General features: G+C 40.5%; 4 protein-coding genes and 1 pseudogene across 5 annotated transcripts; 3 read left to right on the top strand and 2 right to left on the bottom strand.

The window, feature by feature from the left end:
* Positions 1-27,543: 27,543 nt before the first annotated feature.
* On the bottom strand, positions 27,544-71,819 carry Sec23a (SEC23 homolog A, COPII component). The gene is made up of 20 exons (XM_090345125.1): positions 71,693-71,819; positions 66,262-66,503; positions 65,061-65,118; positions 64,801-64,887; positions 61,112-61,348; positions 58,310-58,389; positions 56,193-56,337; positions 54,251-54,409; positions 52,798-52,913; positions 51,316-51,439; positions 49,604-49,684; positions 48,735-48,824; positions 45,776-45,882; positions 44,888-45,041; positions 41,604-41,681; positions 38,002-38,163; positions 35,618-35,704; positions 33,768-33,923; positions 32,699-32,764; positions 27,544-28,905 (listed from the first exon to the last, which is right to left on the bottom strand). The coding sequence occupies exons 2-20, from the start codon at positions 66,480-66,482 to the stop codon at positions 28,816-28,818; spliced, it is 2,298 nt and encodes a 765-aa protein (XP_090201251.1). The 5' UTR covers positions 66,483-66,503; positions 71,693-71,819; the 3' UTR covers positions 27,544-28,815.
* On the top strand, positions 66,855-68,106 carry LOC150055168 (cyclin-G2 pseudogene; annotated as a pseudogene).
* A 6,089-nt stretch (positions 71,820-77,908) lies between the features above and the next one.
* Gemin2 (gem nuclear organelle associated protein 2) lies at positions 77,909-91,163 on the top strand. Of its 2 annotated transcripts, XM_090345123.1 has the most exons (10): positions 77,910-78,092; positions 78,394-78,478; positions 79,899-79,988; positions 80,271-80,330; positions 82,525-82,638; positions 83,317-83,361; positions 85,379-85,447; positions 85,731-85,841; positions 86,609-86,667; positions 90,667-91,163. In XM_090345123.1, exons 1-10 carry the CDS (start codon positions 77,956-77,958, stop codon positions 90,704-90,706), a joined length of 810 nt encoding a protein of 269 aa, XP_090201249.1. In that variant the 5' UTR covers positions 77,910-77,955; the 3' UTR covers positions 90,707-91,163. The 2 variants fall into 2 exon arrangements, with proteins under 2 accessions (XP_090201250.1, XP_090201249.1); XM_090345124.1 differs by lacking the exon at positions 83,317-83,361 and having other exon boundaries at positions 77,909-78,092.
* A 5,697-nt stretch (positions 91,164-96,860) lies between these two features.
* Positions 96,861-109,710, bottom strand: Trappc6b (trafficking protein particle complex subunit 6B). Its single transcript, XM_090345122.1, has 6 exons — positions 109,343-109,710; positions 107,546-107,613; positions 105,399-105,516; positions 103,193-103,276; positions 99,908-100,001; positions 96,861-96,962 (listed from the first exon to the last, which is right to left on the bottom strand). The coding sequence occupies exons 1-6, from the start codon at positions 109,421-109,423 to the stop codon at positions 96,931-96,933; spliced, it is 477 nt and encodes a 158-aa protein (XP_090201248.1). The 5' UTR covers positions 109,424-109,710; the 3' UTR covers positions 96,861-96,930.
* Positions 109,711-116,306: 6,596 nt separating this feature from the next.
* On the top strand, positions 116,307-133,582 carry Gmfb (glia maturation factor beta). The gene is made up of 7 exons (XM_090345121.1): positions 116,307-116,442; positions 121,772-121,868; positions 123,690-123,739; positions 124,765-124,814; positions 125,204-125,286; positions 126,459-126,532; positions 129,743-133,582. Exons 1-7 carry the CDS (start codon positions 116,440-116,442, stop codon positions 129,812-129,814), a joined length of 429 nt encoding a protein of 142 aa, XP_090201247.1. The 5' UTR covers positions 116,307-116,439; the 3' UTR covers positions 129,815-133,582.
* The last annotated feature ends 10,597 nt before the right edge of the window (positions 133,583-144,179 follow it).

Below are 144,179 nucleotides of genomic sequence, written 5' to 3'. Positions count from 1 at the left end.
ACATTGTGATAATACCACAAGGAATAAACCATCCTTGGCCAACAAAGAAAATATGAATGGGTATCATATCATAGCTGTAGAGTTCAAGCTGGCCTTTTAGCCATCAGTTCCAAGCTCTATAAAATCGATTCTGTGAAGACAGATATTGATCATGAAGACAGCTAAAGCAAAGAGATCAACTCCACTCATTTCTCCTCATTTTCCCAGCAGCCTCTCCAGGTCAGGGAACACACCAGCTTCATTCTGTAAGTCTTCATTAGGCCTGCCACAGGGGTGGGTGCACACAGGGAGCCCACCCTGGTACCCTTGAAGAAAGAGGTGGTATTACAGGCTTCTGTGAGTTCTTTTCACCTGAAAGCAACTGCAGCAGCCTACAACTATGGACAGGTCGTCTGCCAGTGAGTAGGGGACAGAAGGGAGAGTGGAGTGATGATTGGCGGGGCCAGTCTCCAGAAAGCCTGAAAACCCAGGGCAAGGAGCTGAAACCGCACAGAAAATGAAGGGGAAGCGGGGCATGGAGGCTCACACCTGTAATCCTAGCTACTCAGGAGGCTGAGATCTGAGGATCATGGTTCAAAACCAGCCTGGGCACTATAGTCCCTGAGACTCTTATCTCCAATTAACCACTAGAAAATCAGAAGTGGTGCTGTGGCTCAAGGGGCAGGGTTGTAGCCTTGAGTTGAAAAACCCAAGGACAATGCCCAGGCCCAGAACTCAAGCCCCATGACCCACAAAAAAAAAAAAAAAAAAAAAAAAAGCCAATCTGAGGCAGGAAAAAAATGCCTGTGAGACTCATAGCTTAAAAAAAAAATAGCAAAACCTGGGAAGAGAGATGTGCCTCGAGACATTGTCAGCCTTGAGTGGAAAAAGCTAAGGGACATCATGAGGTCCCAAGCGCAAGCTCCAGTAAGAGCACTTAAAAGAGATGGGGATGGGGGGAGGAGAGGGGAGAGAGAAAGAGGAGAGGAGGGGAGGAGATAGGAGGAAAGCAGAAGGGAAGGAATTGTTATGTCCCTACTCCAAAATTTCTAACAGATTATAGAATCACAGGAAACAATACTTTTGGATTAGGTAATCGGAAGAGTTTAATAGAGAGCCTCAATTCGTCCTTGATCTAGGAAGCTGGTCTCCAAAATCCTGACTGCCCCCTTCCCTGCCTAAGAATGCCTTTTGGCATACAAAGTTGGTAGCTGTGAGTTTAGTGACATTATTCAGGATTCACTGGGCTTTGATATATGGGGTGTTTTTCTGCTATTATGAAATTCTAATTGTTTTTGCTACCCTGGGTGACCTGCCTGGAAGACATGATACAAATTAACACATAAGATAATTATAAATGCTCTCACTCCAATCAAATATACTTTTCTTTTCCAACAGGCTCAGATAAGTGGCCCTTGTTCTGTTTAATTTCACACACTAGCATAAAATTAGTATACTCTAGTCACTTCTTACAGCCTAAGGGCTCTACCCTGGTAAAAAATGTTCAACTCCATAGACAAAACTTCTGCATCCAAACAAGGTCTATCTTTCCAAAACATCACTGTGAGCAGCTAAATACTTGGTCCACATGGCTGCATTTTTATGCCAGTGAATCTCCAGCAAAATACTATTGATATGGGTTAGAAGCAAAGCAAGAACTATCCAGCTTACAGATGGCAGGAGATGCTAATAAACCAAAACCTGCCTGACAAAGAAATGAAAGCAGGTGGCTGCAAAACAATGAGCAAATAAGTAGAGCAGTGAAGATGGGGCAGTGAATCTTGCAACCTTATAGGAAATGGAAATGAGATCCACTAACCAGAAAGCCATCTAATTCTCTCCATTTAACCTGGGGTCAACTTCGATAACTAGGATGATAACCAAGATGGCTGACACAGCTGAAGTGCTGTCTTCCTATGGCATGTCAATACCACATGCTCTCTTTTCTCTGCAGTATTTTTTTCTTTGCTAATGAATTTTTCTGTTTTTATTCATGATCACATCTACTTTAATCCATCTCTTTCCACACACAAAAACTGAAGTTGTATAGCTGCCCTAAACTTCCTAGTAACATTGTCCAGAAGTTAGGGACTGAGTATATCTGTCTCTGACTTGGACTCATGGTGTGGTTTTCACTACAGGAAGAACAATCAAGCAGAAGAAGCATTGTTGGGCAAGGTTGGTGTGCATCAGCTTGGGCAGCCAGCATAAAGGTCAGATATGTTTTACCTTCTTGGGCATGAGGAATGGAGGGAGGGGGCAGGGGGACCTTTGTTCTGCTTTACCACCAGCTCCTTAGCCTCCTTGCCAGCTCCCCTCTGTGACTGAATGCAATTCTTTATTAAAGGAAGTATTTTCAAATAAGAAAAGCAGGGGGTGAGGGAGAAGGGATGGAAGGTGAGGGTAAGGAGGCAGGAAGGCTGTGGTTCACTGACATGGAAAATTGTTCAGGGAGAAAAGCAGGTTAAGCTGGGCGTGGTGGCTCACTTCTGTAATCCTAGCTACTCAGGAGGGATCTCCTGAGATCCGAAGATTGTCCTTCAAAGCCAGCCCAGGCACTAAAGTCCTTGAGACTCTTATCTCCAGTTAACCAGTAGGAAACTGGAAGTAGAGCTGTGGCTCAAGGGGTAGGGCGGTAACCTTGAGCTGAAGAGCTCAGGGACAGTGCCCAGGCCCGGAGTACAAGTCCCACAACTGACACACACACACACACACAAAAAAAAAAAAAACGAAGAAGAAAGAAAGAAAGAAGAAAGGAAGGAAGGAAGAAAGGAAGGAAGGAAGGAAGCAAGAAAGAGAAAAGCAGGTTATAGAGACATACATATGTATAATGTGATCTCATATGTAAAATATATATATGCAACTATATGCAAATAGGTACACAGACCGTGCACAGTATATTTAGGTGCATAGAGAAAAGGAGAAAGCCACAGAGACAGAGAAGGACTCTTTATTAAACCTGACGACATAAACAGGATTTGAATTCAGGGCTTCGTGTGCTCACTTAGCTTTCTTGCTCACAGCTGGGGCTCTGTCACTGTGACCATACCTCAGCCCGAAATGAGTATTCCTGAGAAGTACAAGCCCGACACAAGGGTCTAATCCTTGTAATTGCAGCAGATTTCAGGAGGCTGACACCTGAGGATCAAGGTTCAAAGCCGCGCTAGGCAGAGAAGTCCAAAAGTGTGAAAATCCAGAAATGCAGTTGCATTTCAAATGGTAGAGACACAGTGTGAGCCAAAAAGCCAAGAGAGAGCACAAGCCTGGAATTCAAACCACACCAGAAAAGGTGGATGGAGGGGCTGGGAGTTTGGCCTAGTGGTGGAGTGCTTGCCTAGCATGCATGAAGACCCGGGTTCAATTCCTCGGTGCCACATACATAGAAAACAGCTGGAAGTGGTGCTGAGGCTCAAGTGGTAGAGCTCTAGCCTTGAGAAAATCCAAGGACAGTGCTCAGGCCATGAGCTCAAGCCCAGGACTGGCAAAAAAAAAAAAAAAAATAGGTGGATAGATAGATAGATAGATAGATAGATAGATAGATAGATAGATAGATAGATGTGTTTATATGTGTGTTATATATATAATACCATATATATATATATATATCTTATATGTGTGTGTGTCTGTGTATACCATATTTTCTTTATCCATTTGTCCACTGATAGACATCTAGGGTGATTCTATAACTTAGCTATTAAAGTCAGCTGACTTTGATTCGTTTGGCTATTTACCCAGGAATGGTATAGCTCTATTGTATCTATTGTATGATACTTCTATTTTTTAATTTTTGAAACACCCTTACTGATTTCCATAGTGACTATACTAATTTACATTTCCACCAGCAGTATATTAAGTGCTCCTTGCCCCTGCATCTTCGTAAACAACAAGAACAACAAGAAAATAGTTGGGGCCAGGAGTTTGGCGTGGTGGTAGAGTGCTTGCCTAGCATGCATGAAGACCCCGGTTTGATTCCACCACATACATAGAAAAAAGCCGGAAGTGGTGCTGTGGCTCAAGTAGTAGAGCTCCAGCCTTGAGAAAGTCCAAGGACAGTGCTCAGGCCCTGAGTTCAAGCTCCACAACTGGCAAAATAAAATATAAAATGTTTCCATGTGAAATACAAAAGTGATCCATCAATAAAGCAAGTATTAATTATCATAAAAAATAGTTGTTTGTTTCCTAATGATGACCATTCTGACGGGGGTAAAATGGAATCTCAGTGTAGTTTTGATTTACATTTCCTTAAGGCTGAAGACATGGAATACCTTTTTCTTTATGGGCTATGTGTGCTTCTTCATTTGAAAAAAACAATGTTGTTCATTTGCCTGTTGTTTATTTATTTGGGTTTTTTCAGTATTTAAGTGAGTACATTCTGTATTTTGGATATTGATCTCTCCTTTGATAAACAGCTGTCAGATTTGCTCCCATCCAGTGGGCTGGATTCTCATTCTGTTGCTTTATTTCCTTTGCTATGCAGAAGCTTTTTAATTTGATGCAATCCCATCTGGCAATTCTATTTGTGTGTGTGCTGGTACTGGGCTTGAACTCAGAAGCTTGTACTCTTGCTTAGCTTTGTCACTAAAAGATGAAACATTATTGGAGATAAGAGTCTCTCAGATTTGTCTGCCTAGGTTGGCTTTGAACCAAAATCCTCAGATCTCAACCTTCTCAGTAACTAGAAATACAGGTGTGAGGTACTAGTGCTCAACACTCCATTCGCCAGTTTTAAGTTAGGACAAACAATCCCAATAGCCTTAAAAAAATTACTTAAATTATTTTTTTTTCTTTTTTGCAGTACTGAGGATTGAGTCCAGGACCTTGCTAAACTAGCATTCTACCATTATCATGTTTTACCTATTAGAAATTTGTGAGTATACGTCCTAGTCTAAAACAAAAATTTTAATCAGTCTTTTGTCCCCACTAATTTATCTTTTATATCATGCACACAGCTATGTGATTATAATTACTTCAATGGTTTACTCTCAATTTCATACTAACAATATTCAAATGTCCTTATCGATGTATGGCTCTTTTTTATTTTTTATTGTTATTATAAAGATGATATACAGAGGGGTTGCAGTTACATAAGTCAGGTAAAGAGTACATTTATTTTGGGGTAACATCACCCCTTCCCTACCTTTCTCCCAGTTTTTCCCTCCCATCCCATCCACAAGTCGTATAGTTCGTTTTCAGCATAGTATCTAGTATCATCGCTGCATTTGTTTACCCTTTGTGCCACCATTTCTATGGCATGGCTCCTTTTTTAACATTCCTACTTGGACTCTTAAATGTTAAAGATGGGCTACACAGGGGCCGGGAGTTTGGCCTAGTGGTAGAGTGCTTGCCTAGCATGCACAAAGACCTGGGTTCGATTCCTTGGTACCACATACTTAGAAAAATGCCAGAAGGGGTGCTGAGGCTCAAGTGGTAGAGTTCTAGCCCTGAGAAAAAAAAAATCCAAGGACAGTGCTCAGGCCCTGACCTCAAGCCCAAGACTGGAAAAAAAAAAAAAAAAAAAGATGGGCTGCACAGAAGGGTAAGGGGGGGCGGGGGGAGTTCCGTTTATTTGTTGCCAGTCATGAGGCAACAAACTCAGGGCCTGTACACTATCCTTGGGTTTTCACAAGGCTAGAACACTGTCTAGCTGAGCCATAGCACTACTTCCAGCTTTTTCTGTGTATGTGGTACCAAGGAATTGAATCCAGGGATTTGTTCATGCTAGGCAAGAACTCTACACTAAGCCAAACTCCCTGCCCCATGGAAGGGTGGTTTTGAGACAAGATCTTGTTATATAACCCAGGTTGGCCCCAAACTTGCTATCATCCTGGCCCCTACTCTCAAATGCTGAGATCACAGGAGTATACCTCGATACCTGGCTTATTCCACCATGTGTGTGGGGGTGGGAGGTGGGGGGTGTGTGCCAGACTTGAGGCTTAAACTCAGAGCTGGGCCTGTGTGCTGTTTCTGATCTGTTTTGCTCAAGACTTATTAGTCTACCACTTGAGCAATACATTTATTTCCATTTTGTTTGGTTTGGTTTGGTTTGGTTTTTAATTTTTTTTGCCAGTCCTGGGCTTACGCTTAGGGCCTGAGCCCTATCCTTGGATTTTCTCAAGGCTAGAGCTCTACCACTTGAGCCTCAGCACCACTTCTGGCTTTTTCTATGTATCTGCTACCAAGGAATCAAACCTGGGTATTCATGCATGCTAGGCAAGCACTCTACCACTAGGCCAAACTCCCGGCCCCTGTTCTGTTTTTTAATGTTTAACTGAAGATAAGAGTTTCATGAGGGAGTATAAACGTGTTCAACCACTCTGGAAAGCAGTGTGGCAATTCCTCAAAAGACTAAACATAGAGTTCCCATATGACCCTGCAATCCCACTCCTGGGATTGTCCATAAACAAGGACATACTAACGCTACTAGCACAAGCACGTTCATTGCAGCATTATTTACCTTAGCTAAAATATGAAACCAACCCAGACGCCCCTCAGTAGATGGCTGGATCAAGAATATGTGGTATTTATACACAATGGAATTCTATGCTGCCATAGAAAGAATGACATCCCCCCACTTGTAAGGAAATGGAAAGACTTGGAAAAAATCGTATTAAATGAAGAAAGCCAGACCCAAGGAAACATAGGCTCCATGGTTTCCCTCATTTGTAACAATTTGTATATTTTTACGATTCTCATAACAGAGATCATAATAACTCAAAGCTATGTACATATGTCCATATAGGACAAAGCTAAGCAAAATGAACTTCAGGATATGGAAATGAGGAGTTTATCTTTGTGATTGCTGTTCTTAATGTACTATAGGAAACTTTTTTTTTCTCTTTTTTTCCCCCCTTAAGGTTTATCTCATATTGTTACTGTATCTGACTTGGGTACCTGGTACATTGTATATATGTTTATTTGTTTATTTAAAATAGCGGGAAGGGGAAAAATATGATTGGGAGGGGCTGGGGGGAGGGAAAATGGGAGAAAAACATGCGAAGGGGTATCAATGTTCAAAAAGTAATGTACTGCTACCTGGTGAATGTAACTGTAACCACTCTAAACATCACCCCAACAATAAAATATAAGTTTTGAAACAAGTCTCATGAACTTTCCTGTGTGGGCTAGCTTTGAACAGTGAGTCTCAGATCTCAGCCAGCTGAATAGCTTGAATTTCAGGCACATGAGCCACTAGCATCTGGCTTCTAGCCCATCCTTTTTAATGGTAGGTTGACAAAAAAGTTCAAATAACAAATAAACTATAATGAATCACAATTGAGGTTTTGTTGTTACCAGCCATGTAGAAGGCACATGTTCTCATTCATTATTCTATTTGGGATTCCATATTAACTTCTGTTGGATCATAATACTGTCTCTATTGTTTCCCTATTAACATGGTACATCCAGTGGGAACATCTGCCCAGCACTAATGAGCTATTCACAGGAGGAACAAGAACAGGGGACCAGGAGCCAAGGTAAAACAATTAGGGGAAAAAAGGAGATGGTTGGCTCCTGACCTAAATTGAATTGCTTTTAAGAGACAAAAACCGATTTTTAATTATGTAATCCCTTTGTCTCTCATTTCCTTTCAAATGTAAAGGTCAAATTCCCCTTGTGAATGCCAAGAGCAGGCTCGGATATTGATTGTGCCTGTGTGACTGGCTTGATGGAAACCAGAAAAAAATGTCCCATGAAACCTGATTGGGACAATGCATCTATTTCTTTTTTGTTACAGAAAGTGCTGTTTAGAGGAATACATGAACAATTGTTACCTTTCTCCTTTTCTGTCTCATTTTTCTTTTTCAAACACTATTCTAAAGGAGATCTAGTCTGCCTTTACGGAGAACTATTTTAATGCATAAAGATTTGGGATAAGCGGAAATCTTGTTAACCTACTTTTGCAAGACTTCTCTTTGCTTTGAGGTTGCTTTAAGCTACTCTTTTCTTTCTCATATTTTATTAAGTTTGCCTTTCAGAAAAGGAAGAGAGTTCCCTCCTCATACATTTTCCTGTTCCCTTCATTCCACCCTCCTAAACTTTCCATCCTTAGCCCAGCTAAGTTCACCCCTTCAAAACTGTTCCATTGGCTCCTTCCAACTTGCTATTCTATGATTTCCTGTGTATTTCTGCATGCACCACCCACTCTGGCACTCCGACTCCAGTGGCCTCATCCCTTCTTGGCAAGAAATCTAACAAATGGAATTGTCTAGGTTCATGTGATCTGCTGGAAAGCACAGCTGTGCCAGAGGAGTTGGGGATTGTCACTGGACTCCCTTCCACCTCCATTTCTTGGCATGTTTTCCCTCTACAGATTCTGTGTCAGCAAGCTCTCCCCATCAGGTAGTTTCTATTATCCCAGCATTTGGAAAGCCCAGGGAAAGGAGGACCTTGTTGCTACAGAAGATACCAGCCTCACCACTCCTTTCCCATGGCATTCTGCACTTGTCTCATTCCCCCACACACTGGATAAGGCATCCGATTATCTAATCCTGAATTCTGAATGGTTCTGAAATTCTAGCAGCTCTTCTTAAATAACAGTGTAAACTGACATTGGCAAAGACTGGCTACAAGAAGTTCTGGGGACCAGTTCTGGCCCGAGACCCCACTCAGTGATGCTTCTTGCCAAAATGGAGTTGTGCTAAGAAGCCTTGGGGATGAAGGGGAAGGCATGAAAAGAGGGAGGGTGCCACTCTCTCATGGCACCTCTTCAAGATGCACACACATCCTGAGGGCACACCCATGTATGTATTGGCTCAGTAAGTCTGTATACCAGCAAGCAAACATCCATGTTGATAAGCCCTCCAATTCATTCTGACGCATAGCTAAGTCTGCATCTGCAAACCACTATGCCAATCCATTTAAGATGCAACTAATGCTGAGAAAACGTTGAGTCACTACTCAGGGATATGTCATTACATATGGTATGTGAAAGGTGATACATTTTTAATTACGTGGATGGCCTCTCTTGACATCTTCAATTCACAGGATGTTATCAACTATATTATTTAATGCTGACTTACAGAAAGTCAGTTGAATAGTTAAAAAGCTGAGTTTTTAAAAATCTCAGTAGTCAGCCTAGAAGTGGTGTTGTTAGCTTTTATTATGACAAAAAATGTATTCCAAGTTCAGTTCTCTGAACAGATACCAACATCTTTATTACAGTGTGCAGCTGATACAGCCATATGCCAGGTGATTTTGTCGGTATATGAACATCATAGTGTACTCACACAAACCTAGATGGTGTGGCCTGCCACATATCTGGCTAAAGAGTACACACCACTGTATAGGTGAACTAACATTGCCTGAAGATCAAGGTTCATGGCTAGCCTGAGCCAGGAGGGAGAGGGGGAGTTTACAAAGCTCAGTGTAATAGAAAAGACGCTGAGTATGGTGGCCCATGCCTGCATTCCCACCATGGAACAAGTGCAGGTCCAGGCAGGAATAAAACTCACTAGTGGTAGAGTGCTTGCCTAGCATGCACGAAGATCCAGGTTTGATTCCTAGGTACTACATACATAGGAAAAAAGCCAGGGGGCCGGGAGTTTGGCCTAGTGGTTAAAGTGCTTGCCTAGCATGCACGAAGACCCAGGTTCGATTCCTCGGTACCACATACATAGAAAAAAGCCGGAAGTGGTGCTGAGGCTCAGAGTGGTAGAGCTCTAGCCTTGAGAAAGTCCAAGGACAGGGCTCAGGCCCAGGACTGGCAAAAAAAAAAGAAAGAAAGAAAGAAAAAAGCCAGAAGTGCTGCTGTGGCTCAAGTGGGAACAGCGCTAGCCTTGAGAAAGCCCAAGAGCAGGCCCTGAGTTCAAACACCAGGACTGGAAAAAAAAAAACAAAAACAAAAAAATGGCTTGAGCTAAGACTAAGCAATCAACTTTTTTTTGTGCTTCACTACATTGCTAAATGTTATGACGTCCGAAACAAAGCAAAACCTGGCTAGCATCCTTCAAAACTGCTTCTGTGTTTACACAAAAGTATCTATGAAATTCTATGATATAATCCACAGTGGAGTCATCAGTAACACATGTACTGCTGAGTAATCACCCATAAACTTCACACCAGAATCTGAATGGAAAATACACAACGCTGAGCTGTTTGCATCTACGCTAGGAAATCCTGCTTGTTCCGTACATCAAATTCCTTGATTTGCAGCACAGAAAATAAGTCACTTGAGTATAAAAACAGCACACAAAGAAGACATTTTGTGTGTGTGTGTGTGTGTGTGTGTGTGTGTGTGTGTGTGCACGTATGCACACACGGGCCCGAGCTCACACATGCATGCATGTTGTACTGGGGTTTGAACTCAGGGCCTGTGTTTGCTAGGCAAGTGCTTCTATTCTTGCCTCTGTCCACAGCTCTTTCACGTTTTGTGTGCCCATCCTGGGCCTCAAACTCAGGGTCTGGGCCCTGTCCCTAAGCTTCTTTTGTTCAAAGTTAGCACTCTACCACTTGATCCATAGCACCACTTTGACTTTTTGCTGTTTATGTGATACTGAGGAATCAAACACAAGTGCCAGACAAGCACTTTCCCACCAAGCCACATTCCTAGCCCCAACACAGCTCTTTCTTGACTTAGTTATTTTTCAGCCAAGATCTTTCATTTTTGCCCAGGGCCCACATCATCTCACAATCCTCCCACCTATTCTCCACATGTAGCTAAGTTTGCAGCAGGGCTTCATAATACTCATCTTGTTTGTTGAGAGGGAAATCTCCTCTGCCCGGGCAAAGATGGAAGTCAAAAAGATAGCGGGCAGCATGATACTCAGTAAAAACTATATAAAAAATGAACTATATACAGCCTGTGGGTGGGGATGGAAGGGAAAAACTTGGAGAGAGCAAAGGAAGGGATAATAGTGTCCAAAGAGAAATGCATTCATGGGCCAAGAGTGTGGCCTAGTGGTAGAGTACTTGCCTGGCATGCAGGAAATCCCGAGTTCAATTCCTCAATACCACAGAAAAACACCAGAACTGGTGCTGTGGCTCCAGTAGCGGAGCATTAGCCTTGAGCGTAAAGTGACCAAGTATGGTTCTCAGGCCCTGAGTTCAAGCCTCAAGACTTCATGACTTATGAAACATTAACCCTTCTGTACATCACCTTTATAATACATTTTTAATTTAATAATAAAAAAGGAACATAATGGGGTGATAACCATGTATACAGAAGCTAGAGGAGATAAAGGATGGACTAGTGGCTCTTGTTATGAGTGTTTCAGCTTTCGTGCGTTGCAGTGGTTTACACATCACAGAGTCAAGAGTTAGAGATAGATATAATGACAGTTGAACAAATGCCTAACGTAGGAATTAGATGTTGACCTAAAACTCCAATGCATTGAACTACCTTTTGAATACCTGGGAAGACCTTAACAACACAAAATCATTCCTACAAAAGATACAGTAGCTGAGGAGAGACGGAGTCTACTTACTCTGCTTGACAGAGTCTGTTCATCTTACTTTATTCATTGAAAAACCAGAATGAACCCATGGGAGATTATCACAAAACAAGAAAAAGCAAATAGTATTTAGCGGTCAAGAAAAAAAATAATTTAGCTTGAAGAGTCTTTAACTCTCATTTCCTTCATGTGGAGCAGGAAATACTTCTCCCTCTTTTCCTATTCCTTTATACTTTGATTCTGAAATACTAAAATAAATTCTTACAAAAGCTTAAAAAGAAAACCTAACCTGAATCTAAATTCTTCTATCCCAGAAAAAGAATAAGGAGCAACAAGAAGGTCAGAGATAAGACAATCTGTTCAAATATAGGAAAATAGAGACACAACCTCACTTCGTTACAACTGGGCACTGGTAGCTGAGACCTGTATATCTGTCTACTCAGGCGGCTGACATCTGAGGATCTCAGGAAGGAAAACATGTGAGAGTCTTATTAATTAACCACCAGGTAACAGCAAGTGGTACAGTGGCTCTAAATGGTAGAGCACTATCTTTGAGCAAAAAAAGACCTCAGGGACAGCTCCTAGGCCATGAGTTCAAGCCCCATTATTAAAGAAGGAAAAAAAAAACTTTAAATGACCACTAATAAATAAAACTTTTTAAACTAAACCCTACTAGAATAATTTAAGTATGTATCTTCCAAGGGCAGATAAAAGGAATGAAAATGAGATGCATATTTCAAAACAATGGAAACTACAAAACAAAACATGAAACAAGATGACAAGTTGCACGAAAGGGATTGGAGTCAAAAGGCTACAGACTAAATGCAACACTGCTACGTGTAAGAGAGCCATGGAATATCAAGTGACAGGAATGAGATAAAAGCAAAGGAAGAGGAAAAGGGGACACAAAGCAGCAATGATAAAGATACACTAATAAATGAGAAGGAAGCTGGACACTGATGGTTCACAATGATAATCCTAGCTGTTGAAGATCTCGCCTCACAGTCAGCCAATGCAAGCAACTCAAAAAAAAATACTTATCTCCAATTAGTCACCAAGAAGCTAAACGTAGAAGAGTTGCTCAAATGGTAAAGAGCCAGTTGATCAAATAAGCCGTGCAAGTATAAGGCCCTGAGTTCAAATACAGGTACCACCAAAAAAAAAACCCAACAACTTTGAAAGGAATGTTGGTATTTAATATCATAGTAAATGACAGAAGTATTTACATATGAAAAGATATTACTTTATAACATTAATATAACTGATATATTTCCTAGTACCACAATGTTAACTGTATCTTTGTGTTTTGTTTTGTTTGGGAGGTATCTTTCCTCCCTGGCTCTCATTCTCTCCCTGTCTCTCTTTCTTTCTGTGTGTCTCTTTGTGATCAGAGTAAAGTATGGCTTATGCATATGTGATAAAAGCCCCTTTGAAACTGAACATGCACTTTAACAAAAACCATTATTTAGAAGGTTGAAATGTTTCTTGTCTGGAGTGTAACCATTAGTGGAAGGGCAGAGAAATGGAAGGGCAAAGGAAGGAAAACAGACAAAATGCTTTGTATACATATGTAAAAAAGGACCAAGACTAGTTTGGGAAAGAGAAGGTTGGAGAAGGGAGACTGGGAGAAGGGTAATTAAGATCAAGAAGCATTAGGGTGACACTGATGGTAATGTATGATGCATGTAAATAGACATGTTGAGCTGAAGTTCCTTTATACTTAAAAAATAAAATAATGAAAGTAAGAAAGGCAAAAAGGCACCCATACATCAATGGATTTATTACAATGAAACTATCTGTATAACTAAGTAATACCAGTATTTTTTTTCTAGTCCTGGGGCTTAAACTCAAGGCCTGGGCACTATCCTTGGGATTTCTCTCAAAGCTAGAGCTCTACCACTTGAGCCACAGCACCACTTCTGGCTTTTTCTGTGTATGTGGCACGGAAGAATTGAACCCAGGGCTTCATGCATGTTAAGTGAACACTCTACCACTAGGCCACATTCCTGGGCATCCAACTCTTTCTGAAGGAGAAAGAAAAAAGAAAGGAGAGAGTGAGAGAGGGAGGGAAAGGTGCGAGAGAGAGAGAGAGAGAGAGAGAGAGAGAGAGAGAGAGAGAGAGAGAGAGAGAGAGAGAGAGAGAGAGAGGAGGGAGGGAGGGAGGGAGGGAGGGAGGGAGGGAGGGGGAGGGAGGGAGGGAGGGGGAGGGAGGGAGGGAGGGGGGGAGGGAGGGAGGGAGGGAGAGAGAGAGAGATAGAGAGAGAGGAGAGATGAAAAGAATAACTGACAATAAAGTCTACAAAGGGAAAGTTCTAGGAGAGAGAGAGGAAGAAGAAGGAGGGAGGGAAGGAAGGAGGGAGAAAGGGAAAGGGAGGGAAGGAAGGAGGGAAGTTTAGAGGGAGGAAAATCTAGTATGAATCTACTGGTAATTAATGATTATTCATTTATAGATCCTCAAATTAAATCTTACCTCCTTAAAACTTTCTACATGAAAGAAACCTTCAAAATTACCATGATGATTACTTTAGAAATAGCTAAGGTAAGAACACTATTTGTGAAAGAGTGTGGACATCAGTGGGGTAGCTGAGAAGAAAATATTCATGAACACTTTAAATATGAAATAAGAGGGCGGGGAGTGTGGCCTAATGGTAGAGTACTTGCCTAGCATGCAGGAAGCCCTGGGTTCAATTCCCCAGTACCACATACACAGAAAAAGCCGGAAGTGGTGCAATGGCTCAGGTGGTAAAGCACTAGCCTTGAGCAGAAAGTGTCCAAGGACAGTGCACAGGCCCTGAGTTCAAGCCCCAGGACTGGCAATAAATAAATAAAGAAAGAAAGAAAGAAAGAATATTGCAACATGACTGAACCCTTGTTTTACAAATACAATAAAGCAAGTTAAGAGTAAACACAAAGAAGAAATTAATATAAGAAGTAAATAATGAATAAGGAAATCAAAAAAATATTGAAATTGAATTGATAAGCAATTCTCTGAAAGAATCAATAAAATAGACAAATGTCTACCAAGCTAGTCAGCAAGCAAAAACAGAAAGATAAACACAGAGGATTAGGAATTCAGGTATAAAGATACTTTTAAATAAAAAGTCAAACTATTTTATGAAAATCTGAATCCAAAAAAAATGACAGTCTTTCACACCGACTACACTAGCAGAAGTCACAAATATCAACACAAGATAGATGTGTTGTTAGATGCTCTCCTCCAAGCAGGCAGGCAGGACTTAGCCCAGTACCTAAGAGGTAGCTACATGCCTATGGCTCTAGGGCACTTCCGGTTCATTCAGTGTTGATACACAGGAATTTCAGCCCACTGGGTCAGAAGATGATAGCATGGAGGGCTCCCCACTTCTCTCCCAACCACCTCTGTGTTAAAATGAAGCAATGCTTCTTAGCATCGCAAAAGCTTAGACATCCTCATCTTTTACAGGGTTTAACACCCATCACTCTTCCCTTGCTTTTATTGCAGGAAGGGGTTGTTTGTTCGGTCTTTTTTATACTAATTACATTCATTCAATACATTTTTTTTTGCCAGTCCTGGGCTTGAGCTCAGGGCCTGAGCACTGTCCTTGGACTTTCTCAAGGCTAGAGCTCTACCGCTTGAGCCTCAGCACCACTTCCAGCTTTTTTCTATGTATGTGGTACCAAGGAATCGAACCCGGGTCTTCGTGCATGCTAGGCAAGCACTTTAACCACTAGGCCAAACTCCTGGACTCATTCAATACATTCTACAAATATTTGATGGCCTTTTCCATTACAGGCACTGTAATAAGCCCTGGACTACAAAAACTTCGGGCAAAAATAACTCTCCTAACTGGCGCTGAGGCTCAAGGGGTAAGGTGGTATCCTTTGAGCTGAAGAGCTCAGGGACAGTGCCCAAGCCCAGAGTTCAAATCCCATTACTGACAAAAAAAAGAACTCCCCTTAATTGACAGTCCATTGTGATGGGAAAACATATGCAAAAAAATCTAATATAATATGAGTGATGGTTGTCTTTAATGTACTATGTTATCTCTTTTCTCTTTTGCTGTCCCTTGGTTATCTCTTATTCTTACAGTATTTCACCTTGTTATCTGATATATTGTATAGATGCTTGATGGGTTATTTGAATTGGATAGGGAAGGGGGGAAAACAACATGAAGGAGGGAAGGGAAATGGGACCATGACATGAGAAAGAGTATCACTGTATGTCAAGTAATGCACCTTCTATCTGGTGACTTCTATTAATTACAATTAAAATATATGAAAAAATTCTAATATAAATTATGTACAGTTAATGGTGGAAAGTCAGGGTGGGGTTCTCAATGACACCTATCTAAGAATATGTATGAGGAAAGATGAGGGAGGGAGAGAGAAAGAGAAGGCAGGTGAGGAGAAGCAGGAAGGGCAGGGGACAAGAAAAAGGAATTTTCATTCTGAGTCAGGTGACCCCAAGGAATGCATCTTCTCTCTTCCCACAACAAAACTCTAGTGCCTCTTCCTTCCAAAATTAACTCTGTTGCCTAAATCACCACTTGAGCCTCGAAGATGCCCTGCTTACTGCTTTCTCTAGCCTTACCACATTTGGGACTTTTTCTGCTATGACCATACATTTCCCTGTTTAAATCTTCCATCAAATTCTCATTACCTTCAACATAAAAAAATATCTGAACTCTTTAACTTGACTTGGGTCTTCAAATCTGACCCATTTTTATCTCCCAGTTTCAGAAATTACCCAGTTACAATAAACTCCTGCAGTATTGCAATTGGACTAACCTGTCAGACTTTTCTACCAAGCACTAAAGTTCCTCAAAAGAAGTGCTGGATTTGTTTTATAACTCACAAATGTAATCCTAGCTACTCAGGAGGCTGAGAGCTGAAAATCCATACCAGACAGACAAATTCAACAATCAACCAACAAGAGAGTGGGAGAGATGGAAGAAAGAGAGAGGGAAGGAGGGAGGGAGGGAGAGAGAGGAAAAAAGAAAGGGAGGGAGGGAGGGAAAGGAATGGACGTGGCTCAAATATTAGAGCATCAGCCACAAGATAAAAGGCAAATGAGAGCTGGAGACAACTGAGTTCAAACCCCAGTACCAAAAGAAGAAGAAAACAAAAGACATGAGCAGTTTGTACTTTCTGATGCTTTTGTATTTTATCTGTACTGCGTAATCTGTGATCCTTAGCACTTTTATAAGATCTTTACACTTTTATTGCCTAATACAGAAAAGGTAAGCGCTAACAGGGGTAGACTGACAGACAGTGAAGACCATAATGATAGCAGTGTGGACGCTTGGTAATATCCAGCAGTGTTAGAAACACGTCCCAGCCCCTCCACCATCTACTCCTCACATATATCTGGAGTGAGTGCTATGACAGAGAGGTATGGACAGGTACACCCAGAGTAATTCAGGGAGATGGTAAAGCTGGGCCTTGAACTCCCAATGTGGCCCATAGCTGGTGGTCCTCCAGACTTTACTTTGCATTTGTGTAGGAAGTCATCATCCATGGATTTGATTTTCTTTAGTAGATATGGGTTTGATTTCTTCTACACTCCTTGCTAGATGAACATATATTTGATTATATATATATGTATATATATATATATTTCCTGAATCTAAACTGCTATAGTGCCCAGATTGAAAATGCTCAACACTCAGAAACTGAAGCTGGGAAATAGCTGCAACACCGACTGCTTCTAGCATTTTCCAAAGCTGCTTATCTGCACGGAAGAGAAGTGCCACTCACAAGATAAGTAATTCACCCGAGCATGGATTTTTCAGCACTTTAGTATCAGCTGCTAAATATAACTTTCACATGTGAAGTCCCCTGGGTATGACTGTTAACCTTCTGCTGAATAAACCCTATCACTGTACCTTAAACCCATATGTAGAGAGTGAGAAGATGGAAATGTAGTCAAAATGTTAAATATTTTTTGCAAGAAAGTATGCATCAAAAAAGTGTCCTCAAATTTCCACATTCTTTGTCCTCATTTAACTTCTTTACTCAAGGCTGGCACTCTACCACCTGAGCCACAGCTTTACTTCCAGCTTTTTTGCTGTTCTTTGAAGATAAGAATCTCACAGACTGCTCTGCCAGGACAGGCTTTGTCAGCAATCCTCAGCTCTGAGCCTCCTTAGTAGCTAGGATTGTAGGTATGAGCCACTGGGTGTCTACCTCCAACCAAGCTAGTACTGACCAACTCCTACTTTTAAAAGAGTTGGCTCCTAGAGCAAACAAAATGTTGTGTATTTATTATCTCTTCTGGGAACTCAGACTTTGAAACTTTTCATGCAAGATATGGACCTATCTTGTATGTTTTCCGCATATGATTTTTTTTAACTTTGGGGGTCCAATTATTTTGGACAGGAAGGATTGGTTTCTAAAAATCAAAGACTAACAAAGCATGTTTTTGATAGGGAAAAATATCAAAGAATTAGAAAAGTTCAGAAGTAGAAAAGGAGCTTTAAAGTTCCCTATTGTGTAGTAGGTACTGCCCCCGTGTGGTTAAAAAATGTTTATGCCTTCAAAGTGTATTTTTAACTCAATCCAATCAAGAGTTTAATTTAGTCAAACTCTAAAACAAAACTCTTAATCAAACTCTTAATCAAAACTATGAAGCTATTTCTCTTTACTTTACTACATCATTCTTCAGCTTTTTCTTTAAGCAGTTCTATTATTTGTTCCCCAAAAGTTTAGCTAATCCTAGCTAACTATTCAGGAAGCTGAGATCTGAGGATCAAGGTTCAAAGTCAGAGTGGACAAGAATGTCCATGAGACTCTTATCTCTAATTAATCACCAAAAAGCTGGAACCACAGCCTCTGTGATTGCGGTTCAAGTGCTAGAATGCTAGCCTTGAGCATAAAAGATCAGGAACAATGCCCAGACCCTGAATCCTAGCACCAGGAAGGAAGGAAGGAAGGAAGGAAGGAAGGAAGGAAGGAAGGAAGGAAGGAAGGAAGGAAGGAGAGAAGGAAGAAACCAGTGTGAATTGAAATGCTCATTCAGTTTAAGAGGTATTTCAGCAATTTTCCCAGTAAGTAGACAGAGGAAATAATGAAATAGAATGGCATGTCTCTCAACAGAGCAAATGAGCACAGAATAATCTGGGTCCCTTGACATGTTTTGTTTCACAACCTTTCTAAAATATAATAGTAAAGACAACTTGGGGGAAAATAAAACTACAGTACTAATTTTGTCAGATCACAAGATTCAGAAATAAAGAACAATTTACTCTAGTTTATGAGTCATCTAACACGTGGGAAAAAATCCTCCACTGATTATTTGGAATGAAATTATAAATTTCTTTTCTAAGAGTTTTGGGGAAGATAAATGATTAAATACTTTACGCCTGTCTAGGCAGATAGCTGACTGGTGGGTTGGTTCTATTTCTGACTTTCTAGAATCATCAGCAACTGATATTTTTAGCACAAGGAACTGCTCTGTAAGTCACTTTACCTCAGCACTCTGGAAACTTACGTACTATTGTAGGTAAAATGATTGAATGATATTACCCCTGATCCATTTTATTGGCCACCACAGTGCTGGTGTTACTTAAAGTCAAATGGTGTTGTGCAAAGTAATGTCCATTATGGCTCTCACTCCAAACAAGAGGGGTCTTCACTCAAGTAGTATTCTCCAGCCCATGATGAATCCTCGAACCCAAAGCAGACATGGTGGGCAAGAAGATCAGAAGCTCCTATCTGCAGAAGGTTGCAGTGTGATGTCACTGTCTTCCAGGAGCATAAGATCCTTTTGCCCAACATTTGAGAAGCAAACATAGACTTTAATTAAAACAAGTACTGATGGCTCATGCCTTTAATCCTAGCTACTCAGGAGGTTTCAACCCCAAGATTCTTATGCCTAATTAGCCATCAAATGCCCAGAAGTAGAGCTATGGCTCAAGTGGTAGAGAACTAACCTTCAGAAAGGAAAAAAAAAAGCTCAAAGGCAGGACCTAGGCCCTGAGTTCAAGCCCTAGGATCCCACCCCGCCCCCCCGACACACACACACACACACACACACACACACACACACACACACAGTATTATTTAGTTCTACCATGTCTGTACTTGCATGTCTGTTCAGCAGTATTATCTGTGCCTGTTTTCATTTTTTAGTAACCTCTCTAAACTTTTTAAGTATTTAAGTGTGTGTGTGTGTGTGTGTGTGTGATAGTTCAAAAGATTGAATTTTCTAGGTATTGCATTCCTACACAGCTGATGTTCTACCGCTTGAACCACATCTCCAGTGCAACATTTTGCTGGTAAATGGGAGAAAGAGACTCACAGACTCACAGCATGGCAGCTTCCTTTCTGTTGATCAGGTATTATTTCATTTTACTTTATTCACTTACTTCTGAATGTTTCATGTCATCCTGTGTTGAATACAGCTTTCAGAGCTATTTAAAAACACAACACACATTAAAAACCAGATGTTGGTGGCTCACATCGGCAATCCTAACGACTCAGGAGTCTGAGATTTGGGGATTAAGATTTAACGCCAGTGTGGGCAGAAAAGTTCATAAGACTCATCTTCAATTTTACCACCAAAATGTTGGAAGTGGTGCTGTGGCTCAAGTGACTACTAGTTTCAAGGGAAAAAGCTCAGGGACAGTGTCTACGCCCTGGGTTCAAGTCCCAGCACTAGCACCAAAATATAAATTAAATAATAAATAAATATCAAATCAAATAATTAACTAAAATGTTTACATTTATAGTAATTTAAACATATGAATTTACATTTACATTCATTTACTTACATTTACTATTTTTACTTATGTTTAATCATTCTAAGTTTTTTGTTATTATTGTTCATGACACTGGGGGTTTGAACTCAGGGCCTTGAGTTTTCTCAGCTAACATGCTACCACCTGAGCCATGTTGCCAGCCCTGATTTTTGCTGGTTAATTGGGAATCCTATTTCTTCTCAAGCTGGTTTCAAACTAAGTTTCTCCAGAAACCAGCATCACTAGTAGTGAAGATTATTGTCATGAGCCATTGGTGCTTAGTAACCATCATTTTGTTTAATTTGGCCCATTTTTCTCATATTTTTCTTTTAAACCTTTTCTTTTTATACCTTTCTTAATCCAATAAAATGATAATTTTAGTACACACACACACACACACACACTCACACAATTAGAAACGACAAAAGCCCAAATCATGACATAAAATTTCCAAACCAAAATGCATAACTTTAAAATCAGAAGAAGAGAAAAGGGAGTAAATGTAGTTGGAGCAACCAAAGATAAGTCAAGAAATAGAAGAGGAGCAGTAAAGAAAAAGCATGGTAATAAGTGAAAAAGGGAAAATAATAGATTGACACATTTTAGTACTTTTAATAAAGTGAAAGGTACCTGACATCCCCACAGTAATGTACAATGGTATTATATTCATGCTTTTCCACTCTTCAACAAATTTCTTAAGACTTCATAAAATCAATCTTTTTATTATGTCTATATTCTACAGCCAGATTTGTCAGTCTATCATTGCTCATAGTGAATAGTATTTTTTATTACTTTCAAAAGTTTAAGTAGTAGATACTTGAGTTAAACAAGACAGCTGTAAATGGCTGGATGCTGAGTGAATGACAATGAGAAAACTTACTGAAACTTGGATTTTATAGGCAAATTTTTAAATCAATCTTACATGACAACACATTCTGAAGGGACTGAAACTGCTGGCTTATGAAGTCATCTGGTACTCTCTGGTATTGTCATTTAAAGAAATGGAGGCAAGCCAGGCACCAGTGGCTCATGCCTGTGATCCTAGCTACTCAGGAGGCTGAGATATGAGGATCGTAGTTCAAAAACACCCAGGCAGGGGCCGGGAGTTTGGCCTAGTGGTAGAGTGCTTGCCTAGCATGCACGAAGACCTGGGTTTGATTCCTTGGCACCACATACATAGAAAAAGCAAAAAGTGTTCAACAAGAAATGTACTCATTACCTTATATTACATAAGTAAAGTAATGATACGTTTACAATAAAAAATACATTTACAATTCAATAAAATAAAATAAAAAGCTAGAAGTAGTGCTGTGGCTCAAAAAGCACAAGCCTTGAGCACGAGACTAAGGGACAGAGCCCAGGCCCTGAGTTCAAGTCCCAGGACTGGCAAAAAAGAAAAAGAAAGGGAGGAGGGAAGGAAAGAGAAGGGAAGAGAAGGGAAGGGAAGGGAAGGGAAGGGAAGGGAAGGGAAGGGAAGGGAAGGGAAGGGAAGGGAAGGGAAGGGAAGGGAAAGGGAGGGAAGGGAAGGGAAGGGAAAGGGAGGGAAGGGAAGGGAAGGGAAAGGTAGGGAGAGAAGGATGAAGGAGGGAAGGAAAGAAGGAGGGAGGGAGGGAGGGAGAGAGGAAGGGAGGGAGGGAGGTAAGAGGCAGCTGATAGTTTAGGTGTGTTTTCTGGTTTAAAAAAATGTTTCCAGGGCCGGGAGTTTGGCCTAGTGGTTAAAGTGCTTACCTAGCATGCACGAAGACCCAGGTTCGATTCCTTGGTACCACATACATACAAAAAAGCCGGAAGTGGTGCTGAGGCTCAAGTGGTAGAGCTCTAGCCTTGAGAAAGTCCAAGGACAGTGCTCAGGCCCTGAGCTCAAGCCCAGGACTGGCAAAAAAAAAAAAAAATGTTTCCAACCAGAACATCTTAGACCTACCCTCCGCAGAGCTGTTTCTTTCCCAAGTTTAATAACCAGGGGATTTCAGCAGAGACACAGTAATATCTGGTGTGGTGAATGTTTCCCGTGGGGAAAGCCCCCTGCTGTGCTGGGGAAGGAAACCAGTGTTCTCTGATGTGTCAGCTCTTGCTCAGCTGCCTGGGGGAGGAGGTGTTTCTCCACAGAGCTTCTGTGTATACATTTAACCTGGGCTGAGGACAGCACTGTTACTTTCAGATAAGCAAAGAAATCCATAAGATGGACAATCTTCATAGGAATTAGAACTTTTTCCATCCATACTCTATAGAGATTCTAATGAATAAAGATTACTTTTGAGCTAAGATGTCACTGAGCCTACCAATTAAACAACCACGGATTAGAGAGGGTCACATTTTACTTTATTTAGTGGTTTAGAGTCGTTTCTTCAAGGCAATTTAAAAATAACTTAATCGTCAAGAGTTTAAAAATTTATCTTAAGAGTGAAGACTGAATATTTGCTTACCCAATGCTATGGACATGGTACTGGAAATATAAACACAACTACATAGACATAAAAGTTTATGACTCTATAGACATGTCTTATTACACAGATTAATATGTATATATGACATACAAACCCTCAGCCTAATTTTAATTATGTTCTAAAATCTAAGTGCCAGTGATTGTATATAGATTCCCTTCTTGAATACTTGTTTGTTAAATATGTCATTTGAAATATGATGTAAAAATCAATGTTAATAAATTCTTTAATAAAAAAATAATCTTAAGAAAATCCTTGGGAGAGGCTTAGAGGTTAAGTATTCTGTGTGTTTGAAAACACATATGGAGACATGAAATCTAGCAGAGAAGACAGGATTTCCATGCTTCAAATACATATGGGTCATGGTGGGTCAGTCTTCACCGTTAAGACTGAGATTTAGCATTCTAATAAGTTCCTAGGTTATGCCAATTTAATGTGGTCTTTGCTGTGTTTGGGACTTTTCACAGAAAGTTCAGCAGTTTGGTGGCATGGTACATTTGTTAACTGAGAGACTCCAGTTTGGGATATATAAGAATGGAGTTGATGGCTCAAGTTAAGGGATAGAATCCTTCGTTTACTTTTTACTGAGAAAAACTATCTTTTCTATTCAAGAGTGTTTCTTCAAAGTTCCTGCTATGGCCTGGTGGCTTGGCTTTTGTTCAGGAAAAGAACTGCTTTGTGATAAGGATTTGTAGAATGTAAGGTTTTGTCTTAAACTCATCTCAAGATAGAATTACTACAAGCCTCAGGCTGTTCAAGAAATGCAGCGGTACGGGTATATTTTGAGATTACTTGTGAAGTGTTCATTTTATCTCAAAATCACTTTGTGTACATTTCACCCTATTCAAACTAGCCAATCACAATTAGATTGTGTACCTAAACTCAACCAGTCCGAGTAGAGGCCCAGGGCCTGTTGCATTAGGAATAAATGTCATAGCAGCTTGCCTACTCCTGTGTCAGACTTTTTGGTTGATGGTATACCCTTCTCAGTAGAAGTAAATTTTGCTTGGCTGAGACAATTCTTTATTTTCATGTATATCTTTGTGACTCCAGTGGTTCTTGCAGGGCATATTTATAACATGACAAGGCAGGTAGAGAGCAGTAACAAAATGAGCATGGATTAGGCCCTCAAGTATGAGTTCTAAATGTTTAATTCTATTTTTTTATGAGAACATTAAGTCTCTTGATCTATTAAGAATCCTGTTTCAGCATCTATTTTTTTTTAAAGTCCTTGCAGGGGCTGGGAGTTTGGTTTAGTGGCAGAGTGCTTGCCTAGCATGCATGAAGATCCAGGTTTGATTCCTCAGTACCATAGAAACGGAAAGAACCAGAAGTGGTGCTGCGGCTCCTGTGGTAGAGTGCCAGCCTAGAGCAAAAGAAACTTAGGAATAGTGCCCAGGCTCTGAGTTCAAGCCCTAGAGCCTTCTCAATTATATTTAATTATAGGCCATCAAAGCTGTGACTATCAAATAGAAAGCTATGTTAACACAGGCAAAGCTTACTTTTATTAAGAATGTTAGCATAGTCAGGCACCTGTGTCTCATGCTTAGTTGCTAATCCTAGCTGCTCAGGAGGCTGAGACCTGGGGGTCACACTTCAAAGCCAGTGTGGACAGGAAAGTATACGACTCTATCTTTAATTAACCATCAAAAAGAAAGAAAAAAAAAGCTGGAAGCAAAGCAGTGGCTCAAGTGGTAGAGTGCTAGCTTTGAGTAAAACAACTCAAGGACAGGGGCTACAACCTTAATTCAAGCCCCAAGACTAGTTAGTATACATACAAACACTGTTGGGGAGCGACTGTGGGGTCAATGACCTTGGACCTGACCTTGGACCTACACCACTGTATACACAAGGAAGTAACTCTTATCATGATGACTTTAAGCAATGTCAATCAGTTCTTATCATGATGACTTTAAGCAATGTCAATCAGTTCTTATCATGATGACTTTAAGCAATGTCAATCAGTTCTTATCATGATGACTTTAAGCAATGTTAATCCTTTCTCATTTATCCTATATGTGATTTGTTTACTATTTTGTATGAATGTAGCCTCTGGCAACTCCCTAGTTTTAAGAAGAGTATTTAAGGTCGGAACTTAAAATAAACGAGAGAGTCTCTTAGGCGGCAGTCTGGAGCTCACAGTCTTCTTGGACTGCTGACTTGGGCTGTAGTCCTCCCGAACTCCATCTGTTTGTCTCTCTTCTATTTTTTCCTAGTCCTTGCCCCTATTTCAGGAATCCCAATCCGCGAACCCTGGTTTGCTGCCGGCTGGCCCCGGCAAAACACAAAGAATGTAGTTACAGAATATCATTAGTAATGGTGTCAAGATTGTATTACATGTTAAAGCATGCCTATTTCTGGGGTCCTTTTACTCCAAATGTGCTCACAAATGTGCTTTAAAAAACATATAGATTAGATAGATGATAGATACATACATGCATACATACATAACTATAATTTTATTGTTATTGAGGATAAATGTGTACATTTCTCTTTTGGGATATCACCTTTGCATTCCTTCAGTTTCCTCCTCTCATCCCTGCCCATAAGATGCATGATCCATTTTCCACATCGTGAATGCTGAATATCACGATAGCATTCGTTCATTCTTCTTCCCTCCCTTTCTGTACCCTCTAGCCACCCTAAAAAGCAGGAAAGGGCTGGCAGTTTGTCCTAATGGTAGAGTGCTTGCCTAATATGTACAAAGACCTAGGTTTGATTCCATGGTACCACATACATAGGAAAGCTGGAAGTGGTTCTGTGGCTCATGTGATAGAGCTCCAGCCATGAGGAAAGTCCAAGGACAGTGATCAGGCCTTGAGTTCAAGCCCCAGGATTAGCAAAAAAGAAAAAAAAAAAGCACACATCACAGTAACATACCATTATTTGAGGTGAACTTACATGTGAAGCTGAGCATACTAACACAAGCCTATAGTCCAAGCTACTCAGGAAGCATAGCACAGGTAAAGAGGCTCCTGTTCAGACCACCCCAGAACTTTCCTCCCACCAAAAAAGTCTTCACACCACTCAAGGATTGAAAGCCAGGCCTTTGCACACATCTGTCATTTCTGTTACATAGGAAGTGTACGAAGCTTGCAATCCAGCCCAGCTAGAGCACAAATGTGAAAAGGAAAAAGGACAATGTCTCAACTGGTAGCTGAAGTGAGGGCACCATATATATGCCCCTGAGTTCAAACTTAAGTTCCACCAAAAAAAAACCCAAAATGAATAGTTTTCCAACAAAGATTACGGTACCATGCAGATTTATCTTTTTGATCTGTTTTTATTGCAGAGATTTGTCTTCTTGAGTCATGTGTCTAGGACACATGACCGAATTCTAGACGACATATTGTTTCCCTCTGGTTCTGGGGCATGAACTCATGTCTCCCTTGTCTCACTTAGCTTTTCTGCACATGACTAGCTATATCTCCACTTCTAGTTTTTTTGCTAGTCTTTCAGATCTGTCCACTGAGGCTAGCTTTGAACAGTGATCTCAGATCCCTCCTAAACAGGCATGAAACCACTAACACCTGGCATAATTCCATTCCAGGTTTTTTTGTTTGGGTTTTGTCTTTCGTTTTGCCAGTGCTGGGGCTTGAACTCAGGGTCTGGACATTGTCCCTTTGGCTCAAGCACTTTAATTTCAGCCCCAGCACCACTGAGGAATGGAACCCAGGGCTTCATGCATGCTTGGCAAGCACCCTACCACTAAGCTACATTTCCCAGCGCTCATTCTTGTTTGGGATAGAGTTTTAATACACAGTTCAGGTTGGCCTCCAATTTGTAAATTCTCTTACCTAAGGCTTCTGAGGTGCTAACAGGTGCATGCCACCATACACACTCTAGAATAAATATTACCGTTTGGGACAGTTTCCTCTCCTCTTCCATATCTCAGAGACTGATTGTAATGAATGTGCTTACAGCTTCCTTGTCTACTTACTATTTTTCACCATACTGTTGCTAAACCTCCACCATTGCTCTACCAGGTCTGGGAAAATAAGAGCAGTCTCTGATCCTCAGTCCCTTTTCTCCCTCCTACTTCAATAGCACACTGCAACAGAGTGCTACTGTGTATGTGTGTACACATGTGCATGTGCATGCATGCCTGTGCTGGCTTGAACCCATGGCTTGAGCACTGTGCCTGAGCTTTTCTTGTTCAAGTGCTCTACCGACTGAGCCACAGCTCTACTTCTGGCTTCTGGTTCTTTTGGTGGTTAATTTTGGGTAAGTCTCATAGACAGTGCTTGCTGCTTCTGTAGATCTTGTGACATTAGAAAGCCCAACTTTGCCATCTCCTGCTGCTCTCCCATCCTTTTCTGCAGCTTGACCACAGTGCAGCGGTGAGCTCCTCCACTTGTCAGCCTGACCAAGCCAATTGCTCTTGGGAGCTCAGGGTTCTACAACTGCGGGAGTTTTAGGGTTTCACGGTCATTCTCCAAGGTCTCCAGGATCTCACTGCGATCCTCTAGAGGTTGACTCCAGATCTCTCTCTGCCTGACTCTCCAGTGACCACAGCCTCTCCTCCTGCTCCTGGTGTAAGTCACTGAGACACTGATTTTGCTTGCATTTGAACATGCAGCTGCTCTCCCAGGCTCCTCCATCTGCAGCCCATCTTCTGCCTCTGCAGTCTTACAAGTGATATGCTCCACCATCTGGCTCCGTTCTGCCAGTGTGACCTCCAATACCTGCCTCATCCCTTCTTGCTTCTCTTCATTCAGTATCTTTTCATACATACTAAATTCTTTACAAGATTTTCCCCAATGGCACTGTCCTTGGAACCACAGACCTGTGGATACCAAAGGTCTACTGTGTCCTATGTGAAATAAGTGTGTGTTTGTGTGAGATGTGGGAAAGCATGCACGTGGGTGCATGTGTGAGGTGAAATGTATGCTTATTTTATGTAATGAACAAATTAGGCTATAATGTCTATATGTATCAAATGATCACACTGCATCTCTTAAGTATATACAAGTAGTGTGTGTCAATCAGAAATGTTTAGACTTCTCAAGCTTTACTCGATTTCAAAGTAAGCAGGAAAAGAAAGAGAAGTATTTTATTGGCATTTTGGCCCAGGATAGCTCAACTCAAATAAAATAGAACAAAGCAATTTAAGCTACTTGAACAACATATAAACAATTACAAGTTTCTGTTTTACCATCATATGATTGTGTTCATGCAAGTACAATCATCAAAACTGTCTTTCAAAACGTATGTCAGAGCACCACTTTCATTTGTAGTAAATGAAAATGTAAATCCATTGTCAAATCTTATCTGGCTTTAGCAGTGTAAACATATGTGGCTACAAGTAAACTTTAGAAAAGTGAATGTTACTAATGAATAAATCAAAACAGAACCAAATATCAACATATAACATAATTAAACATTATATAATACTGTTCCAATAACAACTTAAGAATTTCACAAAAGAGAAATAGAAATAAAAAGCAATGTGTAAACTCCCTAAATAGTGTTACAATACTGAAGGATTTTTTTTATCTAAAAATAAGATAAAACATCAAAATAATGTAATGAATACCAAATCTGGTTTAGTAGCTACCATACTCATTTTCCTTCAAAAGATCTTTTCATGCACTTTGAAAAAATGCTTTATTTCCTACCTCTTTTTTAACTCATGTGGTTAATTATGTGAACTGAACATCTGGGAGAAATTTCACAGTTATTGTCAGTTGTAGGACCATTACCCCCTAAAATTTCTTGTCTCTAAACTATTTTTCCAAATAACCTAAAATATTATCTTCATAAAAAATTACCATTATAAAGTCAGGCAATTCCTAAACAAATCCATCTTAACAGAAGTACAGAAAAAGTGTATATATAAGTGCCAAAAATGACAGAAAAATATTTAATGACTGCAAAAGTGTTCACATTTATCATTACTGTTGATTTGTTCCTTTCTGGCTAAAATTCAATATGTTTTTATAAGGTCAGCAAGGTTATTCAGTGCCATTTTAGATTTTTCTATCTGTAATACAAGGCAGACTGTATTTTTATTCTTAAACATAATTAAGTTATAAAGACTACCAATTTGTAAAACAACTAGTCATAATACTGTACCAAGCAAAAAAAAATTGTTCTCATTGCTCTCATTATATTCCAGCTTAATCTACAGAGTGAAAATGTTTCTGTATATTATCTAAAACCATACTGGTACAAGAAGAAAAAAAAATAGCCTAGCGAGAGATTTCTATTGGCTCCCATGGATAAACTCAAAAGGGGAAAAAAATGAAATTGAAATATTTCATCTCGAGAGTCCTTAGGAGGCTTAGCATGTCAAGCAGCACTTGACACAGCAAGTTTCTTCAAATGATCCATGAACACTTGTAAACTAACATCATCTGTGAGGATAGGGGCTCCAGACTCCTAGAGGAAAAGAAAATATCTGTCAGGATCAAAATACAAGACGACACCTTGGAATATATAAGGAATGTAAGAGCAAATCCTTCAGGAAATCATGTGAAGTAGAATAATGCCTCTGACTCTAGTTTCTGAGAGGGAAACTCAATGGAAATCCTTAGAAGTCCCTGAGTACCTCACTGAATTCATGAGCAGCTTCCATCACACCTTAACTTCTGCTAGGAGATAGGGGGAAGGAAGCTGGCCACCAGAAAAAGCAAGGATAGAGGAGAGGGTTGGGACCTTAACACGGCCTGACCTCCAGACCCTTGCTCCCTGCCACAAATGCCAGCGGAAAGAAAGCAAGTGCATAATATCCTTTTAAATAACTGGTGCTTATCATTTTCATTGATTTCTGTGGGTTTTAAATAACTAACAAGAGTAAAGGAAAATTCCTAGTATCCATTTTAATCAAAATGCACTGACAAGATGGGTGACAATGGCTCATACCTGTAATCCTAGTTACATAGGAAACTGAGATCTGAGGATCAAGTTTCAGGACAGCCAGGGCAAAAAAGTCCATGAAATTCCTATCTCTAATTAAGCATACACACAAAAAAAAAAATCAGAAGAGGAGCCAAAGCTCAAGTGTACTAGCCTTGTGCAAAAGAGCTCAGGGTTGCTGTGAATGAGGCTAAGTGGTAGAGTGCTTGCCTAGCATGCATGAAGCCATTTCTCAGGACCACATAAATAGAAAAGCTGGAAGTGGTGCTGTGGCTCAAGTGGTAGAGTGCTAGCCTTGAGCAAAAGCTCAGGGACTGTGCCCAGGCCCAGATGGCAAAAAAAAAAAAAAAAAAAAAGCTAAAGGACTACCAATACAAAAAGAAAAAACCAACAAAGAAACAAAAGATGCACTGTACTCCTAAACTGATATGTTACATTGAACAACTACTTAAAGGTAATTAAAAGTTTTTAAACATGCATTGACAAAATGATAGTCTAATTCAATAACAATTAAGTTTTATTATAACAAAGTATTTTCATAAGATTTCTCAATTTTAAATTTTTCTGACACTCAAACTTCATTTAGTAATAAATAGAATAAGCTTAAAAGACGGTCAAATCAAGTAATTTTGAGACCAACAAGTTAGTGGCAAATGCAGCTCAGGTGGGCCTAATCTGGCAGAGCCTTTCCTGGCAAAATGTAGATCTTATCATGATAATCCATTTTTTTTTAACAAAGAAAGAAGTTGTATCTTTAGAAAAATGAAATGCAAAGGGGAAAATACTGAACATGGCAGGATATAATGAAAGAACACTAAAGGTGCTTAAAAGTTATACAAAGCTATACGGTAGCAGAGAAATTCTTTTTTAAAAGACACACTTAGGGCCAGGAATTTAGCCTAGCATGCACAAATACCAGGGTTCAATTCCTTGGTATCACATACATAGAAAAAGCCAGAAGTGGTGCTATGGCTCAAGTGGTAGAGCTCTAGCCTTGAGAAAGCCCAAGGACAGAGTTCAGGCCCTGAGTTCAAGCCCCACAACTGGCAAAAAAATGAAAATAAAATAAAATGAATGACACACTGAATTCATAAACTGCAGCTCTTTTGTACAACTACTTAAAAGATAACTTAAAAACTGTCAAACATATAGGAAAAAACATGTTTCTTGGTGTATAAAATCCAAATGCCGGAAAAAATCATATTAAGTGAAGTAAGCCAGACTCAAAGGAACATAGGCTCAATGGTTTCTCTCATTTGTCATAATCAGTAGAAACCTTGGGCTCTCCCAATAGAGATTTATAATAGAACAAAACCTAGATACATAAGGCCATATAGTATAATGCTAAATGAAAGGACCTCTAGGATATAGAAACAAAAGCCATATAATGAGTGATTGTTGTCCTTAATGTACTATGTTATCTCTCATCTCTTTTGTTGTCCCTTGGTTATCATATTGTTACAGTATTTCACTTTGTTATCTGATATATTGTATTTATGTTTTCGGTTATTTGAAATTGGATAGGGAAGGGGGGAAACAAGATGAGGGGCAGGGTGGGGGGAGGGAAAAGGGGACCAAGACATGAGAAGGGTATCAATGTTTGTGAAGTAATGCACCTTCTATCTGGTGAATATAATGTAACCCTTCTATCAATTACAATTACAATAAAAATATATGGAAAAAATAAAATCCAAATGCCACTTATCATATTAATTTGTAAGACCCATTAGGATTCAGAGAACAGTCAGACTGCCTGGGCTCAGACTCTGACTCTGCCATACCCTATGCAAGTGTCTGAGAATTCTAACTCTAGGACTACTCACACAGTTGTTGTGAGGACTACAATCAGTTGAACAGCACAACCCAAACAGAACAACACCTGGCATATACCACTTGGCTACATCCACTATGATGTCTTTTGGAAAACCTATTATTTTATGATACTAAAATACTTTCCTTATTGTACATTTATTCTGGAGAGGCACAGATCTCAAATGAGACTCAAAGAAGTACGGGCTGATAGGCCTTGCTCTTTCCTTCCTATGCCTGATTGTTTTAGTATTTTACATTTTTTTTTCCACCCCAGTTTACCCAATCCCAGATCTACTTCTAGTCAAGACAAAATACACAGCTTGTCTAATTTAGAGACTTGAGATTTATTTGAAATTACCAATACTAATGCTCAGCTTTATTTTTTAAATAGTTATTGATCCTAATTTTTAACAGCATTTTTTCTTTTTAAAAGATAGACAACAAGGCCCAAAGTTCACATCACCTAGCTCACAAAGCAGTCTATCTAGAGATGCCTCATTCTGTGACAGAATGGCGGTACAGTGCTGCCCTCTTCAGGCCATCACTGTCCATGCTGCTGATTAAAAAGAAAACTAAGATACTAGAGTCCGTTAATTTTTACTGAAATGTTTGATGACTAATCCCCAAATCACAATCAGGTTACCTTAATAATTAAGAATTTACAGAAAAAGATGGGGGAGAGAGATGGAAAGAGAGACAGAAATAAAGAAAGAAACTTGAAATAAGTTGAAATAAGTAATCTGCCTGTAAGTTATTAAAAAGATGAACAAAATTAAATAACCACAGTAATAATTATAGTAGTAAAAATAAAGAATGTAGAATCTAGAGTAAGGTATGCCTGGGTTAAAAAACAGAGCCCTGGGCCGGGAGTTTGGCCTAGTGGTTAAAGTGCTTGCCTAGCATGCACGAAGACCTGGGTTCAATTCCTTGGTACCACATATATAGAAAAAGCCGGAAGTGGTGCTGAGGCTCAAGTGGTAGAGTGCTAGCCTTGAGAAAGTCCAAGGACAGTGCTCAGGCCCTGAGCTCAAGCCCAGGACTGGCAAAAAAAAAAAAAAAAAAAAAAAAAGTCATAAGAAACTCCTCCTATACATTTAGTGTATACTAATTAAAAGGAGGGGGAGGGGACAACCAAGTTAAAATATGCCGAAAGACTATTCCCAGACTTTCTTACTCTGCAGACTTGTGCCTTTTGCAGTTCACAGTCTCATATCAGATTGGAATCTTTCTTTCCTGTCTTAAAACTTGATTGTTCTTTGTCTCAAGGGTATGGGGCTTAAGGTGGACTATGATGGGATTTTAGCTGTGACTGCATCACCTTTTATGTTTTTCTATGATGCTACCAAATACTAATTCTGTTTTCTTTTCTTATTTTCTCACAACTTTTTCTTAACAGTAAACATCACTAAATAACACAGGGGAAAATGTGGATTTTACTTAAAGAATGAACAATAACAAATGACTCCACAAAGAAACAATTTCCAAGACTGCTACTGACACTTACCTGCCCCCAGGCGTACATATTATTATGAGTCTGTGAAGGATTGACTTTTGAGAGGAGGAAACGAGCCTTAAAGTAAAGAAGAAATATCATTATCCATCAAAAATAGATTTAGCAAATAAAAGCTGAATAAATATATTATACTGGCTGAATTCAATTTAATGCACTTCTAAAATTAGTTTTATTAAAATACAACATCTAAAAAGATTAAATTTTCAAATGTGTAGGCCATTATGAATAATGTTCCCTTTTCTTTCCCCATCAAGTATCCTAACATTCATAATAATAATAATAAATTGCTACATCTAAAACTCAGCATATAAAAACTATATGTAACAAATATAAACCAAGTTAATGTGAAATTACAATTTTTGCAAAGTAAACAAAATATAATCAATTTTGAAGTCTGAGCATTTCTAGAGTCAGACCGGGACTCAACTAAGCATGGTGGTGGCACCCTATGATCTCAGAACCTGGGACACCAACCCAAAAGTATGGAGAGATTGATGCCAGTCTGGGCTACACATTGAGATACCGTCTCAATAACAAATTTTAGCTTCTTTATTTAATGTGCTTCCCTGCCCACAAGTACCTCAAATCTCAGTTTCATCATCTTTAACATGGAGATAGAAACAATTCTTACGAGAATCAAATGAAATAAGGAATGCAAAGTGCACACACATTCTCAGTACATGATATAGGTCCTATGAAAAATACAGGAAATAGCCAGGCATGGTGGCTCATGCCTGTAATCCTAGCTAATCAGGAGGCTAAGATCTGAGGATCAAGGCTCAAAGCCAGCCTGGGCACAAAAGACCCGAGACTCCAGTTAACCTCTAGAAAACGGAAAGTGGGGCTTGGCCCAAGGATAGGGTGGTAGCCTTGAGCTGAAGAACTCAGCCCAGGGGTAGGGCATTTTCTTGCTTTGCTTTCAAAGCCACTGCAAAACAAGCAAGCACTGGATACACTTCCCTCCCATCTCCTTCCCTTTCCCTCTCTTCTGGGAGGCAATCTACTCAAACTCTTCCCAGAAGGCAGTCAACAACATGGGCATGTGCACAAGACTACTCACCTGGCTGCCTCCATGTTCTGTGTCGATGTATCTTGGCATTGGAAACCGAGAGTGAAGAATCTCCTGTGCATCATCCACTGGGGCTTGCAGAAGGTGACGAAAATTCTCATATTCTGGCATGTCCTGGTATCCCGACTTTCGCCACTGGGCAATGGTCTAATTTTAAAACAATTAAAGGAACTTTAAAATTTCCTGTCCATCTAAAAATCTTGAGTTTTTTTTTTTAAATAAAGGTATGTAATCTTCAGAAAACGAGAAAATGGTTAAAAACTGCATTTATCTCAATTTTTAATGTTTTTTATTGTCATTATAAAGATGATATACAGAGGGGTTATAATTATGTAAGTCAGGTAGGGAATAAATACCTCAATTTTTGAAGTTACAAATACCAATTTCAATACAGAAAAAAATTTAAGTTCTGAGTGCCAATGTCTCACACTTATAAACCTAGCTACTCAGGAGGCTGAGATCTAAGCATCATTTATTCAGCCAGCCAGCCAAGAGAGTCAGTCCATAAGACTCTGATTGCCAATTCACTTCCAAAAAAAAGACTAGAAAATGGAGATGTGGTTCAAGTAGTAGAGCACTAGCCTTAAGCAAAAAAACTCAGGTCTGTGTCCAAGACCTCATCTCAAGCTACAGAACAGCTCAAAAAGAAAAAAAGAAAAAGGTTACCAACAAATAAATAGCTCTCAAAAGCCCCAAAACTCAAAACACGTTTCTTGAATTAATCAATGAATACTTTGTATAGCTTTAAACTCTGCTCTTAAAAGCCTGAGAGGTCACTGGGCACCTGCAGCTTGCATGTGCAATGTACTCCTGACTACTCAAGAGGCTGAGATCTGAAAATTTTGGTTTAAAGCAAGCCCAGTCAGAGAAGTCTAAAAGATTCCATCGCCAATTAACCACTATAAAAAAGCTGGACTGGAGATGTAGCTGAAGCTATAGAGCATCAAATATAAGCCAAAAAGCAAGCAAGAGCTCATAAGACCCAAATTCAAGTGTTGGTACTTCATCAATCAATCAATGCAAAACAGTCACTGATACATTTCATTTCATTTCTCATCACATATCTGAAGCACTAAAAATTATTTAAAACAAAAACACTGGGTGTGGTGAAACAGGCCTATATTTTCAGCCCTGGTGTTAAGCATAGGAACAACAGTTCAAGGTTAGCTTGGGTTACATAGTGGCACTGGTCTGAAAGGCTAAAAAGCGGAAGATGTAGCTTTAAAAGCACTTTCTTCCAGGCACTAGTGCCTTACACTGTAATCCTAGTTACTTAAGAGGCTGAGATCTGAGGACTGACTGAGGATTGAAACCAGGACAGAAAGTCTATGAGACACTTTTTTTTTTTTTTGCCAGACCTGAGGCTTGAACTCAGGGCCTGAGCACTGTCCTTGGGCTTTCTCAAGGCTAGAGCTACCACTTGAGCCACAGCACCACTTCCAGCTTTTTCTGTGTATATGGTACCCAGGAATTGAACCCAGGTCTTCATGCATGCTAGGTAAGCACTTTACCACTAGCCAACTCCTGTCCCTGTGAGACTCTTATTTCCACTAAACTACCAAAAACAAACAACAACAACAACAACAAAAAAAAACACCCAGCAGTGGAACTGTGGCTCAAAGTAGCAGAGTACCAGCCTTGAACAAAAGAAGCTCGGAAACAGCACCCCTAGGTGAGTTCAAGCACCAGGACCACACCAAATTAATCATCTGTTTTTTTTTTTTAAACACTAAAGCTTATCATTGGCCAAATACTAGCTACATAATAGAGTGGGAAAACCTCTCCAGAATAAACAAATTTTACATACACAGCACAGTGTTTAATTGCCACAAAAATCTTACCTCACCATGATAAATCAGAATCTGGAAGAACGTGTCCATGAGGAGAATTCGATCTGCAAGAATGCTACTGCTATCAAGAAGAACTGGCTAAGGAAAAGAAAACAACGAGACATGAAGAAAAGAAAGTAGTTGAGGATACAAAATAGACCTTTCCAACATGTTTTCTAGACTTTAGTTTCACAGTTCCAGTCTCATGAATTCTCAGTATATTTTAATGTTCTCAGGATTCTCTCTAAACTGAGGAAACAATAAAAAAATGAGCATCAAGAAGAAATTGGGATGATGCCTACAACCAGAAAGACTTGGAGAAAACAGATTTGAGGAGACATGAAATAAACAGGAATGGCCTGGACTGATAAATAATTTGAATGCCTCATGTACAAAGATGGTAAAGAGGTTAGATTGCATCATTTAGAAGACACTGATGATAAGAAAGGCCAAAAGAATGAACTTACAAGTATTCCATACTTAGAGATATGAAAGGGAAAACCTAGCAAAAGGAGACAGGGAAGTAACTGCCATAAGTAAAAGACTAGATACAGAGAGTGTCAGAAAAGCATAAATTTTTCAAGGAAAGAATTCTTCCAGGGAAAGTGCTATTGAGTGCTTATTGAGGCAAGCTCAAGGTTGCTGATGGTCTTGAGAGGAGCCAATTAAATATAATAATAGGAACCAAAGTGTAAGGACAAAAAGGATATACAACAAATAACTGGTTTTAACCTTGTCAGGAAACAGAAAAATTATGCGGTAATGAAAACATACAGATAAGCTAAGGTTTTCAGCCAGTTTTCATCTTTAATGAGTATTACTAAAGTTCGTATGTTAATGAGAATGACCCAGATTGATAGAAAGTGATGATATTGGGCATGAAAAAAAGATTCAAGAGCAAAGCCTTAAAAACATAGAAGGGTGCTCATGCATGAAATATAATGGCTGGAAGAGGACAGGAACTGGCACTAAAGACGACAGGATTCCAATTCCAAATATTACCCTACATTGTCCACTTATCTGTAATATACATCTAAATTACTCTCAACTTACAAAAATAGAATGTGTTTATAAAATTTAGTTTTCTGACTTGAAGAGTTACAGACCAATACATAATTTTTTTCTAGAAAAGAAGGAATTACCAGAAAAATTACTAAACAAATTATAATAACAAAATATAACAATCAGAAATTTTATCTACTATTTTATAAAACTTTAGGGGTAATGAATATATTATAAATATTCTTTTCACGGTGACTCTCTTCCTAAAATATTACCTTCAAAAACACAGCCATCAAATACTTTTATGTAGTACACCAGACAATTTCGGGTAAATAATAGGAAACTGTTCATTTAACAGTTTAAAATAAGTAAAACAACTTGCTAAAGAAGATCTATGGTGACTTTATCATTCTTCTACAAATATTTTTTTTAGTCAACTGTATCTTTTGTTCTCAAAGGATCAAATCAAAGGAAAATGAAGGGGGGGACAGGGCGGCACCAGTGGCTCAGGAGGCTAGCTACTCAGGAGGCTGAGATCTGAGAATCAAGGATCAAAGCCAGCCCTGAGACTCTAACGTCCAATTAACCAACAGGAAAAATGGAAGTGGCACTGTGGTTTAACATGGTAGAGTGCTAGCCTTGAGCTGAAGAGCTCAGGGACAGGGCCCAAGCCCAGAGGTCAAGCCCTATGGCCAACCAAAAAACAAAACGAAACAAAACACCAGGAAAATGAGATAACATTTTAACAAGAGACTTGGGTTACAGAGAATATCATAATTGGAAGACACTGCATCAGAAATAAGCCAGGAACTTCTCTAGAGAACCACAATCACTTCTGAACACTGTTGAAGACTGGATGTGCCAGTTGGTGGCTCATGCCTGTAATCCTAGCTACTCAGTAGGCTGAGAACTGAGGATCCATGTTCTAAGTCAGCCTAGACGCTAAAGACCTTGAGACTCTTTATCTCCAATTAATCATTAGAAAAGGGGAAGTGGGACTATGGTTCCCAGGAGTAGGGCAGTAGCTTTGAGCTGAAAATCTCAGGGACAACACTTAGGCCCAGGGGTAGGGCAGTAGCCTTGAGCTGAAGAGCTCAGGAACAGTTCAAGCCCCATGACCCACCAAAAAAAAAAAAAGACTGAATGAGATGATCTGCAAGTCTCCAGTATTTTTATATGATCTGCTAAAGATTTCCTAATATAATCTATCAAGATAGGAAGCACTTACAAATACCTTTAAGCAAGTACATAAGGAGCATGAGATAATTCACTTACAAATGCTTATACTTTATAACTATAAAGACTTTTAAATTGTTTTCAATTTCTTAATGCGGTCTAATGTTTTTTAAAATATCACAGTAACAGAACTGTTAACTCTTTTCTGTTCCTCTTACCTCTGGAGGTCCACTAAAAGAATATGCATATAAAATAGGCTGAATCATGATTAGAGACTGTGTCAGATCTTGACGCATAAAATGGTGACGATAATATGAACTCTCATCAGGACTGTTGTTAAAAATTTGCAAGAAAGGAGATCTTCTTAAGTGAAACATAAACTGCAAGGTAAAACATGGGAAACAGTGCTTATGGATTTCATTACTGTGGCAGAATTTAATAATTAACAAAGCATATGTTTATAATTATTGGTAGCAAAATAAAACATTTTCTATTAAAGTGTACTGCTCAAGACCTCATACTTTAAAATATATCTACAGCTAAAAAAAATTGTACCTCTTCCAAACAAATCTTCAAAGAAACAACCATCCCATTAAAAGGTAGGCTAAAGACTTAAAGACTTCTCTGAAGAGGGAGTAAGAATAGCCTATAGAAATACTTGACATCAAAACAACATTGAGATTCTTTCTACCTCACTCCAGTTAGAATGGCCAGGATCAAGAAAACGAATAACAACAGATACTAGCAGGGATGTGGCCAGGAGGAATCACTACTACACTGTTGGTGGGAGTGCAAACTCGTTCAACCACTATGGAAAGCAGTATGGCAGTTCCTCAAAAGACTAAACATAGAGCTCCCCTATGACCCAGCAATCCCACTCCTTGGCATTTACCCAAATGTCCAGAAACAAGGACATACTAAATCCACTAGCACAATGATGTTCACTGCAGCACTATTTACCATAGCAAAGATATGGAACCAACCCAGATGTACCTCAGTTGATGAGTGGATCAACAAGATGTGGTATTTATACACAATGGAATTCTATGCTGCTGTCAGAAAAAACGACATTGCCCCATTTGTAAGGAAATGGAAAGACTTAGAAAGAATCATATTAAGTGAAGTAAGCCAGACCCAAAGGAACATAGGCTCAATGGTCTCCCTCATTTGTAATTATTAGTACACATCTAAGACTCTCCTAGCAGAGGATTACAATAGCTAAAAACATAGGACATAAAGTCATATAGGATGAGACTAAATGAAAGGGACTCTAAGATATGGAAACAAGAGCTTTATTTTGCGTAATTGTTATTAATGTAGTATGTTATTTCTCTTCTCTTTTTTTTTTGCCCTTATGGTTAATCTCATATTGTTATGCTATCTGACTTTGTTACCTGATACATTGTATATATGTTTATTTGTTTATTTGAAATAGGAAAGGGAAGAGGGAAAACAAGATGATTGGGATGGGGGGGAAGGGAAATGGGGACATAAACATGAGAAGGGGTATCAATGTGCAAGAAGTAATGGACCTACTACCTGATAAATGTAACTGTAACCCCTCTATTACATTATCCTGACAATAAAAAAAGAAAAGTACTAGTAGTATAAATGCTTAGAAGTATATCTTTAGATACTTAGAATAAGATAAATAATATTGTTATTAGTTATAAAATGATGGAAATAAAAAAGACGGCATAAGAGAAAACATTGTTCTGTAAGTTGCCTGAGAGAACTTGTTAAATTGACAACATACAACACTTTCTAAAGTTAATTCTTGATAATAAATTTGAAATGTGTTCAATGCAAAAACAAGCCTAATATTAAAATGTGTACCTAAAGCAAAAAAAAAAGTGTACTGCTCAAAAAAGAAATCTATTCATGCTGTTTATCAGCTGCTTAAAAATTAATTCTAGAATTAGAGGTGTGGCTTAAATGTGTTAGAAACCAGCCATACACAAAACAGCTCAACCAGAGTACAAAACCCTGAGTTCAGTACTGGCACAAAACAACAATAACTTACACCCGTAGTATTAAGGAGGACTTTGGTCTTCCTATCCAAAAAAAAAATTTCCGGACTGAGTTTCTCCACTTCCTTTTCCTATCACTTTCTGCCCATCTGTATACCCTTTACATAAAAACAGATGAAAAAGGAGGAAAGGCAGGCTAGAATAGGACCAGACCAGAATCTGTCCACTTGTCTTTAGTCACATTTCTTGAATTCTTTCAGCTCTATATGTTCCTCCTTCCTAGTAAGAATCACAGTTCTCTCCACATACACGGTACTCACTGCAGCTGGCATTCTTAGTCCTATTTCAGTGGTCCACAATATACTACAAGTCTCTTCCATCCCTTATTTCAGCCTCTAGTTTGATTGATAAATTTTCAGGAAATATTTTAGGGATGAAGACTTTTCCTGAAGTCTTTCTTTTACAATGCTCTTTTCACAAGATGATAGGCTTTAAAAAATGACTTCTAGATGCATTGCCTCTTATTTGTGAGAAAGCAGAAAAGAGAAGACAGCAAGAATTCTCTGAAGATCTTAATGCTAAAGAGAAGGTTTGGGGCATAGACAGAAGAGAAAAAAAAAAAAAAGGAAATGTGAGGAATTCAGCCTAACAATTAGGCTAATATCCCCAATCTCTGTCCTTTTTTTTTTGCTATTTGCAAAAGTAAAGACAGAATTCCTCCAACAGAAAGGATTTTGCATGCCTCAAGATATGCCTCTTCTTCATAGTTCTTTACAACCTCACAAAAATTATCAGAAGCCTCCTCTACTAAAATGGAGCTTCTTGAATTATAAACCAATACATGATCTCTAAAAAATAAAATAAAAGTCAGGCACCAGTAACCCTAGCTACTCAGGATCACAGTTCAGAGCCAGTCCAGGCAGGAAAAACTGTGCGACTCTATCTCCAATTAAATCACCGAAAAGGCTGGAAGTGGTGGTGGCTGTGGCTCAATTGGTAAAGGGCTAGCCCTGGGCAAAAGGAAGCTCAAGGACAGTACCAGGTCTAAAGTTCAAACCTCAGGACTAGGGGGAAAAAAAAGATAATAAAATAAAACTCCAATTTTAGGACAAAGATTTTATAGGCAAAAACCAAATTTCATTGGGTGAGGCAGTACACACCTAAAATCCTAGCACTCAGTTGACTCAGGAGGATCACAAGTTCAAGTCAGCCTGGGCTACAAAAGTCTGTGAGACTCTTATCTCCAATTAACCACTAGAAAACCAGAAGTGGCCTGTGGCTCAAGGGGTAGGGCAGGACAAGTCCTACCACCAACCAAAAAAAAAAAAAGAAAGAAAGAAAGAAAGAAAGAAAGAAAGAAAGAAAGAAAGAAAGAAAGAAAGAAACTGACCGAGGGTAGACTCTATTACTTTCATTTAAGAAAGAAAGTTTTATAAGGTAAATCAGTAAATTCTATAGGGTAAAATAAGTTTCCTTTACCTAATACATCCAAATAAAATTGTTCTCAGGTGATAACATGCCCTAAGACTGTGATTTGTCAGATTATTTCACATAAAGACCTTCCATTAGCATAGTAATTTCATTAGAACCTCTTGACTCACATGGAAAAATAATCAGGTTTACACTCATCGTACCTACAGTGAAGCTTCAGGGTAAATCTCTAGTCAAATGAACATAAAATAAGAATACCAAACACAGTTCACAGCACATATTAATTACTTAGCTATACCAAAAAAATTGCCTAGATGAGTGATACAATGAAACAAGTACATAGTAGAGAGTAAACAAATACTACAAAGCTGAGACTTAGTACTACTAGTACTGAGAACATGGACCTTTTATCTACTCACCTGTGGATAGAGAGAGAAGGTTTCTGAAAATCTAAAGGAACTTGGATCATCTTTATGATACTCTCCGAATTTCTGACACTGTAAAACACAAAGTGTTAGTGGCAGACTTCCTAGACTGCTGAGAACTAAAATTCTTGCCCCACATATGATTTTACAAAAAGTTTTTAGGAGGCAAATAAAAAAATGGAACATTACATATTGACTTATCAAGATACTGATTACAACCCCCAAAAAATATTTTTATAATTCAACCAGGTGCTGGTTGCTCACACCTGTAACCCTAGACACTCAGGAAGCTAAGATCTGAGGATTGCGGTCCAAAGCCAGCCCAGGCACGAAAGTCCATGAGACTCTTATCTCTAATTACCACCAGAAAATTGGAAGTGGAGCTGTCCTTCAAGTATAGAAAAGGAGCTGTGAGCACAGAGGCTCAGGGACAGCACCCCAGCCATTGAGTTGAAGCCCCATAACCTACCAGGGGAAAGTAAGAAAAAAGAAGAAAATCAGAGAATAGCAGACAGTCTGGTGATAGACAAACTTTCCTGATCTGACAGAAAAAGGTCTACCTACTCAAGATTCTGAGATCTGAAGATCATAGTTTGAAGCCAGCTGAGGAGGAAGAGTCCATCAGACTTATTTCCAATTAATCACCAAAAACTGCAAGTAGACTCAAATTGTAGATGCCAGCTGATGGGAATCTGCTTTGCTCTAGTAATTTGATGTTGCTCCTATGTTAGCCCACTGACCATGCTCCCCCAGGGACCTGTCCTGGCAACTCCCCCACAGCCAAGGAATCTAATGGATCCCTATCATTGAGCTACCCCAGCACTTATCTAAGGTAGAGGATTGCTGAGGCATCACAACCCCAAAACATGACCATTAGTTACAAAAAGGGTATTACATAAAATTTCCCTATCCTACTCTATTTACATATCAAAACCCCCCATGCTTCTAGCTCATTGTTTCTCTGGCTCTGCTCAGTGTTACCTGAAGTCCCTCTACAGCACTCATAAAGCCTGTTCTGATCAGCTGAGGTCTCTTCTTTCCTTCAGTGAAAAAGTTGCAAGGACAGCACTCAGGACTTGAGTTCAAGCCCCAGTACTGGCATGAGCACACGTGCGCATGCACACACAAATTCTCACCATGTCATAATTCATCCTCTGGTCCAAATATTTTGCTGTTGCTATATATTTTGCAAGATGCAGAATATGTAATTAAGAGATTAATTATATAGTACGGATTTCATTCTTTCTGCAATTGTTTCATTTGGTTATTTACTAGGCCCTACTTTATATTTTTATGAGTATTTGTAGTTTACAAACATGTCAAACAACATGGAAATTTTTAAAGATAAGGTATGAGAAAAGAGAGCCTAAGTAACTCAGAACTCCAAAAATTACAATCCTCTAGATTGCATTCATAAAAGGGACATAGAAAACGTCTATCTTTGAAATGGAAGGTAATAAATGATGGTTACGAAGGCTGATAGCTCAAGACTGTACTATTCAATTTTATGTTGTATGTGACAACCTACAAATACAATAGCTCTAGCAAAATGAAAAAAGCACTTTACTACAAATCACGGCTACTTGACAAGTAAAAGTGCTGATTATTCCTAAGGCTTTTTAGAATCCCTAAACAAAACTAAGTCACTTACAGCGAAAAGGCTCAGGAAACAAGCTATTTAGAACACAGCTATTACTCAGAAAGGGAAAAGTCACATGTACCCACATGTACCACTATTGTTAAGTGAAATGTTCGTAGGCAAAAGGTCTTTGGTTCAATCACCAGCACCAAAAAGGAGGTTCCACTTAAAACAATATTAATAAATCAAGACCTTGACCACCTGTCAGATGATGCTGAAGATTCATATATCTCTGATTTTAAAAAATAGTTTATTGGCTGGACACAGGGGGTAACACCTGCAGAGATCAAGAGGAATGCAGTTCAAGGCGAGTCAGGGCAAAAGAGACCCCAATTTCAATCACGTAAGCAATTATCTATGATCCTGTCTAATCAAGAGTCTATAAGGTAGGCAGATCATGGTCCAGACCTGTCCAGATAAAAATTTAAGGCCTACAACTGAAGTAGGAAAGGGCTGAAAAATATAGCTCAAACAGTAGAGTGCCTGTCTAGCAAGTGTGAGTCCTTGGGGTTAAAGTCCATTAGGAAAAAAAAAAACTGAGGGGGGGGAAGCTCCCAGGACAGTGCTCAGACCCTGAGTTCAAGCCCAAGGACAAGCAAAATAAAAAAAAAAAAAAGCCCTCAAATTAATATTATCAATAATCTACTAGTATACATTTGGTAATCTACATCAGATGTTAAAACCTGTGTATAGTTTTATACGTGTATAATTTTATATCCCAATTCATATATTTAAAGATTTTCATATTTTTAACGTTCCATAAAAATAAAAATAGAAAACCAAAATCAAGCTGGGCTCTGGTGACTCACTCCTGTAGTCCTAGCGATTCAGAAGGCTGAGATCTAAAGATTGTTCAAAGCCAATCAAAGTACGAAAGTCCATGAGAGTCTAATCTCCAATTAACTACCAGAAAAGCCTAAAGTGGAGTTTCTACAGTTGAGTGGTATAGCACTAGCCTTGAGCAAAAGAAGTTCAAGGACAACACCCAGGCCCTGAATTTAAGCCCCAGGACCAGCACATGCACACACATTAAAAAAAAAAAAAGAAAAAGAAAAGAAAACAAAATCCACAGCAATAAATTCTCAAAAAAGTATCAAGAACAGGTAATAACAAAAATTAAACTTCAAACCAGCAAAAATAAATAGAAAAATAACAGGTTACATATTTGCCATTTCATAATTTTAAGGAAAAAGGCATTACATTATTATAAATGACTAATTCTAATATGCACTATTGTGCTACCATAATGATAACTCAACAGAAGTCTATCATACCATACCTCAAGTCCACTAAGTACTTCACAGGGGATTGATTATCCACTAAAAAAGTTACTACACTGTGGACATGGTACTGGAAACATAAACACAACTACATAGACATAAAAACTTATGACTCTACAGACATATTGTTTTATTACATAGATTAATACGTATCTATGACATACAAACCCTTAGCCTAATTTTGATTATGTTCTAAAAACTAAGTGCCAATGATTGTATATAGAGATTCCCTTCTTGAATACTTGTTTGTTAAACACATCATTTGAAATATGATGTAAAAATCAATATCAATAAATTCTTAAAAAAAAGTTACTACAAATGAAAGCACACAGACTTGGACAATTACATTTACTTCTCACCAGTCGTATGAGCTGTCTGTCCAGCCATCTCAGCACATCTGGCCCTTCTTCTGTCTCTGCTCTATATATTGCCAGCCGGGCCATCAGAATGGCAGCTGCCTCTTGGTCGAAAGAAGCAGCAATGTTCTGGATTTGAGTTTGAGCATCTGCCCAGCTAGAGAGTAAGAAAGCATAGAAATGTCACATGGTTACATTAAAACACTGTATCTGGTCACCACAGACATTTACATTTAGTCTACATAAGACTGATTCAATATTTCAAGTTCTAATGGTACCTACATAAACTCTCATTTATCATATATACATATATGACCATCACCAATTGAAAATTTGTTATTAATCACTTTACCATATAAGTTATATATAGTGGATTTGACATGTACATATGTATATAAGTGTGTGCATATATATATGTATACATATAGCCTACTAAGTAAAGCATTAATTTGATATTTTCTACTCCTCCCATAAGAATGAAGTAAATAAGGGCCGGGAGTTTGGCCTAGTAGTTAAAGTGCTTGCCTAGCATGCATGAAGACCCTGGTTCGATTCCTTGGTACCACATACATAGAAAAAAGCCGGAAGTGGTGCTGAGGCTCAAGTGGTAGAGCTCTAGCCTTGAGAAAGTCCAAGGACAGGGTTCATGCCCTGAGCTCAAGCCCAGGACTGGCAAAAAAAAAAAAAAAAGAATAAAGTAAATAAAAAATTTTGAAGCATGCACCTAAGGAGTACTTTTAAAATTTGCTCTTACAGTTTTGATCAATGGGTATTCTAGCTAGTAAGAAAATAAAGAAATTAAAGGTTCTAAATTACAATGTTCATTTTCTAGTCACAAATGTCACCCAAAACAGGAACTAGGAAGGAGAACATGACTTAAATACAACTTACTTTCTAGCGATGGTGGTCACTCGGATGCGCCTCTGGCCACTTGAATGCTGATACTGGGTCACAAACTGGATTGCACCACGTCCACCTTGAGGAATTGGAGCATTATGCTGTGTAAAAGAAGAAAAACCTAAGCAAAATATACTGCATTGTTGTACATTCTTCAATACTTATAATGTTCATTCTAAAGTTGAAAGTCTTGTATAAAGAAAAGCTCAGGGCTAAATGGCTTCACTATAGAATTCTACCAAATATTTAAAGAACTAATACCAATTCTTCTTAAATGAGTGAGACTCTTTCCAGGGATATATGGATTGAGTCAGCCTATGCAAATAAAAAAAATCCATTAAATCTCTTAGAATGAAAGACAACAGAATGAAAGATAAAAATTGTATTATTACCATCTGAATAAATACAAAAAAGACACTTCAATAGAATTCAGCATGCCTCTTCCAGATGAAAACACTGAACAAATTATTTACCAATACAATAAAATAACAGGTAGGCACTGGTGGCTCATGCCTGTAATTCTAGCCATTCAGCTCTGAGGATCACGGTTCAAAGCCAACCCAAGCACAAAAGTCCAAAAGTCTCCAAATAACTACCAGAAAACTAGAAGTAGTGCTGTGACTCAAGTGGCAGAGTGCTATCTTTGAGCTGAAGAGCTTAGGGACAGCGTCCAAGCCCAAAGTTCTAGTCCCATGACTAGCAAAAGTAAAATAACACCTAAATATAATAAAGGCAATACATACCAACCCCATGACTACCATTATATCAAGTGGTATAAAGTTAAAAAAACTGAAAAATTTCTTTCAAGAATAAGGTAAGAGTTGAGAAGAGCAATCAGGCAACAGAAAAAAACAATGCATCCAAATTGGAAGAAAAAGTTAAAACTGTTACAGTTCGCAAATGACATAATCTTGCATGTATGCAGAAAACTCCAAATACTAGACTAAATTCAGCAAAGTCCCGGAATGCAAAGACAAAACATAAAATTCAGCAATACTACTATAAAAATGAAATAACAAAACTGTCTGCAATAGAAATCAAGGGCTACAAATGTAGCTCAGAAGTAGAGCACTTGGGGCGGGGAGTTTGGCCCAGTGGTAGTGTGCTTGCCTAGCATGCACAAAGACCCAGGTTCGATTCCTCAGCACCACATGCACAGAAAAAAGCTAAAAGTGGTGCTGTGGCTTAAATGGTAGAGTTCTAGCCTTGAGAAAGTCCAAGCACAGTGCTCAGGCCCTGAGTTCAAGGTCCAGGACTGACAAAAAAAAAAAAGAAGTAGAGCACTTATCTACCATTTGAAAAGACTAGGGTTCAATCCCTATCATAGATAGGAAAGGGAGAAAGAGAAAGAAGAATAGAAGAGGGAGGAGTAGGGGGAAATTCAATGAAGAAGAAATCAAAAAAGTAATTCCAGGGACGGGAACATGGCCTAGTGGTAAAGTGCTTGCCCAGCATGTACGAAGTCATGTGTTTGATTAGAAAAAGCTGGAAGGGGCGCTGCGGCTCAAGTAGTAGAGTGCTAACCTTAAGTAGTAGAGTGCTAACCTTGAGTGGTAGAGTGCTAACCTTGAGTGGTAGAGTGCTAACCCTGAGTGGTAGAGTGCTAACCCTGAGTGGTAGAGTGCTAACCCTGAGTGGTAAAGTGCTAACCTTGAGTGGTAGAGTGCTAACCCTGAGTGGCAGAGTGCTAACCCTGAGTGGTAGAGTGCTAACCTTGAGTGGTAGAGTGCTAACCCTGAGTGGTAGAGTGCTAACCTTGAGTGGTAGAGTGCTAACCCTGAGTGGTAGAGTGCTAACCCTGAGTGGTAGAGTGCTAACCCTGAGTGGTAGAGTGCTAACCCTGAGTGGTAGAGTGCTAACCCTGAGTGGTAGAGTGCTAACCTTAAGTGGTAGAGTGCTAACCTTAAGTAGTAGAGTGCTAACCTTGAGTAGTAGAGTGCTAACCTTGAGTGGTAGAGTGCTAACCCTGAGTGGTAGAGTGCTAACCCTGAGTAGTAGAGTGCTAACGCTGAGTAGTAGAGTGCTAACATTGAGTAAGCCCAACCCTGAGTTTCGTTCTTTTTTCCCAAAACTGGCAAAAAAAATAATAATAATACTTCCATTTGTGACTACAAGAAATACCTATAAATAAATTTAATTACATATGAAAAGTACAAAACAGTCATGAAAGAAATTCAGCAAGACACCAACAAATTGATAGACAACTGTTTTCATGGAAAGAAAGAATAAATGTTAAAAGGGCCACACTGTATAGTATAAGAATCAATGCTAATAAAATCTAAAAAAAAGGTTCACACTGCCAAATCAGTCTATAGATGTATAGATGCAATCCCTGTCAAAATACCAATAAATGTTACAGTATTTCTCCTGGTTATCTGATATATGGAATATATGCGTATTTGGTTATTCAAAGTCCGATAGGGAAGGGAGGAAAACAAGATGAGGGGCGGGTGTGGAGGGAAGGAAACTGGGACCAAGACATGAGAAAGGGTATAAATGTATATGAAGTAATGCACCTTCTATCTGGTGAATATAATGTAACCCTTCTATTAATTACAATAAAAAAATATATGAAGAAGAAAAAAATACCAATAAAGAGGGGTGCTAGTGGCTTACACTTGTAATCCTAGCTACTTAGAAGACAAGATCTAAGGACTGCTATTCGAAGCCAGCCCAAGGCAAAGAAGTTCATGAGATTATCTATAATTAAGCAGCAAAAACACCAGACTGGAAGTATGAGTCAAGGGAGAGAGTACCAGATGTGAGTGGTAAAAAGCCAAACAAAAATGCATGGCCTGAGTTCAAGCCAAAGTACTAGCACAAAAAACAACAACAACAAAAAACTCAATAGCATCCACAAAACAAAACCCAAAAAACCCCTAAATTCAGAAGAAATAGCCATTGCCTAAATTAAACATTTATTTATTTGTTTCTCAATATTAAGAAGTCGTACCTGATTAACAACCTCAAAATAGATGGCTAAGGTTGAAGTGGGACTGAGCCCACATATCTTCCATTGACAAGTGCCACCTGTTCCTATCTCCTGCAAAACAAAACATAGCATGGAAAAGAACATAATTAATTAGTATAATATATATTAAAAAAGAGGGGTTAGAGCCATGGGCTCAGGGTGTAGACCACCACTCCATGAGCTAAAGCAAGTGCCAGATACTGAGTTCAAGTACCAGTCTCAGGTAAGAACAAAAAGAAGAAAAACTTCCGTAAGAAAAAAGTTACCAAGGGGTCCGGGAGTTTGGCCTAGTGGTTAAAGTGCTTGCCTAGCATGCATGAAGACCCAGGTTCGATTCCTCGGTACCACATACATAGAAAAAAGCCGGAAGTGGTGCTGAGGCTCAAGTGGTAGAGCTCTAGCCTTGAGAAAGTCCAAGGACAGTGCTCAGGCCCTGAGCTCAAGCCCAGGACTGGCAAAAAAAAAAAAAAAAAGAAACAAAGGAATGGAACCTTCAATCTTATCAAATTGGTTAATTTGCTGTAAATTCTGGTAACAGAAATTCACATAGAATTGAATTTTACTTTCAGAAGTAGACCAATTTCTCTAACTTAAAAAAATGTTAAGGCATACCAGGCCAAGGAATAATAGAAGCATAGAAAACAAAAGCTTGATATAAGTATAAAAGTTTTAATTTAGTAGTAGATGGGAAATCCTATGTGAAAAGAACAATCATGAACCGAAATCTACAAAGGGAAGATAAACCATAAAAAACAGCCCATAAAATAAATTCAAAAGGAATGTTATAGTTTGTCTCTTCAGGTTTGGTACTGAGAATTAACTGATTTTCTTTTACAATCAAAGTGACTTACATTTTCAGACACACAGGGTCCTTTAGAATTAAGAGACACACAGGGTCCTATTGCTCCTGAAATCTTTATTTCTCTTGAGGTCTGCAAAATAAGAATATATTATGTTTGATTTCCCAGACAAAATCAAATGTTGACAAGCATTTAAGAATACAAGCTAGAGGGCCGGGAGTTTGGCCTAGTGGTAGAGTGCTTGCCTAGCATGCACAAAGACCCGGGTTCAATTCCTCGGCACCACATACATAGGAAAAAAGAGAATACAAGCTAGAAAGTAATAAAAAGATACTAGTGTCAAAATAACTGGTTGGGGCTGGGAAAGTGGCTTAGTGGTAGAGTGCTTGCCTAGCATGCATGAAGCCCTGGGTTCCATTCGCCAGGACCACATAAACAGAAAAACTGGAATTGGCACTGGCTCAAGTGGTAGAGTGCTAGCCCTGAACACAGAGAGGCTCAGGTACAGTACCCAGGTACTGAGTTCAAGCCCCAGGACTGGCAAAAAAAAACAAAACAAAACAAAACCATATATATATATATGTATATATATACACACATATTTCCAGTCTCTACAGTTAACAAAACTTAAGCTTCCATATTACTGCCTACCTAAAAACATTAAAAGGACTGTTTCTGTTTCCTTGAGATTATTTTCCTGACCATCCTGAATACTACTGTCAGATATTTATTAATCAAAACGGGTCTTGGGACTGGAGGGATGGGTGCAATGGAAGCATGGCTGTTCCAACATTCATCAGGCTGAGCCAGCCTTGAGTTAAGAGGCCAGCCTTGACTACATGGCCAGACCCTGTCTCCAAAATTATCAAACAAAAACACTTTAAAAAGTTAAAGCCATAGGGCTGGGAGTTTGGCCTAGTGGTAGAGTGCTTCCTAGCATGCACGAAGACCCAGGTTCAATTCCTTGGTACCACATACACAGCAAAAAGCCAAAAATGGTGCTGTGGCTCAAGTAGTAGAACTCTAGCCTTTAGAAAGCCCAAGGACAGTGTCCAGGCCCTGAGTTCAAGACCCAGGACTGGCAAAAAAAAAAAAAGAAGTTAAAGCCATAGCCAGGAGTGGTGGCTCACGTCTGTAATCCTAACTACTCAGGAAGCTGAGATCTGAGGATTACAATTCAAAACAAGCCTGGGTACAAGAGACTTTTTTTAAAAAAATTTTTTGTAATGTATATAGGGTTTACAGTTATATTCACCAGATAGTAGGTGAATCATTACACATAAACTGATGCCCCTTCTCATGTTTGGTCCCTATTTCCCTCCCCCCACCCTCTCTATGAGACTCTTATCTCTAATCAACCACTGGAAAACTAAAAGTGGCCTTGTGGATCAAGGGGTAGGGAAATAGCCTTCAACTGAAGACCTCAGGGACAACCCACAGGCCCAAGGGTAGGGCAGTAGCCTTGAGCTGAAAAGCTCAGGGATAGCACCCAGGCCCAGAGTTCAAGTCCCAGGACTGACAAAAAAAAAAATTAAAGCCATTATAAACAAACAATAGTTTAAAAGAAATTTTACCTATATATAATTCTGCTTTACTCACAAGTGTCCAGAAATGCTTAGTCTCATTGTACATATACTGTTGATAAAGCTTCCCAGTAAACAAACTCTCTCACTTAAGGTTTCAATACTAATACTTTACAATAGTATCAAGCCTAGGAGTTACTCTTGATAATCATAATGCATATATTAAGTTTGAGATCTTACCTTTATTTCTAATGTACCACCAAAGCCCATTTTAAACTGTCCGTGCATATCTTTGGTGAAGACTCGCTGAAAAGTTTGCTTAAATAAGGAAGTGTTGAAAGAATCACCCATCACCATATATCCTCTGCACAGAAAAAAACAAACACAACGTATGTAACAATTAGGTAGGTCACATGCTACCATATACACATATTACCACTCAAGATTACAACTTTCGGGCCGGGAGTTTGGCATAGTGGTAGAGTGCTTGCCTAGTATGCACGAAGACCTGCGTTCGATTCCTCGGTACCACATACATAGAAAAAAGCTGGAAGTGGTGCTGAGGCTCAAGTGGTAGAGCGCTAGCCTTGAGAAAGTCCAAGGACAGTGCTCAGGCCCTGAGCCCAAGCCCAGCACTGGCAAAGAAAAAAAAAAAAAAAAAAAAAAGATTACAATTTTCACTCTTTCCAAAAATGTGTGTGTGCGCGGGCACACGCGCGTGCACAAACTCAGGACCTACAAGCTGTCCTTTACGTTTTTTGCTCAAGGCTGGTGTTCCATTGTTTAAGACACAGCTCCACTTAGGCTTTTGTGGTTAACTGCAAATAAAAGCCTTATGTGGACTTTCATGCCCAAGCTGGCTTCTAACTGTGAGCCTCAGATCTCAGCCTAAGTAACTAAAATTACAGTTAGGAGCAACCAGCACTTGGTTTATATGGCTAAGTTTTAAGTTATGTGGATTATAGAAAAAATACTGGTAAAATAATAAAATTTGGGGATATTAAAATTTTAAAATAGGAAGTGGCGCTTTGGCTCCAAGTGCACTAGCCTTGAGCTGAAGAGTTCAGGGACAACGCCAAGGCCCAGGGTTCAAATCCCAGAACAGACTAAAGAAATAAATAAAAATAAAATTTTAAAAGAGAACTGTGACTTTACAATTCTGTATTTAAGAAACAAGATGAGGGGTAGGGGTGGTGGGGGAGGGAAATGGGGCCCAAGACAAGTGGAAGGGTATCAATGTATGTAAATTAATGCATCTTCTATCTGGCAAATATCATGTAACCCTTCTATTAATTACAATAAAAAATATGAATTTCTTTAAAAAAAAGAAATCAAAGTGAAAAAGCTTTATATGAAACATACTAAAATCATTAACAAAGGTTACTCTGAAGTAGTAAGACAACAAAAGATATTCATTTTCCTGAACTATAATTGGTTTAGATTTGTAAAGTGTCATTCCTTTGTTTTTTTGTTTTTGTTTTTTTGCCAGTCTTTGGGCTTGAACTCAGGGCCCAAGCACTATCCTTGGGTATTCTCAAGGCTAGTGGTCTGCCACTTGAGCCACAGTACCACTTCCAGCTTTTTCTATGTATGTGGTACCAAGGAATCAAACCGGGGTTTTCATGCACGCTAGTCAAGCACTGTACCACCAGGACAAACTCCCAGCCCTGTATAAAATGTCATTCGTATAACTGCATAACCTTTGCAAATTCCCATACACACCCAGTAAGGTTGGGACAGCACTTCATCTCCAGGAGGCCTGTCTGATCTAATGCACAAGCGTAGATATCAATAACGTGGCCAGTTGTAGCAGCTCGATTGGCCAAAGCCTCAAAATGCTGTAAGAGATTTTTTTAATTAAATCAAAGTACTTTAAAACATGCATTTTAACAGATCAAAATAATTTAAGACTAAAAGAAAAATTAACCTAACTTAACATATTTGGTTTTCTATAATATCTCATAAAAATACAGCTTCTAAAATGATCACTCCATTATTTTATTCAAAGCCACAACCCACCAAAAATAAATAAATAATATATATATATATATACACATATGAAATAATATAGCACAACAAACCTCTGAATTGAATTAAAAATTAACAGGGATGGGCCTGGAATTTGGCCTAGTTATAGAGGGCTTGCTTAGCATGTACAAAGACCCAGGTTTGATTCCTCAGTACCACATTCATAGAAATAGCAGGAAGTGGTGCTGTAGCTCAGGTGATAGAGCTCTAGCCTTGAGAAAGTCCATGGGGAGTGCTCAGGCCCTGAGTTTAAGCCCCAGAACTGGCAACAGCAACTACAACAAAAACAGCAGGAATATTAACAAGCATAACCAATATAATAGAGCCCATAATCATCATGAATGAAACATCATTACCTGAATTCCAAAAGGCAACATTAGAGGAATAGAATTCACAAGAAAAATATGTCAGTGAATTCAAGCTATAAACAGGAAACAGGGACTGCCTGACGCTTAAGAGAAAAACTGCATAATATAGGAAAGTTTCCTGAAAAGATATTTTGTAACAAAATCTTCAAACATACTCTCACATGAGTGTCTTTAAAGAGATTACAATTCAGACTCACTACTTTTTCAGTATTTCAAACCAGAGCAAGGAAGACATGACTCAAGTGGTAGAATAGCAACTAAGGAAATACAAGACTCTGAGCTCAAAATTTGTGTGTGTGTATGTGTGTGTGTGTGTGTGAAATTATGCCTTTGAATAGCATTATAGCATCAGATTTCATTTTACTGTCAGAAACACTGTATTCTTCCTCTCTCATAAAAAGAATACTGGTTTTTATGAGGTGAAGTACAGTGGGACACTTGCATACCTAGCAAGTTCAAGGCCCAGAATTCCTTCCCCATCAACACCCTAAGGGGGTTGGTGGAATTTTTTTAATTATACTCATGTTTTGTTTGTTTTGATTTTTTCCAGTCCTGGGCTTGAGCTCAGGGCCTGAGCCCTGTCCTTGGGCTTTCTCAAGGCTAGAGCTCTACCACCTGAGCCTCAGCACCACTTCCAGCTTTTTTTTCTATGCATGTGGTACCAAGAAATTGAACCCGGGTCTTCGGGCATGCTAGGCAAGCATTCTACCACTAGGCCAAACTCCCAGCCCCTATACTCATGTTTTAATAAAGTAAAAAGACTTACAAAACAAAATTACCTTAGTTCCCTTCTTAACATATTTGGCATTATCTTTATCAATATCATGCCAGGACCGAATGGGTGTCTTCAATTCGTCTCCCACCACCATTCCAGGACCCTGAGTAGCAGGACCGCCAATAAACATCATGATACGAGCACCAGTGTTGGGAAAAGTGCACTGTAGGAAACAAGGAACTCAGGAAAAGAGGTCCAAAAAACCCAAAAACATGCAGGTACACATCTCTGATAACTCAATCTAATACACTATTTCTAGAGAGAGGAAAGCATCATTTCTAAGGAATCAGCATTATTTCTAGGAAATAAATGTTTAAAATAAAATGAAAGACAAGTGGCGCAAACAATTCTCTTTTAAACTCCTAAATATGTATTTCTAACTTTAAAAGGCTCTCTGGGGCTGGGAGTTTGGCCTAGTGGTTAAAGTGCTTGCCTAGCATGCATGAAGACTGGGTTCAATTCCTCGGTACCACATCCATAGAAAAAAGCAGGAAGTGGTGCTGAGGCTCAAGTGGTAGAGCTCTAGCCTTGAGAAAGTCCAAGGACAGTGCTCAGGCCCTGAGCTCAAGCCCAGGACTGGCAAAAAAAAAAAGGCTCTATAACCAGCTGCTAGTGGCTCACACTTGTAATTCTAGCTACTCAGGAGCCTGAGATTTAAAGATCACAGTATGAAAACAGCCAGGGGAGCAAAGCTGGTGAGACACTTATCACCAATTAACCACCAGAAAACCAGAAGTGGCACTGTAGCTCCAAGTGGTAGAGTGCTAGCATAAAGGAAAAAAGTTCAAGGACAGTACCAGGCCCTAAGTCCAAACGCCAAGACTGGCAAAAAAAAAAAAAAAAAAAACTATAAACCTAATCCCCATAAACAACCTTTCTCTTGCTTAACTACATAGCAGTAAAAATAAAAAAGCACTTTTTTCTTTGCTGTTGCTACTGTTTAGTTTTGTTTTCTGTTTAATATACAGCATGACATATTTGAACCTGACACGAGTACTCCAATCTACTGGCTACAGCCAGTGAAATGGCAGAAAAAGTACTGCATAAAAAATAACGCCAACATTCAGGCAAGGTGATTCACACCTAATCCTCTCGGGAGGCTGAGATCTGAAGACTGAGGTTCAAAGCCAGTCCAGGAACTTAAAGATCATGAGATTCACATTTCCAATTAACCACTAGAAAATCGGAAGTGGCGCTGTGGCTCAAGGGGTAGGGTAATAGCCTTACACTGAAGAACTCAGGGATAACACCCAGGACCAGAGTTCAAGCCCCAGGACCAACCAAAAAAAGAAAAAAAAGTCAACAAGCTGGGAATGTGGCTTAGTAGCAGAGTGCTTGCCTAACATGCATGAATCCCTGGGTTCCATTTCTCAGGACCACATAAACAGAAAAAGCTGGAAGTAGCACTGTGGCTCAAGTGGTAGAGTGCTAGCCTTGAGCAAAAGAAACTTGGGGACAATGTTCAGGCCCTGAGTTCAAGCCCCAGGACTGGGAAAAAAAAATAAAATAAAATAAAATAAGTAAATAAGTCAACAGCCTGATACTGGTAACTCATGTTTAGAATCCTAGCTACTCAGGAAGCTGAGATGTGAGGATTGTAATTTGAAACCAGCCTGAGCAGGAAAGTCTGAAAGACTCTTACTTCCAATAAACTACTAAAAAAAAAAAAAGCCCAAAATGGGGCAGTGGCTTTAGTGGCTTTTGTAATAGAGCACTAGCCTTGAGCAAAAAAAAAGTCCAGGGATAGCACCCAGGCCCTGACTTCAAGTCTGAGAACTAGCAAAAAAAGATAAATAATATAAGTCAACAGTGCTGAGGATTTAGCTCAATGGTTAAGTGCTTGGCAAGCATACATGAGATCACGGGTTTGATCTCCAGAAATATACACGCTCATGCACGTGTACACACACACACACCCCATTCCAAAACAAATTCCTCCTCACTACCTCAAGAAGTCCCACAGCTATGGAAAGAGCCACTCCTGAGGAACGCAAAGGTCTCTTTCCCTGTGGAACAGGCCAAGGGTCTCTCTGAAGTTCTCCCAGAAGATCTGTGAGATTCATGTCTATTTTCTGTACTGGCTGTAAGAATCTGCAAAATAAAATTGAATAGAAAACCATTGACAGCTGGGTACCAGTGCCTCACACCTATAATCCTAGCTTCTTAGGGGACTGAGATCCAAGGATCGAAGCTGGACACCAGCCCAGACGGGAAAGTCTCTGAGACTCTTGTTTCCAATTAGACACCAGAAAACTGAGAGAGATACTGTGGCTCAAAGTGGTAGAGCACTTACCTTGAGCAAAAGAGCTCAGGGACAGTGGCCAGGCCCTGAATTTAAGCACTATAATGGACCACAGTTGACCAAAAAAACCCATTTAAAGATGTGAATGTTTAAGAAACTTTCCTAGAAATAAAGAAAATTCTTCGGATATACATCAATGGTTGTTAAAGTTTAGTACATCAGAATCTGTGGAGGGTTTTAGTAGGTCTGGGGTAAGGCCCAAGATCTGCCTTGCAAACAAGTTCCCAGGTGATCCTGGTGGCAATGGTACAGAAATCAGCAGCACAGCCGGTTTTCAATTTTTTTCTTATATAAAAAAAAAATTAAGCTGGGTGCACGGCTGTAATCCTAGCTACTCAGGAGGCTGAGATCTGAGGATTGAGGTTCAAAGCCAGCCCAGGCACTTAAGTCCATGAGACTCTTACCTCCAATTAACTACTAGAAAACTGGAAGTGGCACTGTGGCTCAAGGGGTATAGCGGTAGCCTTGAGCTGGAGAACTCAGGGACAGCTTCCAGCCCAGAGTTCAACCCCCATTACCAACAAAAAAAGAAAAAAACTTTAATTTTAAAAAAAAAATCTCATCAACTATTACTTCAGGACATCATCTTTCATTTACTCTATTAAGTTATAAGGCTACTAAAATAACGGTGAGAGGATATACTAACTCACTTTTAGTTACAGAACTTGTGATTAAAAGGATTAGGAGGAAAAAGCTACCAACAAGTTTAAAAAGATAAAAAGCTGCTGACGCCTTATTTTGACTTGACCTCCCTCAAACCTCAAAAGTTAATATTTTTTGTTTTTTTGTTTTTTGTTTTTTTTTTGGCCAGTCCTGGGCTTGAGCTCAGGGCCTGAGCACTGTCCTTGGACTTTCTCAAGGCTAGAGCTCTACCACTTGAGCCTCAGCACCACTTCCGGCTTTTTTCTATGTATGTGGTACCGAGGAATCGAACCTGGGTCTTCGTGTATGCTAGGCAAGCACTTTAACCACTAGGCCAAACTCCCGGCCTCAAAAGTTAATATTTTTATAAAGTTAAAAATAGGAAGTCTTCCAGGAAGTAGCTAGGAAGTAATCCTAGCTAGTCAGGAGGCTGAAATCTAAGCAAGTCTGGGCAGGAAACTCCTGGAGACTCTTGTCTTCAAACAGCCACCAAAAAAAGGAAAGTAGAGCTGTGGCTCACTCTACAAAGTGGTAGAACACTACACTTGAGACAAGTCTCAGGACTGGCAATAATTTAAAATATGTTTATATATATATATTTATATAAAATACTGCAATATAAACATAGCTACATAGACATAAAAACCTATGACTCTATAGACATGTTTTATTTCATAAATTAATATGTATCTATGATATACAAACCCATAGCCTAATTTTTATTGTTCTAAAAACTAAGTGCCAGCGATTGTATATAGAGATTCCCTTCTTGAACACTAGTTTGTTAAACATGTCATTTGAAATATGATGTAAAAATCAATGTTAATAAATTCTTTAATAAAAAAGTCGATAAATATCTAAACTAAATTCCTTACATTGTAATGGTGAAAAAATGAATAGTTTTAGTGACATTACTCTGCCTTAACTCCAGGTTGTATAGTGCCTGCCTAACAAGTATGAGTCCTTGAGTTCATACTTGTTATGAAATTGTACTATGAAATTATACTGTAACCATTTTATTCCTAAAAACATTTACTCATACAGTATCATGAAACTCAGTTACTCAAAGGTATAAGGTGCTTAAAATAACTGCATGAATCCTATTTGTCATATTATTACCTATTGGAAGGAGGTGGCTGCTGTACCTGAGGACCACGTGTTGCTTGAGTTACTGGTACTTTAGCGAGCCCCAGCATTTCCTGCAAAGAGATTTTATCTGAGTGATATTCATCGATTTACAAAGAGTCATGAACCTACTTATCATGTGCAACATGCTATGCTAGAAATTAGGAACACAAAAATAAATAACACAACAAGGTCTCTTTGCTCAGAAGACAAACAGTCCAGTTGGAGACACTGTAAGAGAAGCAATACTAATTTAATGAAATTATCATGAGAGAGCAAAGTACAAGCTGTTATGTAAGTAAGACTGAAGATTACTAATTTAGAAATACTCATATCCAACTCAGAGTCAAAATAAGTTAATGTGGCTACGATGTCGTACCACACACCTGAGTAGCTAACACCAAAGAGTCTGACTGAACTAGAAGATCTTGAATTCAGGGCCATCCTGGGATACGTACGAGTTCCAGATCAGCTTGAACTATATAATGAAACTGTCTCAACAAAAAAACAAAATGCTTAGTCTTAAATTAATAGAGTAAAAATATGTAACAATAACAGTCTACAAACCTAGTAGGTACCAGATTCTGAACTTACCTCTTTATATATACTACTGATATGATACAAATAGGACAAATATATAATGAAAAATCAGGCACAGTAACACACAACTGAAAATTTCATCTGTTTGGGAGACTGAGTAAGGATGTGGAGTTTGAGATCAACTTGTGTAAAATGCCATCTTAGGTAGGTGCTCCCACCTAAAATATGGGAGGTATGAGAAGGGCAAATATGCTCAAGCATTCTAAAAGTATATAAATTGGAACAATAAATCTCATTGATTTGTTCCAAGAGAAGGAGAAATGAGAAAAGATAGTAGTAGGGATGGGTTTGATCTAGATATGCTGTATACATATATGGAAACAACACAATGAAATTATTTTATACAACCAAGAATGGTTATAGAGGAGACAGGTTAAGGTTACTAGTTCAAACCCCCAGAACCACCAAAAAGAAGGGGGAAAAAGGAAGGGAAGCCTTGTTTAAGAACTATTAACATCTCCAGTTTTCAATTTTCCTTTCTACTTAAAATGTAATGCATATAATTAGTTCACAGAATCTTTGCAACAATAATATCCGGTATTAAGACTGGACCATGAGCAGCAAATTTACTAAAGACTCTAAGGATCACAATTTCAATATGCAGCAATAAAATAATGCTTGGTAAAATTGCTACTTATGATGTGATACATTTGAAAAGATGGCCCTATAAATCTGTAACCTCTGCTTTCATGAGTCAATAAATACAAAACCCACAACAATGAGGCATGTTTTTAAATTTTTATTTTATAGGTGAAACATGAAACTTGACAGTACAAAGACAGTAGAAAGACAGTAAAGGGGGGGATTCAGGGAGGAAGAAGAGGGGGAAAGAAAGCAGTCAGGCAGGCAAAGATTTGTAATTTGTGTAATGTTGCGCAACAAAGCAGACTTGATTCCATATTTTCCTACAAACCCCTGTAAAGCCTTACACTATACTGGGTACATTAAGAAAGAAAGTGATCCAAGATTTTCAAGTAGAAAAGTTTAGATTTGACCACAGAACTGGAGATGTAGAATAAGTGGCAGAACATTTGCCTAGCAAGCACAGAATCCTGAATTCAAGACCTAGTACTACTACTAATTAAAGAAAAAAAAAAATCAAACCCTGGACTGTTTAGGATTAGGTTCTTTTCAATCATATGAACATAGAAATAAGATAAAAATTTTCTGATGAGGAAAAAGTATCCTCTATAAACATCCACTTGCTTATTGCAAAAGGAAGGTATATTTTATATGCAACATATGGATATTTTAAGTAAAAGGTACTCTTATGATAAAAACTTAGCCATTCATTTAGAAATTAATAACAAAATCCACAATCTGACAAGTTATAACCGCTTTGCCCCAGAAGGCATGTTTTCCTCAAGGCAAGTGTGTGTGTGTGTGTGTGTGTGTGTGTGTGTGTGTTTATCCGTTTACTACTAATAATTCCTTTGCCAAAAATATTCCCTTTGCCGAAGGCATGTTTTCCTCAAGGCAAGTGTGTGTGTGTGTGTGTGTGTGTGTGTGTTTATCTGTTTACTACTAATAATTCCTTTGCCAAAAATATTCCCTTTGCCAAATGTAGCAAAAGCAAGCTGGGCACCAGTGATTCATATCTATAATCCTAGCTGGTCAGGAGACTTGAAATTTAAGGATCTCACTTCAAAAACACCCCAGGCAGGAAAGACCTTCAGACCCTTATCTCTAATAAACTACTCATAAAAGCTAGTAGCAAAATATGGCTCAAGTGGTAGAGCCTCAGCCTTGGGCAAAAGAAGCTCTGGGACTGTGCCCAAGTCCTGAGTTCCATTCTGAGGACTAGCACACACAAAAAAGCAAAAGCTAATGTTGTATGACTGCTCTCTTTAGCCTAAAGCACAACTCTTCTCTAAGCCCTTTGACTCTAGAAAAATACGTAAAGATACGGCTTAAAAGTCTTCATTCTGGGGCTGGGGGCTCATGGCAGAGCGCCTTCCTTGAATGTACAAGGTCCTGGTTTAAATCCTCTGTACTACAAAAAAAAAAAAAAGAAGTCTTCAATGTGCACAACAGTAATTCAAGGTACACAAAACAAAACTGATGTTAACATTGACTTTGTGTTAAAATGCAATTGTATCACTCCATTTTTTTAACTTCCAGGAACATATTCAGAAGACATTTATAAACACATATACTGATATTCACACATAATTAAAAAGTTATCACTTTTCTTACCTGCAGTTGTTTGGCAGATAGATCTTTTGTTCCTCTAAAAACATAGCTTTTTGAAATGCCTTCACATCCAAGCTCATGAACCTGCACCATTCTTCCAAAAGTAATAAGTCCAACCAAAGCTGTTGGTGGCAAGAGACTTAATGACATCTGCATGGATTCCTTCAAGGCTTGTAAGTCTTCATCTTCCATGCAAGTATCAACCACGTAGAGAAATATCAAAGGCATTTGAGGACCACGCTTTTAAGAAAATTTTGCAATAAGAAAAATACATTTTCAAAAGATAGTAACATTTCTACACATAAGACAGTCAATCAAGGACTCACTAATACAAAAAAATTCTAATATGTGTATACAATGCAATACTAATTAAGCTGTAATAAAAATAAAGTAGGTATATGTGTTATTATGGAGAGATAGGTCAGAAACTATACTGAATTAAAAATTAAGTACAATATTAGCCAGGCATAGGTCACTCATAGCTACTCAGGAAGCTAAGATCTGAGGATCTCATTTCCAAGTCGGCCCAGACGGGAAAAGTCTGTGACAGTCTAATATCCAATTAACCACCAAAAAGTCAGAAGTGAAGATATGCTCAAGTGTAAGAACACCAGCCTCCAAGACATGTGAAAGGGTATCAATGCATGTGAATTAGTGCACCTTCTATCTGGCAAATATCATGTAAACCTTTTACTAATTACAATAAAAAAAATTTAAAAAAAAAAGAACACCAGCCTTGAAAATAAAAAAATAAAATAAAATAAAATAAAAAGCTCAAGGATAGACTGGGAGTTTGGCCTAGTGGTAGAGTGCTTGCCTAGCATGCACGAAGACCCAAGTTCAATTCCTCAGTACCACATACATAGGAAAAAAGCTGGAAGTAGTGCTGAGGCTCAAGTGGTAGAGCTCTAGCCTTGAGAAAGTCTAAGGACAGTGCTCAGGCCCTGAGCTCAAGCCCAGGACTGAAAAAAAAAAAAAAAAAAAAAAAAAGCTTAAGGATAGCACCCAGGTCCTGAATTTGAATTCAAGACTCAAAATCTGCACCAAAAAAAAAAAAAAATAAGGGGCCGGGAGTTTGGCCTAGTGGTTAAAGTGCTTGCCTAGCATGCATGAAGACCTGGGTTCGATTCCTCCGTAGCACATATGTAGAAAAAAGCCGGAAGTGGTGCTGAGGCTCACGTGGTAGAGCTCTAGCCTTGAGAAAGTCCAAGGACAGTGCTCAGGCCCTGAGCTCAAGCCCAGGACTGGCAAAAAAATAAATAAATAAATAAAAATAATTATATTATTACACAGAAAGAACTTTGACTTTTTTATTTTATTATATTAAGTTTAATTTGCTTTTGAGTCTCCATTTCATAGCTTTTACCCACTGGCTAAAGAATGGAGAAGAGGGCCAGGCGCCAGTGGCCCACATCTGTAATCATAGCTACTCAAGAGGCTGAGATCTGAGGATCATGGTTCAAAGCCAGCCTGTGCACAAAAGTCCTGAGATTCTTATCTTCAATTAACCGCCAGGAAACCGAAAGTGGCCCTTTGACTCAATGTGGTAGAGTTGAAGAGCTCTTGAGCTGAAGAGCTAGGGGAGAGTGCCCAAGCCCAGAGTTCAAGCCCCACCACTGATAATTTAAAAAAAAAAAAAAAGGAGAAAAGGGACTATGCTTGCAAATCAACTTTTTCTGAGCCTGAATTTCATGTAAATGGTATTTATTTACTTTTAGATAATACATCAGTAACTATATAGTGTAAGCTAGGTATGGTGGTTCACACCTGTAGTCTCAGCTACTTGTCGGGGAGCAGATGAATTAACAAGTTCAAAATGGAACTGAGCAGCACAGGAAGACTCCAATCTCATTAAAAAATAAATATATAAAAAATAAAATGAATAGAGATTCCCTCCTTGAACACTTGTTTGTTAAACTTGTCATTTAAAATATTATGTAAAAATCAACGTTAATAAATTCTCTAATAAAAAAATAAATAAAATAAAGTAATATGTACAGTCTCTTGGAAAACCTCAAACTAGCCAGAATGGCTAAATTGCTGAGTGGCTCCAATAAACCATAATTCTGTTTCTATACTACATTCAGAAAAAAAAAGTATTTCCACTATATGAAACTGCTTACAGATGGAAGAAAAATTATCTTCCAATGCAAAACATGTTCATTAGTTAGGGGTACATTAATAGACTTCAATTATCATAGTAACTAAAAGCATTTGTGAAAACACTTTCTAATTACAAAACAAAACAAAAAATACTATACTACTATTCAATATAGCAAATCACACTTCCTACCCAGTATCTAATCATCCCTCAAATAACTACATCGGAACCCACCTACAAAGGTAGGTCCTTACCTTTGAAAGGCTCATTAACCCAGTGAGCTATAATGCATTTAAAGCTATCTCAAGCCAAATACAGTGGCTCACACCTATAATCCTAACAATTTTGAAGATGGAAATTGGAAAATATAGTTGGTTCAAGGCCAGCCTAAGCAAAAAAAAGTCAGCAAGACTCTTATCTTGCTAACCCTATAATGCCTGCCTGTAATCTAAACTATGCAAGAGCAGAGTGAATGAAAAATGCTCTGGGGACAGCCTTGGAAAAAAAGTGTAAGATGCTAAGCACCAGTAGCTCACATCTAAAATCCTAACTACTCGGGAGGATGGTGGCCCAAGACCAGGCTAGGCAAAAAAAGTCCATGAGATTCCACCTCTAAAATAATCAGCAAAAAGCAGGGCAATCCAGACACCAGTAGTCCACATCTATAATCCTAGCCATTTAGAAGGCTGAGATTGGAGAATAGAGGTTAGAAGCCAGCCTGGCAGAAAAATATGTTAAGACTTTTATCTCCAAATAACTACAGAAAAAAAGCAAGAAGAAGAAACATGGAGCAAGTTGTAGACTATCAGCCTCAAGCAAAAATGCCCAGTGAGAATGTGAGGTCCTGAATTTAAACCCCAGGATAAGCACTAAATAAATATTTTATGACCCTATCTGAAAATAAGTTCACAAGGCTAGGAGAGATTGGCTACTAAGGGCCAGCTTAACAAGCATAAAACCCAAGTTCAAGCATCAGTACTTTAAAAAAAATAAAGGGGCCAGGAGTGGGGCCAAGTGGTAGTGTGCTCACCTAGTATGCACAAAGCCCTGGGTTCGATTCCCCAGAACCACATACTGTGAAAAAGATGGAAGTGATGCTGTGGCTCAGGTGGCAAAATGCTAGCCTTGAGCAAAAAGTGTCCAAGGACAGTGCCCACATCCTGAGGTCAAGCCCCAGGACTGGGAAAAACAATCACAGCTATAATCCTAACTACTCTGGAGGCTGAGATCTGAAGATCGAAGTTCAAAGCCAGTCCAGGCACTAAAGTCCTTGAGACTGTTATCTCCAATTAACCACTAGAAAACTGGAAGCGGGGCTGTGGCTCAAGGGGTAGGGTGGTAGCTTTGAGCTGAAGAGCTCAGGAACAGCACCCAGGCCCAGAGCTCAAGCCCCACAACTGAAGAAAAAAAAAAAAAAAAGAAAAGAAACTGCCTTTTACCTAAAAAATAGCTAAAGCAAAAAAGGGCTAAAACTGTAGCTCAAATGGTTAAACCCAGGCCACAAAAAAATAATAAACTTAATTGGACAATTATTTTGATAAAAATCATTGCATATTTAAAGTTTTGTACATATTTGCTCTCATGTTCTTACCAGAACTACATATTCGATGCTAGAAAACTGAGGCAAGAGTTCAGCAGGCTGATTCTGTTCAGATATCCCAGCATAAGTGGGTGGAAACTACAAATAGAAAAACATAATTTTTAAATAATTTGCTAGAAAGAGGTAATTATAAACTTAAAATTATTTCATCATTCAATACATGAAACATAATTATTTTATCCTTTGTAAATATGCATTTTCCTGTATGATTAGTTATTATACATTGTCATCTGCAATGGATGTTTTCTTACCTGATTCCTTTGATAACAGAAGTTGCAAGCCCAGAGTTTTGCTCGATAATCCACCTGACTGTTTTAAGAAAAGGATACATTAGATTATAATTTACTTTCGTTTCACGTAATTTTTTTCTTTTGTGGGTCATGGTGCTTGAACTCATGGCCTGGGTGCTGTCCCTGAGCTCTTTTGCTCAAAGCTAGCACTTTACAACTTTGAGCCACAGCACCATTTCCAGTTTTTGGATTGGTTAATTAGAGATAAGTCTCCAATTAATCACAGAAAAAGCCAGAAGTGGAACTGTGGCTCGAGTGATGAGTGCTACTAACCTTGAGCAAAAAGAACCAAAAAAACCCTGGAATATTCTTGAGGTAGAACTGATGAAATTTGCCACTAAAGTAGGAGGGAAAGAGATTACAGTGAGAAATAAGAAATACTCCTGAGACTTGGGCCTTTTTTTTCCAGTCTTGGGACTTGAACTCTGGGCCTGAGCGCTGTCCCTGAGCTCTTCAGCCCTACCACCTGAGTCACATCCCCACTTCCTGTTTTCTAGTGGTTAATTGGAGACGAGTCTCATAGTCTTTAGTGCGCAGGCTCACTTTGAACCTTGATCCTCAGATCTCAGCCTCTTTAGTAGCTAGGATTACGGATGTGAGCCACCTCACCCAGCTAGGCTTTGTTAGAAACCATAACATCTTCTGACATCATGTCACTCAATTATTTTTCTAACAACAGATGTTAGGCTGATACATAGCCAGACCACTGCTTAAGAGATGCATCAGTTATGTTAGAACCTTTTATATTTGATCAAACTTTTATATTTTGATCTTGCTATAGTATCACTTCACTATAACCAGAATGAGCCTAAAACTTTATAGCTCTTTGATTTCTATAATTTGAAAAAATAATTAAACACAAATACACATGTTTTGTTTTTTGCCAATCTGGGGGCTTGAATTCAGGGCCTAGGCACTGTCCCTGAGCTCCTTTTACTCAAGGTTAGCACTCTATCACTTGAGTCACAGTGCCACTTTCAGCTTTGTCTGTTTATGTGGTTACTGAGGAATCAGACCCAGGGCTTCAAGCCAGCTAGGCAACCACTCTACCATTTAGCCACATTCCCAGCTCTACACATGTATTTTTATATAATCAAGCAAAGAAACAAACTACCTTTTTAATGGTATGTTACAATTAGTATTTTCTCTGTATTTTAATTACCATAAAGGATTCAAAACAGCACGGCAAGTGGTCCTACTGCACAGAACAGGCTCATATTGAATGGGTGGTAAGTCAGGTCTCTCTTTAAGAGGTGTAAACAAGGCTGCTACTGGAACAACCATTCTGGTAGCTTCCAGTCTACTTGATGGCCAAACATTCCAACTAAAGCGGACTCCATCTCGTTCTTCATTTTGTTGGATAAATTCCAAATAGGTCGTCATAGTTGAGCTTGATATTTATTTCTGAAACAAAAATAAATGACACTTGAAAATCTAGGACCCTCTCATTCTTACCTTCCTACTTCTAAGAGTCCTTGTATGTTATCTCACATGCAATCATATTAACATATTACAGATCATGTTAATATATTACAGATCATAACCAAATGAAAACATTTATCTCAGAAAAAAAATTACCAAGCAATAGCTCTAATTACAAAAAAAAAAAAAAAGTAGGCTGTGAGGCCAGGGCGGCGGGGACAGGAGAAGAAGGGTTGGATGCCCACTCCGGGGCATTGCTGAGGCGGCAGGCCCCCGACCTCCGGGACAGGCTCGAACGCCTGGCTCGCCTGTCCGCCCTGGACCGAGGCGCAGAGGCAGGTAGAGGCACGTCTCGGGCACGATGAAGGATCTGAGGACCGAGCATCTGGCAGGTGGTGAAAACGTCCAGCTCCTGGGATTGTTGAGCTTCTACCTGGAACAGGAACAGAGATTCCAACCTCGAGAAAAAGGGCTGAGCCTGATCGAGGCTACCCCAGAGAATGATAATGCCTTCTGTTCAAGACTGAGAAATGCCAAAGTAGAAGATTTAAGGAGTTTAGCCAACTTCTTTGGATCTTGCACTGAAACTTTTGTCCTGGCTGTCAATGTTTTGGACAGATTTCTGGCACTTATGAAGGTGAAACCTAAGTATCTGTCTTGCATTGATGTCTGTTGCTTTCTGCTGGCTGCTGGAACAGTGGAAGAGGAGTGTAATATCCCTTGTGTTCATGATGTGATCCGGATTAGTCAGTGTAAATGCACTGCTTCTGACATTAAGCGGATGGAAAAAATAATTTCAGAAAAGTTGCACTATGAATTGGAAGCTACTACTGCCTTAAACTTTTTGCACTTATACCATATGATTGTACTTTGTTACACTTCAGAATGGAAAGAAATACTGAGCCTTGATAAACTAGAAGCCCAGCTAAAAGCTTACCACTGCCGACTTGTCTTTTCAAAAGCAAAACCATCTATATTAGCTCTGTGCCTTCTCAATTTGGAAGTAGAAACTTTAAAGTCCGTTGAATTACTGGAAACTCTCTTACATGTTAAAAAACATTCCAAGATTAATGACACGGAGTTCTTTTGCTGGAGGGAGTTAGTTTTCAAATGCCTTGCAGAAATTCTTCTCCTGAATGTTGCAAACCAGATCTTAAGAAGTTGGTTTGGATTGTTTCAAGGCGCACGGCCCAGAACCTTCACAACAGCTACTACAGCGTTCCTGAGCTGCCAACTATCCCAGAAGGGGGCTGCTTGGATGAAAGTGAAAGTGAGGACTCCTGTGAAGACATGAGTTGTGGAGAAGAGAGCCTCAGCAGCTCTCCACCTTGTGATCAAGAGTGCACCTTCTTTTTTGACTTCAAAATGGCACAAACCGGGCCGGGAGTTTGGCCTAGTAGTTAAAGTGCTTGCCTAGCATGCATGAAGACCCGGGTTTGATTCCTTGGTACCACATACATAGAAAAAAGCCGGAAGTGGTGCTGGGGCTCAAGTGGTAGAGCTCTAGCCTTGAGAAAGTCCAAGGACAGTGCTCAGGCCCTGAGCTCAAGCCCAGGACTGGCAAAAAAAAAAAAAAAAAAGGCACAAACCCTGTGCTTTCCGTCTTAGAACTCTGCTGTGTGTTAGAGTCGAAAGTATGTGTACCAGTTTCAAAGCAATAAATGGGGGAGTAGGTAGTTATCTGGTTCAGCCCCCATCTAGGCAGGGATTACTTAAGACTGGAATACCTACCTTCTATTTATTATTCAGATCAGATCTGGCCTATTTTCATATTTAATCCTAAGCCATCTAATGGGTTAGTGCCTCAATTAACAATACATTGGCACTTTCATTTTTCTTGTTGAGATCTTTAGCTACTTTGGGGAAGAGGGAAGGTGCTGATACCTTTGTTACTTTTCAAGAAGATTTTTTTTTTTTTTTTTTTTGCCAGTCCTGGGCTTGAGCTCAGGGCCTGAGCACTGTCCTTGGACTTTCTCAAGGCTAGAGCTCTACCACTTGAGCCTTAGCACCATTTCCGGCTTTTTTCTATGTATGTGGTACCGAGGAATTGAACCGGGTCTTCGTGCATGCTAGGCAAGCACTCTACCACTAGGCCAAACTCCCAGCCCTCAAGAAGATTTTTAAAGATGAATAGTGTATCTTAACCTTGAACTTTTTATACAGCCATCAGGTGTCTAGTTAACAGATTGGAAGCTGCAAGTGGTTCCTTTCAGGGACAATGGATAATCCTGGGGTGGTTTGTCTTAGATTTCCTCTCCCTGAATCCTCAGAACAGAGACTGCACAGTATCTTGGATGTCAAATGTTATATTGTCCATTTGTTTTTCAAATGGTCAGCCTATTGTGTGATTCAGAGTCTATAAATTAAGGAAAGTATTGACATTTCGGTGAACTTTGCTTTGTAATGTCTTCATAAAGGTTCTGCTAAAGCAGAAATAAATGTTAGGCTAGCACTGTTAGATAGCTGCATTCTTAAAGCTTAAGTATTGTCCAGCTATAGTATTATAATTTAACATTATTAAAAATCCATAATTTGCTAGTTTTGCATGCACCTGTATAAGAGTAGACAGGAATTGAGCAGGGCTAGGTACCAAGGGAATTGATAACTGTTGATTTAGTAGCAAATTTTTTCTCCTTTTCTTACATTAGGAAATGTCTGCATGGTTACATTTCTTCCTTTAATTCACATTTCAGAATAATGTATTATTGTATGAGTGCCAAGATTTGAATATGAAGTGAAAAGAGCCCAAGTGTTCATAGTATTACAGTTTTACGCCAATTGCTGTGATTATACAGCCATGAAAATGGGGATATATTAATTCTGTACACATAAGATTTTTGTACAGAGAACTTTTAACTTTTTAAATTGTACATGAAAATGTAAATCTTTTAAAATGTATATAATGTATAATGTATGTATTTTTTTACTCTGTGTGTGATAATCTAGGCATTGCATGTAAATATAATTTATTGTGTACTCTATATTATAAATGAGACATTGATGGCTTACATTTATTTTGGTAAGTCAACATCCCTTGGATGTTCCCTGAGGTGGGTCTTTTGAAGTGACGATAGCTTATAACTCCAAATAAAAATTAATTGTCCTTGTTTGCCATTAAAAAAAAAAAGTAAGTAAACATCTCTCCACAGTCTAATGCCTATTAGACCCAATATTGGAGATTTTTTTCTTTTTCTTTTTTTTTTCCTTTTACCAGTCCTGGGTCTTGAACTCAGGACCTGAGCACTGTTTTGGGGCTTTTCTCAAGGCTACAACACAATCACTTGATTCACAGCACTACTTCCGCCTTTTTCTATGTATGTGGTACCAAAGAATCAAACCTATCTTTGTGCATGCTAGGCAAGCACCCTACCACTAAGCTAAACTCCCAGCCCAATACTGGAGATTTTTATCCCTTTTTATGCACTCTTCTAAAATCTATGGCAAAAATAGTGGTAATAATATTTATGTAAAGGTGTATTTCCATGAGGCAAAAAGAGGGAAAAGGAACTTAGATCTATGTTTTCTATATCCACTTTGCAATATATTCTAACATAAACAGATATCAAAATCCTAATGTTTTAACATTTGGGTTTCCAATTTTTTCAAAAAAAAATGACAGGCTCCACTAAACTTTCAAAAAGGGAATGGTTAATAGAGTGTAACAAAGAATTACTCAATCTTAAAATTACAAATCAAGTACAAAAGTTCTTTTACAAACTATCTGTACACAAAATGGCATTACTTGACAAGCACTTCATCTTCTAATATTAACATATTTACATTAAAAAAAAAACCCAAGCCAGTGCTGCTGGTGACCTGTGCCTGTAATCCTAGCTGCTCAGAGGGCTGAGATCCGAGGATCTCAGTTCAAAGACAACCTGAGCAGGAAAACCTGCGAGACTCATATCTCCATTAACTACCAAAAAAAGCTGGAGAGAGAGCAGTAGCTCAAATGGTAGAATGCTATCCTTGAGCAAAAAGCTCAGGAACAGAACTCAGGCCCCTGAATTCAAGCTCCAAAACTTGCTTGGGTTGTTCGTGCCTGTGCACGACGCGTGTGCACACACACACTCACTCACAAAACCTTAAAGCCAAATTATTTCTAAAACACTATGTAAGTGTGCAGACTTAACGTGCTAAGATTACATAAAGTATTACAGATCACAAGACCACCCTAAAGAAATGTTCCACCTTTCAGCATAACAATCTGTAAACTACTTTAATAATGTCTCCTGGTAGACAGTATTTAAAAGGCTTTCCTCAGGACTGTTAAAGCCTAGGACTGTTTGTCACTATGTTACTGTGGTCTTTCCACACATATCTAAGGGAAAAACATAAAATTCCGGGTAAAATTTCATTTTCAATGAAATAAAGTGATGAGTAGACAAATGTAACATCTTTACTTGATTCATATAATCAAGCAAAAATGGATGGACTTCTAACTTGACTCCCCCTACATTATCAAAGAGCCAGAGGAAGGGTTCATATTCACTCGTATGTAAATGTAAAATGCTCTGAGCAAGTTGCTTTTGTTCAAGGCACTGGTGGCTTGGGATGGGATGCTGGAGTAGGGGTTAAGGCACTTCTGTGAACTCTGAAGCTTCACTTATTTGATTACAAGTCGGTTTACTATGAAAACACTACAGGTGGAATGGGAGCCCAACGGCAAAAATAATGAAATAAATAAGTAATAAACAGTGGTGCGATCTGAAACTGAACTGTACTAGTAATCAAGGGGTGCTTCACGGCACCAGTGCCCTTAATCTCTTGGGTTCCAGAGTCATCTGGGTTCAAAGTCCAGGGCACTGACGACCGGGTAAAAAATGAGCCCAGAAGCCCAGGAGCGATAGCCGGGAGGAAGGCGTGTCTCATGCCCAGGAGGGTGAGGTGGGCGCACGGCGCCAACTGCCGCCCCCTCCAATCCAGGGGGACCGAAGAGGGGGCCTGGGGCGCCAGCGCCTCAGAGCCGAGGGCGACCGGGGGGCTGGGGCGGGGTTGGGGGGGAGGAAGTCGGCATTCCACGGGCCGCGGATGCCAGGCACCACGCCGGCCGGGCCGGGCCGACCGGAGACCGCGGCCCGCCGCCGCCGCCGCCGCCCCGGCTTCCGGCGGAGCGCCCACACACCCCACGGGGTTCGGGGACCGCGGACGTCCGTGAGGTCGGTCCTTACCTCAGCGTCCTTCCTGCGAGACCGGCGCCCGAGGCTGCCTCCGTCTATCCCCTCGGCCGCGCCCGAGCAGCCGTGGCAGTGCAGTCAGGGCCCCGCCCCCGGCGTCCGCGAGGACCTCGGCCGGCCAACGAGGCAGGTGCGGCCCCTGCCACGTCAAGGGGCGGGAGGGGCGGGGCTCCGGGAGGAAGGGGCGTGGCTGTGTGAAGGAAAAGGCGGGACTTGGGGTAAGCGGGGCGGGGCGCCGGGCCTAGGGGTTTCATCGGATTAAAACGGCCGCCTGGTACTCTGCTGAGAAGGGGGAGAAAGGAAAAGCGGGACCTCGACTCTTCAATTAAAATAGATGTCACTTTCGCCAGCCACAGTATAACAGTTGTCACTGCGAAACGACTAGGGCGCGGGGGTGGGACCGGGGAGTGTGGCGGCCCTGATGGAGCGTCCTTCCCCTCCCTGCAGGTCGCAGAAACGGTGGCCAACTTCGGTGGACTCAGTTTCCCAAGAGAAAAGGCGGCATCCTCCGCAGCTCCGTCTTCCCTGAGGGCCTGGTTGATCACTTTCACCCAGTGTGACAACGAGTACTGAACATGTGCTGTGTGTCGATTGACAGGGTGGCCTGGCAGGGTGTGCACACGATTCAGGTATCTCCAGTCAGTGTTATCTCTTTGCCTTCTACACCTCCTCTGCCACCTCATCACCCCTTCCCTCAAACACAATTCAATCTTTACTCTGTGGTTAATGCGTTTGTTACTTCTCTTTGCAAGAAAAGATCCAAGCAAAATGGGACAGCTAGAGCTCGGGAAGATAGTCAGCTTGGTGGCTGATCTCAGGCCATCACATCTTTCAGTGAGGGATCACTAAGACGACTAAATTCCACATACAACAGCATCTCAAAGTCCTTCAATGCATAGGCTTGCCTAGCATGCACACAGCTCTTGGTTGCATTCGTTGGTACCATATACACATCCACTGAAAAAGCTGAAAGTGGCTGTGTGGCTCAAGTGGTAGAGCACTAGCCTTGAGCAAAAAGGGACAGATAGTACCCAAGCTCTGAGTTCAAGCACCAGGACTAACAACAACAACAAACAAAGTCCTTTTTTTTAATGATGCAAGAGAAAGTAGAGACAAATGACACTAAGCCATGATAATTTGAAATCTGATATCACTTCTTGTAAAATGGTAATTTTCTTATTTATCTGCAACATATTATAAGAAGTTGTATTCAGGGCCGGGTACCTGCGGCTCACGGCCTGTAATCCTAGCTATTCAGGAGGCAGAGATCTGAGGATCAAGGTTCAAAGCCAGCCTGGGCACAAAAGGACCTGAGACTCCTATCTCCAATTAACCTCAAGAAAATGAGAAGAGGGGCTTGGCTTAAGGGTAAGGCGGTAGCCTTGAGGTGGAGAGTTCAGGGACAAGTCCAAGCCCCATGACTCACAAAAAAAAAAAAAAAAAAAAAAGTTGTATCCAGGGGCAAGGAGTTTGGCCTAGTGGTAGAGTACTTAGCATTCATGAAGACCTGGGTTTGATTCCTCTGTACCATATACATAGAAAAAAGCCAGAAGTGGTGCTGTGGCTCAAGTGGTAGACCTCTAGCCTTCAGAAAACCCAACGACAGTGCTCAGGCCCTGAGCCCAAGCCCAGGAGTGGCAAAAAAATAAAATAAATTAGAAGTTGTATCCAGAATGAATTGAACATTTTGATGTATACATCGTAAAAACCAGGAAAATATAGAATGAAAAGTGAGGCTTAGATTTTTATCAAAATGTCTAATAAGACAGGCATGGTGTGGGGCCAGGAGTTTGGCCTAGTGGTTAAAGTGCTTGCCTAGCATGCACGAAGACCGGGTTCAATTCCTTGGTACCACATACATACAAAAAAAGCTGGAAGTGGTGCTGAGGCTCAAGTGGTAGAGCTCTATCTAGCCTTGAGAAAGTCCAAGGACAGTGCTCAGGCCCTGAGCTCAAGCCCAGGACTGGAAAAAAAAAAAAGACAGGCGCGGTGGCTCGCGCCGATAATCCTAGCTACGCAGGAAGCTGAGATCTGAGGATCATGGTCCGAAGTCAGTCCAGCACTACTTAGCCTAGAGACTCTTATCTCCAATTAATCACTAGAAAAGGGGAAGTGGGACTGTGGCTTAAGGGTAGGGCAGAACCTTTGAGCTCAGCTCAGGGATAGCACCCACGCCCAGAGTTCAAGCCTCATAGCGCAAAAAAAAAAAAAAGTCTAATAAAGTCTTTTACTTAAAAATTCATTGATTATTCCTTTAATTTGTATAAACTGTTGGTAATATGATATGACTGAAATGGTGGAGAACCAGCAGTGAACAAAAGAGCCAAGCAAAGGGCAAAGCCCTGAATTCTAACCCTAATTCAAGCAATAAAATTTAATTTTATTAATTAATGAAAGAGAAAGGGTTCTGTGGTCAAATAATGTCAGGGAACACCAAGATAAGGCGGGCAACACCAAGTTAAAGCAGGCATCTTGCTAGGTTCCAGTGGCTCACACGTGTGTAACCCTAGCTACTCAGGAGACTGAGATCTGAGGATCACAGTTTAAAGCCAGCTCAGGCAGAAAAGTCCATGAAACTCATGTCCAATTAACCAACAGACAGCCACTAGTGGAATGGCTCAAGTGGAAGAGCACTAGCCTTGAGCAAAAAGCTCGGGGACAGTACTCAGGCACAGACATAAGCCCCAGAATTGGGACACACACCAAAAAGGAAGAGGAGGAAGATTAGGAAGATGAAGAGGAGGATGAGAATATAAGGAAGAAAAATAAAAAAAAATTCTAAGTATCATGGCTTTGAATATGATAATATTTATTGTGAGTAGGATTTAAATACATATATCAAAGATATCTTCATTTTTTTTCAGGGACTATCTTGGGGCAAGTATTCTGAACACCCTATGAAAGACTGTCTTCCCCTTTAATTACCTTAAATATGAGCTAATAGTAAACAACCTTTAGTAACTTCCTACCTCAGAACCCACAGATCTTTATAAACCAGAGATTCCAGTAGTAGTCAGATGAAAAATGATGAACTGTGTATGTTAACCACCAGATGGAGCTTTTACCTCCACTATTCATTTTGAATTTTATTAGATATAAAGCAATTGCAGATTTTTTTGGTTAAGTTTTTGTTTTCAGTGCCCATCCTAGGGTATGAACTCAGGATCTGAGTGCTGTCCCAGAGTGTTTTTACTCAAGGTTATCTCTCTACCTTTCCAGCCACCACTCTACTTTGGGCTTCTTGGTGGTTAATTGAAGATAATTGTCTAAGGGGCTTTTGAACCATGGTCCTCAGATTGCAGCCTCCTGAGTAGCTAGGGTTACAGTCACTGCCACCCAGCATTTTTTTTGCGCGGGGGTGGGGGGGGGCTTGCACTCTGGGCCTGGGCATTGTCCCTGAGATCTTGAGCTCACAGCTACCACCCTACCCCTGGGCCACAGCCCCATATCCATTTTCCTAGAGATTAATTGGAGATAAGAGTCTCAGGTTCTTTAGTGCCAAGACTGGCTTTGAACCTCGATCCTCTGATCTCAGCCTCCTGAGTAGCTAAGTTTACAGGTGTGAGCCACCACACCCAGCTACTCAGCTTTTTTATACTAACATAAATTCTTTTCCATCTGTGTAAGATAGTCACAGAGTAAAACACTGCCAGCAATCTTTGGAGTACTCACTAGAGAAAGAAATTCTTAGGCTAGGAGTTTGGCCTAGTGGTAGAGTGCCTGCCTAGCATGCACGAAGATGCAAGTTCGATTCCTTGGTACTACATACATAGAAAAGCTGGAAGTGGTATTGTTGCTCAAGTGGCAGAGCACTAGACTTGAGAAAAAAGCCCAAGGACAGTGCCTAGGCCCTGAATTCAAGACCCAGAACTGGCAAAAGTAAATTCTTAAAATTCTCCTAATTTGATTTTCAGTACCAATAATATGCAACGTGCAACGTAGTATTTGTCTGATTACTAGTCTGAACTAATTATGACTATAACTATAGTATGTCTAAAGTAAATATGTTTGACACCAGTAGAACACGCCTGTTATCTTAGCTCCTCAGAAAGCTAAGATCTAAGAATTGGGATTTGAAGCCAGCCCATAAGCCGTTTTTGTTGTTGTTTTGGTGGGTTGTGGGACTTGAATGCAAGGCCTGAATGCTGTCCCTGAACCTCTTTGTGCTCAAGGCTAACACTCTACCACTTGAGCCACAGCACCACTTTCAGTGGTCTGAGTGGGTAATTAGAGACAAAAGTCTCACAGAGACTTTTCTGCCCAGACTGGCTCCGAACCTCAATCCTCAGATCTCAAACCAGCTGAGTAGCTAGGATTACTGGCGTGAGCCACTTGCACTCAGCTCCCAAGAGACTCTTATCTCCAGTCAACCACCAAAAAGTTAGCGTGAAACTGGCTCAAGTAGAAGAGCAGTAGCCCCAGTGCTGGCACGAAAATAAATAAGAATAATTATTCTCATAACAATTACAGAATTCTAAACTTGACTTCAGTAATCAAATTAATGACCAGCCTTCTACGTGATAAATGAAAGCATGGAGGAAAGATTAAAAGGAATAGACACTTGGCACATGCTAGTGACTCATTCCTATAATCCTAGGTACTCAGGAAACTGAGATATGAGGATCATAGTAGCAGACCAGGCAGGAAAGACTGTGAGTCTCTTAGTGCCAATTAACCATCAAAAGACAAAAGAGGATAGCTGGGTGCCATTGGCTCACACCTGTAATCCTAGCTACTCAGGAGGCTGAGATCTGAGGATCATGGTTCAAAGCCAGCCTGAGTACCAAAGTCCATGAGACTCCTATCTCCAATTAACCAGCAGAAAAACTGGGAATGGGGCTGTGGCTTAATGTAGTAGAGTGCTAGCCTTGAGCTGAAGAGCTCAGGGAGAGCAAGCACCCAGGCCCAGAGTTCAAGGCCTAAGACTGACAAAAAAAAAGAAAAGAAAAGAAAAGAAAAAGAGGAGCTGTGGCTCCAATGGTAGAGCTCTACCCTTGAGTAATAAAATTTGAAGACAGCACCCTGGGCCTTGAGTTCAAGCCAAAAGACATTAAGCTTAAATAATGAAACCAGGATTGTGGTCTAGTGGTAGAGTGCTTGCCTCGCATGCACAAAGCCCTAGGTTTGATTCTTTGGTACCACATATATATATATATATAAAAAAAAAAAAAACTGGAAATGGCACTGTGGCTCAAGTGGCAGAGCACTAACCTTGAGCAACAAGTGTCCAAAGATAATACCCAGGCCTTGAGTTCAGTCCCCAAGACTGGCAAAAAAAAAAAAAAAAAAAAAAGTTAGAAAACAAAGGAAAGAAATGTAAAAGATGACCCTGATTTTTACTTTTACAATAAAAGAGTAGAAAGTTTTGTTTGCAATTCCTCGAATAATCTAAACCTTATCTCGATTTTCTGACATCAAGTCAGCTACCTCACCTCATTGTGGATGTCCATCCCAGAAGCAATAAACACCATTCTCAAATAGGATCCAAAAATCGCTATGTATATGAGTGTGGCCGAAAAGGATGGTGCCGGGCGAGTCATCGATTGGAATTCCAGAAAAGGCAGTGCACTGGTAAGGGGGAGAGAAACTTTCCCCTGTCAGGCCTGCCAGAGAAGACATTTGTAATGCCCAAGGAGAGAATTAAATAAAATGCCTGCACAGTTGTTGTCTTTCTTCTTTTTAAAATAACCAGAAGCGCCACACATAGGAGCTGTGAGATGCACTTAAACCACAACACTCACCTGTGTCTTCCCTGCACCAACAGCCTTTAATAAAAGCATGCCTGAAGGGCTGGGAATGCGGCTTTGTAGCAGACGCTTGCCTTGCATGCGTGAGGCCCTGGGTTCACTTCTTCAGCACCACATACATAGAAAAGGTCAGAACTGGTGCTGTGGCTCAAGTGGTAGAGTGCTAAGACTTGAGCAAAAAGAAGCTCAGGGACAAGAGCCAGGCCCTGAGTTCAAACCCCACGACCAACCAAAGGGAAGAAAAAAAGAACAGTAACCTCAGAAGGTAGAACAGAAGGTACTAAAACCCAGAAGGTCTTTCAGAACCGCTTCTACCCCAATTAAACTTACAGGAAGCATACCATTGGAGCCTTAGACTTGGCTCAAGCCGCAGGTCTGAGCATGCGCAGCCACGCCCCCTCACCCAGAGCTGCGGAGCTCCGCACAAAGCGGGAAGGTGTCCACTTGTGCGCCTGCGCCACGGCCGGCCTTACGCGCATGCGCTAGTCGGGATCCACCGGATTGAAGACCATGGCGTGGGTCCCCACGGAGTCTGCAGTGGAAGAGTTGATGCCCCGGCTGCTGCCGGTGGAACCCTGCGACTTGACGGAAGGTTTTGACCCTTCGGTACCTCCCAGGACGCCTCAGGAATACCTGAGGCGGGTCCAGTGAGTGATTTGGCTCAGTGCGGGCGGGGTTTGAACTCTGCGACCGTGCGTTAAAGACCCGCGCGTGTTCCGGTCCGTGGCTCTCGCGAGGCCTTGGCGGGGCCGGGGCTCCGGGCGTGCAGCGGAAGGCGGGCGGGTTTGACCGCCGGGCGTGGGATGCGAGCTCACGGGCGAGACGTCCAAGCCAGAGGCTGGCAGGCCTGTGTTTGGAGGTCTGAGTCGGTTTCCCATCTCGCCGTCCACTAACGCCGAACTTCCCTTGTACCGATGCACTGTCGTCCATTGGTCACTTCGTTTGTAGGATCGAAGCTGCTCAGTGCCCAGACGTTGTGGTAGCGCAGATTGACCCGAAGAAGTTGAAAAGGAAGCCAAGTGTGAATATTTCTGTGAGTTGTGTTTATTTCCGCCGTGACCTGCATCCCCACACTCTTCAGTTAGCCAAGGGCGTCAGTGCTGCGTAGGTGGGATTTGATTACCAGGGTAGACGTGTGGTCTTACTGTTTTTCCAGGGGGGACATTTGCCTCCTACGTGATCTTCAGTAACTGGTATTTGTGGAAACTTGCACATCTTAATTTAGGAACATGAGTCAATCCTACGAAGTCTTTATAAAAAATAAGCTTTTTTTCTGATTCTACCTTGATAAGTAATTAATTATTGGGCTGGTGACTGCTTATCGAAGTTTGTTATGGTATGGTTTTAAGAACGGAAAGCCAAATGCCTTAATACCTTTCTTAGCTACTTGCACACTGGACATTTTCACTCATTTATGGAGCAGACTTTCTATTATTGCAAGGAGATCTTGCGAAGCAGAAAGAGATAAGACAGAAAAGATTCCTGCACTTGTAGAGTTAATGCTGCCTTGAAGAACACAGAAAGCAAATAAATAATTCCAGAGAGTATTGGCCATGGTGAAAATAAACACAGAATGATCTGTAAATAATAGGGAGAACTGTTTTATATAGGGTAATCACAGAAGATTACTCTGAAGGTTCTTTTTACCCTGAGATCAGAGGAAAGTACCATTAATGCCGGGCATGGTGGCTCACATCTGTAATCCTTGCTACTCAGGAGGCTGAGATCTGAGGATCACAGTTCAAAGCCAGCCTGGGCACAAAAGGACCTGAGACTTTTAGCTCCAATTAACCTCTAGAAAATGAGAAATAAGGGTTGGCTCAAAGGTAGGGCTGTTAGCCTTGAGCTGAAGAGCTCGGGAATAGTGCTCAGGCTGAGTTCAAGCCCCATGACCACACAACAAAATAAATAAATAGAAAGCATTAATATTTTGGGGGGTATATTTTGTCCATTCTCAAATTCTTTATTTTGGATATAGCTTTCTTTTTGTTTGTTTTGCAATTACAGAAAAATAGGTCTAGATTCTATTTTCAAAGTTAACATCATTTTGATTTCTAGGTAAATAGTAAAGTGAAATGCTTGCTTTTTTTCCCTTTTTTGGTACCAATACCAGAGCTTGAACTCGGGATTCTACTCTTGCACACCTGCATTTCCAACTTTTGGGTGGTTAATTCAGAGATAAAAGTCTCAGACTTTCCAGCCCTGGCTAGCATTGAACTGCATTCCTCAGATCTTCGCCTTCTGAGTAGCGAGGAATATTGGCCTGAGCCATCAACACCTGGTCTTTGTTTTGTGCATTTGTGAACATTTTTTTAGTGTTGAGACGTTATCTTTCACTTTATCATTTACTTTGTCATTTGCCCTTTATCTTATTTCTGTGTTTGTTCTGCCTATGCATGCGATTTCTGTTACAACATTAACATTGAGACTGACATTTGTGAGCTGATTTCCAGCTTTCAGGATGCCAGCCTGCCCCTGAAGGTTATTCCCCAACACTTCAGTGGCAACAGCAGCAGGTGGCACAGTTTTCAAGTGTTCGACAGGTAAGTGCTAAAGTTCTTCAGATGAAACCTTCAGTTTCTGTTCTTAGACAATAATGAAAATGCATGATCCTCATGTATACAGAACATTTGTGAATCAACTTGGCAAATTATTATGATCATTAGTCAAATTATATAGTTTCTAGTATGTTTTCCAAGTTGTAGGGTGGCTGAAATTTGCATAGAAATTGGCTTTTCTTTTGATACTCATCCTCTGAAGACTAATTTTCTAAATTACTCTAAATAGTCTACATTTTCTAAATAGTCTAAATTTTCTTCCTTTAGAGTGTGAACAAGCATAGAAGTCACTGGAAAGCACAGCAGTTGGATAGTAATGTGACTATGGTATGTAAGTTTCTCTATGTATACCTACATGAACTAGTCCATATTTACCTTCAGTCTTTATTCATTTACTCAGGCATATTATTTTCTCCTTCCTTCTTCCCGTTCTCCCCCTCTTTCTTCCCAATCCAGGAGCTTAAACTCAGGGCCTGGGTACTGTCCTTGAGCTTTTTTTGCTCAAGGCTAACACTTTATCATTTGAGCTATAATACCACTTCCAGCTTTTTTCTGTTTATGTGGTACTGAGGAATCAAACTCAGGGCTTCATGCATGCTAGGCAAGCACTCTACCACTAAGCCACATCCCCAGCCCTATTTTAATTTTAATTTTTTTTTTTTTTTTTTTTTTGGCCAGTCCTGGGCTTGAGCTAAGGGCCTGAGCACTGTCCTTAGACTTTCTCAAGGATAGGGCTCTACCACTTGAGCCTCAGCACCACTTCCAGCTGTTTTCTATGTATGTGGCACCGAGGAATTGAACCCAGGTCTTCGTGCATGCTAGGCAAGCACTCTACCACTAGGCCAAACTCTGGCCCCCTATTTTCATTTTAATAAGACCAATTCTAGTATAATAGTAGGTTAAACAGAGTCTGTAGTGTGGGTGGTTACTATTACAACTGTTTTAATTCACCATACCTTGGGGAAACGGTGAAAGAAATCAAAATGATCAACTAAATAAGAAGGGTAAATTATTCATGAAGCCAAGGGTTAATGTCTCAAAATATCTAATATAATCTTCCTGAATTCTGTCTTTACAACTTCCAAGGAGCCAGATACCAGTGTTTTACACCTGTAATCATAGCTTTGCAGGAGGCCAAGATCTGAGGATTACAGTTCTAAGCTAGCCCAGGCAGGAAAATCCTTCAGACTCTTATCTTCAGTTAACAACCAAGAAACTGGAAGTGCTATGGCTCAAGTGGTAGAGTGCTAGCCTTGAGCAAAAAAAGCTCAGAGACTGTACCTAAGCCTTGAGTTCAAGCACTAAGACACCAAAAAAAAGAAAGAAAGATCTAAAAAACAAAAAGCTTTACTAGTCCCAGCCTCTTTGAATGTACTAATAGTTTTCAGTGGCAAATATTCTCATTGCAGTGCTCTATTGTCCCCAAGTAAATATTCTCTGGAGAATTTTTCTTATTTACTTAGTTTGATAAGTAAGTTATGCCTTGTCTTGTTTATTCAGGATTCTTCTAGACTGTTGTTTTTTATGAAATACATTATTGGCTAGGAGTTTGCTTAGTAGAGTGCTTGCCTAGCACACATGAAACCCTACATTCGAATCCTTGTGGGCCATGGGGCTTGAACTCTGGGCCTGGGCACTGTCCCCAAGCTCTTCAGCTCAAGGCTACCGTCCTACCCCTTGAGCCAAGGACCACTTCCAGTTTTCTAGTGGTTAATTGGAGATAAGAGTATCACTGTCTTTAGTGCCCAGGCTGGCTTTGAACCAAGATCCTCAGATCTAAACCTCCTGTGTAGCTAGGATTACAGGCATGAGCCACTGTGCCCCACTGTTTTACTCTTTTTATACATACAGCTATTTCCACCATGTTCTTCATCTTCATTTACCTTCCCCTTTCTTTGGTATCTCCTTTCCCAGCAGAATCGTTTTTACTTTCCTGTCTTTCCTAATGAAAGCTATTGATCTTCAGGGTAGGAAACGCATTCTTATTGCATCCAAATGTCCCCTAATAAAGATATCAGTTTAAATTTAGAGCAGGTATCAGCTGCTCATGACTATAATCTTAGCTACTCAAGAGGCAGTTCGGAGCAAGCTTGGTCTGGAAAGTACATGAAACTCTTAGCTCCAATAATCACCAAAATGGTCAGAATTGGAGCTGTGGCTCAAGTAGTAGTGCAGATCGTCAGCCTTGAGCAAAGCTATTCACAGACAGTGCCTGAGTCCAGAAGTCCCCAGGACTGACCAAAAAAATAAATAAAGTTTATGGCTCATATAATTTTAATTGCTTTCTTAATGGCCCTGTTTCCCATTGTAGTCATAGCCTGAGTTACAGAGGTGAGCACTTCCACAAAGGAATCCTGGGACGCAGGTCTGCCTCTGACTGACACTATATCTTTGTGTTGAGGTGTGGGAACATGAGAATGCTCACTTCTTTCTATGTTCAGTATAAAATAAATACATGTCTGTATCCAAGTAATTTATATAAATACAATATTGTAAAACAAGTAATTTTTTTTCCTTTCAGCCAAAATCCGAAGATGAAGAAGGCTGGAAAAAATTTTGTCTGGGTGAAAGGTTATGTGCTAAAGGGGCTATTGGACCAACCGCAAATGAAAATCCTGGAATTGATTATGTACAAGTAAGTGATGAGTGCATAACACACAAAAACATTCTCATTCTGGTACACCAGTAGTGTAAGGGGATCAGCATACTTCAACTTGGGACAGATATGAGCCACAGCCTATTTTTGTACATCTCATGAGTTAAGAACAGTTTTTAAGCTAGGCACTGGTGGCTTACACCTGTAAACCTAGCTAATCCAAGAGGCTGAGATCTGAGGATCACAGTTCAAAGCCAGCCAGAGCAAGAAAGTCTTATGAGACTCTTACCTCCAATTAACCACCAGGATATCAGAAGTGGCACTGTGGCTCAATGTGGTAAAGCAATAGCTTTGAGCTGAAGGGCTCGGGAACAGCTCCTAGGCCCAGAGTTCAATCCCCACGACTGCAAAAAAAAAAAAAAAATTATGGAAAGGAATGTACTATTTTGAGAACAAAATCAAGTCTTGGACTGAGTATGTGACCTAGTGTTTGATTGCTTGACTAGCATGCATGAAGCCTGGGTTTGATTTCTCAGTACCACATAAGCAGAAAAGGCAGTAGTTCTGTGGCTCAAGTGGTAGAGTCCTAGCCTTGAGCAAAAACTCAGGAACAGTGCCTAGGCCTCGAGTTCAAGCCCCAAGGCTAGCAAAAAAAAAAAAAAAAAAAAGCTCTTCCTTATAATTCAAATTAGTAATTCTCAGTCTTTTTTCTTTCAGATTGGCTTTCCTCCCTTGCTTAGTATTGTAAGCAGAATGAATCAGGTAAACATTCTTACAATGTTGTGGAAGTATTTGAGTATATTAAGTGTATGAAGTGAATACCTATGGTATGCAGGATGTTGTGCTGGGGACCTCAAGGTTCATATTTAATTCTTGCTATGTCTCCATGTAGGGACTTATTAATAATGTTTTTAAGCCTGAGATTCTGAAACTTACATTAAATATTACTTCCAGATTGTCATTACTTTTATGTATGTAAGTGTGCGCACACACTACTAATAGGCTTGAACTCGGGGCCTCACTTTCTGAGCTTTTTTTCTCAAGGCTAGTGCTCTACCACCCAAGCCATAGATCTACTTTGTGGTTTTGGTGGCTAATAATGAGTCTCAGACTTTTCTGTTGATTGGCTTCAAACCTCCATCCTCAGATCTCAGCCTCCAGAAGAGGATTATAGAATTACCTTTCTGTAGCTAAGTTTTCTTAGATTTATACTTTGATCTGAATTGGAAAATGATCTTTATGCAAAGATTAGTTTTTTCTCTTTTGTGCCAGCCTTAGGACTTGAATGCCGGACCAAGGTGCAGTCCTGAGCTTTAGTGCTCAAGGCTCTCGTGTTCTCTCACTTTAAGCCACAGACACTTGCAGCTTTTGGTGGTTAATTGCAGATAACAATCTCACAGTTTTCAGCCAGGAGTTTGGCCAAGTGGTAAGAGTGCTTACCTAGCATGCACAAAGACTTGGGTTCAATTTGGTTACCACATAGAAAAAGCCAAAAGTGGTGCTGTGGCTCAAGTGGTAGAGCTCTGACAGTGCTCAGGCCCTGAGTTCAAGCCCCAGGTCTGGCAAAAAAAAAAAAAAAGAAAGAAAAGAAAAAAAAAATCTTTTCTGCCTGGGCTGGCTCAAACCTTTGATCCTCAGACTTCAGCCTCTTGAGTAGCTAGGATTATAAGATTATAGGCATGAGCCACTAGCACCTGATTTTTTAAAATTAATTTACTTTATATTGTTATTATAGAGGTGAGGTACAGAGGATTCCATAAGTCAGGTAATGCATATATTCCTTTCACGCAATGTCGTCTCTTTCCTCGCTCTCTCCCAGTCTCTCCCTCCCATCTCCATCATGAATTGCATCTGTTCACTTTCATCAATGTCAGTGAGCTCCACTACTGTACTTTTTCACCCTTTTTCCCTCAAGTCCTGAGCCCTCCCCTAACCCTTCCAAAGATGTCCATTTGAATACACCATATATAAGGTAATAAAAGAATCACCAAAAATAAAAACTAAAAATGTCTCGTTTCCATATCCTTTTTGTTGTTGTTGTTTGCCAGTCTTGGGGCTTGAACTCAGGGAACTCGGAACTGTCCTTGAGCTTTCTCAAGGCTAGGGCTCTACCACTTGAGCCACAATACCACTTCCAGCTTTTTCTGTGTATGTGGTATGAGGGATGTGCTTGCATGCTAGGCAAGCACTCCACCACTAGGCCACATTCCTGGCCCCTCCGTACCTTATCTGTATATTATTTTATATAATATGCAGAAGCACTTAAGCCTTGTGCTTTGTGTTTCTCTCCTAAGGGTATTCTCTTTTAGTCTCACTGTGTGTGAATATCTATAGAGTCCTGTATCCCAGTGTATTTTAGATTTAATTTGTGCATATCAGAGATATGCCTGGCCAGACTGTTAAGAGTATGAACTTTCTAGGTGATATTAATCGAGATTTACTTATAACCTGACTTCTGGAACTGAAATACCTTTATAAAGTTACTTATATTTTTAAGTGTGAAGTTTCTCAGTAGCTATACCATAAATTAAGTTATTACAAACTAAATTCTAGGATTTAAACCAAAGCCTTAATTGACACTTAAAAGTGGAAGATTGTTTCTCTTAAAAGCCTCTTCCTGCTAATGAGCTAATGAAGTTACTAAGTAGGGCCATGGTTTTCTTTGATGTAAAAATCATCAGGGTTGCTATCTAACTTTCTGGAACACTTGTCAAGTGCCTTTTTTTTACTAATACAATTCTTCGGCATCTCCGCCCCCCTCTCCCTTTCTCTCTTTTAGGCAACAGTAACAAGTGTGTTGGAATATCTGAGCAATTGGTTTGGAGAAAGAGACTTCACTCCAGAGTTGGTAGTATTGTATCTTTTAGTTCTCTTAACTTGGGAAAAATTATGTATACAGCTGTAATAAGAATCTCAAAAATGACCCATTTGGGAGTCAGGGAATATTGTGCCTATTGTGACAAGATATGAGAAACGTTACTTGGCTCTCCAGGTGATTCTGTGTTGTCCATATCGTACCATAGTTAAATGTCCTGTGAACTTATTCATAGCAATAGCTAGGCACAACCTTAGACATGTAGATAAACAAGTCAATAGCTATCTAATGACCACTTTTGAATTTTTTTCTTTAGGGGAGGTGGCTTTATGCTTTGTTGGCTTGCCTTGAAAAACCATTGTTACCTGAGGCTCACTCACTCATTCGGCAGCTGGCAAGAAGGTGTTCTGAAGTGAGACTCTTAGTGGTAAGTTGCTCCTCACTGTTTCAGATTGAAAACATCCACCAGTGTGTATAGTGCAATATGTTCTTAGTTGAAATTAGGGGTCACAAAAACAAAGATTCCAACATTCAGCTAAAGAAGCCTAAGGTAGGCAGATGAGATCTAAAATGACTATACTCTAGACTTTTCATTGTTCCCCTTTTGATTTCCATCCCTATCTCAGTCCATTTGGATTTTTCCATTCGAGGGACTGAATCAGGGATTGGGGCCCTCACATATGCTTTAGGCAAGCCTAGCACAGCTAGTAGGGAAGTACCGGGATCACTTTGTAACTCCTTACCCTCCACGCAGCTAATCTCAGAAATAATCTTGGTTTTGTTTTGTTTTTTGTCAATCTTGGGACTTGAACTCTGTCTGGGCCTGGGCACTGTCCCTAATGTCTTCAGTTCAAGACTAGTGCTCTACTCCTTGAGCCACAGAGCCACTTCCAATTTTCTGGTGGTTAATTGGAGTTGAGAGTCTCACAGACTTTTGTGCCTGGGCTAACTTTGAACCTCCATCCTCAGATCTCCGCCTCCTGAGTGGCTAGTAGCTATAAGCTTACGCCACCAGTACCAGCTTCAGATAATCTTAAATGTTTCTTGTGCAGTCTTTAACTCTGACTTTTCTCCTCTTTTTTAGAGAGTTCTTTTTTCCACATCATAATGATTGTCTCAAATAAAATTTTTATGTTCAATAGAATTAAAATGATACTTACTTTAAAAATAGCTTTTTGTTTTTGTTTTTTCCAGGACAGCAAAGATGATGAAAGAGTTCCTGCTTTGAACTTATTAATCTGCTTGGTTAGCAGGTATAGTTAAGTAATCTTGAACTTCTTGTGTATTTAACAAGATACATGTTTAATTTTGTTGCATTTGTATTTTTTAATTAATCTTTTCTTTACTTAAATTGATTCTCATTTTTATCTATTATAGATTTAATAGTTTAGATCTAAGTTCCACTTGGAAAATTTCTTAAAATTTTGGCATATTGTAAATAAAGCACATATATTTACTTCACATCTTTGTGAACATGTTTTTGTTCCACTGGTCAGAGTATATACTAATATCATCTTTAGCATGTATGTAATTAAATAATCTTATGTCTGTCTTTCTTAAACAAGACACATTTTTCCAAAACACATACATATTGAACGTTTGGTTTCGTGGGTTTTTTGTTGTTGTTGTTTTGTGTTTGGTTTTGTGGGGGGGTTTGTCAGTATAGGGCTTGAACTCAGGTCCTGGGCTCTGTTCCACTTAAGGCAAGCATTCTACCGCCTTGAGCCACAGCACCACTTCCAGTTTCCTGGTGGTCAATTGGAGATTAGAGTCACCGACTTTCTGTGACTGGGCTGGCTTTGATCTGTGGTCCTCAGATCTCAGCCTCCTTAGCAGCTAGGATTACAGCTGTGAGCTATCAGCACCCCCACTGAACATCTAGTTTCAATAGTTTTGTTAACATATACTGGATACTTCGTGCCAAGTTCTGTTTTTTTTTGTTTTTCATAATACCCATTTCTTCCTTACATGGAAAGTATGATATCAGTTTATAGATGAGGAAAACAAGACATAGAGAGATAAATAGCTTTTCTACTTTTCTGCTGTCCCAGAGCTAGCAAATGGGACAGCTGGCAGCCAAACCCAGACCACTTACCTCCCAGCTATACTGAGGTTTTGTTGTTTTTTTGTTATTAGTAATTGAATTCAAAGCTCTACCACTTGAGCCACACTCTCAATTGCAGAAGCCAAACTAAAACTAATACCTACCTCTTCTGTACTTAGTATTTTTTAAGTTTTATTTATTTATGATTTAAATTTATTTTATTGGTCATGGAGCTTGAACTTGGCCTGGCCGCCGTCCTTGAGCTTTTCAGCTTAAGGCTACCACCCTACCCTTGAACTATGCCTCACTTCCCGTTTTCTAGAGATTAATTAAGAGATAAGTCTCAGGTCCTTTTGTGCCAGGGCTAGCTTTCTACCTTGATCCTCAGATCTCAGCCTCCTGAGTAGGATTACAGGTGTGAGTCACCATGCCCAGCTTACTTCCTGTTGTGATAATATATAGAGGTTGAATACATTTCTGTTTTGTTTTTGTTGGTCATGGAGCTTCGACTCCAGGCCTGGGCATTGTCCCTGAGCTCTTCAGCTCAAGGCTACCACCCTATTCTTGAGCCAAGCCCCACTTCCAGTTCTCTACTGGTTAATTGGAAATGAGTCTCTGCCTTTAGTGCTGAGGTTGGCTTTGAACAGAGATCCTCAGATCTCAGCCTCCTATGTAGCTAGGATTACCAGCATGAGCCACCATACCCAGCTGAGTACATTTCTTTTTGCACAGTGTCATCCACTTCCCTCACTTTAACCCAGTTTGGCTTTTTTATTTTGTTTTTTGTTTTTTTCAGTCTTAGGGCTTGAACTCAGGGCCTGGGCACTGTCCCTGAGCTTCTTTTACTCAAGACTAGCACTCTACCACTTGATCCACAGCACTACTTGCAGCTTTTTCTGTTTATGTGGTGCTAAGGAATCAAACCCAAGGCTTCATGTATGCAAGGCAAACTTTCTACCACTAAGCCATATTCCTAGCCCACCAGATTAAAAAATCATAAAAATAGGATTCTGGACTGCAGAAGATTCTGAAGCTATAGGTTTCACTGAGGCTCTGCAGTGACAGGCAAGAGAGTTGCAGTTGGAGGCCACCTGGGGTTAGGTTTATTGCAAATAAATAAACTTAAAGAAATAAGACTTATAGGAGATTGTAGCAGAGTTGAAGAAAGGTCTTTTTTTTTTTTTAATAGTAGCTTTAACATAAGTATCAGATACTGCTTCAAGTCTCCTGTTTTCTTATTCATATGGGTACCTTTAAGGAAATATCTGCTGATTACTTTGTATGCTTCTTATGGAGATTTTCAGACTTTTACAAATGTGATAAAACTAAAGCCCTAAATCCACTCATCACCCAATAGTCATTAATCATTTTTCAACTGTTATTGACTTCAACAGGGTGTATTAATTCTATAATATGTGATGCCTAACCCATGTTTCATATCCTCCAACCATTCTGAAAATGTTTTTTAAAAGGTTCGGCTGGGAGTTTGGCCTAGTGGTAGAGTGCTTGCCTAGCATGCACGAAGACCCGGGTTCTATTCCTTGGCACCACATACATAGAAAAAAGCTGGAAGTGGTGCTGAGGCTCAAATGGTAGAGCTCTAGCCTTTAGAAAGTCCAAGGACAGTGCTCAGGCCCGGAGCTCAAGCCCAGGACTGGCAAAAAAAAAAAAAAAAAAAGGTTTTTAGCCAGAGGCTGGAAGTTTGGCCTAGTGGTAGAGTGCTTGCCTTGCATGCACGAAGACCCGGGTTCTATTCCTCGGTACCACATACATAGAAAAAAGCGGGAAGTGGTGCTGAAGCTCAAGTGATAGAGCTCTAGCCTTGCTTGAGAAAGTCCAAGGACAGTGCTCAGGCCCTGAGCTCAAGCCCGGGGCTGGCAAAAAAAAGTTTTTAGCCAGATGGTGGCTCATGCCTGTAATCCTAGCTACTGAGAAGGGTGAGTTCTGAGGATTAAGGTTCAAAGCCAGCCCGGGCACTAAGGACCTGACACTCATCTCCAATTAACTTCTAGAAAACAGGAAGTGGTGCTGTGGCTCAAGAGTAGGGTGGTAGCCTTGAGTTGAAGAGCTCAGGTACAGCACTCAGGCCAAGTTCAAGCCCCCATGACCCACAAGAAAAAGAAGAAGAAAAAAGTTTTTAAACATACATTTTCTCTCTGTAGAATTTCCAATTTAATATTTTCAACATAACGAGTTACAATGAGTGCAAAAAGTAAAACCATGCATCTGTGATAAAACCTTAAGGCCGGACACTAGTGGCTCACACCTGTAATCCTAGCTACTCAGGAGCCTGTGATCTAAGGATCATAGTTCGAAGCCAACCCCCAACAAGAAAATGGGAGAGACTCTCCAATGAAATGTTCAGGAAAAGCTAGAAGTAGATCTGTGGCTCAAGTGGTTCAGCAGTATCCCTGAGCTAAAAGCAGCTCAGGGATAGTGGCCAGGCCCCATACCACAAAAAATGGAAAACTATATGTCTTCTGTGTGGGTGAAAAGAGCAGAGGAAGGAGGAGCCGGGATGCTGCTCCTACGCTGTTTTTGCTCAAGGCTAGTGTTCTACCACTTGAGACACAGCTCCACTTCCAACTTTTTGGATAGGTTATTGGAAATGAGGCTGAACATTTCTGCCGAAGTGGATTCCAACCTTAGTCATCAGACTTCAGCCAGCAGAGTAGTTAGGATTAGAGGTGTGTGCCACTAGTGCCTATCTTTGAGACTGTGTCTCACTGTTTTGCCTGAGCTAACCAGGAACTAGTCCTCTGGACCCTGTCTCCCAAGTAGGTGGGATTACAGATGTCATTACGCCCAGCTCCTCATCCATTGTTTAGGAATAACCTCCTTCTGTATAGATACCCTATCATTTATTCAATCAGTCTTATTAAAAATACATTTGGAAGCCAGGCTCAGTGGCTCACGCCTGTAATCTTAGCTACTCAGGAGGCTGAGATCTGTCTGGATTCAAAGCCAGACTGGACAGTGAGACTCTTATCTCCAATTAATCACTGGAAAACCAGAAGTAGTGATGTGGCTCAAGGGATAGGGCAGTAGCCTTGAGCTGAAGAGCTCAGGGACAGCACCCAGGCCCAGAGTTCAAGCCCCACAACCTACAAAAAAAAAAAAAAAAATTGAGTTGTTTGTGGTCTTTGGCTGATACAAGCAGTGCTATAATTAATATGTTTGTGCATACTTTGGTTTTTCTTTTCACTAGGTATTTTGACCAGCGTGATTTAGCTGACGAGCCATCTTGATATTGCTGATCTCTCAGTGATAGAAGGTAATTCTGCCAAAGACAGCCTAAGATTGAGGACGTGTTGGTAATTCAAGTACAGATTGCATCACTTCTTCAGCAATGTGAAGGGGTTTCATCTTCACCATGAAGCTCAAGTGTATGCTCAGGATGTAGATTGGCTGAAATGGGTGGAAAATTCCACCTGGTAGTCAGTGAACTATTGCTTTCTGCAGTCATATGCATTTGAAACTCATATGCATTTATCCTCAAAGCAGCCTGCACAAGAACTTTACAATGAAGTTTTATAGAGGTCCTTGGTGCTGCTTCATTGTTTAAACTTTTTTTAAAAAATGTGTTTGGGTTATTCATATTTTGAACAAAATAAACCACAATGATTGCCCTAAAAAATTACAATTAAAATATATTTTGAATGCAAATTTATTCAAAAACTAATTAAATGATCTTCAAATTTAACACTTTTAAAGGTCCTTTTTTTGTTTAAAGGCTTCTGCAAGCAAATCATTTGACTCTGATAGGTCAAGGGTTTAACTTTTCTGTCAAATCTATCTCACAATTTATACTTTTTCCTTTAATAACAGAAGGTACAAGCAATAATAGTAGGAGTGTACTTTTTTCATAGGACACCAAGTCTATAAAGAACTGGACAGCCTGGGAAGGTAGTTTAGTATAGAGTGGTTGCCTAGCATGCATGAAGCCCTGGGTTTGATTCCTCAGTACCACATAAACAGAAAAGGCTGGAAGTGGTGCTATGGCTCAAATGGTAGAGTGCTAGCCTTGAGCAAAAGCTCAAGGACAGTGACCCAGGAGTTCAAGCCCCAGGAATGGCAAAAAAAAAAAAAAAAAAAAAAAATTGGCCATTAACACTGGATTAACACTGGTTTAAGGTCTCAGCGATATCCAGGTGTCTGCCATTTCCTTTAGTTCTTTTCTCATGGAAGCAAGATTACTGCTTCAGTTTGGGTATCATGGTCCATACTAGTCCAGGCTTGCTCTTGAACTTTGTTTTTTTTATGACCAGTCTTGGGGCCTATGCACTAACCTTGAGCTTCTTTTTCTCAAGGCTAGCAGTCTACCACTTGAACCATAGCACCACTTCTAGCTTTTTATATGGTACCAAGGAGTCAAACCCAGGGCTTCATGCATCCCAGGCAAACACTCTACCACTAAGTCACACTCTCAGCCCCCCATGCTATATTTTCTTTGTCCATTCACTACTACCCACCTACTTATTTCCCAGCTTAGTTATTGTATGTTACAGTGAACAGGGAGGGATCTCTTTAAGATCTTAGTTTCACTTCTTTTTCATCTGAATGCTGTTTCATCTTGACAATAGAGCTAGCTATTCCTACAAAAGACCACCCCTAACTGTCCACTTGGAGCTTGTATATTTTGGGGACACAAGAATTTTTTTTTTTAATTGATCCTGGGGCTTGAGCTCTGGGCCAAGACACTGTCTGAATTTCTTTGTGCTCAAGGCTGGTGCTCTGCCACTTGAGTAACAGCACCCATCGACCTTACTATGTCAGCCACAAGGGCTTAGGAGACGAGTCTTTTTGTTTTTTGGGGTTTTTTTTTTGCCAGTTTTGGGCTTGAGCTCAGGGCCTGAGCACTGTCCTTGGATTTTTCTCAAGGCTAGAGCTCTACCACTTGAGCCTCAGCACCACTTCTGGCTTTTTCTATGTACATGGTACCAAGGAATCGAACCCTGGTCTTTGTGCATGATAGGCAGGTACTCTACCACTAGGCCAAACTCCTGGCCCTGGAGTCTATTTTTATATGGAGTTTACAAAATCTATCTCAGGACTAGGGCCTGTATGTCAGTGATTGCAGGCAACAACCTAAACACCTTTAACATATTCAAGACAAGGTTTGAGTTCCAGCTTACAACTAGCTGGATCAGAGCTATCAAGGAAATTTTCCTTGATGTGTTTGTCTCACAGTGGAGAAAATGGGGATCATGCCAGATGTGGTGACTCACGCCTGTCATCCTAGCTACTCAGGAGGTTGAGAACTGTGGATGGCAATTCAAAGCCATCCCAGGCACACTAAAGTCCATAAGACGCTTCAATTAACCACTAGAAAACTGGAAATAGAGCTGTGGCTCAATGGGTAGGGCAGTGGCCTTGAGCTGAAGATCAGCTCAGGCTGAGTCCAAGCCCCACGACCAACCAAAAAGAAAAAAAGAAAAGAAAAATGTGGGTTATTTAGGGGACCCCACATAAGTGGGAGAACAGGGTTATGTTGTAGTTGTACTTCTAATTATCAGGCACCTATTTTCCACATTCTTCCTTTGATGGTCATCAGAGATCTATTGCAGATTGCCTCAAGACAGCAATACCACCATATACCTTCACTGAGAAGCAAGAGGATAGAACCTATGGGATGCTGGCTCACACCTATCTTCTCAAAGGTTGGGGTTACGGATCACATTTCAAACTCAGCTGTGGGTAGCAATGTCTGGGAAATTCCATCTCTGATTAAGCAGCAAAATGCTAGATTGGAGGTATGACTCAGCTAGTAGAACACTAGGATTGAGCAAGAAAGTTGGGCCAGAGCTCAAGGCCTTAAACTCACGCCTCAGGATCAGCACAAAAAGGGGGAGAGGAGAGATCACAGTAACCTCTGTCATGTATGTTTTTTTTCCCAGCCTCAAGTGAAAGACAGCACCAAACTATACCCCTAGCCCTTGTATCCATGCTTTTTTGTCTTTGTTTTTGTCATATGTACCCCAAGGTGGGGTATCCTTGCAGTGTAGTCAAGGCTGGTCTTAAGCTTGCAATCCTATCTCTACTTCCCAAGTGGTAGGGTTACAGGTATATGCTACCAACCCTTATTCTGTTCGATTTGAAAGCAACAAGAAATTTCTCAACCCAGTTTCTCCCTTTTACCTCATTATCCAGAACTTTATCAGAATATGAAGATAATCGAAGTTACCATGATTATCTTCTAATCTATTCAACACATACATTTTTGGGACTAGGGAAGTGGTACCCTCTTCTATACCATAGGCAGCCATAGAGGTAACATCACACTGGGGATTAGCTCAACAGCAGTGTTCGCTTACCATGCTAAAAGACTTAGGATTAATCAATACAGTTATCAACAGAAGGAAGAAATAACCTTTCAGACAAACATACTACATTTGCTCTATTTTGATCTTTTTTATTTTTTTGTCAGTCCTGGGGCTTGAACTCAGGCCCTGGGCACTGTCCCTGAGCTGTTTTTGCTCAAGGCTAGCACTCTACCACTTATACCACAGCTTCACTTGTGGCTTTTTCTGTGTATATGGTACTAAGAAATAGAATCTAGGGCATCATGCATGCTAGGCAAGCCCTCTACCACTAAGGCACATTCCCAGACCTTGATCTTTTTTAAATGCTAAGGTTTAGTTAGGCACTGCTGGGTGACCCCTACAAGGCCTACCTACTCAGGAAGCTGAAATGTAAGGATCAAGGTTCAAAGCCAGCATGAGCAGACAAATCCTGGAAACTATTGCCTCCACTTAACCAGTAAAAAGAACTGAAGGTATAGGTCAAGTGGTACCAGCCTTGAGTGAAAAGCTCACAGCCCCAATCAAGCCCGGATCACACATACACACACTCCCTACCTGATGTGGTTTATATTTCTATATTTGGTATGGTCTTTCCTTAATTTATGCATTTTGTCAACATCTGATAAACTTGTTCTAAATCACCTGAAAATTAGGATAATAAATTTGAGTTAAATTTAATATTGAGGCCATGTGCTGATGACTCACACTCAGAATACTAATCACACAGGAGACAGATTGAGAGGACAACAGACAGCCCAAGCAGAAGTCTGTGACACTGTATTGCTAACTAGCAAAGAATAGCTGGATTGGAAGTGTATCTTAAATGACAAAATACCAAGGGTGAGCAAGAAAGCTCTCAGTAAGAGTGCCATGCTCAAAAAAAAAAAAAAAAAACAAAAAAATGGATCTTAATACAGCCCCTTTCTATGAAAGGAAAATGGTCTATCTCTAACTTAACTGAGTTTCAGTTTCATAATTTTGGAGGGAGGGTTGGTATTAAGAGATTCACTTAAGTCACTTGCTTGCCAGGCAGGCATTCTACTACTTGAACTACTCTCCCCAGCTGCTTTTTTGGGTTAGCTGACAAGAGATTCCCTTTATGCCAGGCCATCTTGGACTGTCATCTTCTTATTTATGGTTTCCCTGAGTTATTATAGATGACAGGTACCTGCTACTAGTACCAGTCACTATGCTTCCTAGTAGCTGGAATAACAAACATGCACTATTGTGCCAACCATTGCTTAAGATGAGCTAGTGAACTTTGTGTCCCAGGTAACCTCAAACCTTGATATCCCATCTCTAGCTCCTATAGCTAATCCTATCCCCCCCTCCTCCACCACTCCCCTAGTACTGGAGCTTGAACCCAGGGCCTAGGCACTATCCCTGAGCTTCTTTTTGCTCAAGGCTAGCACTCTATTACTTCAGCCACAGCATCATTTCAAGCTTTTTCTGTGTATGTGGTACTGAGGAATCAAACCCAGGGCTAGGCAAGCACTCTACCACTAAGCCACATTCCCAGCCCCCAATAGCTAATTCTAATCACCAATTTTCTCTTCATTTGTTAAAGGAGTCCCTCTTTTCTAATCTGCTAATTTCAAACAACCAAACATTTTATGTACAACCCCCCACCTTTCAGTAATTATATGGTAAACAGTTTTCATTTCCTTTTTTGTTTCAAGACAAGATCCTGTCATGTAGCCCAAAATCCCCCCTGCTTTCACAATCCTGTGTTTTAGTAGGACCTCAAGTATTACCCACCCCAGACTTAAGTGAATAATCAAAGTATTCCAATATGCAAAGTTTTTACAAATGCACAAAGATAGTTGCTCAAGAAACAACTCAGATAAAGTATTCAAAAAAGATACTAAGAGACCTATGGCAGGTGAGCTAGTAACCCTGAGGCATGGAGAAAATATGATCCCAATGAATGCTGGTGTGAAAAAAGAGTATGCCTTTGTGAAAGAGTAAATTAGGGGATGGAGATAAAGATAATAAAACCTTTACCAGGATTTCCATGCATGAAGAGGAAAACTCAAAGTCAAGACTGAAGCAGGAATAAGTAGAAAAATTTCTTCCTAACATATGTAGTATTCTTTGCCACTGGAGTCACCAAATGTGCATTTAAACTAGTATGTATTTCAGCTTGATTATATGAGATGACCTATCAAGGACTGGAATCTATTATGGTGAAATTAAATTTTCAAGCAATTTTAAACAGTCATGTATTTATATATACACACAAACACAATGTATATACGAAATACTTATACAGGCATAAAGGTTCTTTCAAATAGAAATAAATTAAAAACCAAGCTTAATTTACTATACTGTTTGCTTCTTAAAAATAACTAAAACAGGGCCAGAAGTTTGGCCTAGTGGTAGAGTGCTTGCCTAGCATGCACGAAGACTGGGTTCAACTCCTCAGTACCACATACATAGAAAAAAGCTGGAAGTGGTGCTGAGGCTCAAGTGGTAGAGCTCTAGCCTTCAGAAAGTCCAAGGATAGTTCTCAGGCCCTGAGCTCAAGGCTCAGGACTAGCCAAAAAAAAAAATCCTAAAACAACCAGGCGCTGTGGTTCAGGCCTGTAATCCTAGCTACTCAGGAGGCTGAGATCTAAGGATCAAGGTTCAAAGCCAGCCTGGGCACAAAAGGACCTGAGACTCTATCTCTAATTAACCTCTAGAAAACTGGGAAGTGAGGGTTGGCTCAAGGATAGGGCTGTAGCCTTGAGCTGAAGAGCTCAAGCCCCAAGTTCAAGCCCCAAGACCCACAAAAAAATAAAAAATAACTAAAACAGCTTATACTTTAACACATTTCTGGAATTCTTGCAGAAATGATTCTGTTTACTGCATGTTTTCCTTTGTACTAATTCAACAAACCCTGAGTTTTGATCCTCATCTGTGATTAAGTATGTATCACCCTAAGTAAATAAAAAACATTTAAAATAAAGTTTATACCTTGGTGTCTAGTAATTTGAAACTGGGTTTTCATTTAGAATAGTATGAGTAACATTTATATCAAATGATTCTTTATCTGCTTCAGCTTGGTCTGTGTTCAAATGATAAAATGCACCCTTCTGAACAAACATCTGACAAAGCATTACTTGAAACACTTTATACATGAATAATTTATCTCTTTACAATGTAGAAGTCTTGCATTTCTGTATACTCTATAGCTTCTGTATCATCACTTGAAATTTACCTGAAAAAAAAAAGCATAAAACTCATTGATTTTTATATGCAAGGAAAATAAGTCCATACATCAATTTTCTGTTTCATTTAAGAAGCAGATTCAGTCAACAAACTTGCTGTATCAAACATCTTTCTACACGCTCTCCCAGTGTTCAATAAAATTAATTCCATAACTAAATTATTACCTGGCTTAAAAGTAGGTGCTTTTAGTTGGGCGCAGTAACTCATGCCTATAATCCTGAGCCACTCAGGAGGCTGAGATCTGAGGATCAAGGTTCAAAGCCAGCCCAGGTACAAAAGGACCTGAGAATTAACCTCTAGAAAACAGGGAAGTGGGGCTTGGCTCAAGGGTAGGGCAGTAGCCTTGAGCTGAAGAGCTCAGAGACAGCCTCAAGACCTAGTTCAAGCCCCAAGACCCACCCAAAAAAAAAAAAAAAAAGGTGCTTTTCTTTTTTTTTAAATCCCACCTTTGGGATATTGCTAATTATCAAAGTAAAGGTAAGGTAATACAAGGAAGTACAAGTAAATTTTAATACTGGTTAGCAACCCCAATGAAGAGATCTTGAGTAAATTTAGTCACTAGTTGGTTTTAGGTAGTTTTATATACTAGATATGTTTTTAACTCTAAACATAAAAGGTGCTACAATCCTAGCTACTTAGGAGGCTGAGATCTGAGGATTGTGGTTGGAAGTCAGACCAAGCAGAAAAGTCTGTTAACCACCAGAAAACTAGAAGTGGCGATGTGACTCAAAGTAGAGTGCTAGACTTGAGCGAAAAAATTCAGAGACAGAGCCCAGGTCCTGAGTTGAAGCCCCATGACTAACACACACACACACACAAGAATTTAATTTATAAAAAGGTATCTTCACAGGGCCGGGAGTTTGGCCTAGAGGTAGAGTGCTTGCCAAGCATGCACGAAGACCTAAGTTTGATTCTTCAGTACCACATACATAGAAAAAAGTACAGAAGTGGTGCTGTGGCTCAAGTGGTAGATCTCTAACTTTGAGAAAGCCCAAGGTCAGTGCTTAGGCCCTGAGTTCAAGGCCCAGGACTGGCAAAAAAAAAAAAAATAGTCATCTTCCATGCTATAAGGAAAAGTGCTTTCTTAACACTGCAGGAGCTGAGAGTGTTGCCTAGTCGTACAGTACTTGACTAGCATGCACAAAGCCCTGTGTTTGATTCCTCCTCCGTACCAAATACACAGAAAAAGCCAGAAGTGGTACTATGGCTCAAATGGTAGAGCACTAACCTTTAAGAAATCTCAAGGACAGTACCAAGGCCCAGAGTTCAAGCTCCAGGACTAGCAAAAAAAAAAGAAGATTGTAGGGGCTATAGAAGTTGAATATAACTTGGAGTATAGCAATACTTGACTACCATGTGCAGGGTTTTGAGATGAATTGTCAGCAACTCAAACACAAGTAAACAAATTATCCTTGTAGAAAACTTCCCTTCAATGTTAAGAGTTCATAGCCAGGCACTGGTGGTGACTCATGCCTATAATACTAGCTACTCAAGAGATCTGAGGATCACAGCTTGAGCCAGACAAAGTAGAAAAGCCTATAAGACTTGTATCTCCAATTAACCACCAGAAAACCAGAAGTGGAGCTGCAGTGGCTCATGTGGCTAAGTGGTATCCCTAAGCACAAAAGCTTAGGGACAGTGCTCAGGCCCTGAGTTCAGGCCTCATGACCAACCAATCGTTCCCCCCCACCCTCCCACCTGCAAAAAAAAAGAAAGGTTCACTATTTACAAAGTACTCCTATGTTCCACCTGGTCCTGCAGGCTATTCCACCAAGACCCTTTGATTTGTTTTGTTCCATTTGGCTTTAACTCAGGGCCTGGATGTTGTCACTGAACAGTTATTTTGTTCAAGGTTAGTACTCTGCCACAGCTCTTTTTTTTTTTCTTTTTCTTTTTCCATATTTTTTAATTATAATTTGTAAAAGGGTTACATGATATTTGCCAGATAGAAGGTGCATTAATTCACATACATTGATACCCTTTCACATGTCTTGGTACCCATTTCCCTCCCCCCCCCCACACCCCCCCACCCGTCTTGGTTTTCCCCCCTTCCCTATCAAATTTCAAATATCCAAATACAGGGTCAGGAATTTGGCCTAGTGGTTAAAGTGCTTGCCTAGCATGCATGAAGACCCGGATTCGATTCCTTGGTACCACATACATAGAAAAAAGCCGGAAGTGGTGCTGAGGCTCAAGTGGTAGAGCTCTAGCCTTGAGAAAGTCCAAGGACAGTGCTCAGGCCCTGAGCTCAAGCCCAGGACTGGCAAAAAAAAAAAAATATCCAAATACAAATAAATTCAATATATCAGATAACAAAGTGAGATACTATACCAATATGAGATAACCAAGGGACAGCAAAGGAGATGAGAGACAACATAGTACATTAAGGACAACAATGATTCATTATATTCTGCCACAGCTCTTATTCTAGCTTTTTGGTGGTTAACCAGAAATAAAGACTTTCATGGACTTTCCTGCCCAAACTGGCTTTAAACCATGATCCATCCGCAGATCTCAGCCTCCTTGATAGCTAGGATTATAGGAATAAGCCACCAGTGCCTTACCTAAAACCCTTTTTGCAACCAGTAAGGAGCCCTTACTGTTTATCCCGGGTGCTAGAATACCTACACAGCAGCTCACTGGGGAGACCAAAATAGGCTGCTTCCTCTCTGCTTACCAGTGTTCCTTCTTTTTGGAAAAAAAAAAAAATTAACTGTCCCATAGTTGTGTTATGAATTTAAATGTCTGCTGATTTTCTTAAATCTTTTATGAATTGCTAATGTGAAAATAGCTGAAGATGAATATAGCATGGTATATATTACTACACAAGTTGACACATTAAGATAAATGTTTTTGAGCTTCCAATTTCTTCTACATTAAAAAACCACAACATACTAAAAACATTTGTAAATATAAATCCAGCTTTCAACTTACACGCAGGCATTGAAGATACTTCTGCTGTTACAATACTTTTTATCCCCAAATTTGATAAGCCACCTCTGATTAAGCCACATGTAAATGCCAGATACTAAAAGAAAAAACAACAACCAGTAAGGACTTACTAAATTAGAAAAGCTACCAATAAATGTAACATTTAGTGCAAGCCATACTATCAACAAAGTAAGTATATAACTCATTACTGTCATTTGTAGAAATATAATCATGAAGAGTGGGGAAGCTTTCTTGTATTCTCGTACAAACTTAAAAAAATTCTAGCTCCTTGGGTCAGGAGTGTGGCCTAGTGATGCAGTGCTTGCTTCACATGCACAAAGCCCTGGGTTTGATTCCTTGGTACCACATATATAAAAGGCTGGAAGTGGTACAGTGGCTCCAGTGGTAGAGCACTAGTCTTGAGAAAGCTCAAGGACAGTGCAGAGGCCCTGAGTTCAAGCCCCAGGACTGGTTAAAAAAAAAAAAAAAAAAAAAAAAAAAAAAGTTCTAGCTACTCCAGAATCTGAGGTAGCACAATCTTTTCAACCACTAGATCCCAGCCCAGTAACAAAGTCAACTTCCCCGGAGCAAAGAAGAAAAGGTTAAGCCAGGCACATGGTAGCTCACGTATGTAATCCTAGCTACTCAGAAGGCTGAGATCTGAAGATCTCAGTTCAAAGCCAACCCAGGCACTGAAGACAGTGAGACTCTTATCTCCAAATAACTACTAGAAAACCAGAAGTGATGCTGTGGCTCAAAGGGTAGGGCAGTAGTCTTAAGCTGAAGAGCTCAGGGACAGCTCCCAGGCCCAGAGTTCAAGACCCAAGACTGACCCCCCCCCCCAAAAAATTTTTTAAGTTAAATATGACTGCCAGCCAGGCACTGGTAACTTATAATGTTAGCTACCCAGGAGCTGAGATCTAGAGAAGAAAGTTTGAAGCCAGGCCAGGCAAAAAAAAATCTATAAAACTCCAATGAAGCACCAAAAAAGCTGGAAACAGAGTTATGATTCAAGTGGTATAGTGCTAAACTTGAGCAAGAAAGCTCAAGGACAATGCCAAGGCTCTAAGTCTAAGGCCTAAGACTGTCATATCCCTCCATACCCCACCACTACCCCCACCAAAAAAAAAACCTGATTTCTAGATTTCTCTGTTTGTAGGCTGGTAGGGAGGGACAAGTAATGGGTAGCTCAAGTGGTGGAACACATGCATAACAAACACAAGGCCTTGAGTTCAAATCCCAATACCATAAGAAGAAAAAAATTACATGGACATGGATAAATGACTAGTTTGGTCAATTAGGCGCTCCAATCCAGGAACATTGAATCTAAAAACAGTAACAAAAACATGCTGCTTTAGTTCCAGATTTGGATTTAGTTCTGGACATAACAAAGATGCCTTATATTTAATATCCACCTACCACAGAATTCAAATTAGCTTTCAAATCACCCTTCTTGTGACTTACTTTGTTCTTTTTCTGACTGCTTTGTCCTGTTTCTTGCCGTTTTTTGTTGGTATTTATTTGGTAGTACTGAAGATTTAACTCAGGACCTACATTTTGCTACATAAGTGCTGTATACTTGAGCCATGCCACAAATCAACTTTTTTTTTTTAAATTCAACTTGCTTTTTATTTCCGGGGAGTCTAGAGGGTCTCATGCTTTAGACTCAGACTGTTATCCCGCTACCACCCCTTTCTCAATAGCAAGAATTATAAACGAGCACCAAAACATTCAACCACCTTGCCTGTTTTCTGCACCTTCCTATTAAATTAATTCAGTAAACTAATAATATTTTGTTCCATCTTTTTCTTTTTTGCCAGTCCAGGAGCTTGAACTCAGGACCCGGGCACTGTCCTTGGGCTCTCTCAAGGCTAGCATTCTACAACTTAAGCCACATCACTACTTCTGGCTTTTCTGTGTATGTGGTACCAAGGAATCAAACCCAAGACTTCCTGCATCTAGGCAAGCACTCTATCACTAGGCCAAAAGACTAAAGATATAGCTCAGCAATTGAGAACCTGCTTAGCAAACACAAGACCTTGATTTCACACCTCCATTTCACACCCCTTATTGAAACTGGAGGGTAGTTCAAGTGGTAGAGCACTAGCTGTAAGCAAAACAAACAAACAAAAATAAACAAAACTGAGCAAAAATCATCAGGTCCAGAGTACAAGCCCCAATATAATCTCTCTCCCTGTTTCTCAATCTCTCTCTCTCTCTCTCTCTCTCTCTCTCTCTCTCTCTCTCTGTTGTGTGCGCGCGCACACACACACACACACACACACACACAATCCCCCCAACTCCAGTATAATCAAAACTAAGAGGCTAGAGGCATGGCTTAGTTGATAGAGCACTAACAACTGAGTGAAATTATCAGGTCCTGAATTAAAGTTCTAGTCTCAGACCAAAGGAAAAAGAAAGAAATAACCACAGCAAAAAAATCTAAAAATATAAAGAGTAATGGTGAACCAAGCAATAGACCACCTCTTGTGCCAGGAATGTGGCCTAGTGATAGAGTGCTTGCCTAGCATGCACAAAGCCTTGGGTTCGATTCCTTGGTACTACATACACAGAAAATGTTGAAAGTGGTGCTGCGGCTCAAGTAGTAGAGCACTAGTCTTGAGCAAAAGTGCCCAGGCCCCAAGTTCAAGCCCCAGGACTGGCAAAAATAAAAAAAGGCCTCTCAAGGAGAATCTGTTGTTAGTGGCATTGTTTTTAAAGTGGCAGTTGTTTGTTGGGGACCGACTGTGGGGTCAATGACCTTGGACCTGACCTTGGACCTACACAACTGTATACACAAGGAAGTAACTCTGATCAGGATGACTTTAAGCAAAGTCAATCAGTTCTTATCATGATGACTTTAAGCAATGTCAATCAGTTCTTATCATGATGACTTTAAGCAATGTTAATCCTTTCTCATTTATCCTATATGTGATTTGTTTACTATTTTGTATGAATGTAGCCTCTGGCAACTCCAAGTTTTAAGAAGAGTATTTAAGGTCGGAACTTAAAATAAACGAGAGAGTCTTAGGCGGCAGTCTGGAGCTCACAGTCTTCTTGGACTGCTGACTTGGGCTGTAGTCCTCCCGAACTCCATCTGTTTGTCTCTCTTCTATTTTTTCCTAGTCCTTGCCCCTATTTCAGGAATCCCAATCCGCGAACCCTGGTTTGCTGCCGGCTGGCCCCGGCAGTTGTTAAAGGCATTCTACATTTTGTTTTTGTTTAAGTAGAAAAGGCATTCTACATTTTGTTTTTGTTTAAGTAGAAAAAGTCTGATTCATTAAATACCTTAGATGCATGTTCTAAATACTGTTTTCCTGACGACATCTGAGTTAGCAGACGAAATTTGTTGTCCTGAAGCACATATATGCCCTGGTTTCAAAAATATAAAAACATCTAAAGTCAGTACAACCTGTAATCCTTAAAAAGTATCTACCTATAAAACAATTTAAGTGTTTTAAATCATGAGTTCAATATTTGATAGCACTAATATTTCCTCGCTTAATCTATATAATGAAAATTAAAAGATGAGTAGAACTTAGAAAGCCAGGTATTATGGTATACACCTATAATACCAGCACGTAAGAGGCAGAGGAGGATGTGAGAAAGGACTTCAGAGATATAGCTTAGTGGATATTGAATCCAAGGGTTTTATTCCTGACCCAGCATTGAAAACAAGAATAAGTCAACATAGAGCCAAGAATGGTGGCTCAAGCTTGTAATCCTAGCTACTTCAGAGGAAGTAATTGGAGATCACAGTTTGAAAACAGGCAAAAAGAACTTTGTGAGACTCCATCTCAACCAATGGCTGGGCACAATGGTATATACCTGTCATTCCCCACAGACCATTAGGCACAAATAGGAGGATCACAGTCCAGTTCAGCCTAGGCATGAGCAGCAAGATTCTACTTTGAAAATTACCTATGCAGAAAGGGACTGGATGCAAAGTTCAAATGGTAGACATATGCCTACCAAGCATGATCACCTGTGTAACCTCTTCCCATTATCATTTCAAGAAAGTCCTAAAGACCCAGGCCAGTGGCTAATGCCTGTAATCTTAGTACTCAGAAGGCTGAGATCTGCTAGCTAGTTCAGAAAAGTCCTTGAGACTCCAGCAAGCCTGAGGTGGAGCTGTGGCTAGAGGTAGAGCACTAGTTCTAAGCAAAAGAGCTAAGGTACATCCCCATCCCAGACCCCGAGTTCAAGCCCACACTGACATACACAATAAAAAGTTAAATCCTAGCCAGGTGCTGGTGGTTCATGCCTAGAATCCTAATTACTCAGGAGGATTGCAGTTTGAATCCAGCCAGGGCATGAAAAGTCCAACAAATTACTCAGAAAAAGCTGGAAGAGATGCTGTGGTTCAAGTTTGTAGAGGGCTGCCTTGAGCAAAGGAAGCTTCGGAACAGTACTCAAGCCAAGTGTTCAAGCTCCAGGATCAAGAAAAAATAAAGTCTTAGTTACAGATGGTGTGTCTGTTTTATTTTTTTTGTTTCTGTTTTTGGGGGGTGGGGAGGGTGAGGGGAGGGAATGTAAGCCACTGGTGCTTGACATGATAAAAATCTTTAATAGAAAGAAATGACAGTAGCCAAGCACGATGGCTCAAGCCTATAATCCAGGTACTCTAGAAGTGAACAAAGAATGACTAACACCGAGGCAAACTCAGGCAGAATGGTGAGATCCTACCTGAAAAACACTGAAAGCAAACAGATTGAGGACATGCCTCCAGAAGCTGAGTGCTTTTCCCCAGTGTGAGCCCTGAGTTCAAGCCCTAGCACTGCAAAAGAAATTTAAAAAGAGAACACTGATGACAGTAATAAACAATATAAGAATTAGTTATTTAAACATGCTCTATAAATCTAGAAATTATTATGAAGGTATAATTGAGGTATATTTGTAGTTCTGTGTGTTATCACCTCTTAGTAATAACTAAACTTAAAAAACAGTTGTTATTCTGACACGTAATACATTTTTTTTTGTTGTTTTTTTTTTGCCAGTCCTGGGCTTGAGCTCAGGGCCTGAGCACTGTCCTGGGACTTTCTCAAGGCTAGAGCTCTATCACTTGAGCCCCAGCACCACTTCTGGCTTTTTTCTATGTATGTGGTACCGAGGAATCGAACCCGGGTCTTTGTGCATGCTAGGCAAACACTCAACCACTAGGCCAAACTCCTGGCCACGTAATACATTTTAAATTTTAATATAGCTTGCATAAGTGGGAAAAAGCATTAGCTGGTCACTCAGTCTTTTTGTTGTTGTTGTTTTGCCAGTCCTGGGGCTTGAACTCAGGGCCTGAGCATTGTCCTTGGGCTTTCTCAAGGACAGAGCTGTACCACTTGACCCACAGCACCACATCCAGCTTTTTTTACATATGTGGTACCATGGAATCAAATCCAGGTCTTTGTGCATACTAGGTAAGTACTCTACCACTAAGCCAAACTCCCAGCTCCTCACTTAGTCTTTATTCACTTCACTAAAGAAAAATACTTATTAATACCTGGTGATTTGTCCTTAGATTGTCTATTTGTTTCTTGAATACTGTAGTCCAAAAATCTTTACATACAAACTTCATTATGTCCAATTCATCCTTGAATCTTGCAGTATCTTTTGTAAACCTAAAAAGATAAACTAGAAGTAACATATTTCTTTCAAACAAAAGAAGATATTTTTCCTCACTTTCCACAAGAAGAGAAAATCAACTGATTTCATTCATTAGCAGCTGTCTTAGCAGCTCTAAACATGTACTGACAGTTAAAGTAATTAAATATCAAGTAGATCCCATCTTCACCAAGTCATGTTTATATTGTAGAGGCTACTCATATGTTACCAACAGTTAACCCAAAATTGTAGGTACAATTTAATCTCACAGATAAGACAGCTCAGTAAAACAGTATTATATAAAATAGAATTCAAACCTAACTATATAAATACTTAGAAAAGAATACTAATAAAAACATAATCTACAAATTTGAAGATTAAATATATAAACAGACTTTAAGCATTTCAATCCCTTATGTATTTAAATAAAAGTCTATTTAGGTTAAAGAATCTACTAGACTTTCAGTAGGGGCTGGGAGTTTGGCCTAGTAGTACAGTGCTTGTCTAGCATGCATGAAAACTGGGGTTCGATTCCTCGGTACCACATATATAGAGAAAAAAAGCCAGAAATGGTGCCGTAGCTCAAGCGGCAGAGTGCTAACCTTGAGGGGAAAAGCTCAAGAACAGTGCTGAGGCCCTGAGTTCAGGGCCCAGGACTGGCAAAAAAGAAAAAAGAAAAGAAAATGCAAGTAGAAGCCAGTGGCTCATGCCTATAATCCTAACTACTCAGGAAGACGAGAGGTAAGGACAGGTCCAAAGCTAGCCTGAGCAGACAAATTCCAAGATGCTAATCTCCAGTAAGAGCTATAGAGTTCAAGCTTTTTGAAAGGAGAGAGGGAAAGGGAAAGGGAATGGGAAAGAAAGGGAGGGGAAGAAGGAAGAGAAGGGAAAGAAAGAAGGGAGGGGAGGAGTAGGGAGGGAAAATGAGACAGAGGAGGAGAGAGTAGGGGAAAGAAGCAGAAGGGAAGAGGAAGTAAGAAGAGGGGAGGGAAAGAAAAGGGAGGGGGAGAAATGGGCCAGGTGCCAGTGGAGGAAATGGTGCTCAGTAAGGAGGCTGAGTAAGGATTACAGTTCAAAACCAATGCAGGCAGGGCAGTCTATGAGACTCTTTTCTTCAAAAACAAAACAAAAACTAAGGAGAAGCCCAGATGGTAGAGCTCTAGCATTGAGCACAAAAACTCAACAGAGGGGCCGGGAGTTTGGCCTAGTGGTAGAGTGCTTGCCTAGCATACATGAAGACCTGGGTTCAATTCCTCAGTACCACATACATTGAAAAAGCTGGAAGTGGGCTGGGAGTTTGGCCTAGTGGTAGAGTGCTTGCCTAGCATGCACAAAGACCCAGGTTCAATTCCTCGGTACCACATACATAGAAAAAAGCCAGAGATGGTGCTGAGGCTCAAGTGGTAGAGCACTAACCTTGAGAAAGCCCAAGGGCAGTGCTTAGGCCCTGAGTTCAAGCCCCAGGACTGGACAAAAAAAAAACATCAATAGACAGCACCCAGACCTTAACTGTAATCCCCATGACCAGCACCAAAAGAAAAAAAGGGGGGAAATGATAATTGAGGCATTTCAATACACCTATATTTTCAGAGAAAATAATCATAAATATGCAAACTATTTTTCTACAAATATTAAAACATAAAGTATGAAGCCAAGTATGGTGGTATACACCTGAAATTGAAGCTCTAAAGGGGCTGAGACAACAGATTTCCAAATTCAAAGCCAGTTGGACTGTACAAAGAGACCATGACTCAAAAATGAAGTAATGAAAGTAAAATTTGATTGGATTAAGCTAACACCAGATTTCTGGTTTGTTTTTGTTGTTTTGGTTTTTTAGGTGCTGAGTCCAACGCCTTGCAAATGCACAAGCTCTATGACAGAGCTTCTACCCTTTCCCAGAAAAAGAAATTCAACCCGTGAGTTAAAGAAAAGAATTAAAATTAGAATTAAGATAAAGTATCATAGGTTTTATGCGAAATCTTTTGAAATAGGTCATTTATATTCACAACCTACCTGGAAGAAAATTTTCAAATCCATACTGCTCACCTTTCTATCAATCCTTGTCCCACTCGAAATCCCATATTTTCCAGCTTAGTAATACATCGTCCATTTTCCTTTAAACAAAATAATAATGAAAAGATTAGGAACAGTGCCCAGGCCTTGAGTTCAAGCCTTAGGACATACGTATGTAAATGCTTTTAATATTTTCAGAATATCAGAAAGTTGGTACTCAAAATCTATAGCTTTGGCTATTAATAGGACTGTATATTGGAAGGAAATTCTACTAAGCTAAAAAATACAGGAGAGTTTCTATTTTAAAAAATATATTAGCCAGGAGTGTGGCCTAGTAATAGTGTGCTTGCCTAGCATGCACAAAGCCCTAGGTCTGATTCCTCAATATCAAATATACAGAAAAGGCCAGAAGTGGTGCTGTGGCTCAAGTGGTAGAACGTTAGCCTTGAGAAAGCTCAAAAACAGCGCCCAGGCCCTGAGGAAAATGTTCAGAACCCAGACCCTGACTTAAAGCTCTAGGTCCAAAAAGAAAAAGAAAGAAAAAAAAAAAGAAAGAAAGGTTATCAATTTATTGCCAGTGCCTCACATTCCTTAAAGTGGATTTATGAACAATATATCTATTTGTGCCTTTTGCAAAAATGAAAAAAAACAAAGTAAAACAATTCTATACGCTTTTTTTGGCGCTCGTAGTAGAGCTTGAGCTCAAGAATCTAACACTGTTCCTGAGCTTCTTTTGCTCAAGGCTAGTACTCTACCACTTGAGACAGTTTTACTTCCAGCTTTTTGAGATTAATTAGGGTCTTACGGGCTTTCTTGCCCTGACAGGCTTCAAATTGTAATCCTCTAATCTCAGCCTCCTGAGCAGCTAGGATTACAGGCGCAAGCCACCAGTGCCCAAGTTCTGCAAGCATTCTTTAAGCAGCAGTTCATAAATTTAACAGCACTCTTGTTGCTGCCAAATCTATTAGTAAAATTGTCCTATTTTCATGTTGAAGTCTAATGGATCCGTGTGTGAAATGAGGTATGGATAAAGCTTGAATGTGTCCCGCAAGGGTTCTTGTATGAAAAGTTAATCCATACATATGGATCGGAGCTGGAACACCTGCCTAGTGTGTCAGGCTGAGGCGGTTAGACAAAAAGTTTAAAGGCCCTTGGCAGAATGGCAAGAGGAAGAAAAACAAAGTGGGGGAAGGGAGAGGAGCAACGAAGTGTGACTCCAGTGATACAGCAGCGGCCTCGAGCAAAAAACAAAAAAAAAAAGCTAAGCACGAGTGTGACACGCCGAGTTCAAGACGTAATTCAACTACGGTGCTTGTGGAGCCGGGCAGCGAGGACCCGCTCCGTCCCCGCCCCGCGGCGTCGGGAGCCGGGCAGCGAGGACCCGCTCCGTCCCCGCCCCGCGGCGTCGGGAGCCGGGCAGCGAGGACCCGCTCCGTCCCCGCCCCGCGGCGTCGGGAGCCGGGCAGCGAGGACCCGCTCCGTCCCCGCCCCGCGGCGTCGGGAGCCGGGCAGCGAGGACCCGCTCCGTCCCCGCCCCGCGGCGTCGGGAGCCGGGCAGCGAGGACCCGCTCCGTCCCCGCCCCGCGGCGTCGGGAGCCGGGCAGCGAGGACCCGCTCCGTCCCCGCCCCGCGGCGTCGGGAGCCGGGCAGCGAGGACCCGCTCCGTCCCCGCCCCGCGGCGTCGGGAGCCGGGCAGCGAGGACCCGCTCCGTCCACGCCCCGCGGCGTCGGGAGCCGGGCAGCGAGGACCCGCTCCGTCCACGCCGCCCGCGGCGTCGGGAGGCGCGGGGGGGGGGGGGGGGGAGCCGGGACCCGCCTTCGCCAACTCACCACCTCCCCGTGCTCCGCGGACTTGTACACTCCCGACACCATCTCGTTGTGGAGCAGCAAGAACAACGCCTCGTCCGCCATTTCTTCCCGATTCTTCCGGGCTTGGGGCTCCGGCTCCTGTGAGGACCGGCGGTGGCCGGCGTCCGAGCGACTCGGCCCGCGCGCCGCCTTTCCTCAGGCCGCCGCCCGGCTCCCTGTTGCTAGGACACGGAGGAAGGCTCCCGGCTTCCCAGAGGCCGAGGCCAAGGAGAGCTGGCACCAGGGAGAGCCGGCGCCCTGCCCGGGGCCACCGCGCCCTTAGGACCGAGAACACAGACGCCTGACACCCGCACAAACCCAGCCCAGATCGGAGACTCCGGATGCGGCCCCGGGCGGGGGGGCGGGGCGGCGGGGTGGAGGGAGGGGCGGCGTGGGGCCACTTCCGGCACTTCCGGTCCCCTCTACCCCGGCATTCCTCCAACTCTATGGTGGTGGAGTGGCCCCGCCCTTTCCCGCTCTTCTCCCTCCTCCCCTCCATCCACACACCCCCCACCCCCGCCGCCGGGAGGACGAGCTCCCTGCCTCGGATAAAGTGGAGCTGAGAAAGTTAAGGATGGATGATAAATTCAGGCGTAAGTTTTGTTTGACTTCTCTATGTTACTTAAATATAAAATTTGGAGAGGGGAGGGGCGTGGCCGGGAGTTTGGCCTAGTGGTAGAGGGCTTGCTTAGCACGCATGAAGACCCGGGTTTGATTCCTCAGTACCACATATACAGATCAGCTGTAATTGGTGCTGTGGCTCAAGTGATAGAGCAGAGCCTTGAGCAGGAGAAGTGGACAGTGAGTTCCCAGGCCCTGAGATCAAGCCCCAGGGCTGGCAAGAAGAAGAAGAAGAAAAAAAAGATAAATATTTCCTTTACAATTTGTTCTGACTTGTGTGTGTGTGTGCTCAGAGGACTTGCTTTCCCAAGAATTGTTTTGTTTTTCACACCTTTAGTGTCTTTCTTTAAAATATCCTTGTTCAGTTCCCTAAAGGGCACTCATTTTTTCAAGCAGTCAGGTAAAGGAAAATAAAGAAAAAGAGCTACTTTACCCCACCTCCCAGCTGTTACAGTTTATTAAGCTAATGTATAGGGCAAGCAAACTTGTGCCGCAGTGCTCTTAGCCAAGATAGTCATTGTTTAATCTCAGTTTCTTTCTTTCCTTTCTTTCTTGCCAGTCCTGGGCCTTGAACTCAGGGCCTGAGCACTATCCTTGGACTTTCTCAAGGTTAGAGCCATAGCACAGCTTTCAGCTTTTTTTTTTTTTTTAATGTATGTGGTACCAAGGAATCCCAATCCCAGGTCTTTGTGCATGCTAGGCAAGTACTCTACCACTATGCCAAACTCCTGGCCCTATTTCATGCTTCAGATCCAATCCCACTACTGACTATTAAAAAAAAAATCTAAGGTTGATTTTTCAAATCACAGTAAGCTCCTTTGGAGCTGAGGTCTGAGCTCAAGCCTTGCCCTTGCTCAACAGTCACTGCTGAAGCCCCAACTGCAAAATTTTTTTGGAGAACAGAAAGGAAATTAACACTTCCTGAGTACCTACCAAATGCTGAGCATAGCATTTCACTAATCCACGCTGTAAATCAGACTGCTAAATTGGTCAGGATTTTAGAAATAGATCCTGTGAAAGTGGGAATAGACCTTTTTTAGTAACTCCAAAAGTATTTTCCAGTGGAAAAAAAAATCACTACCCGTGGTTGTTGAAATCTGTTCCACACTCTGAAACCTCAGGTACTGCCTGAGGTTTTTATATGAATGTTACAGGAAGGAGGAAAACAAAATCGCTGAGCCAGTGCAAGGGGGCATAACTGCAATCTCAGAAGGATCCAGTGGAAGCTGACACAGGAAGATCTCAAAGTGGAGGCCAACCTGGACTACACTAGGATACCCTGTCTTCAAAACATAGGAGAGATGACATCTCTCAAAAAGAAATGTATTCCTTACCTGACTTACATAACCGTAAACTCCTCCATATCATCTTCATAATAACAATTTAAATTTTTTAAAAGGTAGATAGATGATAGACAGGTAGGTAGGCAGGTAGGTATATAGATAGCAGATAAGAAAAAATCAACTAGATATGCTTACACTTAGAATTTAATAATTGTGCAACCTCAGACTTTTACCCAGTCATGTCTTTCCCTCCCCCCTCTCCCACCTCACTTCAAAATAACTTGCTACATTACTGGCTTAAGTTTATTGGGTAGGTAAAATTTTCTCAATGGAGTAAGATGGATTTAGTGCTTTTTATTTTTAAGCAGATTTCGACAGATCTCCCTAAGGTTCTAATCCTCATACTTTTTCCAATCCTGGAGTGTGAACTCGGGGCCTGGGCATTGTCCCTGAGCTTCTTTTGCTCAAGGCTAGCACTCTACCACTTTAGCCACAGCGCCACTTCAGCTTATGTGTCATTGGGAAATCAAACTCAGGGCTTCATTCATACTAGGCAGGCACTCTTACCACTGGGCCACATGCTCAGTCCCAATCAGTCCTTTCTGTTCATCTCTGTTCTTGTTCGTATTTCACATTTCCCTGTCTAAAGACAAATGGCCTAACCCCAGATAGTTGGAAAAAGCTCAAAGGACAGAAGAACAAGACAACCATAGATTTCAATTTATTTTATTTTATTTTTTTGCTGGTCATCAGACTTGAACTTTGGGATGGGGTCTATCTGTCAGATGCTGTTTTTGTTTGTTTGCTTTGCCAGCCAGGGGCTTGCACTCAGGGCCTAGGTACTGTCCTTGTCCTTGGTTATTTTTTAACCACTTGAGCGACAGCATCACTTCCAGCTTTTTCTTTGTATGTGGTACAGTGGAATGGAATCCAGGGTTTCGTGCTAGGCAAGCACTCCATCACTAGGCCATGCTCCTGGTCCTGGTTTTTTTGTGTTTATTTTCTGTAGTGCTAGAGATAACACCCAAGTTCTCAAGCATGTTAGGCAAGCATTCTGTCTCTGTCCTGCATCCCCAGCCAGAGAAGATACATAAATAACATTGTTCCTTTGGGAAATGTCAACTTTTTCTTTTTTTGTGCTGAAGATTAAACCAAGTACTTTAAGCATGGTCCTCTACTGCTAAACTGTATCCTCAGCAAACCTAAATAAAATGTTGCCTGAACTACAACTTGTATAAATTCTAGAACTAATATACTCGCATGTATGTATTCTACTTGGTAGTACAAAATTAGCAGACCCAGATGTGCAAGACCACTCATTCATACACACCATGCACAGGGCTGATCCCCTCACAGCCCTTATTAAACCTGTCAGCTCTGGCTCCTAGTAACTAAGTCAACCACAGCTGCCTAGTATTTTCATTTTATAGTACATCTGGTCTGAGGGTGAATATGTACCTGGCCAGTATATCTTATCAATACCAAGCATCTCATCTCATCTGTGTGTGTGTGAGAGGGGGGGGGGTGAGGATTGAATTCAGGGCCTGATAGGAGTCTCATGGACTTTTCTGCCCAGCCTGGCTTTTGAGCCATGAGCACCCCCCCCTTACTGTTTTACCCAAACTTAGCACCCTTTCCCCTGCCACCTGTTTACCCAGACGAAGGCCCTGTCTTAAGACATCCTGGCGCCCACAAGCAGGCTACATTCTGATTATAAAGAAGTGTGAGCCTGAGAAATGTGCAGCCTTAACTGCTCCCTGGCGGCGGCATACCGGGAGCAGCAGGACAAGCCTGTCGTCCCGCATCCCTTCCAAATTGGAGACTCCGTGTGGGTGCGATGACACCAAACCAAGAATCTGGAACCACGCTGGAAAGGACCATATACAGTCCTACTGACAACTCCCACTGCTCTCAAGATAGACGGGATCGCTGCCTGGGTCCACGCCTCCCACGTGAAAGCGGCTCGTCAGGATCAGGACTATTCCACCGGCCAGACTCCAGAATGGAGATTGCAGCGCACCCCAAATCCCTTAAAGATAAGACTTTCTCGGTTATAATCCTTCCTTGCCTATTTCCTTTTCTTTTGGCTTCTGATAGCCCCTATATTCCCAAAGCCATCACTTGGCAAGTAATATCCCAAACAGGAGATGTTGTCTGGTCAACTACCGAAATTCATACTCCTGGCACTTGGTGGCCCAGTCTTACCCCTGATTTTTGTCAGTTGGTTGCTGGAATTGATGAAGGAGGATGGGATATAGGCACTTATTCCTCAACTACCCTTCCCAGAGATCGATGCCCCAATCCCTGGGAGACTGCCCAAACAAACCGCCTCATCTTCGGATGTTGTAATCCCGAAAAACGGGAAGAACTGGCATCCAATGCATTCTATGTGTGCCCCCAGGAAGGCCGTCCTCGGGATAAACAAGCAAGGTGTGGTCAAGTGGAATCTTATTATTGTGCAGCCTGGGACTGTGTAACCACGGGGGACGCTTATTGGATTCACACCTCCCAGGATTGGATTATTGTTAAGAAAGGACGCCCCTGGGCCATCAATTGTAAACAGAATGCCTCTTGTATGCCTCTTAATATTACCTTCTCGGGCAGAGGAAAAACCACCCCTGTGAGTATATGGGCAGAAGGTCGAACATGGGGATTGCGCTGGTACAATCGAGGATATGATATGGGGGCTATTTTTAAAATCAAACTCCAAATAGAAACCTGAACGTTATCGGTTGGGCCAAATCAAATGTTGTCAGATCAGAAAGCCCCTAGTCACCCATCTGTCCCAAGAGAACCCGTTAAACCTTCAGTCTCCCCTTCGATGCCCTTAACAACTTCATCCCATCACTTGGGGACTAGTGATAGACTCATTGAACTGGCTAAAGGGGCCTATAAGGCCCTCAATTATTCTAAACCAGACCAAGCCAAGGACTGTTGGCTCTGCTTAGTTTCTAATCCCCCGTATTACGAGGGACTGGCTTTAACTGCCAATTTTTCCAATCAAACCGATGCACCTGCCCGCTGCCAGTCTTCCCCTAATTATAAATTAACCCTTCCAGAAGTATCAGGGAAGGGAATATGTCTTGGTCAGGTACCAAAGTCCCATCAGGAACTCTGTAGTCAGGCTTTAGCCTTGGATGGGGGCTCTTATTACCTCATGGCCCCCACCGGAGCCTATTGGGCCTGCAGCACTGGCCTGACTCCCTGTGTGCAATCTAGTGTTTTTAATAAGACCTCAGATTTCTGTGTTTTAATCCAACTCTGGCCTAGAATTACCTACCATAGTTCAGAGAGTATCCTGGAGCTGTATGAAAATAAAAAAAGATACCCAAGAGAACCTGTTACCCTGACCTTGGCCTTATTGTTGGGAGTCGGGGGAATAGCTGCTGGAATTGGTACCGGAACCACTGCCCTACTTCATAATGACAAATTAATGGATTTACAGATTGCTATGAATGCAGATTTAAAAGCTATTGAAAAGTCTATTACGGCCTTAGAAAAGTCTTTAACATCCTTGTCTGAAGTGGTACTACAGAATAGAAGGGGATTAGACCTACTCTTCTTAAAAGATGGTGGTTTATGTGCTGCTCTAAAAGAAGAATGTTGCTTTTATGCAGACCAGACAGGAATTGTCCGAGAAACCATGAGCAAACTTAGAGAAAGGCTAGCAGAAAGAGAAAAGGAATTCCATTCCCAACAAGGATGGTTTGAGAGCTGGTTTAATAAGTCCCCTTGGTTTGCAACCCTCTTGTCCACCATAGTGGGTCCTCTCGTCATACTCATTCTGATTCTCACCTTTGGCCCCTGTATTCTTAATAGACTAGTCCAGTTTGTAAAAGACCGTCTATCAGTGGTTCAAGCTTTAGTACTCACCCAGCAATATCAGCAAGTCAAAGACAGGGAGACAGTCTTCGTTGAATGAAAGATTCCATTCAAGGAACCAGAAGAAAATGAGGGAATGAGAAATGTGCAGCCTTAACTGTAATTACCAGGGTTAACAGAAGTGCCTCCATTTTGTGCAGCAGCTGTTATTCAGCTAAGAAAAGAAGTTGAAAAACAACCAGTAGGATGTTGCGGTCAGGGGCACTGAGATTGTGTACTCAGACAAAACAGGGAAATTCCAGGATAAGGGGTATGTGAAAAACATCTTGTGACCAGAGGCAGGACACGTAAGCCCTTTTTCTAGCCAAAGAGGAAAATTCCACTACTCCCCAGGGTAAACCCCCAGCCTTATTTGAATTAACCAATCCCTACACTGTAACTATGCTTCTGCTTCTGTAATTGCGCTTCTGCCACCCATAAATACATGTTCTCCCCAAGCCTCGGCGCGCAAGTCTTCTAGGAGACTTTGTCACCCCGGGCGCCCGTGTACCCGAATAAACCTCTTGCTGTTTGCATCCGACTGCGTGGTCTCGCTGTTCCTTGGGAAGGGTCTCCATCTGTAGACGTCTCGTTGAGTCGGGGGTCTTACAAGCCCCCCAGCTTGTTTGCTGGCCTTCTTGGAAAAGCGCCTGCTGTCACACTTGGGGTTGTAGTCCGGGCGCCGCCCTCAGCTCCTTCCCTGATCAGAGGACTTCTGACCTTCCGACACCACAATCCAGACAGGACCTGTAGGTTCGCCTTGCAGGTGCCCTGAGCGGTGGCGTGTGTGCGTGTGTGCGGGCTCAGGGCACCCCAGTAAATCACCCCGGCCGGAAATGAAGTCATTGACGTTCTGGGGGGTTGGCGGGGATCGCAGCTGAAGTGCGGGGTGAGGGTGGGGAGGCGATGGGAGAGGGTCGCGCCCTCCTCTGGAAGGGATTCGATCCGTGAGGTCAATGACGATCCGCATTCGTGTTTACCAGACTCCATCGGCTCAGAAAAGCAGCTTGAAGAAAGCGTCCAGAGACACCGATCCCCGGGGCTCGCCTGGGACCCGCCATTCCTGGGCGGCCGTCGTCCGCGGGGGCGTCCTTCCCCTAGAGGGCGCCCCGCCGAGGCGCGTTTGCGTGCTGCCGGGCTAATTTTGAGCCTCGCTCCCTGCCGTCCGCGGGGGTCACGTGTGCGCCTGCGCGGCCGCGTCTGTAGCCGGGGGCGGTTAAGCCGGGCGCGGGCAGGAAGGGAGTCGGCTGCAGTGGTGCCATTCTTAAAGGGGCCCCCAGAGCAGGTGACGGGCTGCCGACAGCCGGAAGGAAAATGGTGAGTGGGCCGTGGGAAGGGCGGGGGGCCGGCGGGCTGGAACAGCCAGCCGGGCTTTTCCTGTTTTCCAGATTCGGGGTATCTGCCGGGCGGCGCCCGGGGTGGGCCGGGCCTGGGGTGGGCCGGCGGCCGCTTCCACCCTGGCTGCCAACCGCTGCCCGCCCGCAGTCAGAAACTTGGCCTCCACCGCCGAGTCTGAGCACTGCCTCCTCTTTCCCGGCCCGGGCTCCACCCGCCCTGGCGGGCCCCGCGCCGGCCCCTCTGGGTGAGCAGGTGAGCAGCCTCGGAGCGCCCGGAGGGCACGGCTGGGTGCTGGCCAGGGGAGCCCCCACCCCCGTTTCTCAAGGACGTCGGCGGGCCCCAAGCACTTCCTGCCTTGCGGGGCTCGCTGAGAGGTCTCCAATTCCGAGTGCTTTCACTTGGTCAGGCCTAAGCTGATGTTTGGCTCTCTCCTACCCAAGCATTCTTGCAGTGACCTCACTTGGAACCTTTGGCACCAAGCCTTTAAGTAACTGTCACAGATTTCCGTTGAGCTGGGCTTGGGACTGTGGCTTCCGTTCATCTCTGCAATTGAATCCCAAACCAAAAAAAAAAAAAGTGGAGAATTTATCAGTTGCCATCAAAGATCTTCTAGACACTTCCCAGCGGGTTTCAAAATACAATCAGATTTCACTAGAAACAGGAAAACATGGCTCTCTCTGAACTCCCACCCACTTCCCTTGGAGTAGGTCTTGTGATGGTCACCGGATGCAGTGAATATCAGGTTTCATCATTTCTGACTTTCAGCTGCATTCCAGGGCCCTGGCATTTTTCCTTTTCCTTCTTTTCCCCCCTGATAGGCCTTTTTTTTTTTTTCTTTCTTGCCAGTCCTGGGGCTTGGACTCTGGGCTGACCACTGGCCTTGGGCTTTCCTCAAGGCTAGTGCTCTACCACTTGAGCCATAACACCACTTTCGGCTTTTTCTGTGTATGTGGTACTGAGGAATGGAACCCAGGGCTTCATGCATGCTACGTGAGCAGTCTACCACTAGGCCATACTCCTGGCCCTGCATTCATTTTTTAAAAATTTTTTATTGTCAGGGTGATGTGTAGAGGGATTTCAGTTAATTCATAAGATAGTGTGTACGCACTTCTTGAACATTGTAACCCCTTCCCATATTTTTCTTCCACTTTCCCTCCCTCCACCACCTCCCAAGTTGTAAAGTTCATTTCCCACATAGTCATGTGATCTTTGCCATTATATTGGTTCACCCTTTGCCCTTTGTCTCATCATTTCCCTTTCCCTTCCCTAATTCAAATGAACAAAGAAATATATAAACAGTACACCAGGTACTAAAGTGTCAGATACAGTAACAAAGGGGGTTAAACCATAACTGGAAAAAACAGAGAAATGACTTCACATAGTACATTAAAAACAACAGCCACAAGGATAAAACTCTTCAGCTCCGGCTTGGGCCTCGTCTCTGAGCTTCATTTGCTCCACTACCCCTGAAATTAGAGAAAAATTTTAAATTAAGATACTTGCAAAAATGGGGTAGGGTGATAGTCATCTCAGGAGCTTGTTTTGAGCAAGAAAGAAATCCACACAAAAGATGTTCACAGGGTTCTTGTGTGTTGTTTAATGCAAAGTCTTCAGCGGTGATGTTGGTCTTCGCTGGTTATAAGTTCTCATAGTGTTATGCATGTCTCTAGCCATATCACAGGTACCACCTTATTTTTCCCTCATCTTTTTCATGTAGGTCTGTTCTCTGCTCCAAGAAGCAGATGCTGGTGACTCATGCCTATACCTAAAATCCTAGTTACTCAGGAGGCTGAGAACTGAAGTATTCAAGTTTGAAGCCAAAAAAGTCTGTGAGACTCCATTTCTAGAAAACAATTGAGCTGGAGGAGTGGCTCAAGTGTTAGAAAGCCAGCCTAGCAAGTTCTGAGTTTGAAGCCTTGTTAGCACCAAAAAAAGCAAGCATTGTAGACAACCCTTTATCTATTAGAGGGTCTCCATATGTACTACCTAGGGGAAAGGACCATACCTTTTACATGATTGAATTTTCTAACATTCACCATGGTGCTGACATTCATTAACTCTTCATTTAGTAAATGAATACTTAGGCTCACTTACCTTGGGGTAACATTTACCACACAGAGTTGTTTGTATGACAGGTTTATTCTTTAGTGATTCTCTTCAGTAAGTAAGCAAGATAAATGTTGGCTAAGTCTAATTTCTCATAGAAAGCAATTTTGGGTCTTACTGTGGTATTGGCAAACAGTAAAATGCAAAACTGAGTGATATGAACCAAATCACTATATTTTTCATGCTTTTTTTTAAGTGTTCTACCAACTGTTTTTTCACTTAGTTTATGGCCCTACAATGCTAGGCTTGCATGAAAAACTGGTTATAGTTGTAGGATAAGATTTTCATGACAAATTGATCTCTGCTAAATCAAAAATCCAAAGTGTGTATTAGTTTCACAAATGAATTTTACCTTTGTTCAAAGACAGAATAGAAATTCCAGTTTTCTAGCTTCATTATCTTCCTTGAGAAATATGAAAATAATTAATTGGGGTTGAATTTTAGCTTCAGTTAAGTTCCCTTTAATTTAATCTCTGAAAAATGAACTAAAAGGACAGAAATGTTTAACTCCTACAAGAGTGTTATTTATTAGATAGTGCCTTTTTTAAAAAATGTTTTGGTGGGTCATGGGGCTTGAACTCTGGGTCTGGGTACTGCCCCTGAACTCTTCTGCTCAAGGCTACTGCCCTACCCCTTGAGCCACAGCACCACTTCCAGTTTTCTGATGGTTAATTAGAGATAACCAGCTCAAGAACTTTAGTACCCGGGCTGATTTTGAATTGCAGTTCTCAGATCTCAGCCTCCTAAGTAGCTAAATTTACAGGCATGAGCCACCTCTCTGGGCTTAGATAGTGCCTTTTGATGGAGTATATTTTCAATTTGTGTAACAGCATATTTATCATATTGTATAATAAATAGCATTATGCATATGTCATACCTTACATATTACCAGTGTTCTGAATTTAAAGGACAATTAAAATCAATACCTATTTCCTGCTTTAGTGCATGCTGTCTTTTTACCCAATACAAGATAAAGCAAGCGGGCTTTTATTTTGTAAGTCAAAATTGGAAGTCTTAGTGATTTGTGATTATGATGAAATACTTAGAATTGGTTTTAGAAGTATCCTAATTTTTTATGGCAGAGAGGAAGGAAAACCTATTTATGAAAAGCAACCGGAAATAGCCGGGAACGGTGGCTCATGCCTGTAATCCTAGCTACTCAGGAGGTTGAGATCTGAGGATCATAGTTCAGAGCCAACCTAAGCACTAAAGTCCCTGAGACTCTTATCTCCAATTAATCACTAGAAAACAGAAGTGGGGCTGTGGCTCCAGGGATAGGGCAGTAGCCTTGAGCTGAGGAGCTGAGTTCAAGCCCCATGACCCACTAGAGAGAGGCTAAAAATTAAAACAAGAAGATATTGGAGACTAGAATTGATAGTTTGGGGTTTTGTATGTGTCTGTCCTGGGGCTTGAACTCGGGACCTGGGTACTGTGCACTGTACCTGAGCTTTTGTGTTCAATACTGGTGGTCTACCACTTGAGCCACAGCTCCACTTCTGAGTGGCTGATTGGAGATAAGAGGCTCATGGACTTTCCTGCTTGGGGGCTGGCTTTAAACTTCCATCCTCAGTGTCTGCCTCTTGAGTAGGTAAGATTGCCAGCACCCTGTGAATTGTCAGTTGTTTTTTGTTGTTGTTGTTGTTGTTGTTTTGATCAGTCCTGGGGATTGAACTCAGAGCCTAAGCACTGTCCTTGGGCTTTCCTCGAAGCTAGCCACTTGAGCCACAGTACTACTTCCAGCCTTTCTATGTATGTGGTAACAAGGAACCAAACCTGGGTCTTCGTGCATGCTAGGCAAGCACTCTACCACTTGGCCAAACTCCAAGTTGTCAGTTTTTTAAGGTGGGTTAAAGTTACTGTCTTTATATGTTTCATGACACATACTGTCCTTTAAATGATATATACTAAAATATTTTATGAATTCAGGGTTTTTTTGTTGACAGTCTAGAGGTCATTGTTGAGGGTTTGGAGGAAATTGATAGTAGTTACTGCTGAGTGACTGAGTCATAGGGCTGCTTTGTCTGTACTTTTATATGAATTTGATGTTTTACATATTTACCGAAAAATGAGTAGTTGTAGGGAATGAATCCCAGCTTCTGGGGAGGCTAAAGCAGGAGACTCACAAGTTTGAAGCATCATCACAAAACTTTCTAAAGAGAGAGATTGGCATTGCCTGTGTGCAATAATATACTACACTACTGAAAAACAGAGAGCCCCAGAACCACCCAAAAAAAAAAAAAAGTGTTTTTGATCATTTCTAGGCAAAGTTCTCATATTTCTTCACAATTCCTAAACAATTCCTGTAGCTTTTCAATATATTTCACCTGATTTTTCTTTTTTTAAAATGGGTTATGGAGCCTGGACTTCGGACGTGGGCTCTGTACCTGAGCCTGTTAGCTCAAGGCCACCTTACCCTTTGAGCCTCAGCCCCATTTTCCCTTTTCTAGTGATTAATTGAAGATAAGAGTCTCGTGTTCTTTAGTGCCCAGGCTGGCTTAGAACCTCAATCCTCAAATCTGAGCCTTCTTTGTAGCTAGGATTATAGGCGTGAGCCACCGCACCCAGTTGATTTTCTTTTTGTATATTCTGTTTTGTTCTTCTGTGTGTGTGTATCTGTATAGTCAAGATATAAAATGTCTAGAATGTTACTCGTCTTTCTTCCTGTGATTTGTTTTTTATACTCTTGTTATGTTCATTTATCTGCATAATTGTGAAGTCCCCATATAGAAAGGTGATTGTTTTTCCGTTCTTCCTGCACAGTTTCCTTCCTTCTCTACTTCTGATGAGATGAATATTTTTATGTGCCTGACTTTTTTTTTTTTTTTTTTTTTTGCCTGTCCTGGGCTTGAGCTCAGGGTCTGAACACTGTCCTTGGATTTTCTCAAGGCTAGAACTCTACCACTTGAGCTTTAGTACCACTTCCGGTTCTTTTCTATGTATGTGGTACCAAGGAATCGAACCCAGGTCTTCGTGCATGCTAGGCAAGCATTCTACCACTAGGCCAAACTCCCGACCCCATATGTGCCTGATTTTTTACACACTTGCTAACCAAAGAGAACATGAAAGTATGCCTTACATAGGTGAACAAATCTATATGACTCAAGAGTGTAGATCCAGACTAGTAGACTTGAATATTCTTTAGCATTTATGTATATATAGGAAAGTTATACCATTTTATATGTTTGTCTTTCCTCTTTTGTAGAGTGAGTCTTTGGTGGTTTGCGATGTTGCTGAAGATTTAGTGGAAAAGCTGAGAAAGTTTCGTTTTCGCAAAGAAACAAACAATGCTGCCATTATAAGTAAGCCAAAAGTGATTGCCTCAAGAGTTTCATGATCTTTGTTTTAATCTTATGGTTACATTGTATTGATAGCCTTTAAAGAGTAATATCACCTCTACCTGTTGCATTCCATGTGTCATATTTAAAAACTAAGAATCCCCCAGGTGCGGGTAGCTCATGTCTATAATCCTAGCTACTCAGAAGCCTAAGATCTAAGGATTGCAGTTCAGAGCCAGCCTGAACTACTGGAAAGTCTCTGAGACTTTTATAATCTTCATTTAACCACCAGAAAACCAGAAGTGGAACTGTGGCTCAAAGTGGTAGGTGTAAGCAAAAGAGCTTAGGAACAATATACAGGCCCCTAAGTTCAAGCCCAAGCACTGGCAGAAAAAAATAAAAACTAAGGACCAGCTTTTTTTTTTTTTTTTTTTTTTTTGGACACTTGTGGGGCTTGAACTCAGGGCTTGGGCACTGTCCTTGGACTTTTTTTTTCTCAAGGCTAGAGCTCTTATCACTTGAGCCATAGCACCACTTCCAGCTTTTTTCTATGTATGTAGTACCGAAAACCTGGGCCTTCGTGCATGATAGGCAAGCATTCTACCACTAGGCCAAACTCCCCCAGCTAATGTTTTAATGTCATGGAACTCATGTAGAATGTTCTATCAACTGCCTACTAGCTCTGGAAAAAATAATCATCTTGGTTGCTTGGAGAATGGTGATTGCTATTTGTAGTGACCATTCTAAATCCAAGCCTGGCATTCATTCTCCAACATAAACTTTGCCCACCCCTGAAATGGTAAAGTTCAGCATTGCATCCTTAGTAACTTTGAGGCTCATTCTGTCCAATTCTAGTTTCATGGAGGGTGCTTTAAATGTTTTCTGAAAACGGGAAGGAGAATTTTTTTGCACATTGCCTACCCGTCGTGTTCCCTACTGAACACTGCACATTTCCTTGTTTCCTAGATTGTGGTTTAGAAGAAGCATGAGGGAGTGAAAATGTAAAACCAGATAGATTATGCTTAAGCTGGTTAACACGTTTCTGAAGACTGCTTCAAAAACAAAAACTAGGCATACAGTTCTTAAAAGTGAAAATATGTTAATGCCATAGAGGGTGAAGCTGTTTGAAACTATATTATATTTTACATGACTTAGTGTGAAATTTGTATAAAACGAAAAGACTGGAAAATAAAAGTCATACAATACCTAAAAATACAATACCTAGACTTTCTTTGATTTGGCTTTGGATCATGCTAGATATATTTGAATAGAGATATCAATGCTCTTTGGCAATTTACTTTTTTAGAATTAGGAAGCTGCAGTTCCAAGCTAGTTAAAAGATTCTTTTGTGTGTGTGTGCTAGTCCTGGGGCTTAAACTCAGGGCTTGGGTATTGGCTATGAGTTTCTTTGGTCAAGGTTACCACTCTAACACTTGAGTCATAGTTCTACTTGCAGCTTTTTGGTGATTAATTGGAGATAAGAGTCTCAGGGACTTTCTTGCCCAGTCTGGCTTCAAACATTGATCCACAGCTCTCAGTCTCCTGCGTAAAGTTATGAGCATGAGCTACCCATGCCTAGCAAGTTACAAGTGTCTTCTTAAATACAGTACGTTATAAGAGTTGACATAAAGCTCTAAAAAAGCAAACTAGGTGCTGAGAATTTTGAGTAGAGGCTTAAAAGCTGACACCAAAGAAAGCAAAGCTAGATTATAGGTAGAACTACAAACAAGTTTTGTGGAGGTGTTAATTTAAGATGTTCGCCTTGCAGAGTCTGAGACTGCATGGGTTGGGTAGATGAAGGTTACATTACAATCACAATTAACTCATACTCTGTTTCCATTTTAGTGAAGATTGACAAGGATAAAAGCCTGGTGGTACTTGATGAGGAGCTTGAGGTTTGTTCAATAAGTTAAATATGATTTTTATAGTTAAGCAACTACTGTTCACAAGATGCTCTATTAATTACATATACTTTTAAAATAAGTTCTGAATATATACTCGTGCATTCACAAGCTAATTATTGTATGCTACATTGTTTTGCTGATTTAACTGCCTTCTCTAAGGCATAAATGAGAACCAGTTTAATAAGTGGCTAAAGTTAGGGCTGTGTGCCCAGTGAAAAACAAGTCAACTTCATAACTTCTGATTGCTTAGAGAATAATTTAAAAGTAAAAACTCTACTAAGTACTGGAGTATTCGATAACTAAATAACTAGAGGTAAATAAATGAACTTTTTCTTTTTTGTGTGTATGTGAAGTCAATGCTCTGAATTGTTCTCTCAGTATTTCCTGACAATTGGAATATTGGCCTAGAAAGTTCAATCATCCTCATATTTACTTAACAAATGAAAGTTATTTTGTTTGGTGGTGTGTGATAATAATAGGCAGGTACTGGTGGCTCACACCTATAATCCTAGCTACTCCAAAGGCTGAGATCTGAGGATCAAGGTTGAAAGCCACCCTGACAGGAAAGTCTGTGAGACTATTATCTATAATTAATCACCAGAAAACCAGAAATGGTGCTGTGGCTCTAAGGGTAGAATGCTAGCCTTGAGCAAAAAAGCTCAGGGACAGTATTCCCTGAGTTTAAGCCTCACAACTAACAACAACAAGAAAAGTCATAACTGTTAGTGGAATGGGTGCTTATATATCTTCTATAGATTTACAAAAAAAGGAGATGCTTAAAAGTTGTTTTTCTCAGGGCCGGGAGTTTGGCCTAGTGGTAGAGTGCTTGCCTAGCATGCACGAAGACCCGGGTTCAATTCCTCGGTACCACATACATAGAAAAAAGCCAGAAGTGGTGCTGAGGCTCAAGTGGTAGAGCTCTAGCCTTGAGAAAAATCCAAGGACAGTGCTCAGGCCCTGACCTCACGCCCAGGACTGGCCAAAAAAAAAAAAGTTGTTTTTCTCTGTGGTTCCAGGGCATTTCACCAGATGAACTTAAAGATGAACTGCCTGAACGGCAACCTCGATATCCTTTTTTTGGTGCTTTAGAAAGATTTGCTTCTGTTAATTAGTCAGAATTTTAAGATGTGCTTCTATGTCTTGATCACAAGTAAATGAAAATCTATATGCATAGATTAGACTAAGAAAAGTGAAAGTTAAATCTCATAGTCATCTCACTTATTAATTTTATTATAATTTGTTTATAATGAGAAAAAATTCATTTAAACCAATACTCTAAATTTTCTTTTTTGGAGATTATATGATTTTGTGACTGAACCTTTAGAACTGAGTTATAATTTTGTAGAAAAATAATAATGTATAAAAATTAAGATACAGATTTACCATTTACTAGCTCACTGAGTATTGGTAGTGATCTCAGAGCAGAAACTTTAGATTCTTTAACTTGAGAAAAACCTTCATTGTATATAGTTATAAGTATCAACATGACGATGGAAGAGTCTCCTACCCTCTGTGCTTTATTTTCTCCAGTCCCGTTGGTAAGTGAATCTCTTTAAATAATGCATCACTGGCTCTGATTTAATTATCCATGTTTTCTTAAACAAATTTCATGCTGTGTTTAAGGATGGAATGGTTGAATGGCTGAAAAGAGAGAGAGTGAAAGAGTGTTACCCATGTACCTGCATACACATCCCTAGAAAGCATCTACTACAAAGCATTATCTTTTAGAATGTGCTTACCTTTAGGATAAAGTCTAAGAATTGGAATTGTTGGGTCAAATCATTCATTTAATTTTAATGATTCTGAAATACAGGGATACTTTATAAATATCTGAATAAGTATATTTATATATTATAAACTTCTTTTTAACCATGTGAACTTTGTACAATCATGATAAACTTTATTTTTTAATTATTATTATTATTATTTTTTTTTTTTTTTTTTTTTGCCAATCCTGGCCTTGAGCTTAGTGCCTGAGCACTGTCCTTGGACGTTTTCAAGGCTAGAGCTCTACCACTTGAGCCTCAGCACCACTTCCTGCTTTTTTCTATGTATTTGGTACCCGGTCTTCATGCATGCTAGGCAAGCACTCTACCACTAGGCCAAACTCCCAGCCCTAACCTTTATCTTTTAAAAAGTAGTTAAAAGTGGTATGCTTATAATCCCAAGATGGCCCCAGAGTAGCTTACAGTAGCTACTAGGATATATTATTTCTGTTGAAGGAATTGTCCTGCGAACTCACACTGCCAGTGTTTAGGCTCACAGTAAAAGGCTACTCACTGCACTCTCTTCTCTAAATTTAGGCATATAGCATTTCCTTAACCATTAAAGTATACTGTAGTATCTTTTTACCTTAATATGTAAGAACACTGTTGACTTTTTCAGAGCAGATCTTCCCCATTACCAGCTCAAACAATTTGTGTTAAGTATCCATAGGATTTATCTTGATATTTTGTGTCAAACTAAAGATAATGTTTGTACAGAGATCTTAGAATAATTTTTTTTTTTTGCTGATCTATAGACTTCTTTGTAACTATGTCTCTGTGTTGGCATTATGCAGTATAAAACTCTAAACACCCTTAGACCAAAGTTCTTATAAACACAATGGCAAGGCAAATTTTAAATGTCTTTCTTTAGGAGAAAGGCAATGAAAACTCACTATTTAAAAAAAAATGTATATGTTACTTCTATACTAATCACTCTCTTCCAGGTTGTAAGCCTGAACAACAGATGATGTATGCTGGAAGTAAGAATAAATTAGTCCAAACTGCTGAACTAACCAAGGTAGTGTTTATATTGGCATCTTTGTTGATAGTTCCCTGACACTTTAAAGTGGATGGTTTAGTGAGGGTTTCTTTTCTTGATTTTTGTTTGTTTTTGAATGTAGGGGAAGTTTATTTACAACCTAGCAGTAAGTTACCACAGGCTTTTGAAAATTAGAAATAGGTTATTAAGGGCCAGATGTGATATCTTGTGTCTGAACTTGTAAAGCAGAAATAGGAGGATCACACTTGAGACTAGCCTAGACAAAAAAAAAAGTTAGTAGGACTCTAAATCCAAGCCAGGAATGGTGATCTGAAAGCCCAGCTATGCTAAAGGCACAGACAGGATAGCAGTCCAAGGCTCACCAGGTGAAAACACAAAAATATCTGTACAATCACTGAAGCAAAACGTGTTGGAACTGTGGTTCATGTGGGAGAGAGCATTAGCCTACTAAGCAGGAGACTTTTAAGTTCAAAACCTTGTGCTATAATCATCTAAGCTACTCAGGAGGCTGAAATCTGAATGGTTTGACGCCAACACGGGCAGAAAAGTTCCTGTGAAACTCTCATCTCCAAATAACTGCTCAAAAACAGAAAGTGGCACTGTGGTTCAAGTAGTAGAGGACTAGCCTTGGACACAAAGAAGTTCAGGGGCAGTGCTCAGGCCCTAACTTCAAACCCCACAACTAATAAAGGAAGAAAGCAGGATAGTAGTCTTTGAACCAAAAAGCATGTTTTTCTAAATAAGTTGATTAGAAAAAATCACTTCAAAAAGTAAGCAGCTTCAGAAAAGCCACTATAACCTTATATCTATTGAGAGTTCTTTGTCTAATAGAGAAAGTTAGCATTGAGGCTTCATTGAGCCTTTTCTTGTAGTCTAAAGTGACACACGCTGTACTGGAATTTTGGGTAATTTTTTAAATTTTTATTTTTGGGGTGATGTACAGGGGGTTTCAGATACATACATTCATCAGGTAGTTGGATACATTACTTCTTGAACATTGTTACCCCTTCCCATGTAAAAGTGATGGGCTGGAATTTTGTATTACACAGCTAACTTTATTATTCTTCAATCTAAAATTATTAAGAATATCAGTTGCTGGGTTCTACAGATACTGCCAGTAATCCCAGCTACTTGTGAAGTAGACATTAGATGATGACAGTTTGAAGCCAGCCTCAGCAAACAAGTGCATGTTGTGGTTTATGACTATAATCCCAATTTAATGGGTGTTCATAGGTAGAAAGACTGTGCTCTAAGATCAAGTCTGGGCAAACGAATGTGAGAACCTATCAGAAAAATAAAAACAACATTCGGGGTATGGCTCAGTGGTAGCGAGCACCCACCTAGTAAGCACAAAGACTAGGTTTGGACCTCCAAACTACAAAACAGAAATGAAACCAAAAAGGACTATTAATAAACAGTCTTAGAAGATACTCACTTAAGGTGTAATACATCTGCATTGTTTTGTTGTGTATACTAACTCAAATTTTATCTTCCACATAGTAATTTGAGTTGGAAAATTTGTTAAAGTTTTGAGGCTTTTTTTTTCTTTTTTGCCAGTCCTGGGGACTGAACTCAGGGCCTGAGCACTGTTCTTGGGCTTTTGCTCTACCACTTGAGCCACAGCACCACTCCCGGCTTTTCTATACATGTGGTACTGAGAAGTCGAACCTGGGTCTTCGTGCATGCTAGGCAAGTACTCTACCACTAAGCCAAACACCCGACCTGAGGCTCTTTTTTTTTTTTTTACATTTTATTTCATTGTTGGGGTGCAAAGGGGTTACAGTTACTTACATTCCTCAGATATTGGGTACATTACTTCTTGAACATTGTTACCCCTTCCCATGTTTTTCTCCTACTTTCTCTCCCTCTCCCTACTCATCTTGTTTTTCCCTTACCTTCGCTTTTTCAGCTAAACAAATAAACAGATATACAATAAAACAGGTACCAAAGTCAAATACAGTGACAACATGAGATTAACCTTAAGGAGAAAAGAAAAGAAATAACTTCACGTAGTACATTAGGAACAACAGTCACAAAGATAAACTTCTGGCTTCCATATCCTAGAATTCATTTCCCTTATTGAGGTTCATATTTTAAGGACCACATTGAAGGTGTTTTTCTCTTAATTATCAACGTTGGGCATGTCTTCAAATCTATCTCCTTATTTTCTTTAGTCTTAGGATTATTACTGAAACCACCAACTGATATACATTGCTCTGTCGTGATTTGTATCCTAGGAACACTTTGGAATGTTTTAAGGCACTGGGTGGTTGACAACAACAGCACTTCCTGACATGCCAATCCTGGCTTAGTCCCCTCTTTTATAATCCTAACATTACAAGTTTGTTTTGTAAGTAATCTCATTGAGTCCTTATGATAGCCCAGTGAGTGTGACCGTGCTACTTCTGTTCAGACTAAGGCTAAGCTAGGATTCGGCCCCCAATTCTGTTCCACTATAACATCTTGTTTCCCATGGCCATTATACTATGGCCTTTTTTCCAGTCTTCTTGGGAAAAGTCTAAAGTTGGTGTTTCCACATGCTGCTCAAACTATGGAGGCTTAGCATTACAGTCCTAACTAGATTGTTCTAAATGTGATGTGATCGTTTGGTTGTCTCTTCTGTTGTGTAAGAACTTATTTTTTAGAATTTTATTTGTAGATTTGTGCTTTTAGAAATGTTTGGGTGACTGGAATGTGACTTAGTTTGGCTTAGGGTGCTTGCCTAGCATGCATGAAGCCCTGGGTTTGATTCCTTAGTACCGCATACACAGAAAAAGCCAGAAGTGGCACTGTGGCTCAAGTGGTAGAGTGCTAGCCTTGAGGAAAAGAAGCTCAAAGACAATGCCCAGGCCTTGAATTCAAGACCCAGAACTGGCAAAAAGAAGAGAAAGGCAAAGAAAAGTTTTTCGCCATCTTGCTTGCTGTACATGGTTGTAAGTACTCATCACTTACAAGAGCACTGCATAAAAGGCACATCCTCTGTCGCAGGTCATCCATCCCAAGCAGGGAAATTTGAGAGACTCTTATCTGCAGTTAACCACTAAAAACCCAGGAGTGGAGGTGTGACCCAAGTGGTAGAGCAACAGCTTTGAGTACAAAAAACGAAGGGACAGTATGTAGGCTCTTGAGTTCAAGCCCCAGTACTGGCACAAAAACAAAAATATATAATGTGGTTTTTAAAGTGTAAGAATCTGATGTAAATTTTTATTGTTGATTTTTCCCCCTAAGGTATTTGAAATAAGAAACACTGAAGACCTAACTGAAGAATGGTTACGTGAGAAACTTGGATTTTTCCACTAATGTGAACTTCTATGTTTATTCTAAAGTATTTGTGTGTTAACCTGACCATACTGGAACCAGACATAAATACTTATTTATGCCTCAAAATGCACTATTACTTACAGTTTGTTTCCTGCAGTAAAGAAAAATACTTCATTTGTGCAAAGTTTGAACAAAGAGGAAATCATCTTCATGGTAATAAAACTTTGTAAAGTGTTTCCTTATATTTGTAACTGTTAGGTGGACAACTTTTCTCCAGGGACTTTTTGCACTCTTGTGACTAATTTCTATAACTTACAGTTCAGAATTCATTACTCTTTACAGACACCATAGGAAAGTTGGGTACTAGATTGTGAAAGATAACAGTCGCCTCCTTTTGACAAATATTGGATATTAGTAGTTTATAAGTGAAAACGGTTTATTATCTTTTAATCAAATCTTTGAAGTTGGTTTGGGGTTGAGGATGTGAGCTGCTCAGTGTTGAGCCATGAATTGTAATTTTCAAGTATAACCTGCATTACAAGTACAGTTTTTCAACTTCCCTACCTCTTGGTTTCCTTTTATCTTTTTCATCATTTCTAGAAATAGGTCTTCAATGACACCTTAAGGTCTGGAAGTTAGGCTTTTATGATGAGAGTTATGACTATTTGGTGTTCTTATAAAATAGAACACCTTGTCTTAGAAATTGGAAAGTTGTAATGATCAAGGGCTTCATTCTTTCTTTGTTTTGCCAATCCTGAGCCTTGAACTCTGGTCCTGGGTGCTAGCAGCTCCTGAGCTCCTTTTGCTTAAGGCTAGCACTCCACCACTTGAGCCACAGTGCCACTTCCCGCATTTTCTGTGATTAATGGGAATAAGAGTCTTACAAAGACTTTCTGGCGCAGGCTGGCTTCCAACAGCAATCCTCAAATCTCAGCCTCCTGAGTAGGATTACAGGTGTGAGCCACTAGCACCCAGCTATGGGCTTCATTCTTGATTATGTCATTTCCAGAGTTTTAAATCTAGGTTAATAACAGTTAATAAAGTTCCTCCTAACATCTTATGAACACGGATTATTTTAAATGTGTTAATACTGTGCCTTTGATTTGTTAGCTTTAAAGTTAGTTAAGACTTTTACACTGCCAGTATTCTAGATTTGGCAAAACTAATACTTTTTTAAAGGGCCCACATAAAACAATTTTCTAATATGTGTATTTGAAGTTTGTAATAAAATCACCTTATTTTAAAATTCCAACTGCTTGTGCTGGTGATATATGGCAGGTGAGAATAGTAACTTTAGGTTTATTTGTGATTAATTTTGTGCCATACCTAAGAATTATCTTAAAATTTTGGCCATGTTTTAATAACACATCAAGAGAAATCACATTTTAAACTAGATACCTGGACAGTTGGTTAAATCAGCCATGGTACTCCTGATAAGACAAGAATTCTAATGCTTGCCATGTTATACTTCACAAACAAATGTAAAAGTAGCTGCTGAATGTTAATTTGCTAACAAATATAGAGACTAGAGGTTAACCAAACTTGGTGGGTGAATTCTTATAATAAGAATTTTGTGGTCATTTCAAAACTTAACAAAGCTATTCTTTTTATGTTGGCATATTTTCTACTCACCTATTTTTTGCATTTGTGTTTTGAAGGCTTTGTGCCAACTTTAACAAGCAGGTAATGGTAGTTCTCACAATATTGAATGGAACACACATCTTTTGCTCCCAACACTGGCTTTGCTAATCTAGAAGTCAGAATACAATGGCAAGTTGGGAGATGAGAAAGTGCTAGAGTAGCTATTTGTTTTGGCTAATGAATGGAAATGTTCATTTATTCCAATTTCTAGAGCGAAAGAGAGAGAAAGCTTCACCCAGAAAGTTTAAGAATTCTGTAAACAGGTATTTTGACATTGGAGAATAATTACAATATGCTTATAATTCTGTTGAAATATAAATGTTTTTGAATGAATGAAATAAGATTTTGTTTCATATAGTTTGCATCAAGAAGAGAAACTAGAGCTGCAAGAATGTATATTTTTAATGAGATTCCTGTTTTTTCTTATATATTTTACTTTTTTAAATTCCTAAAATCCTGGGTATGGTCAGATAATACGACCTGCCATTCCTAGAACTTTTTGTTTCCTGATTCTCTCATCAGGAGCTTTTATTTAAAGGCTAAGATTACTGGAGGTATATTTTATCTGTTTTCTTAGCTTATCAGTAATATTTGCTTTGCAAGGAAACATTGGATTATGGGATCCTAGACCAATTTTTTTCCCCTTCTGTGTGTTCTGTTTAGGGAGATTTGCAAATCTCATATTCAAAATTTTATAATTCTGCATTGTTCTTTTAAAGAAAATCATATCCTGTGTAGTCTCTTTTTTGTTCTGCTTTTCCACAAATAATTACAGATTGCACAATCCCAAATTTTACATTCCATATCTTTCTGATATAACCATTCCCATTCAGCCTCTAATTTTAAACCTTCCTTTTGGGCAGCAACTTTTTCCTGAGAACCTCTTTTGTGGTCTCCTAAGCTGGCTTAATTTTGAAATTGTGTACTTGTGTAAATTCTGAATAGGATGTAGTATCAAGATTGAACCATCTAGTAATAACATTATGCATGTGGTCACATAAAGGACATGAAGAGAGCTCAGGTTACTAGGTTACTAGGCTGAAATTCCACAATGTCTGAGTTTTGAAGAATCATTTTGTTCTGGTTTTGAAACAATTGTTAGGAAACAAAGTTAACTGATTCTTTTTTGTTTAACTGATTTCTAAAATAAATGTCTACTTCTAAAAAGTTTACTCAATGCCTAGTGCAGATAAACATAATTCTTATTTGAGTGTGTTTCTAAATTTTTTTACAAATTGTCTTTAGTAAATGATTTGTCTGGTAAATATTTGTTAGCACTTTCCCTCCTTTTCTATCTCCTATTTTCAGGAGTCAAATGTAGCCATAATTGTCCTGATCTGAAACTTTACATTTCCAGCTAAGAGAGCTTATTGCCAAATTAAATTTGGCTCTTTTCCTTCTACTCATGTAGACATTAAGGAAGGTGTACCTAAAGGTTTGGACTACTTTTAGGACTTGAGCAATGTTGTTAATCTACATGTGGACTAGTGATGAATGGATATTTCATGTGAGTTTAATCGCTGTGTGCTACTTGATGGAAGCAGAGACGAACTGGTATTCTACTCATAAATTATTCTTTGTATTGTTGCACTCCCTGTTTGTCCCACAGACTGATAATACTGGAATCTACAAAGTTCGAGCCTTTACAGCATATATGAAAAGTTGTATCAAACATTTCTGGACAAATCTTATTTTGTATTTCTGGAAGAATGTAAATAATCTTCTAGGCCACTTGAAACCAATGGTCCCAAGTTGAATATTCTTGAGAAGCTTGTTTTCTTTTGGGCTGTTTGGCATTTCAAATCAGCAATCATATTCATGTAATGTTTAAAACAACTGTGTTAAAGTTGTGATGTAAACTGTATTTTCTTGCTTTTTGGAATATAACTCATACACGTGTAATTACTTGAATATTGTTTAAGATCACTGACATACCAGGGCAATTCCCACTGATGTAGATGGTCCAATATAATCTCATTCAGGAGGCTTGAAACATTATTGGTTGAGTCTTGTGAATTTTAACATTGTTTAACAAAACCAACAACTGGCACAACTTCTTAAGCTGGAGTTTCAGTCTCTGCTAGCACATATTGCATGTTTATTTTGGACAGTCTTTTTGTTAAGCATGGTGCTTGTACTGGTTTAAATAAAATATTAACGTGAAAAGACTTGTAACTTTTCATTCTCTGCTTGCCTCTTCCCCTTTGGGTTTACTGATAGCTGACTAGCCCAATTTGTGTCACCCACACACCATGTAGCTTTCTTCTTGATTTGTAAAATCTAAGAGGCAAAAGAAATGATCACTCTTCATCTTGGTCAAACAATATGAAATTATGAAAGTGTCATAGTCTGATGCTAAAATGATTAATGTGTATAAAGTGTCAGTGAATACTAGTATAGGCAGTGGGAATAAATGGACCTCACTTTGAAAGGAAAATTAAAATTTAGTTGGTCTGTACACTTCCTAAGAGGGAAGCTCTTACTGAAAATGGCTCATCACTATTCACTCCACAAATAGCCTATCCTTCCTTGTTTATAGCTGAAGCTGTCATAGGTGTCTACTAGAGTGAATACCAAGAGTTCATCATATACTCTTTATGATTAATTATGTAGTCATGATCACAGTTTACTTGGTTCTTAAAGGGATAATTGGTAGGTAGTACTCGAAAAACTCTTAAGGACAATTTGCTCAAGCCCGGGCACATTTGTGTCTTCCTCATATTTGGCTAATCAAAATAGCAGCTCCTGCATTTTTTTTTTCCTTTGGCCAGTCCTGGGCTTTAGTCAAGAGCCTGAGCACTGTCCTTGGATTTTCTTAAGACTACAGCTCTACCACTTGTGCCTCAGCACCACTTCCAGCTTTTTTCTATGTATGTGGTACCAAGGAACCAAGTCTTTGTGCATGCTAGGCAAACACTCTACCAACCAGTAGGCTAAACTCCCAGCCCTCCTGCCTTTTCTTCACCTTCAATAAAAGTAATTTAATTGACATTTCGTCCCGTTCACTCCTCAACAGCATCGTAAGCACTTGCTCTGACAGCATGGAGCCACTCTCATTTGATTAAGGATATTCACCATGTGGATATCCTATCTTTGTTCAGTGCATATTTACCAGTTTCCAGACCAGTTAGATTACCTTACTGTGGCACATTGTGAAGGCTCTACCCAGATTCATCCACTTGATCTGCCCCTCAAAGCTTGCCAAGGTTGCCTTTCATTTCTGTAGGAAAGAAAAGCAGCCTAGCTTACATCCAGAACCATCCTGTAGACCAAAGGGTGTGTGTGTATGAGAGACTTCTAAAGCTACAGTTCGGGGCCAAGGGTTTGGCCTAATGGTGGAGTGTTTGCCTAGCATGCATGAAGACCCGGGTTCAATTCCTCTCTACATACGTAGGAAAAAGCTGGAAGTGGTACTGAGGCTCAAATGGTAGAGCTCTAGCCTTGAGAAAGTCCAGGGACAGTGTTGTTTAGGCCCTGAGCTCAAGCCCATGACTGGCAAAATAAATTAAGCTACAGTTATCTTACTCTGGAATATAAGACTCCATATTTTGACTTATTTTTTACTTGTGCTGGAGAGCTTAGTCCATTTTATGCTCCTGTAACAAATATCTGAAACGAGTGAGGAACAGAAATTTATTTTTTGAGAATTCTGCTGAAGGGGATAGGGGCAAGCTCACGAACTTTTTTTTTTCCAGTCCTGGGGCTTGAACTCAGGGCCTGAGCCCTGTCATTGGGCTTTCTCAAGGCTAGAGCTCCACCACTTGAGCCACAGCACCACTTCCAGCTTTTTCTATGTATGTGGTACCAAGGAATTGAACCCAAGTCTTTGTCTATGCTAGGCAAGCACCTTACCACTAGGGCAAAGTCCTGGCCCCCTCACTAAGTAACCATTGTTCATATTAAGGCTCCATTTCTTGACGCTTGCGGTCTATATTACATTGCATTGGGCTAATAATTCTCTTGAATGAGGAGGTACTTAGCAGTGGGAGCTGACTGAAAAGAATGCCTTCAGTACAGAAGAAGCCATGTACAGCCTACAGATCAGAACAATATCAGCTGAAGCAGTGTACAATGAAGCAGAGGGTGTTAAATACAGAGCCCCCAAATCAAGGAGTCACACTCCTGCCTTTTTGGTTCAGAGAGCTTCCTTGGATCCAGGATCACCCTTCAGAGTTCCTTATTTTTGGAGGCCTGATGGAGTCATTGTTTTCTGGATCCTTCTTCATGACTCTCCCTCCCCAAACCCTCCATTGCTTAGGTTAACCTGAGCAGATCCATTCAGATTCCTAGGAAAATGGGTGAATACAATGCCAGCTGCAGAATCATCTGCTACTCCTCATTTTTATGTTTACTCCTGGAAAACCTGTAACAGGCCCTGGGCTCATCTCCCAACAATAGAAACTCCTTCCCCATGCTTGTACTGGTCTCCAAAACAAAAGACCTTCAAAAAATGAAGTCTTGTTTATTGAACTAATATAGTTATTTTACTCTTGTCAGTCATGGGGCTTGAACTTGGGGAAGTGGTGTGGTCCCTGAGCTTTTCTGCTCAAGGCTAGTACTCTCAAGGCTAATACTCTCCCACTTGGAGCCACAGCACCACTTATAGATTTCTGATGGTTAAATGGAGATAAGAGTTTCACAGACTTGGGCTGGGAATGTGGCTTAGTAGTAGAGTGCTTGCCCAGCATGCATGAAGCCTTGAGTTTCATTCCTTAGTACCATATCAACAGAAAAAGGCAGAAGTGTTGTGGCTCAGATGGTAGAGTGCTAGCCTTGAGCAAAAGAAGCTCAGGGACAGTGCACAAGTCCTGAGTTAAAGCCCCAGGACTGGCCAAAAATAAAAAGTTCCATAGACTTTTCTGCCCAAGCTGAGTTTGAATCTCCATCCTTAGATCTCAACCTCCTTTCTGCCCAAGCTGACTTTGAATCTCTGTTCTCGGATTTCAGCCTCCTAGTAACTAGGATTATAGATATGAGCCACTGGTACCCTGTTAATAATCTTTTTAATTTTTTTAAACTTTTCTTAAGCTGGGCATGATGGCTCACGTCTGTAATCCTAGCTACTCAGGAGGCTGAGATCTGAGGATCGCAGTTCAAAGCCAGCCAGAGCACAAAAGACCATGGAACTCTTATCTCCATTTAATCACCAGAAAATGGGAAGTGGGGCTGTGGCTCCAGGGGGGTAGGGCCGTAGCCTTGAGCTGAAAAGCTCAGGGACAGCTCCTAGGCCTAGAGTTCAAGCCCCACAACCCCCCCCACACACACAAAAAAAAAATTCAGGGAAAAATTATACATATAAGCAAAAGGAAGAAAAAAATTGACACAGAAATCCATTGTGACATTTTGGTTATCTTTTTCCATGTTTGTGAAGAAATTCTTTGACCCTCTAGCATTTCTGGTCACAAGTAAGTATTATGGAATTATGCAACTTTTTTTCAGGTAATAAAATATATCCAGTCTATTCTAATATCAGTGCTTCAGTCTTTACTTTCTTCAAAGCTCCCTTCCTGGCCTTTCTACCCCCGGCACCTCACCTCTTTCAAGAATGTATGAAGTGTGTTATAAATCTGTGAGAGTGATGGGAGGCCAGAAGGGAAGTGACCATCCTTCTTCCCTGCCCATTGCTTCATTATTAGTTATCTTTGTGGTCTTTGTGTGGTGAAAAGAGAGGCAATGAGGAGGGGCACTGGTGGCCCACATCTGTAATCCTAGCTACTCAGGAGGCTGAGATCTGAGGATTGTAGTTCTAAGCCAGTTTGGGGGGCAGGAAAGTCCATGAGATTTATCTCTATTCAGTCAACAACAACAACAACAACAAAAACTGGAAGTAGAGCTCTAGTATAGGACTAGCTTTGAGCAAAAAAAAAAAAAAAAAAAGTCAGGGAGTGTGCCAAAGCCCTGAGACTGAGCCCCAGGATTGGTGTGTGTATGTGTGTGTGTGTGTGTGTGTGTGTGTGTGAGAGAGAGAGAGAGAGAGACAGAGACAGAGACAGAGACAGAGAGAGAAAGAACTGAAAAGACTTATTAGCTGGATATAGTTATCATCTAGAGTTGGTGCCCTCTTGAGTGTCCCATGTGCCAACTACCAACTCCTTTCCCCATGAAGTTACTTGATATTGTTCTCCTGTTGGGAACTTGGGCTTCAGATCCTTGGGCCCTGATTCCTTTGGCTAATGGCTTTGGCTTTCTCAGCTCTTGGCTTCTACAATTGCCTTTAAAGTCACCTTGCTTCTCCAAACCAGCATCTTGAACAAGTCCAGCTTGCTCCTTCTTTCATCAAAGTCAGCTCTCAGATCTGGCTCCTGCATTCCTCTGATCTCATTTATCCTGTTCTTCTCCTAGTCTGTTGGCCCTCAGCATGTCCCTAAGCTAGCATGTTGGCTCATTTTTTTTTTCCAGTCCTGGGGCTTAAACTCAGGGCCTGGCTTTAAGGTAAACTTTAGAATAATTTTGTTCCAGTTTTGGGGGAAAGTTTTATTCTAATTGTGGTAATATGGGTTGTTTGGGAGAAAATGGTATCTCTGTTAACTCCGGTCCAATATTTTTCATTTAGGCCTTCTGGTTTTCAGTGAGTTGGCTTATTTTTTTTTATATTGGTATCACACACTTCTTGTGGCAGTTTCTAGCTGTTCATTTTCTTTTCTTTTTAATCAGTTGTAGGGCTTGAACTCTGGGTTTGGGTGCTGTCCCTGACCTCTTCAGCTTAAGGCTAGCACTCTACCACTTGAGCCACTGCATGCGTCACTTCGGTTTTTTGGCGGTTAATTGGAGAGAAGAGTTTCACAGACTTTTCTGCTCAGACTGGCTTTGAACCATGATCCTCAGATCTCAGCCTCGTGAAGTAGTGTAACAGGCGTGAGCCACCGGCACCCAGCAGCTGTTCATTTTCAACAAGCTTTCTAGGTTGTACAAATAGAGTAGTTCTGAGGTCATGAGATTACTCCCCACAGTAAAGAAGTTGAGCCTAGAGAGGCTGTACAGCTGAGCCTCAGAGAAAATCTAGTACAGTCTGGGACTTGACCGCACTCATCTTCAGTTGCCCCAGTCAAATCCCATCTTGCTGGCACTCTGTTCTGTTCAATCTTCCATCCATCTTCATTCTTCATACCAACTTGCCTTCTCTTCATTCAGGGCCTCGTTCAGTCTTCCTGCCAGTGGAGGCCATTCGGATTGAGTTTAAATTTCATTTTCTTTACAATCTTTTAGTACTGGGAATGGTGAGGGTTCCTCCTGGTGATTGCTGGCCCCAAATGATGCTCCACCCTTAGTCAGTGTTCTTTAATCTTGTCCCTGCCACTGCACAAGGTGCATGCCCCAGAAATGCAGTGCATGCTGGGCTGGCATCTGTCCAGGTCTACAACTACCTGGATAGCAACCTAGCTTTTGTAGGTGAGACCCTTCCTAGCCTTGGAGGGAAGGAAATAAGGAGGCTCTATCCTATGGCCTTCTCTGAAAAACAGAAATAGAGTTAATACATTGGAATCAGGAAAATACATTCTATTAAACATTTTTAAATACTTTTTAAAATTTTACAAAATGTTCCATATATTTACATATACACATACATACATGTATGTTTAAAAATACAAATAATAAACACAGATACTTATGCACTCACTATCTTGTGTCATTACCACATGCAGAAGATCTGGAAGCAGTGGTCAGATGAATTGAATGGCCTTTCTGGTACCAGGACATGCTTTGTTATATCTACAAACTTACTGTTTTAACATTGTTCTGAGCTGGCTGAGATATTAGATTCCTATAATCAAGTTGTATAATGTTGCAGGGTCTAATAAGGTTGCTTATAATAACATGGATAGTCAGTGTGATTGTGTAAGTGGCTGTGGTCTGATATCAGGGGCTCTGTCCTCATGAATAGACTTAGTACCCCTATAAAATGGGCCTAAGGGAGCTTATCCATCCTCTGACCACATGGGAACCCAGCTAGGAGGCTCGCTCTATGAGTACAGACTGCTGTAGTCTGCTGGCTCCTTGATTTTGAACATTCCAGCTTCCTGAACTGTGAGATACATGTTCTTTCTAAGCTACTCAATGTGTGGCTTCTTGTTATGGCAGCCTGAACAGACTTAGAGTAATAGCAAATCTTTGCACAATCCTGAATAGCTTCCCACTCCTGTGTGTGTGTGTGTGTGTGTGTGTGTGTGTGTGTGTGTGTGTGTGTGTGTGTGTGTCCCCTGGGGCGGGGGTGGCTCCTTCAGGTCTGTTTAAACATGGTCTGCCTCTAGTCATGTCATGTTATTTATGGCTTCAACTTAACTCTGAATTCTTTATGGATTCTGGAGTTCATTTTGTTTAAACTCTAGATTCTTCTATGTTCTCCTGAGTCCGTCCTTTGATTGCTTTCTCTGCAGGTCTCTCTACTTGTCCCTCATTGCTGGGTTTCCTTGTGAATCTCACATTGACATGTTCAAGATATAAAGAATCCATGGGGCCTATTGTGAATGTGTCTTGGAAGGATGTAGCCTCATTTAAATCACAATCAACACTGCTCCCCCCACCCCTCCCCAAGTTGGCTCCTGAGAAGCTGGGAGCTTCATTGATGGGTCCAAACACATGCCTGTGCAGGATGCTGTGGCTGCATGGCCTGCGTTCCATGGAAGAGGCTATGAGTCTGATAAGCCTTGGGAACATGGCCAATTTCTCTCTGAGCCAGTGAAGAGATGAACAATGCCCCCAGATCTCTGAGTGTGCATAAAAACATTTTCCTGTGCATAATTTTTCCACTTGGGCTCAGAACCTTATCTCTTTCCTTTTTCTTCTTCCTTTGCACTGCAGCTTTTTTTTTTTTTTTTAGTTAAATATCCCTTACTCACTGTGCTGGAATTTCCAAGCCTTTAGGAACTTTTCTTATAGGGAAGGATGACCTTGAAATCATGATTCTGCCTTGTTCTCCTCAGTGCTGGAATTACAGGTGTGTACTAAAATACCTAAAAGATTTTAGGTTATGCCCTAAATATTAAAATTCAGTTAACTTCAAAGCCAGACACAAAGCAACATAGGCTCAACAGCTTCCCTCATTTATAATAATTAGTACACATCTGGGACTCTCCTAGCAGAGGATCACCAGAGCTCAAAACCTAGGTACATAAGGTCATATAGGATGAGACTAACTGAAAGGAACTCTAGGATATGGAAACAAGAGCTTTATCTTGTGTGATTGTTGTTCTTAACATGTTATTTCTCTTTTCTTTTTTGCCCTTATGGTTAATTTCATATCTGTATCTGACTTTGTTACCTGGTATATTGTATATATGTTTATTTGAAATAGGAAAGGGAACAGGGGAAACAAGATGATTGGGAGGGGGTGAAGGGAGGGTAATGGAGACAAAAACCTGACAGGGGGTATCAATGTGTGAGAAGTAATACACCTACTACCTGTCAAATGTAACTGTATAAATTGTCTCAGCAATAAAAAAAAACTCTATACCTTATCCCAACAACATCAAAAAAATTCAGTTAACTTTACTGTTGAAATTCAGTCTTTCTAAATCCATGTTTATGGAAGACTTTGCATTCCTGCTGTGTGCGGTGTAGACTTTTGTCAGGCAGGTTAATTTAAACCCAGAAATTGGTGCATGATGCTTGTAGACTGGGACTCCTAATACGTGTTCAGGTTCCTGCATGGGATCAAAAATCTTACATAAAGATAACACCAAAATATGCAAGCTAATTTTAGGTAGAAACATGCTAGAACACTGTAGTAGTATTAGCTGACTGCGCATGTCATTATCAAGACAATGATCACACCACTGGTTTGTGAGGTGATAGGTAAGGCCCAGAAGCAGTGAGGACGCTGAGAAAGATTCTGGACAGAGAATAGGGCTCACAGGGCTCCACTTGATACTGAAAATTGAATCTCACTTCTCTTTAGGTTGCATTACTGAAAATCTGAACCATCACATTTGACAACGTAATATATTGCAAGGTGAATGTCAATAACTGCTCTGGCTAGAAATGGGCAGGGGCTGCTCAGGGGTCCAGTCCTTCTTGTGCTGCTAGTACATCATTGATATGGGTGTGTCTCTACGTCCTGCTTCATGAAGACTGGGAATCCGAGGGCCATCATTTCAGCATCTGAGTGCTTTGAGCAGAATCTTTCTGGCTCTTCACCTTTTTCTAAGGAAGTTCAGCCTTGTGCTGTCAGAACCAAGAGGGCTCTGCACCGTACTAGCATGGCACCATTCTATGCTTCTGTTTCATCTTCTTTCTGCTAGCAGAGATAAAACAGTACCTATCTTCTAGGAGTATCATGAAGATTAAAGAGCCCATCCACCTTAATACTTCAGGGGGAGGGAGCATATGTCAGAAACCAGTGGTTCATACCTATTGTCCTAGATATTTAGGAGGCTGAGAGAGGAAGGATCATGGTTTGAGGCCAGCTTGAGCAGAAAAGTTTGTGAGATCCTCTCTCAAATATAATCTGCAACTGCAGGGCTAGAGGTCTGGTTCGAGTGGTACAGCAGCTGCCCCTGCCAGTTCTTCTCCACTCCACAAGGGAGGTGAGTAGGCCCTTTAGACTGTTTTGACTTGAGAAATTTTGCAGCCAAGACAGGGAGAAGCCATCTGAAATCACCAGCTATTCTTGCCCTCTCTCAAATCTCTCATTGTACCAGAAGCTCCCCTCACTAGATGTGTCATAGGGGAAGGAGAGTGATGAATGCTTGTAGGGCCCAGGAGACAAAGAAGAGACAGGCTTGTCTCCTAACCTGGGAAGGATTAGAGAGATGCATGTGTCTTACAGGCAGTGGGGTCAAGTGTCTTGATCTCTACAGAGCCTGGGATGGGAATGACATATCTGAGAGTTTGACACTTAGTGGCTGAAAGAAACACTATCTTGACAGAGATTCCAACACTGCCAGTTTTGCTGCTGTGATCATATTCAAGATCATTTCCAAGATTCTATTGCAACCCTCAGAAAGGGGTCACCCATCATGTCTATGATGACTAATAGGAGAAATGGAATTAGAATAAAGCTATTTAAATAAAGCTGTTCAAGCAAGATAAAGGACACAGTACCTTCTTCATGACCCAGCTATTTCACACCTCAGTACTTGCCTAAGAGAAATGAAAATATGCTGTCACAGAAGAAAAAAATAAGGCTGGGAAATAATGTACTTAATAGATTTCTCTATAATAGCTCTAGATTAGAAAGAATCCAGATGTGTATTCTCACAATGGAATGGTACAGAACCATAAGGACGAATGAACTACTTACAGCAACATGGGAGAATCTCAGAAATATGCTGATTATAGAAACCATACATACGAATATATATTATATTTTTAAAAATCTGAGAAAGGCTGGATACGTGGGACTGCATTAAACTGCAGAGCTTTTGTATGGCAAAGGACATAGCTAGTAAATTAATTAGGAAGCCTACAGAGTGGGAGAAGATCTTCACCAACCATACAACGGACAAAGGCCTCATATCTAAAATATATCAACAGCTCAAAAAATTGAATCACTCCAAAACGAATCTCCAAAGTAACAACCATCCCATTAAAAGATGGGCCAAAGACTTAAAGAGAGTCTTCTCTGAAGAAGAAACAAAAATGGCCTATAGACACATGAAGAAATATTCAACATCTCTGGTCATAAAAGAAATGCAAATCAAAACAACTCTAAGATTCCACCTCACTCCAGTTAGAATGGCCAGGATCAAGAAAACTAATAACAACAGATGCTGGAGGGGATGTGGCCAGGAGGGATCACTACTACACTGTTGATGGGAGTGCAAACTCGTTCAACCACTATGGAAAGCAGTATGGAAGTTCCTCAAAAGACTAAACATAGAACTCCCCTATGACACAGCAATTCCACTACTTGGCATTTACCCAATCATCCAGAAACAAGGACATACTAAATCCACCAGCACAACAATGTTCATTGCAGTACTATTTACCATAGCAAAGATATGGAACCAACCTAGATGTCCCTCAGTTAATGAATGGATCAATAAGATGTGGAATTCTATGCTGCTGTCAGAAAGAACGACATCGACCCATTTATTAGGAAATGGAAAGACTTACAAAAAATCATATTAAGTGAAGTAAGCCAGACTCAAAGGTGTTAGGTCTGCCTGGGAGAAACGATTCCTTCCCTTGGCGTTCTGTACACCCTGGAAATCCCCGCCCAAACTGTAACCCTGGCAACTGTCACCTCCCCCAGTGGGAGGTCCCCCAGTCTGAAGTATTTCCTCATCCTCTGAGGTCACATCCGCTTCCTCTGTCCCCCCCTATATAATGTCTCACTTCCGGCCATAAGCTCTCTCTTCCATCAGACTCCATCTTGTGCCGCTGTAGGTCTGTTTTCTCTCTTTCTCTCTCTCAATAAACCTTCGCCTCTTAAACTGCGTGGAGTTTCCTTTTGGCTGACCTTACAAAAGGAACATAGGCTCAATGGTTTCCCTTATTTGCCATAATCAGTGGAAACTTTGGGCTCTCCTAGCAGAGATTTGCAATAGAGCAAAACCTTGATACATAAGGCCATATAGTATGATGCTAAATGAAAGGAGGTCTAGGATATAGAAACATAAGCCATATAATGAATGATTGTTGTCCTTAAGGTACTATCTTATCTCTCATCTCTTTTGCTGCCCCTTGGTTATCTCATATTGTTACGTTATCTCACTTTGTTACCTGATACATCGGATATATTTGAATTTGGTTATGTGAAATTGGATAGGGAAGGAGGGAAAACAAGATGAGGGGTTGGGGGGAAGGAAATGGGAACCAAGAC

Source organism: Megascapheus bottae, chromosome 14 (genome assembly GCF_031878675.1).
Source record: "Megascapheus bottae isolate mThoBot1 chromosome 14, mThoBot2.hap1, whole genome shotgun sequence".
Taxonomy (NCBI): Eukaryota; Metazoa; Chordata; class Mammalia; order Rodentia; family Geomyidae; genus Megascapheus; species Megascapheus bottae.
The sequence above is the reverse complement of the archived record's forward strand: the minus strand, read 5'-3'. Positions and strand labels throughout refer to the sequence as shown.

Bases quoted from the DNA above. Each gene is read 5' to 3' on its own strand.
- Trappc6b (XM_090345122.1), bottom strand. From the start codon at position 109,423: ATGGCGGACGAGGCGTTGTTCTTGCTGCTCCACAACGAGATGGTGTCG. The intron at 100,002-103,192 runs GTATTTAATGAA...TTTTTCTTTTAG, and splicing joins ATTTAGAACATGCATCTAAG to TATCTGGCATTTACATGTGG. The intron at 96,963-99,907 runs GTAAGTTGAAAG...TTTTTTTTTCAG, and splicing joins AGTATCTTCAATGCCTGCGT to GTAAATTTCAAGTGATGATA.
- Sec23a (XM_090345125.1), bottom strand. From the start codon at position 66,482: ATGACGACCTATTTGGAATTTATCCAACAAAATGAAGAACGAGATGGA. The intron at 54,410-56,192 runs GTAGTGAGGAGG...TGTTTCCTACAG, and splicing joins TAGCTGTGGGACTTCTTGAG to TGCACTTTTCCCAACACTGG. The intron at 49,685-51,315 runs GTAAGATCTCAA...CTTATTTTGCAG, and splicing joins GTGGTACATTAGAAATAAAG to ACCTCAAGAGAAATAAAGAT.
- Gemin2 (XM_090345123.1), top strand. From the start codon at position 77,956: ATGGCGTGGGTCCCCACGGAGTCTGCAGTGGAAGAGTTGATGCCCCGG. The intron at 80,331-82,524 runs GTATGTAAGTTT...TTTTCCTTTCAG, and splicing joins TGGATAGTAATGTGACTATG to CCAAAATCCGAAGATGAAGA. The intron at 85,842-86,608 runs GTAAGTTGCTCC...TGTTTTTTCCAG, and splicing joins CTGAAGTGAGACTCTTAGTG to GACAGCAAAGATGATGAAAG.
- Gmfb (XM_090345121.1), top strand. The intron at 121,869-123,689 runs GTAAGCCAAAAG...TTTCCATTTTAG, and splicing joins AAACAATGCTGCCATTATAA to TGAAGATTGACAAGGATAAA. The intron at 123,740-124,764 runs GTTTGTTCAATA...CTGTGGTTCCAG, and splicing joins TACTTGATGAGGAGCTTGAG to GGCATTTCACCAGATGAACT.